The sequence below is a fragment of the Candoia aspera genome, chromosome 1 (assembly GCF_035149785.1).
Source record: "Candoia aspera isolate rCanAsp1 chromosome 1, rCanAsp1.hap2, whole genome shotgun sequence".
NCBI classification, from domain to species: domain Eukaryota; kingdom Metazoa; phylum Chordata; class Lepidosauria; order Squamata; family Boidae; genus Candoia; species Candoia aspera.
Genome location: NC_086153.1, coordinates 294,921,601 through 295,065,779, shown reverse-complemented (window position 1 = coordinate 295,065,779; position 144,179 = coordinate 294,921,601). Strand labels below are relative to the sequence as shown.

Genomic DNA, 144,179 nt, shown 5'->3' with positions numbered 1-144,179 from the left:
TTTTCTGTTCTTTCTTCTTTCTTACTTTTCCTTTCTTTGCACTTTTTACTCTCTCTTTTTTACTTTCCATTCTCTGAATTTAGTTTGTATTAGTTTTTATTACTGTAATTAAAATCTTTAATAAAAATTACATAAAGTACTATTTATAATTGAGTAATTTCTTATAGACTGGCCACTTGTATTTGTATCTGCCCAAAGATATGTATGCAACCCTTCTGGAAATCCTGCTACTTCAATACAGCTTACCCAGCAATATGGCAATTTATTTAAATCAATATGCTGCCTGATTCCCAATGACTCTGTAATCCTGGCTTTTTAATATAATTTAAGATTTGGTAAACTGAGTCCTCCTCATTCTTTCACAACTTGCAAAATCCTTAATTTAATCCTCAGTCTTTTATTCAAATAAAGCTAGTAATTTATCTTTGCCATTCATTCAATATCTTTTCTTCAATTCTTATTGGAATCATTTGCTATAGAAAGTAAATCCCTGATAGAACGTTCATTTTTCCTGTTAATATTCTTCCTAACCAGGACAAGTTGTTGTTATTAGTAATAATAATTCATATAGACTATAGGATTTAATCTTTAATCAAACAAGGAACTCCTCAGAATGGTCAGAAATGCCTCCCAAGTTACAGTATGTTCAAATAAATAGTAAAGTTGAAAAGAAACTACAGAAACAAGGTAGAACATCCAGAGACTGGACTAAATTTGAAAAGCTTATAAGATTCAGACTTCAGCAAAGGATCGTTACCTTGTCGTGGTGCTGGAGCTTGAGCACCTCAGTGATGCCATGAGCTAAACCGTGAAGGGCCACCCAAGACGGGAAGGTCATGACAGAGAGGTCAGACTAAACGCGATCCCTGGGGAAGGTAATGGCAACCCACCCCGGTATTCTTGCCGTGAAAACTCAATGGATCAGTACAACCAGAGATATGTCGGTATACCATCGGAAGATGAGACCCCCAGGTCGGAAGATGGTCAAAATGCTACTGGGGAGGAACAGAGGATGAGTTCCACTAGCCCCAGACGTGATGACGCAGCTAGCTCAAAGCCGAAAGGATGGCTAGCGGCCGACGGTGCTGGTGGTGAACAGCGAATCCGATGTTCTAAGGATCAACACACCATTGGAATCTGGAATGTAAGTTCTATGAGCCAGGGCAAATTGGATGTGGTTATTGGTGAGATGTCAAGATTAAAGCTTGACATGTTGGGCGTCAGTGAACTGAAATGGACTGGGCCACTTCACATCAAATGACCACCAGATCTACTACTGTGGACAAGAGGACCACAGAAGAAATGGAGTAGCCTTCATAATTAATCGTAAAGTGGCTAAAGCAGTGCTTGGATACAATCCAAAAAAACGATAGAATGATCTCAATTCAAATTCAGGGCAAGCCATCTAACATCACAGTGATCCAAATATACACCCCAACCACAGATGCTGAAGAAGCTGAAGTAGAGCACTTCTGTGAGGATCTGCAGCACCTACTGGACGACACGCCTAAAAGAGATGTTATTTTCATCACGGGAGACTGGAATGCTAAGGTGGGCAGTCAAATGACACCTGGAATTACAGGTAAGCATGGCCTGGGAGAACAAAACAAAGCAGGACACAGGCTGATAGAATTTTGCCAAGACAACTCACTCTGCATAACAAACACTCTCTTCCAACAACCTAAGAGACGGCTTTATACATGGACTTCACCAGATGGACAACACCAAAATCAGATTGACTACATCGTTTGCAGCCAAAGGTGGCAGACATCTATACAGTCGGTAAAAACAAGACCGGGAGCTGACTGTAGTTCCGATCACGAACTTCTTCTTGCACAATTTAGGATCAGACTAAAGTGATTAGGGAAGACCTGCAGATCAGCTAGATATGAGCTCACTAATATTCCTAAGGAATATGCAGTGGAGGTGAAGAATCGATTTAAGGGACTGGAGTTAGTAGATAGGGTCCCGGAAGAACTATGGACAGAAGTTCACAACGTTGTTCAGGAGGCGTCAACAAAATACATCCCAAAGAAAGAGAAAACCAAGAAGGCAAAATGGCTGTCTGCTGAGACACTAGAAGTAGCCCAAGAAAGAAGGAAAGCAAAAGGCAACAGCGATAGGGGGAGATATGCCCAATTAAATGCAAAATTCCAGAGGTTAGCCAGAAGAGATAAGGAATTATTTTTAAACAAGCAATGCGCAGAAGTGGAAGAAGACCATAGAATAGGAAGGACAAGAGACCTCTTCCAGAAAATTAGAAACATCGGAGGTAAATTCCAGGCCAAAATGGGTATGATCAAAAAGAAAGATGGCAAGGACCTGACAGAAGAAGAAAAGATCAAGAAAAGGTGGCAAAATATACAGAAGACCTGTATAGGAAGGATAATAATATCGGGGATAGCTTTGACGGTGTGGTCAGTGAGCTAGAGCCAGACATCCTGAAGCGTGAGGTTGAATGGGCCTTAAGAAGCATTGCTAATAACAAGGCAGCAGGAGACGATGGCATCCCAGCTGAACTGTTCAAAATCTTGCAAGATGATGCTGTCAAGGTAATGCATGCTATATGCCAGCAAATTTGGAAAACACAAGAATGGCCATCGGACTGGAAAAAATCAACTTATATCCCCTTACCAAAAAAGGGAAACGCTAAAGAATGTTCAAACTATCGAACAGTGGCACTCATTTCACATGCCAGTAAGGTAATGCTCAAGATCCTGCAAGGTAGACTTCAGCCAATCATGGAGTGAGAATTGCCAGATGTACAAGCTGGGTTTAGAAAAGGCAGAGGAACTAGGGACCAAATTGCCAATATCCGCTGGATAATGGAAAAAGCCAGGGAGTTTCAGAAAAACATCTATTTCCGTTTTATTGACTATTCTAAAGCCTTTGACTGTGTGGACCATAACAAATTGTGGCAAGTTCTTAGTGGTATGGGGATACCAAGTCATCTTGTCTGCCTCCTGAAGAATCTGTATAATGACCAAGTAGCAACAGTAAGAACAGACCACGGAACAACGGACTGGTTTAAGATTGGGAAAGGAGTACGGCAGGGCTGTATACTCTCACCCTACCTATTCAACTTGTACTCAGAACACATCATGCAACATGCTGGGCTTGAGGAATCTAAGGCTGGTGTCCTAACAGTGAGAATCACACTGAGACGAGGAGTAGTTCTCTAGTGTTTATTACTGCTACATAACAGAGTCCTAACAAACTGAATAAGCGTGGGAAAAACCCAGACATATAAACCCCAAAAGCTAAGGCGGGCCTGATCTGTGTCTCTTTGAATGGCTGCTTAATTCCTCAGTACTATGCATGCATTTTCCACCCTGGATGGGAGCCCCTTCCTGCTCACCATCATTACTCATGACAGCTGGAGTTAAAATCACTGGAAGAAACATTAACAATCTCAGATATGCAGATGATATCACTTGGATGGCTGAAAGCAAAGAGGAACTGAGGAGCCTTATGATGAAGGTGAAAGAAGAAAGTGCAAAAGCTGGCTTGCAGCTAAACCTCAAAAAAACCAAGATTATGGCAACCAGCTTGATTGATAACTGGCAAATAGAGGGAGAAAATGTAGAAGCAGTGAAAGACTTTGTATTTCTAGGTGCGAAGATTACTGCAGATGCTGACTGCAGTCAGGAAATCAGAAGACGCTTAATCCTTGGGAGAAGAGCAATGACAAATCTCGATAAAATAGTTAAGAGCAGAGACATCACACTGACAACAAAGGTCCACATAGTTAAAGCAATGGTGTTCCCCGTAGTAACATATGGCTGCAAGAGCTGGATCATAAGGAAGGCTGAGAGAAAGAAGATAGATGCTTTGGAACTGTGGTGTTGGAGGAAACTTCTGAGAGTGCCTTGGACTGCAAGAAGATCCAACCAGTCCATCCTCCAGGAAATAAAGCCAGACTGCTCACTTGAGGGAATGATATTAAAGGCAAAACTGAAATACTTTGGCCACATCATGAGAAGACAGGACACCCTGGAGAAGATGCTGATGCTAGGGAGAGTGGAAGGCAAAAGGAAGAGGGGCTGACCAAGGGCAAGATGGATGGATGATATTCTAGAGGTGACGGACTCATCCCTGGGGGAGCTGGGGCTGTTGACGACCGACAGGAAGTTCTGGTGTGGGCTGGTCCATGAAGTCACGAAGAGTCGGAAGTGACTAAATGAATAAACAACAACAATAAGATTCAGAACATCTGTTGGGACGTATTTATAAGTTATTACTGAAGTATGATTCAGAAACTGAACAAGTCAAAGACTGAATGATTAAATGGATACAGAATCTAAGCAGGACAACTGATACAACAATGGGTATACCAATGGAAGATTAGTATTAAATTTACCACAAATATTGCACTCAGAGAAAATAAGTACATGGTCCTTTTTTCCCTGATGTACTACACCAGTATTCATTGCAAAAACTAGATAATTCACATTAAAAATCTGCAAGAAATACAATAATCAGGATGGATCATTTTTTTCATATTTGGTAACATTTGTGATAAAACTTAACACTCCTGGATGATGATTCATTTTAGAATGAACTTCATCTTGCTGTTTTTTGCCTATTGTTCCAACTTGTCAGGATCCTCCTGAGTCTTGATCCTCCTATATTCTTTAAGGTATTTGTTATATCCTGTACCTTTGTATCATCTACTGCAGCCTTTCTCAACCTATTGACCCTGGAGGAACCCTTGAAGTATTTTTCAGGCCTCTGGGAACCCCTGCACATTCAGGCTCAAATATAGGCCGGAAGTTACAAAATTATTATATCCGTTTCATGTGTAGGCCTGTATATATGCATTAACAATTTTCTTAAACTGAAAATAAAGAATGAAACTTCTTTAATGTGAAGTTGCCCTCATTTGAAATAATTTTTTAAATAAATCATGATCTCCCAGGGAACCCCTAGTGACCTCTCACAGAACCTAGGGTTCCACAGAACGCTGGCTGAGAAACCCTGTCCTACACAGTTGATCATCACATTTTCTAGCCCCTTATCCAAGATATTTGGCATTGGGCCTAAAGCAGAATGTTGTGGTAGCCATTTGTCATTTCTGTCCCGACTGGAGCAGAGCCACTGATGTACACCCATTGGATAAGGTTGTTCAACCACCTTTTTACCCATCTACTAGTAACATAGTCCACCTACATTTTGTCATCCTCTCCACCCAAATTTCATGGGCGACTGTCAAATGCTTTGCAGAAGTCAAAGTACATTATAACCTCCACATTCCCATGATCAACTAAGCTTGTTACTTTATCAAAAAGGAAATCAGGTTGGTATAAGTTATTTTTATAAACTAGTGCTGGTCTCTGCCAAGCATTCTTTTTTTTTTTAAAATGCTCACAAATATATGTTGAATTACAACTATTATTCCCAGACAGCATAGTCATAGTTCATTTTGGTAGGACATGAAGTGAGTTGTAATCCCACACAGCTGTAGGGTACTAGTTTGGTAAAAGTTGATCTACAGTGAATGATAAGGTTGCCTACAAATTTCCAAAAATGTGTTGTTTTCTGCGTTCATATTTTATAGCATCATCAGCAAGTTCTCCAAGTGACCTAGTTTTATAATTTCAACTTGCACTCTAAATGACAGCTTTTAAGCACAAATAATGCTTCCTTCCTGAGATGGAACATGAAGATAGAATTTCTTTTAACTATATAGGTTTGTTTTATACCCTGCTGCCCATTACAATGCTGTGAAAACAGAAAGTTATCAAACTGAAATGCGTAGGTTGACTGACACAGATCTGATACAGGGATTCAGCTGAACCAAGGCTGACGGCTTAGGCTTCTGCTCTCTTTCCTTCCTGTTATTATTCCCTTGGCATTTGTCCCAGATGACTTCATAAGACTCTACCCTCAAATCCCAGATTTCATACAAACCAAGGCACTAGTGCCTGCTGTGTGGATCATTTCTGGACTAAAGAACATTGCTTTGAGGCAGCAGAAAGCCAGATGGTCACTGAAATGTGGTTCATGGCAGAACACTGCCCAGTCTTCCTCACTGAACTATTATGAATCCAACTCAGGAATCCAATTCCTCTCTTTTCAAAATAGGACATGGATTGTGCCAATGAGTTTTCTGTATTCTGCATGTTTGTAAATAGGCCAGAAGAGAGAAAAGTAAATTATCCAATTCTGACATATCTCTGATTCTAAATTTTTTATGCATCTCTTTCCCTCTTACTGCCCTTGAGTTGTTTATATTTTTAGGTTTCCCAGCTATCTCACAGTTATCATATACTTGTTTTTCTAGGACATGTCCTCGTTTTCATTCCTGAAATTTCCAGCTGACTGGATTTAATGCCTGGAATTCTATTATTCCTTAAATCAAATCATTTACATTTACATACATTCCTATAGAGATGGGGGGGGGGTTGCTTTGCATTTACAAAGGTCTTCAGTGTGAATATCACACACTGTCCTGTAGAAAACCACCACTGTGCCTTTTTGCTTCCACTCCTGTCCTAATGTATGCACATGCCCATATACTCTTTCTAGCAGCTTTAGGTGGAATCTGTCTTCTATTACCACTTCTCTTCTGTTACTCACATTTGCTCCTGTTTTGTTTTTCCCTCTGCGAGAAAAGCTTTCCCCAACCTTCATGGTTCTTTCCTTTTTGCAAGGAAAGTAAGGCTTCAGAACAGGAAATAACATGCATCCTTGCTCTTTATCCAATGGACAGTGATTAGCTAAAAGTAAAGAGGAAGCCATGGTTGTTTCTACAGCTGCAGAAGCCTCCAATACACACCTATAAACCTCTGTACCTCATCTCTCTTCCCTGCATTGCCATCAGACCTGCAGCACGTTAAACTTTCAGTCTGTCTGGCAAAGCTCCAACTCATCATAAATGGGCAAGTCTCAATACTGGCTGTGCTTGGAGTAAGTATAAAGAATTGTGTGGCATCTTTTCCTCCTCTTCCTCTTCCACCTTCTTCTGCAACAGAAACTAGCTGCTTGCTTATTATAGTCACCTACTGCTTGTTACATTTTTAGCCAGATGTGAGCACCTCTGTACTTTTGGTATTTGTGTGTGTGTGTGCACCTTCAAGTCAGTGTTGACTCCTGGTGACTGCTTGGACTACTCCCTGCAGTTTGCTTGGCAAGGTTTTTCAGAAGTGGTTTGCTATTGCCTCCTTCCTAGGGCTGAGAGAAAGTGACTGGCCCAAGGTTCCCCAGCGGGCTTTGTACCTAAAGTGGGATTAGAACTCATGGTCTCCTAGTTTCTAGCCTGATGCCTTAACCACTACACTAGACTGGCTCTCTGGTTTAAGTATTACTCTCAATAATAGCAAAACACATGATCCACCACAAGATACATATGTGAAGTCACTAAATCTGAAATTGGGGGACCTCTTGGTGTCTCCCTTGTCATGGTCAGATCACACCCTGATTACCATGGGATTCTCTAGCACCACTATCCACTGCAGGGAGGCTGGACCTATTAGACTGGTTTGTCCCCAGTGACTGATGGACCCAGATGGGCTTCAGAGGGAGCTGGGGGTTGTTCCTGCTGGTCTGCTGCACGGTCCATCCAAAGACTTGGTCACCGCTTGGAATAAAGGGGCATCTGAGCCGTTGGATCAGATTGTGCCCATGTGACCTCTCCCCTCTCAGGGATCCTGTCACTTCCCGTGGTTAACAGAGGAGTTGAGGGAGATGAAACACAAGAAGAGACATCTAGAGTGTCACTGGCACTCAGCAAGGATGAACTTGACCAAACATGGGTTAGAGCCACTGTTAAGGCATATCTTGTGGCAGTAAGGGTGGCTTTCGATACCATTGACCATGGCATCCTTCTAGATTGGCTCAGAGGATTGGGGGTGGATGGCATGATGTGCTGGTTTGCCTCCTTTCTCTGGGGTCAATTCCAGTCGGTGGTGATTGGGGAGGAGAGGTCCCACCCTCAGCCCCTACTGTGTGAGTGCCACAGGGGTCAATGCTCTCTCTGCTCCTATTCAACATCTACATGAGGCCACTGGGTGAGCTCTTCCATCGCCATGGGGTGAGGTATCATCAGATACTCAATTATATATATCTGCCCCTGGCGAATTAAGCGATGCTGTAGACATCAGAGGGACAGAGGGATGAGCAGTAGAAATCAAATAAATAAATAAATCTTATCCTAGTGCCTGGAGGCTGTGAGGATCTGGATGGGGAACAAGAGGCTTCAGCTGAACCCTGGCAAGACTGAGTGGCTCTGGGTTTGGGGGCCCTCTGGTTCTAGAACTATGCCATCTCTGTTGCTGGATGGGGTTGCACTGGCCCAGGCAGACCTGGTGTGTAATCTGGAGCTCCTCCTGGACTCACAACTCTTGCTTGAAAAGCAGGTGGCAGCCATGGCTAGGAGTGCCTTTGCACAATCTTGTGCAAAGGTTGTGTGCCAGTTGCGCCTGTTCCTAGATCAGGGGGCTCTGCTTACAGTCACTCATGCCCTAATCACCTCCTGATTGGACTACTGTAATGTGCTGTGCATGGGGCTGCCCTTGAAGAGTATCTGGAAGCTTCAATTGGTGCAGAATGCAGCAGCACAGGCAGTTATGTGTGCTTTCAGAACAGCACATGTTATATCTCTGCTCCACAGCTGCATTGGTTGCCAGTTTGCTTCCAGGTCCAATTCAAGGCACTGGTTTAAACCTTTAAAGCCCTTCATGTCATGGGACCAGGTTATCTGAGGGTCCGCCTCTCCCCGATTATATCTGCCCATCCGATCAGATCTGGCAGAGAAGGCATGCTGTGGGTCCCATCTGTTAGGGATCTACTCTTGGCAGGTCCCAGGAGGCAGGCCTTCTCTGCCATGGCACCTGCCTTATAGAACATTCTTCCCCTCAAAGTGAGGTTAGCTCCATCCCTGTTAATGTTCAGGAAATTCCTCAAGTCCTGTCTATGTCATCAGGCCTGGGAGTCCCAGGAGACCAATGAAATTTTAAGATGGCTCTATTACTGTGGCTGACATTCATTCTCTCCTGTGCCATGTGGTTTTTATATTTTAATAATGATTGTCTTATACAGTAGACTCTCAGTTAACCGGCACCCACGGGGACTGGTAGATGTTGGATAAATGTAGTTTCTGGTTGCTTGAGAGTTACTATTAAAAATAGGCCTAATTAATACTATACTCCATGGGTGTCCAACCTTTGGCGTCCCTGGGCCACACTGAGTGAAGAGAAATTGTCTTCGGCCACACATAAAATATGTTGTTGTTTATTCATTTAGTCGCTTCTGACTCTTCGTGACTTCATGGACCAGCCCACGCCAGAGCTTCCTGTCGGTCGTCAACACCCCCAGCTCCCCCAGGGACAGGTCCGTCACCTCTAGAATATCATCCATCCACCTTGCCCTTGGTCGGCCCCTCTTCCTTTTGCCCTCCACTCTCCCTAGCATCAGCATCTCCTCCAGGGTGTCCTGTCTTCTCATTATGTGGCCAAAGTATTTCAGTTTTGCCTTTAATATCATTCCCTCAAGTGAGCAGTCTGGCTTTATTTCCTGGAGGATGGACTGGTTGGATCTTCTTGCAGTCCAAGGCACTCTCAGAGGTTTCCTCCAACACCACAGTTCCAAAAGCATCTATCTTCCTTCTCTCAGCCTTCCTTATGGTCCAGCTCTCGCAGCCATATGTTACTACGGGGAACACCATTGCTTTAACTATGTGGACCTTTGTTGTCAGTGTGATGTCTCTGCTCTTAACTATTTTATCGAGATTGGTCATTGCTCTTCTCCCAAGGATTAAGCGTCTTCTGATTTCCTGACTGCAGTCAGCATCTGCAGTAATCTTCACACCTAGAAATACAAAGTCTTTCACTGCTTCTACATTTTCTCCCTCTATTTGCCAGTTATCAAACAAGCTGGTTGCCATAATCTTGGTTTTTTTGAGGTTTAGCTGCAAGCCAGCTTTTGCACTTTCTTCTTTCACCTTCATCATAAGGCTCCTCAGTTCCTCTTTGCTTTCAGCCATCCAAGTGGTATCATCTGCATATCTGAGATTGTTAATGTTTTTTCCAGCAATTTTAACTCCAGCCTTGGATTCCTCAAGCCCAGCATGTCGCATGATGTGTTCTGCGTACAAGTTGAATAGGTAGGGTGAGAGTATACAGCCCTGCCGTACCCCTTTCCCAATCTTAAACCAGTCTGTTGTTCCGTGGTCTGTTCTTACTGTTGCTACTTGGTCGTTATACAGATTCTTCAGGAGGCATAAAAGATGACTTGGTATCCCCATACCACTAAGAACTTGCCACAATTTGTTATGGTCCACACAGTCAAAGGCTTTAGAATAGTCAATAAAACGGAAATAGATGTTTTTCTGAAACTCCCTGGCTTTTTCCATTATCCAGCGGATATTGGCAATTTGGTCCCTAGTTCCTCTGCCTTTTCTAAACCCAGCTTGTACATCTGGCAATTCTCGCTCCATGATTGGCTGAAGTCTACCTTGCAGGATCTTGAGCATTACCTTACTGGCATGTGAAATGAGTGCCACTGTTCAATAGTTTGAACATTCTTTAGTGTTTCCCTTTTTTGGTATGGGGATATAAGTTGATTTTTCCAATCTGATGGCCATTCTTGTGTTTTCCAAATTTGCTGGCATATAGCATGCATTAGGGACGCGGTGGCGCTGCGGGTTAAACCGCTGAGCTGCCGATCGGAAGGTCGGCGGTTCGAAACCGCGCGGCGGGGTGAGCTCCCGTTGTTAATCCCAGCTCCTGCTCACCAAGCAGTTCGAAAACATGCAAATGTGAGTAGATGAATTGGTACCGCTTCGGCGGGAAGGTAACGGCGTTCCGAGTCGTCATGCTGGCCACATGACCCGGAAGTGTCTATGACAACGCCGGCTCCAAGGCTTTGAAACGGAGATGAGCACCGCCCCCTAGAGTCGGATTCGACTGGACTTTACGTCAAGGGAAACCTTTACCTTTACCTAGCATGCATTACCTTGACAACATCATCTTGCAAGATTTTGAACAGTTCAGCTGGGATGCTGTCGTCTCCTGCTGCCTTGTTATTAGCAATGCTTCTTAAGGCCCATTCAACCTCATTCTTCAGGATGTCTGGCTCTAGCTCACTGACCACACCGTCAAAACTATCCCCGATATTGTTATCCTTCCTATACAGGTCTTCCGTATATTCTTGCCACCTTTTCTTGATCTCTTCTTCTTCTGTTAGGTCCTTGCCATCTTTGTTTTTGATCATACCCATTTTGGCCTGGAATTTACCTCCGATGTTTCTAATTTTCTGGAAGAGGTCTCTTGTCCTTCCTATTCTATGGTCTTCTTCCACGTCCACGCATTGCTTGTTTAAAAATAATTCCTTATCTCTTCTGGCTAACCTCTGGAATTTTGCATTTAATTGGGCATATCTCCCCCTATCACTGTTGCCTTTTGCTTTCCTTCTTTCTTGGCGTACTTCTAGTGTCTCAGCAGACAGCCATTTTGCCTTCTTGGTTTTCTCTTTCTTTGGGATGTATTTTGTTGCCGCCTCCTGAACAACGTTGTGAACTTCTGTCCATAGTTCTTCCGGGACCCTATCTACTAAGTCCAGTCCCTTAAATCTGTTCTTCACCTCCACTGCATATTCCTTAGGAATATTAGTGAGCTCATATCTAGCTGATCTGCGGGTCTTCCCTACTTTCTTTAGTCTGATCCTAAATTGTGCAAGAAGTAGTTCATGATCGGAACTACAGTCAGCTCCAGGTCTTGTTTTTACCGACTGTATAGATGTCCGCCACCTTTGGCTGCAAAGGATGTAGTCAATCTGGTTTCGGTGTTGTCCATCTGGGGAAGTCCATGTATAAAGCCGTCTCTTAGGTTGCTGGAAGAGAGTGTTTGTTATGCAGAGTGTGTTGTCTTGGCAAAATTCTATCAGCCTATGTCCTGCTTTGTTTTGTTCACCCAGGCCATGCTTACCTGTAATTCCAGGTGTCATTTGACTGCCCACATAAAATATAGGTGGGATAAAAAATAAATAAAAAAAAAGCCAGGACCATGCCTTTTAATCCACCCCCAGACCCCCCGCCTTCTCCTGACCCCCTCCCCAGCCAAACTCAGCAGCATCCTCAAAAAACACTTGAGCCCCTGCCTCCCGATGCACGGGACTACAGCTCCCACTGTCCAGATGCAGCCCCCCGCGCGCCCCGAAAGCCAAGCAGTGGGCAAAGGCCACTTCTGAGGATGGGTACACGGGGCGCGGCAGGCGCAGGCTTGAAGGGCCATTGCCGCAGCCACACATGCTCCCTCCCTCCCTCCCAGCAGCCAGGGAGGGAAGGAGGGAGGGCATGCACTCCACCTGCCCCATGCCCAGGCCAGCCCCCTGCCTGCCTCTTCCCTCCTCTGCTCACTCGGTGGTGTCTTGTGTGCACAGGAGGAGGAGCAGCAGCAGCAGAAGCTCCCTGCCGGGGGAGGAGGCTCAGCTCCCCACTCTTCTTTCCCTCCCCTGCTCCCCCCAGGAAGTGGCTTGATCTGCACTCTGTTCTGCCTCCTGTTTTAGCTTTCTGACCCTTTTTCCTTCCCTCTTTCTCCCCCTTTTCTTTTTTTCTCCCACTTTTGAGCCACAATTGGCTCTCACTCCCAGGCAGTGGTGGCAGGAGCAGCAATTCCAACAATAGGCACCGGTGGTTTGAAAAAAATGCTGTTCTTGGCCGCATGCGGCCCGCGGGCTGCAGATTGGACATGCCTGATATAGAATATTATTTCAATTTTTCTACTGGTTGCTTGAGAGTGCCGGTTGCTTGAGTTCCAGTTAACTGAGATTCTACTGCATTTTTAATAATGACTGTTTTTATATATTTATTGTTTTAATTAATTGTTGTATGCCACCCAGAGTCACTTTTTGTGAGATGGGCAGGCATATAAGTTTGATAGATAAATAAATAAATTTAAAGAGTGTGTCTTTCTATTCTACTATAAGTGTAGGGTGACAACTATGCCTTTTCCTTTGACTATGTACTGACTGACTATGGATGCATATAATGACATCATCTATATACTACTAAAACTCTCATTATGTTTATCTGTTTGTACCCTCCAGTTAACCCAAACAGTGCATTATACCACAAATTTTTTGAATCAAGGTACCTAAAATCCACTAACATAAAGAATGCATAAAAAATCTGGGACACATTACTCCTGTGGAATTGAAATTTCCATAACATGCAGACCAGTTTTATTTGCAAAGTTGTGGCTGTTGCAGTGTCCCCACAGTCACGTGATCGTGATTTCCAATGTTCCCTGACAGCTTCCCACAAGCAAAGTCAATGGGGAAGCTGGCAGGAAGTCAGAAGTCACTCCTGCTCCCACTGCTTTTTTGCCCACCCATGGTCATTCTCTTTATCTGTTTAGGTAAGTAAATACTAATTTATTATTGAAGCTCTTTTGCCACTACAATTATTCTTCTTCTTATGATATACACTCTTCTTAGATGATCACAGGACCATCCAGCATTGGGGTAAAAAAATATGGTCAGCCTAAAATTACATGTTCATGCTGGTCACAACAGACTGCACTACCTTTCTCTCAGGGAATGATCCAGCGGGTCACAGGGTTGTCTAGGGTGCTTTATTTTTCTTTGTTCTATATGCGCATTCTGTATTAATGCATATACATTCTGTCTATATAACATATTAATATATGAGTTGGTAGATACTGATATGGGTATATTTCTCTCTCCGCAGTTTCTTCTTTCTGGAAAGAGGTAATATGGTGACTCTAGTTTATCGGGTCTAGTGGCAGTTATATCCCACAGTGATTCAAATAGCTCTGTTCTTATTATTCAGATAATTATCTTCCATTTCCTCATGCTGTTCCTAATCTTGATGCATACAATTTTAAACAAATATATATTTTAATAAAGGATTGCTCAATATTCAAATGCTGTGATATGTGTATACTTAACAAAGATTAGAACTGTGCAGAAAATGGTTTTCCCTGTGACACTCTATGCATGCAAAAGTTGGATTTTGAAAAAGCAGTAGAGAAAGAGTATTGATATTTTTAAACTCTAGTGTTGGAAAAGACTCTTGAGAATACCATGGAGAGCCAGGAAAATGAATGGATGATAGAAGAAATCAGTACACAGTATTCACTCAAGGCACAAATGACCAGACTCAAATTATCATATTTTGAACCCAATATGCAAAGATCCAGTTCCCTTGAGAAGACCGTAATCCCAGGAAAAATGGAAAGAAAGAGAAGAAGATGGCTAGCAGAAAGATGGTCTTGATTTCAAAAGCAATGAATGCATTATTAAGGACAAATCATCCTGGAAAAAAGTCTGTGTGGTAGCCAAGAGTCAACACTAACTTGATGGCACATAATCAAATAATAGTTCAAATTAATTTGGCATTTTAAGTTAAGCATTCAAAATTTTCGCTCCCTGACCTCCACTTCATCCCAATCAGTTGTCCTAGTAGATGTCCAAACTGACTAGTATCTTTCATCTCACTGGAACTGCGGTTTACATAATTCCTAATCAACATGGCTTGCTATATGGAGATTTTAGAAAGTGCAGTGTTGCCACATTTGGAGGACGGTGAGCTGGAGAAAGATGTTCTAGACTTTACATTAACTAGAGGAATTAGCATCTTCCCAGCAAACTTCCCATAGCTGTCTTGATTGTTTTACAGAATGTACCAAACGGCCATTATAAACTGAATTTCTGATAAGGTTCAAACATCACTCCAGACTTCTTTGGGTTTCACTTTGTGTGAACTCAACTCATTTTTGTAAACTCAAACATATCTTCACATTATGTGCAAATCAAAATGTTATGTGAACTTTCCACAATTTGTAGAAGACCTGCTTTACAATGTATGTAGCAAATGCAGCCTCATGAGGTATTGAGGCTCAGGAGACATTGTGAAAGAGTCCGTGGCTTAATTTATGTCAATACATCTAAACAATCTAACCAAAGCTAGTATGTCAGATCAACCTAAGATTTATCCCTTAAAGTGAAGGTGGAGGCTACTGATTTTGCATAGAAAGATAAACCTTTTACTCTCAGCAGTGTGTTGGAAGTCCTGGCAAATCCAGCATGCCTCACTAGCATGTAAATTGAGTTTGTCCCAGGACGCAATTGTCCCATGATGCAACTCTCCATGCTTGTTAGAGGAAGCTGTTTGTTGGCGCTCCCACTTCCTCTCTCTCTCTTCCTCCTTCTTCCACCAACTGAACAGGCAGCATGGATGGCAGGGCCACATGCTTGGGCCTTGATGAAGAATTCTGCCCCTATTCTATACACAGCTCTTAGCAGCTGTAGGGCTGAGAGATCACCAAGTTTAGGTAAAGAACAGAAGAAACAAGGAACTTCTTTTTCCACCAAAGATTAATGTAACCAGAACCAAGAATAAAAGTCAGTAAGACTCCTTTTACTTTATTTTTAAACCTATTATGCCTAAGTGTGTAATTCTTTATGCTTGGGAGGACTGAGTGTGTAAGATCAATAACCTGTGTTTCTCTGACATGCTCACTTAAGCTATTTAAGATATTCTTTTCCGTGCACAGCTTCCTCTGCTGTGTTAAATTCTGCTCCATTATGTGGTCCTAGCTGGCCACTAATTGGCTTCATAGTGATTATCATCTCCTCTTTTATTCTCCTTTAAAATTTCTTCTTAATAATTTTGCACCCTTTTTATAAACATGTGAGTATAAATCTTTCACAGTTGATTTAAAGCTGAATATACTACCTATAAGACATGGTCATATGCATTATCTGGGAAAGGATTATTATTGTACCGGTACCCAGATGTTGCTAACAATAATTATAATGCATAAATATGTTTTTTACCTGAAAAAATGTTCAGTGCAAACATACAAAGAAAAGATAATAAAAGAGAAAATGCCAAAATCACATCCATTACTTAGACTGACAGACCGAAAAATATTAATAGTTAAGAACTGGTTCTTGACCTTTCTAGCATATGCCCTTGATTCAGTCTGTCTGGGAGTATTTTGGAGTTCTGATGTACATAAACAGTGCTATCCAATTAAGCAGTTCTTCTGCTAACATAGCTACATCCATCAGTGAAATGGAGCTGAGTGATTCCCATCCCTCCTTGCATCCTCAACATCTGTTCTAGAGATTTAGGGGATACTTTGGACATTGTGTGAGAGTGTTGAGAGCAGCATAGAGAAGAAAAGGAAAATAATGTCCTGTAATAGATTTTTGTTGGTGTGACTGGAATTTCATCCATTCAGAGCATGAGAATACAAACAGTTCTGGCAATTGGAGCTTTATTCTAATCAGCAGTACAGTATCGTCCTTAATATTATCTAATCATGCTGAACTGTTAAAGAATAGAAGAGAATATATGTAGCTCAGGCCAAGGACATATATTCAGAGAATATATGTAGCTCAGGCCAAGGACTCCACTATTAAAGAATACTTTCAGCATACTGCAATTAGTAATTATAATTTGATTTGCAGCACTTTCTAGACAGTGTGTAAGAATACATCTACCAATTTAGTTAAATCTCATACATTTCCACATGGTCTATTGCATGATCAGTCTGAGAATAATTGATTTCTTAACTGAAATTGTGTGGTGAAATATTCTTGACTTACAAGGTTATCTTCATTCCATTAATGAAAGAATTTGGCCTGCAGCATGCATGGGGGAAAAAAGCCCCAATCAGTATATTGCTTTTATTGTCTTTTATATCCAAATACCAGTTTGCATTTTTAAATAGGTATGGATATGGGAAACTGAAAAATAAAAACTAATAAAAGTTTCTGAGCCTCTGAGCACTTTGGCAATGTCAGCGCTCCTGAAGGGAAAGAAACCTTGTCTCAGCAACAGCTCTGAGAATGGAACTTTATGCCTCTTACTCTGTCTGTTCTGTCAAAGTGTAATGGAGTTTGGACAACATTATGCTGTTTGATTCCTTGTTTCAAAACAGTAGGAACAACATTCAATCTTAATTTCAGAACTTGCATGGAAAAACAAAAAATACAGAGAGAAAAGTATCCCCTGGCTACATAATCAATATTTTACTTTCAGAGACATCCAGAGTAGAAATGTCTCATTATCATAAGATGAATTTTCTATAGTTGCAGAACAACAGAGTCTTTCAAAAAATACAATTACCTGCCTTCCATTCCACCCTGCCCCCACTTTCTTCTCCAGCTCAGCTTGCAACCAGGAGGAGAGACTCAGCCTGTGGCACCACCATGTCTCTAGAGACTGAAGGTAGAGGATTTATACACAGAGAAGCCAATTACAGCCATCATTCAAGTCTCAGCTGCTAGAAAACCACGAGAATTGTAATCACCCCTTTCCCAAAGGATTCAGTCAGGATCTTTCTGTATAAAGACTTCTAATAGCAACACACAAATCAACCACTGGCACTGGGCAAACTGACTGAAACTCTGCCATCTACCATTTACATGGGGCTCCAAATGGGGATCCCACTGACCTAAACATCTCTGTTGTTGTTTTTAAAGGGTCTGGTGTTTTAGCCCTGACAGTTACAACAGACAGAGAGAGAACACTGAATGTCTTTATTTATTTACTGTTGTGACACAAAAGGAACACAGTATAGTAGAATCAACCACAGATACCTCCTACCTAGGTCTAATATTTGCAGTATTTGCTCCAAAGCAAAACTAAACAGAGAATCCTAGCTAAACACTATACATTTTGAAAACACCATCAAGTGGTTGGAGTTTTGTTGTTGTTTTTGTTGTTGTTTTAATAGAGAGGGGAAATGGAATACAGTTTGTGGTTCTTATACAATTAGACACTTTTTTTTTCATGAAGAGCATGTTACCCTATCTGGGATGCAAAAATCTGGAAAACCACTAAATAGAGGCAAAGAGATACAGAAAATCTTTGTTCCCAAATAATGGCCAACTGGGTTTTGGCAGGGCAGTATGACAGACCTAATGGAAGGGACTGCATCAATTATGAGTGGACATCCATGGGGGGGGGGGCAGTGTAAAAAAAATTCAAGATGGTGGCCATGATCACAGAATCAAAGCCCTGCCCTTTTTACATGCGCTGTACACGGAGCTGCCATTGAAGACTACTCAGAAGCTACCTTTGATCCAAATTCAGCAGCGTGGGTGGTGATGGGCATGTCAGGGTATGTGTACATGTCCCTGCTGCTTTGCAAGCTGCACTGGTTGCCAGTTGGCTTCTGGGTGGAATCCAAGGCACTTGTTATCACCTCTAAAGCCCTTCACGACACAGAGCCTGCTACTTGAGGAACAGTCTGTCTCTATATGTTTCTGCCTGTCCAATGAGGTCAGCTAGAGTGGGCACCCTCTGGGTCCTGTCGATTAAGCAGTGTCACTTTGCAGGACCTAGGAAGCCTCTTTTTTCTGCTACAGAGAAAAGTCATGTAGCCAGGCTAAAAGGACTGTCTAAGAGAGAGAATGCTAAATCAGCTCTGGCATAAATTGCTTCTGACTCCTTTTGATCCTGGTTTTCCTTGGCTAGTAGTAGCTGTTTCTGCTTATATGCTTGGCTTCAGAGTGGCTGAAGGTAAGGAAACTGCTCTGTCTGCTTCCACCATGGATCTCTGTGCAGAGTTGTTTTTGCATTGTTCCTGCCCTACTTTGCAGTGACTTTGTTGCCATGCTGTAATTGGCAGGTAGCAGAGTATCTTGGTAATACATTTACAATGCTTCCACTGTGTCTTTTTCAGTTGTGTCAGGTCATGTTATGAAAGTGCTGCTAATGTGCTGTAAGAGATTGAGAAGTAGCTACATGTATTATGAAATTGAGTTACCACAGTTTGTGGTACAAATGTTTAACGCAGGAATGGTACACTTTGAGTATTCTCTGCTGCAATTACTTATATATATGCAGGTTGTTTTTAAAAATGACATTGGTATAAAGTACCAGGAGTACACAGTACCCTATGGAACTATTTAAATCAACAGTTAGTCTCAGGGTGTTTCAGAATCTTAAAAATATTCTGATTTCTGTCTCTACGTTGAAAAAAAGAAAAGTCCCCTGTGAAAGCACCAAGTCATGTCTGGCCCTTTGGGGGGAGGCTGCTTTCGCGACGTTTTCTTGGCAGACTATAGAGCAGGGTGGTTTGCCATTGCCTTCCCCAGTTGTCACCTTCCCTAGCAAGCTGGGCACTCATTTTACTGACCTCAGAAGGATGGAAGGCTGAGTCGACCTGAGCCGGCTACCCGAGAATCCAGCTTCCGCTGGGATCGGACTCGGGTCGCGGGGAGAGTTTCGGTTGCAATACTGCCGCATACCCCTCTGCGCCACACGAGGCTCTACGTTACCCTATAATAAACAAATTGAAGAGGTAATATGCCATGATGGAATGCTATGGAAATACAGAAAACAATAATCTTTATCCAAAACTGTGACAGGAAATATTCATTCCCAAATCATGTAAAACCTACACAGCCAAAACAAAAAAGCACATTGTACTAAGAAATCTATATCAAAAGCATATCATATTCTGTTCAGAGAACTTGGGTTTCATGTTCAGATTCTTCTGAAAGGTCTTAGCTTGCTATTACAGATTAGCTTGATCTCATACACCAGATTCAACTGTATAAACTTCCTGACTATCCTGTAATAGGTTCATTACTGTCTGAGAGAGGGGCTCTCTAGAAGCTAATAAGCAAAGATGTCTCATGCTTACTTCATCTGTTCTCAAAGCCTGGGTCAAAAGGTGAAATGCTAGATAGCAAAGATAAGGAATTAATAGTAATTGCTGTCACTTTTTTTGCAAGTTCCCCACAAGTCAGTTCATTGAACAAATAGATTGGATCCACTGGGGCACCAGAGGTCTTAAAGAAAAGACAGATAAATGGAGTTGCTGTTTATTTTTTATATATGTAATGCATACAGGATAGATCCTTACAGTGAAGCACCACACAGCGTTTGTATGTTACATAGGGACTGAAAGAAGGGACAGAAGAAGGTAAGTCCTAAAAAAGTTCTAGGAAAAGGAAACTGAACCTTTGTAGAGAAAGGGACAAAGTGATGACTGGCTTGAATCTAGGATTTGGAATTAACTTTGGGGCCAGTTCAAATGTTATTCCTTTCATATGAGGTAGTAATACTCCACACAGCAAGACGTAATACTTTTCACGGGAATCAGCTCAACCCTGGTATTCCAGTATACTTACACACATGATGCAAGATTAAAATGCCCAGTTATTTTTTTGCAACTTTCATGTAGAAGAAACGACTGTATAACATAAGTGAAATTCTTTTAAAAGTAATTTATTTCCTGGGGAGGACAGGAAACGGTTTGGTAAGGAGCTATTGCTTAGAGTTGTTTCATATAGAGGGTTTCTAATGTTAGTAATTGAAAAGCAATTATAGCTATTCCATATTTCCCTCCTTAATGGATTTTCTGTGATAAGAAAAATTGTAGAAGCAGCAGTAACTCAAGAATAAGCATCATAAAATCCAAAGAATGAGCAAAGCATCAAAAATGCTCTTTCCAAAACATTCTAAATGGTTTATCTTCTGGATTAAATCTGTAAGACTTTGTGTGCGTTGTGTGTATGTAAATGTCATACTGCTCAAAGCAGATTGCATCAATGATCTTGGCTGATCTCAGAAAATGTTAAGGGGTTACTACTTGGATGGAAGATAATCAGATAGTCCCAGGGCTACAGGTTAGAGTGGGAAGTCCCCAAAAGCATCCCAGAAGAAAAAATGATAATGTATTTCCATATTACTGCCAAGAAAACTACAAAAATATTTCAGTATAATCCTCAGAAGCTCAACTCAAGGGAGTCTTTGCATTAAATGTCATATTAATTATGCAGTTTGAGTCTAAGCATTCGGGCCAAGAAACAGGTTCTACTAATAATATGATTTATCCCTTGGCCCAAATGAATGGAGCTGTAGCTATTTTATGAATGTGTTTGAAATCCAGCAAAAGAAAAGTATTTATTAGATTTATATTTCACCTTTCCTTATGGCAGCTACACAGAAATTTCTCTTCATTTGTCCCAACAATAATTCTGTGGATGAGACTGGACTGAGATAAAAGCTGGCCCAAAATTGCCCATGGGTTTCTAAGGCTGAGTTTGAACTTGAACCTGAATCTTTCCACCACAGTTATTTAGTACAGAGCTTAGTGGATGTGGCAGATAATCAGGCGCATGCATTATCCAGATCTGCATTGCAACATTATCATTTATCACCCTCCTATGATTCAGTTCAACTTTATATGAAATAGGTTCATGCAGCAAACACCAACGGCATGCATCATATTCTCATGCTGATGGGTCGGTTTGAATTTATTTGTAAAATCTTCTGTTATCTTCAAGCCAAATCTACTTTCTAATTTTTTTCCTGCATGCAGAATCTCAGTTCCCATCTCACTGTGCTATAAGCAGCTTTGGTGAGTTATTAGGACTCAGGCTCCAGATAGATTTTAACTATCTAAGGTCTAAACTACCTATATCTATTCTTTATTGTCTTGTCTTGTAAAAACTGACCACTTCCAATATTCTCTCTCTTGATTTCTTCGTAAACTAGAAATTGGAGTTGATTTAGTTCTTTTTCCTAATTGAAAGATTAGTATTGCCCACGTGCTAGCCTGCTTTGCATACACACTAAAGCCATCTTCATGGAAATCAAAAGAAGTATTGAATGCAGAGCCTCCCATGAGTAGTGTTGCAGAGAAAACTCTTATATGGAGAACCTAATTATGTAGGGTGTGGCCAGGCTTTCTTGGTGATGAACCCCAGCCTATGGAACACCTAGAAGTACAAGTGGCACCAACTTGCCTTGCTTTTCAGAAGCAAGGTAAAGCTGTATTATTCCAGCAGACTGACTTTTGAGCCTTATTGGGTTTGGGTGGCCACTGATTGTTTGTGGGTCATCAAGTCAGTGTTGACTCTTAGTGACCATATGGATAGATTTTCCCCAGGAGTAGCTGCCCCCAACCTTTTCCTTCAGGTCTTCCAATGGTGCACCCATTGCTGCTGTAATTAAGTCCATCCACCTTGCTCCTGGTTGTCCTCTTCTCTTTGTGGATTGGGGAAACCTATAAATGTTTTTAAATAAACAAACAAACAAACATAGGGAGTATGGCAGCCTGTTCTTTCTTACACGATATAAGGTTTGTTACAGATTTGTGAATGGAGGTATATAATTGTGTTTTAGTTTCATATAAACATGCACAGAATTAAAACATACGACTTTGGCTTAATTATCAGTAACTACTTTTAAAATCTAAATCTTTTGAATAATTGTAGCTAAGAAAAGCCTGGTTATTCCTACCCCATTGTTTTCTATGGTACCTCCCCACAATTTTCTTGCCGCATTACATCACTCTTACTAACTCGAATCTCTAGGATTTGCATGAGTTGAATACTGAAATAAACAAGTGTTAAACCAATTGAACTTTTTTTTTAATTGACAGATCTTTCTATAATGGAAGTAGAATAAGAAATAAGAAATCATTGGGATCACTTTCATCAATACATTCTGTGTATATATGGAATGAAATCAAGATTGTGGCAGTTATTCATGTTTATACTTTCAGAAACTCACCTAACCTGACAAAAAGGCATCTGAGAAAATGGTTGCAAAAATATATTCAACTCAATCTGTCTATGTCTTTCCCCTGGTCTTCCTGCCAAGTCCTAGGCTAAGGATAAGAAAAACAGAGTGAGGTCTAAACTCTAATCCAAGATGGTATCTGTCACACACTATGCACTCTAATGAAGGATCACAGTGAAACGCTTCTTCCATGAGATTTTCCTGCCAAAAGCAAGCAAGCAAGCAAGAAAATATCAGAAGCAAAACTGTTTTTTGTTTGTTGCACCCTAAATGAAAGGAGGGAAAACAGCTGAGGAGAAACAAAAAAATTGTGGTGCAAAATCCTAAGAAGAGCAGCTTCTGTAATAACCCAGTGACTTTCTCATTGTATTTGTCTCTCCATTATTTATTTAATTTATTTATCGTATTTTTATCACCACCCATCTCCCCCCACAAGGAGGGACTCTGGGTGGTTTACAACAAAACAAAATTTAAAATTCAATGTCCATATAAATACAATGAATATAAATATATAAATATAAATAGACAACAAAATATAATATGTAATAAAATCCCGATGGCTAAGGTTGTATCTCAGTCCGTGAATGTAAAAGGCCCTTCTAGGGCACTAGTCATCCCCACGAATGACTGCTCCCCTTCCCACTCCATGCATGATGACAAAACCAGGTTTTTAGTTCCTTACGAAAGTCCAGGAGCGAGGGGGCTTATCTCATCTTTGGGGGAAGGATGTTCCAAAGGGCAGGAGCTGCTGCAGAGGAGGCTCACTTCCGAGACCCCGCCAGATGGAACTCTTTTACAGACAGGGTCTGTAACATGCCCGCTCTGCATGACCGGGTGGGACAGGCCAATGTGATGGGGATGAGACGGTCCCTCAGGTAACCTGGCCCCATGCCATGTAGGGCTTTAAAGGTAATAACCAACACCTTGAACTGGACCCGGAAGCAAACTGGGAGCCAGTGCAGCTCATGCAGCAAAGATTTTACATGTGCCGACCTTGGGGCACCCAAAATTGCCTGCGCAGCTGCATTCTGGACCAGCTGTAGCTTCCAGATATTCTTCAAGGGTAGCCCCATGTAGAGCGCATTACAGTAGTCTATATGGGAGATTACCAGGGCATGAGTGACTGTTCGAAGGGCCTCTCGATGTCATGAGCACTGATGGTGAGCAGGAGGGGGCCCCTATCCAGGGGGGAAAATGCATGTGTAGTTTAGAGGCTTTGAACTGTGCTTCAAAGAAACTCAGAGCAGACCCGCCTTGAGTTTTGGGATTATCTGTGTGGGTTTCCCACACTCTTTCAGTTTGGCAAGATTTTTACTTTCTGAGCCTTCAATAAACACTAGAGACCTACTCATTGTCTCAGCGTGGTACTTCGCTCTAAGTTAGGACAGCCACTCCATCTTACCAGAGTTCAGCTGAAGCCTGTTGTTCCCATCCAGGCCCCCACAGCTCCCAGGCACCTGGAGGGGGTGGTCACGGATGACAACCTCCACCCCTCCTCCTCTGCCCTGGTGTTGCGGCTGATGCCACACCTGAAACCCGGCCGGGCACATTTCCGAAAGGGCTACCCCCGCTTCTGGGCCCAGCCAAGTCTCGTGAGACACGCCAGGTCTGCCCCCTCCTCTGTGATCAAATCACATATGAGGGGGGCCTTGTTGTTAACTGACCTGGCATTAAGAAGCAGCAGCCGAAGACCAGGGCCCTCAAGGATCTGCTGTCCAGGGCCTGGGTCTGAGCATGGAGGGCTGGAACACGCCACTGGTAATAAACACTGGGGGCGCCTTCCCTGAAGATGGCCCACCCTCCGGTTCCCATCATAACATCCCCAGCCTCTCACAACCTCAATGACCTGCCCACCCTACAACTCCCAGAGTTTCCGAGTCCAATTGCCCCTGGTCCTGGACCCCTGAAATCCCTGGTTAGAAGTGGGGGTGGGGATCCCTCCATTCATTCACACTAGCATGCACACAATCAAACAACCACAAGGCGGTGGAAGGCTCCCACAACACACCAGCTTCCGCTCTCGGTGCTGACAGAGCCCAACCACCACCCATACACTCACTGTGCCCCCCACCTCACTCAATGAGCCACAGGAGGGGCACTCCATCCACTACTTCTCACCCCCTGCCTCTCACTCAGAAGGTGAGTGTTCTCACTTATACCACCCAAACCCATTCTCCCCCCCACGTCTCTCACACCTGGGACGGAGTACTCCATTCACCTTGGAGGGACCCTAATAACCCCCTCCGCATCCAAGCAGGTTAGGGAGCGATGGCTGGACCTTAATTCCGGCTCTACGGCACCTGCAGTCCAGCTGATCCAGGGCCCCCAGAGATCCCAGAGCATAAGGCCAACCCCCCAGGGGGATCCCCCCATGCCGCCACCGGCACCAGGCCCAGGAGGCCCCAAAGTCCCCAGGAGCCACCGAGCAGCTAGGGGGCCTGAGAAAGACCAGGGCCTGCTGCTCCCCACCACTGAGGCCTCCTCACACCGAGGCCTGCTGCACCACCAGAGTTCATAACAGAGTTTGTAACAGCACCACACAGTCTGTCATCCCAAGGCTTACCACGCCCCCGGCCTCCCAGGCCACCAAGGCCACGAAGACCAGTCTACTGTACTGGTCCACCGTGCTGCCCAGGTCTGCACTGGGGCCCCCTGCCAGGCCTGCATTGCCACCAGGATTCTCTGCGCCGAGCTGGTCCAAGCCGAACCGGTTCAATCTGCCGCACTGAAACTTGGCATGCCACCCAGGCCCACCGCGTCACCAAGGTTGGTCCACCACGTTGAGGCTCACTGCCCCGCTGAAAGTCCGTCATTAGCTTTCTAAGCCACCTGAAGCCTTTACCTTTCCTCTATAAACAACAAAACTCTGGTGTAAAATCCTAATGGGAAAAGGCTGATTATATAGGTGACATTTTCAGATTTACTTCAGGAATTCTCAAAAAAATATTCCCCACCTCAGATCAGCAGTAAGCCAGCTTCTTTGTGTCCATCTGACTTTCTACTTTGATCTGACAAGAGACCTCCCCAAATGATGCAACTTTTTGCTCCATTTTTTAAGATGTGATCTTTAAACAAATCAAAATGCATATAAGATTGCAGAATGAGTCTCAAGTGGCACAAGGCACACTTCACACATAATAGTGATATAATCCCTCAAGTGTAATCGGGCTTTAATTTATTTAAGTAGATATCCTGCCTTTCCTTCAGAAGCTCCAGTCAGCATGTGGAGTGCTTCCTCCTCACATTTTCCCCACAACAATCCTGTGACATAGGTTGGGCTGAAAGAGGATGACTGACCCAAACTTATCCAATGGACTTCTGTGTCCAAGGGTGAACTTAAACCTGGGTCTTTCTGACTCTAGTCCAACAACTTCATCACCACATTGCGTTAGCTGTCATGTCACCTCCATACTGGTTCTTTTAATATGAAGTACTGTTCAAGTATTTCTTTCAGTTGAATGAACACTTGTAAAATGAGCTCTGTTTTAACAAAACTGGAGAACATATTGGCATCTTTTAGTTTCTTTAAATCTGTTTAAATTCCTTGTGTTTCTGCCTGCCTCTGCAGGCAGTAGCACCCAGCCTTCTCTGAGTTGGGAAGGTTAGCAGGTACGGGTTGATTACTACTTGGATGGGAGACCTCCAGGAAATAGTAGACTGTAAACTAGGCCAGGAAGTTGAAGAAGGCAATAGCAGAGCACCAAGAATAATAAAATCTTTGTGGAAGTCACACTTAACCTGAGGACATTATTATCTTTCATTTGTATAGTAGCCCAATACAATGGTACATGACAAGACTATTTAGGTACCCTGTCAATTCTTCTATATATTCTAAAGATCAAAGGCCTAACTCATTTACTCATGTAGTTTCTAGAGCTTGTATACAATTAATGGCAATATGTCTTGTTTTCCTGGAATTTCAGCATCTCCACTTGATATCTTTTCCCATCTATGCACAAAAATGCAAGCAGAACAGTTCTTGAGAGATTGTGGTAGATAATGATTGTGGTAGATAATGAGGCCTCTTTGTGTCTTGATTTGACATCCACATAGGTGGGGTCAGACATCCCATTAATGTGGTTTCTTTGGTTTTGGTTTAACATGTTGAATAAATAGATCATTACTGTTTGAAAATCACTGTTTATGGCTTGGAACATAATATGAACCTAGCCAACTACAGTTTATTCAACCATTGTTAAACAAACCATAGTTTAGCACAATATGTGAAATTCTCCATTCTCTCACTTTTAGTAGTCCTTCTAAATAGATGTACATGACATTATTGTAAATACATTTCTGATAAGTAGTAATAGTGATTTGTAGAAGACTGTTCAGTGGAAACATAAGTGACCAATTTTCTACAGTTTTCTGTAATTGCCTTTAACTTAATGCACTGACATTTGCAAATGATAATGTTTACTTTAAAGGCACTGGGGGGGCAGGCAGGTTGGGCAAATGTTTCCTGGACATTTGGCAATCTTTCCTGTACCCACTGAATATCTTAATTACGTTTTCTGCTTTTCTACCCCAATCTACCCCAATAGACAAATGCTTTTTCTCTTGGTATATTGACTCATTGAATCAAGATCTGGCTATAAATCAGAATATGTCAGCATAAAGGAAAATATTTCATGCTATGGGATTTGTTTGCATGCCTTTGTTTGGAGAAAAGTCACTATGGTTTCTTTATTGTTGAACTAAACAAAAAGTTCTTGCTCTTCCAGAAATAGATGTGGTGTAGACTAGAGGCAGATTTCTTCAACTTGGTTTTTTCCAGAGAAGCAGAGTTCCACCTTCCTGGAAAACATCAGGTGGGAGAAGGTTACTGAAGCATGCCTAAGACTGAATTGCTTTATCTCTAATTACCACTGTTTGTCTGAGTTCATCCAATCTTCCCCTGAAAAAGTCAGTTTGGGCACACACATCTGTCCCACATTCTCAGTAGTGAAGAATTTGTTCAGTTTCTTTGCTATTTCCCTATCTTCCTTTAGTTCTTAATACATTCAGTGACCTCCTAGTTGGTTAGGAAAAAAATTATTTGACTTAATGTTCTTTGTTCAAAATCTTTTTTTCCCCATATTGTATTGACTATTGCCAGAGTATTTGCCAGAGTTTATATTCATTTTTGTTCTCATTTGGCCAAGACTTCCATTATTTTATATACACCTTCTTGCTTTTAATACCATCTCTGACCTTTTACCACTCTGGTACCACCTCTCAGATCTTTTGATACCCTTTCCAACAGGAGTTACTGTAGATATTCTAGCTGAGATTCTATTATTGTACCTTTGAATAATTTCCAAGAAATTTGGAGAAAACTGAATGTCTTGACTCTCCCTTTCAGCTTTATTTTCATCAGTGTCCTCATTTTGGAGAAGTTTGTTCTTCTGAAGTCAAGCATAATAGTGCTGGACTTCTTTTGGCAAGCATCCACTTACATGCACATTGAAGATTGTGTAAGGTTATAGCATTACAATCCTTGTTCACAAAGAGTTCAATAACTTTTAGACATGGGCATTTAGATAAGGAATAACATTACTGGATAGTGTTATGTTACATGCATGTATCTCAACTTCAGGTCTCAACCACTGATTCAGTACCCTCAGGTGCCAGAATCATGAGGTGGTAGAATCATGCAGGTAGAAACATATTTTTAATGCTTCCTCCCATTAAAAAATACTCTTTTGCAAATATTAAAACAATTAAAACTTTAGATTAAAAAGGTCCAAGCTTACCTGTTCCCTGTTACTCTAGTTTCCTGTTTGCAATATATATATATATACAGTGTGTGTGTATATAAATAAATAAATAATGTAGGGACACTTCCATGAATGTGATCCCAGGAACTGCAGTTGGAAGTATACAAATCATTTAATCACTGTCTCCTCCTCATCTTATTACTATCTTCATGGACCATGCCACAAAGAATCAGGATGCCCCTAATTTGTCTACAAAAGCTCTAAGAGCATCAGAGGACCTGCTAGATAAACCAAAAGCCTCTCTAGTCCACAATCTCCCACTTCCCATACTGACTAGATTTCTTAAATCTAAGCAGGACATGAGAGCAATTCTGTGCCACTGAATTTGGAAACTGAGTTTAGTTGTTCTGGCTAAATGCATAGACAATGTACTCTCTAGTACTGTCTTTCTCATGCTGCACTGTATTTCCCACTATTGTCAACTGGGAGTCACCAGATTAGGAAATGTCTGCTTTTTTGATGCATTCAATCCAATTCTCTTTTTGTATTTCTGTTCTATCCCAACTTTCATTTTGGAAGGATCTCTAGAGGTGTTAGATACAGAAAATTATGTTATGATTCCATCTATGCCCTCAAACAGGTGCACTGGCTTAATGTTTATGCAACTGTGGATGACTCTAAATAGGGTTGAGTATTTTGTGGTTCAGCCTGTTGTGGGAACTCAGCCATTGTCTTATTCTGTTGTATGATCCAAGCCATCATATTAAGATATCCTGTGGGTCAGCAGAGCATGTTTTGTGAATACAACTATTGTGGCTTTTTTTCCAGGTTTAGGGGTCAGCACTTTGTATGAGCTTAGCCAGGTCTCACTAGAGGCGATGACATCTTCCAGATCATTGACTTGAATTATGATGAGAGAGGTCAGGGATTATAAAATTTACAGTTTTACTAAATCACTCAAGTTCTTCCCCAGTCCACCCCATAACACCATACCCTCTAACAGTAGTTTGGAGGAATCAGGCTTCTTCTGCCTCTCCTCTAATTCAAGCACCCACCACCAAAATCCCTAGTCTCATTAGGTTACATATCTATTCTCATCCTAGTGCACCACCTAAGTGCTGGCAGCAGGCTCCTCAGCTAGCTTCCTACAATTTATATCCTTTCCCTGAAGGCCGCAAGTCTTTCCACCACCCCAAAGCATGTTCACAGGCATTACCTGAATGAAGCTCCTGAGTAACAGCAGTTGGATGCTTTGGCCTCCCACTTATATTTCTTAAGCTTTTCCCTCACAGAATGGCTAGTCTTAAATATTCAAGGGCACAGAGATCTACAATTTCCGAGGAGGAATAATGCATTACGTCTGCCCCGAATTTAATGCTGATTTATTTCACAGGATAGTTCTAGATTCTAGTGCCAAAAGGGGGAACACAATTCTGTTGACACACTTTCATTCTCTCATGTACCACAGCTGGACCAAAATACTTTGCCTAAAAGTTTTAACAACAAATTAAGTAATCTGATCTGAGCTTCTGTGACGTATTTGCTTCTGCTTAAACTTAGGTATTCTCCAACTTTTGGCCAGTAGACCTTGGAATACTGAGACTACGTTGTGGGCACTCTTACAAAAGACAAACTAGTGTGATTGCTCCCCACCTCCCCCTCTAGTCCCCCAAGATGCCATCTATTGCCTTAGCTTATTTTTTTTCCAGAGATGGTGAGCACAATTCCAATTTTCATTTTCCAAAAATTAAGGGGGGGGGGGTGTTGTGAAGATGGGTGAGCTTGCAGAAATGGCTAAATTGACTTGTTTGATTAAGGAGAGAGCAATTACTTTTATAAAATACTGGAAACCCTTTATAGACTTTTTGCCGAAAATGGATAAAAGGGAATTGGTGATTTCAGGGTTTGTTGATTAAAAAGCTTTGTTTATGGGAAGAAGGGAGCCACGATATGTAATTTGGGATGGTGGAGATAGTAATTACTGTGTTTGTAACTGCTGCAAAGAAGATCAGAAGTCACTTTAGATTTTTTTTTCTCTTTTTCTCTTTTGTTATCTTTCATTTTTTCTTTTATTCTTTTATATTTCCTTTTTTCTATCTTTCTTTTATGTTTCTGTAGTTTTTTTAATCTTATGTAAAATCTTAATCAAAAGTATACATTAAAAAAGGGTGAATACTTTGCTTTGTAAAATGCTAGCTTCCAATTGTTTTTAATTTTTTAAAATAATTTAAAAGTCAGTGTCCTGACTAAGCAAGAACCACACCGAGACGAGAAAGAAGTCTCTAGTGCTTTATTATTGCTATAGTTGACAAAAAATCCTACCAAACGGAAGAAGTGTGGGAAAACCCAGACAGATAAACCCCCAAAAGTCAAGGCGGGTCTGTTCTGTGTCTCTTTGAATGACAGCTCAAATTCTCTAAACTACGCATGCGTTTTTGCCCCTGGATAGTGGCCCCATCCTGCTCACCATCAGTACTCATGACAGTCAGGATATGCAGTCTGGCAGACAGCAAGAGAGGTGCTGGCAACTTGGTACCTACCGGCGCATGTTTGGATCCAAGGCATAACTTAAAAATCAAAAGCCCTGTCAGAGGTGCAGACTTTTAGAAGTTTCACAAAGGAATATAGAAATCAAAGTTCCTATATTTTATTGACCAGAAAAATTCCATTTACAACTCATTTCTACAGACTGTAATTGCGAGTCAATGGATTATTTCTTCATATTATGAGGCAAGGCAAAGCTACGGACTGAATTCCAAGGCACTTACCAATCTCTCACCCACCAAGACTGGCTGTTTTTAAGGAGCATGGCTAATGTGGTGCAGGTAAATAAGGGAGAAGCAGCTGTTCCTGGAGTCAGACAGGCTACAGGTTTTGTGGCTTTTTTTTATCTCCATCCCTTCATTCTCCCCATTTCCCGTCAACTTCGGCATTTAATTTCTCTTTACTGTTTTCATTTCCACCATTGCTGGAGTTTGTGCTTTTAAGGACTACCCTGTCTGAGATGTCATAGGTGGCACTTGAACTAAATCTTATTCCATACATAAAAAAGGAAAGATTTATTGAGCCAAATTTGACAGCAATGCAAGGAGCAGCTGGAACCGTTTGAAATTCATCTCTTTCTCATCAGCTCAGAGTTCAGTGTGATGGGGATGAATTGTATGTTATGTTCCCCCACCCCCAACCCAATTAGGCTCTACTCAGCTACAAACTACCTCAATAAATAAAAAATGGCCACAAGTATACATCAGCACCAAAAAAGCAAGTCTTCCCATATCCCCTTGGACAGGCTGAGCAATAAAATACTGCCTTGTTACAGTGAAACAGAGAGGTTGACAAATTGTGGCTAAGACAAGGTAGGGAAGTTTGTTAGGTCAAATCCAGATGACAACTTTAAGGGATCAGATATGACATTGGCACATTCAAACCATATAAGGTGCTTTAACCTATGCTCATCTACAGATGATTCATATGGACACTCAGCACTAACAAGTCAGTGGCTGGTGTCCACCTTCCCTTATGGGCATGATTTACATGTTTATTCCAGATCCCTGTTTAAACACGTAGGTTGTGGCAATGAGGGAAAGTAGACATCAGCCAATGACTTATTAGTGCTAGATATCCATGTGAACCATCTATATCCACAATACTATTCAAAATACTATCCACTTTAACCATAGTGGATTCCTACAAGAAATCATGGGAATTACAGCTGTAGAATGGATGTAGGAATATATAGGATTGAACTCCACTGAAAAGTGGTGTGTTAGAGACAGCTCCATCATTCTGTAGTATTGTTTGATATGGAATGCCTTATTTTTCTGTTTGACCCATTTAATGTTGGAACAACAAAAATCTGATCAATATGCTTTAGAATTATTCCTAAAATAACCAATTCCATCATAAAATTATACCAGTGAAATAAATTTCATTCTGGTTTAATTAGGCAACATAGATGCATTTCTGTTGTCAAACAGCATTATTTAGGGGGAAAATGCCAGGAAGTTTGAGGAAATACCCAGAACAGTTCTGAGAGTGAGAAAAGATGCTGTCTAAGAAGACATAAGTTGTCAGCAGAGCCCAGTCATGGGGTGAACAGAAAATATTTTATTAAGACTTGAGGGCAGGGATGATAGGATATTAGTCCATTACACTGAAAGGAAAACAACAGTTAAATTATAGATGTTTGAGATGGTTTCATTATTTCCAAATTGGTGATTATAGGTATTGTAATCTAATACATCTGGAAAGTAAAGAGAAGCCTGATGGGGTGATGTTAGCAAAGCAGTTGAATCTGAAAGACTCCCAAGAATTAAAATAACATCTGTTGATAATAGTAATATCCATTATTCAAGCAATCGATTGAATGTTTATTATTCAAATAATTACTAGTAATATTAAGCAATCCAACTACTGTAGTTTCCAACTCTTGTAGTTGGAGTAAAAAATTAGAATAGAGCACAACTTAGACAATCTGATGTCCTCCAAATGCTTTGGAATGAAATACAACCAGCCCAGTTTCTTGACATTGGCCATGCTGGAGCTGATAGGAGTTGAAGTCTAAAGATATCTGTAGGTGTTCTGAAAAAGCTATAAAGGCCATCTTGTAGGTCAGAGGTGGAAAAGATACTCTGTAGTACTTGTACAGCCAATAGGATAGGGGGGACCTTCTACATGGAACTGTTTCTTTTTTTTAATTCCTCCAAAGCATTCTGAAGCCAGGCACTGTCTTTCCTCTAAATCTTGGAATGCTGGAAACAGACAAGAAACATTGTTAGCCAAGCAATGCTCCTTCCAGCCAGCCAATAAAGAATGTCATTCAGTCAGAGCCCATCTATCTAAGGTACAGTCGTTCCTGTAACTTATACTTAACAAATACCCCTTCATCTGCAACCTCACCCATGATCCTGTGTATGTTTCCAGTCCATGCTGGGTGTGTTTGTCTAGCCATTTTTCAAAAACACAAAAACAAAGCAACCCTGAGGTGTTGGCATAAAGTGACATTCTTCTGGCACATAAATTTATATTAAAGGCTATGATGATGGCCATGACACTTAATTTTGCAGCTAAGAGCTATCCGCAGTTGTGGCAACTATGGTTATAGGCTGCAATGTAGAGTTTTTATGTGTAGGAAAAAAAGGAAGAAAAAAGGTAATAGCTTACTTGAACTCAGAAGCTGGGAGTCAGAATGATTTACTGCAGGCTATTTATATAAGGAGGTAAAATTAAGTTTGTTGTGAAACTGCCTAAAAAGCTTAAATCCTGTTTGCTAATAAGGTTGTTTGTGGAGTCTCCTAGGGACAGGTAGCAGGGAGTAGGATGAGACAATAGTTCCTGCAAAAAGGAAGCTGACCCATTCTCCAGGTCCCCCAAAACTTCAATTCTATGCTGCAGCAATGCCAAATAAAAATTGACTCAGTTGCTCAAGGATAACGAAACTGTGGGAAATAGCAGCATGATGCTAATAAATGCCTATAAATGTCATGTGTGATGGGTCTAGGAGAGAGAAGTATGCTTCAAATACATGATTTCCCAGTTCTTAAACTTCCTTAAATCTTGCTGGTATTCTCTATGCATAGGCAACATCTGGCAGAAGAATAGAAGCGACTCAGTAACAACTATGGTCATTGAAATATTTAGGCAAGCAATTGACAGTACACAGTAAATTCCATAGGCAAAGAATGGTACCTAGCGGGTGTTAGAAACTCCTGTTTGCTATATGAATATATCCATGTTGTTTTCTTGACAACAATATAGAAGTCTTTCTCATTGCCCTTTTCTGATAGTTTCTCCTATAGCCTTGGGATTTCCTTATGGTTTTCATCCTAGTATTAGCCTGATTCAACCCCTTTTTCCCCAGAACAACCAAGGCCAACCACTTGCTGTCAGCACTTACATTAAAAATATTAGTATGTCTACCCAGGACAGTGTACTCATTGAGGTGCTGGATTGGGATCAGGAAATCCAGGTTCAAGTCCACCCTCAGTCATGGAAGCTCATCGGATGAGCTTTGGTTAATCACTATTTTGATAAAATCTGATTGGAATTACCTAAATTTGATGCAATTTTTGAATGAATGAATATGAATATGAATATGAATATATATATATATATATATATATATATATATAGTATTTTAATTTGTACTGTATTTCTTGTAACACATTATTATGGAACACAGCCTCCTAATAACTTGTTTATGAGCTATTGAATTCACTGCACTCACATAAGCCAGCAAGCAGGGGACCAAGATACTGTATGAAATTACACAAGTACAGCATATTTGACAACTTTGTAAGAATGTAAGAAGCATAAACAACATCTGAGAGAGCAAGGCAAGAGGCAATGCCGTGAGCCAACCAGAATGATGGGCTCTGACTGCACCCAAGACTTCCACCAACCAGTGTCACAAGGAAGACTGGTTACACAACTTGCTTGGTCAATATTGTTATGAAGGAATCAACCAGCTACAGATGAGCACCAATTGGAAGTCCTGATTCCAGAGTTGTAGACCAACAGCTTGGATCCTAAAAGAATATAAAAAGATTGGATTGGGGGGCAACAACCAGAGGATCTCAAGCATTCACAGCATTGCCAACATGAGTCCGTTCTTCTCGTAGTTTCTTGCTTCCATATCTACTCTTCTCACTAAGGATTGAACTGCATTTAAACTAAGTGTTATCTTTGCCATAAGGGGGCACTTAGGGCAGGGAGTTTCCCAAATCTTGAATATTATTGTGAGAGAATTAAAAGAGCATGCATGGAACTGATATCAGTTCTATGATAACTTAACTATAAACCTTAACAATATATCTACAGTTAACTAAACCCTGATAAGGCTCTTTGTCCAATGCACTAAGTCTAAGAATGTCATGTGTTTTATAATATTTAGTACTTTGCCACAGATGCTTTAACTATGTAGTGAGGATGGCCATGTTGTCTATAATTTATAAGCTAGGATAGATGCAGACCAAAAACTCAGTGTCTTTGAGAAAGGATGAATGTTGACCACAAAATGGCTATGCTGGCTTGGCTATACATGCTTGTGCAATCATCATTTTCTTTATGGGCCGTTGGTTTGCTGAGTTGTCTATCATGACAAAATATATCATAGGTATACCACAATGAATAAACCCATGGGTTTATTAGGCTTTGAACACAGGAGACTGCTTGAATGAATGATAGGCCTTTGGAAATAACCCCTGGACTTAACAATTTCCCAGCCCAACTTACTTCAGAAAATTATTATTGTTGGGGGAAGGCGGGAATTGGGAGCAAGGAGTGCTACACATTACATCCTGCAGCAGGGGTGCATAACTGTGACATGTTAATGCCCCAATTCCTTAAGGCCTCGAAAGTATGTGGGTCTGTGCCACATCTGAGGAGAGAATTTCAGCAGTCTTTAGGGTAAAATAGGTACCTTAAGGATCTACAAAGCTTAAGGCACTCATTTTGCATCTTAAAGCCCCCTAGATCTCAAATGTTTGCCTTCCATGAAGCCATAAAAGGATAGGCTGCATGTGCCCCCCACACTGCACTTTTTCCATCTCTGTACTATAGGAACTATTCAATATAATAATATAAACACAAATCAATATTCCAGAAACTCAGCTAAGGTAAACAAATCCTCCAGTTTTACTGAATAAGCATACTGAGATAGAAAATCAGAACTGAGAGGTATGTTCAGAGAAATGATGGTTGGGTACTGGTCATCAGCAGAATTAAAAAAAATCTGCTTTTGATTACATTGCTTAATAGGGCCAGGAAGATAACATATAAACTATCCACTGAATGATATAACAAAGGATAATAATGCACTGCTCTGACTGATTATAAAATGGAGATCTATAGTCTTGCGCTGGTAATGACAGCTAGGTAAAAGGCAGGGGAGGGGATTTTGTTATTTCAGCATATTATGAGAGGATCTCAAATCCTAACAGATGGAACAGGACCACCATAGAAGAAACAATATGAATTAAAAAGAGAAATATGCTTAACTGGAGCCCTCAAGCAACCCATAGGCACCTGTCTGTCCTAGATCAAATTATTACCCAGTCAGTGCCCAAACTTGGCAACAGTCTTGTTCCTGTCTAAAGTCATTGTGCAATATAACCGTAACTATGGAGCCAGTTTTCTGCATAAATAGATATTTACTATCCAAATGGCAAAATATTTGGTGGGAACCAGGCATTAAATTTCAATCACACATGAGAAACAGGTATCTTTTTAAGGCAATTATATTTTCCACTCTGACAAATTAGATATCCTTAGGAGTCTTAATTTTCACATTGTTTGGATACAAAATGTAAAAGGTATAGGTAGAAGATACAACTATTTAAATCTAGATAGGCTGTTTTATACATCTTGATATCATACAACATTTGAACTTCCATTCTGAACCAGTTATCCAATGAAATATAATCAATACATTTATACTTTAAAGAAAACAAACAGTGAAAGGACATCACTTTCATTTATGCCAATTTCTCCTCTGGCCCAATAGAGTTTTTTGGCAATGATTGATTAAACAGCTATGTTGTCACGGACAGATTGAACAGCTGGAGAAGGAAAGTTTCAGACAGTGAGACCAAACTGGTTGTTGCTGAAATACAGACCAGGCAAATATTCAAAGACTCTGAATAAAGGCTTAATACATTTTCTGTATAAAAAAAGTTTAGTAAATGGGCCTTAAGGAAAAATGAACACAGGAAGCTGCAGAACATGAAAAGAGGAGAAGAAGATCTAAGACTAGACTATCTAAGAGTGGAAGTAGAAGATAAAGAGGGGTGGATGTGAAAGCAGCCAATTAAAGCCAACTGCAATTATGGTTTGTGGTCAAAAGTTAAAACTGTCCAGTGGGCTGTTAAATATACTACCACCACAATGTTTTTTGCTTTGCTACTTGCTTTAGAAGTCTAATAAATCTGTCAAATTTAGAGTTTTGCTCCTCTAAATGAACAAATACCTTGCTAAACATGAAATAAGTAGAGATAGGTCAAGCATTTCAGCATTTCTTTCATACCAATTTCTAAATACATTAAATATTTTACAATTAAGGGTTATTCAGACCAACAGTTGCCATGTTTCATTTCCTTTTTAGCCCTCACTGCTCCAGAACAGAACCTGTAGACATATTTTCCCTCCAGTTTAATGGAATAAAGAAAGTGAGAGGAATCGTAAGACTGCATTGTTGCTGAATTCTAGTCATAAAACAGTGTTTAGAGCCTTGTTTTCTTAACAGAATACAGTAACATCAAGAAATCTCAATGGACAAATACATATTCACTGCTGAAAATAAACGAAGAAAGAAAATCTCCAGCAAGAATGGCCAGAGTTTCATCCAGACTAATCACCCAGATGCTTGGCTAGTCAGTCCAAATATGTCTCTAATTGCATAAAATAGTATCCCTACCGTTTGGGATCTTGGTGGCAGCTGAGTCCTGGAATAATATGCAAATTTAGCTGTAGCCCTGTCTATAAACCTTATCTTGCTTATGCTACTGATTGAACTTTGTTCTGCAGTAAATTACCTGACACTTCCCCTAACCCAAATAAAAGATTAACGGAGTGCCCATAAGACTTCATTACTAAAGGGGCATCAGAAGACTCTCCTCAGTTCAAACATATCTTCTGTTTGAAAGGTCAACAGATCATATTTAAGATCTAGTTATTATAGTGAGAAATATTGTATTTCTATTTTTATTATAGTAGTTATGGACTCGTTCCTGGGGGAGCTGGGGGTGTTGACGACCGACAGGAAGCTCTGGCGTGGGCTGGTCCATGAAGTCACAAAGAGTCGGAAGCGACTAAACGAATAAACAAGAAGTTATTTTTACAGATGCATTTGGACACATAAATAGCCTTGGTTAAAGACCCTAGCACTACAAGTGTTACCCTTTTTTTGTTGAAATATGTAACCAGTCTCCTTAAAGAATGGGCTAGGGTAAATAAATTATATCAGTCCTAATAAGTGGTAGAACAGAGTGCATCTTGTAGCTAGCCTATGATTACCAAACTCATCCAAAGGAACAACTGATTTTGTTCAGCTCAGTGTAGAAGACGCCTTAGAATCAAAACAAGTGAAAGCCTTTATGGATTAGCTTACTCTAAATCACTTCTCCTTCTATGTTAGAAGCAATCTAGGATAAGTATGAAAGAGAAGGAACAAAAGAACAGATAAATCTAGGCCTAATTCAAGTTCCAATCTAGCCACAGTTTTACAGCACAGCCCTAGGTCTCCACTAGACTTGGAGAGCTGTTGTAAACCATAAAAAGGGGAAGGGGAACAGTGACTAGAAAATGTTAAAACATATCAGTTGTAAATTATGTAACAAATTCAGAACAGACATAAAATTTCTTTGAGATAAAAGTATAAAGCAGACTGCAGAATTACCTGTGGAGTAAGACCTATTTAACTCACTGGTGCTTACTTCTGAGTAGAGAAGTGAAAATCATTACAGCACAGGAAAACATTTTTGTACTGAGCCAATGAAACTAAACAGGTCAGGATGTGGTCAGTGACTAAATGAGAAACCTACATAATACAAAACATTAAACCATGATGGAAGAAAGACAGAATATACCAGTGAAATAAATAATCCTAAGCAATGAGAAAAGCATTGGCAGGAGCTATAAGTAATTCTACGGGCATGCATGAGAGAATATACAATAAATCTTTTGATGTTTGGCCATTCTACGCACACACATACACATACACTGCTTTCAACCAAGGTATTCTGTAATTATCCCTCATGGGGTTTCTTGTAACATTCTCTGAATATCAGGCCACAGAGAGGGAGACTACGTGGCAAACATACTGTTATGTTTTCATATTTCCAGTTTGCACTTGAAAAATAGTTAAGCCCAATAAGACTCTAAGGATTTACACAATCCTTATGCTATGCCTAGGTTACAATACCTCAGCTTTCATAAAAGATGGCATATTATGTGATAGTTATTTTACCGAGTACAGTATAGAACATAATATTTATGTATTGAGTTTTGCTCCTCTTCCCTATCATTCAAGCCTTAGATCCAACAAAAAAATACTAACTTCATTAATTCATAAATCCAAATCAAACATACATCAGGTAATGAGTGAGAGCTACCTGTAGGACTCGCTGGCTTGATTCACACAGGATTATTTAGCTAAATCATAAATCCAGGTTAGCAGAACAATTGCCTGCTCATATTATGTTATGCCCAAACAATCACCCAGCATGCTAAACTAATTTTCCTCTAGCAATTTATAGCATCTTCTAAAGTTGCCCAACTAGTAATAAGGACATGCTTCATGTTGCTTCAGTGATGGCTGGATGATGCTATGAAAATAACATAAGCCACTAATAGGGAAATGGCATGAGACAATGGTTGGGTTCTCATAACATGCTGAAACAATAATGACCTGACCCCAGTTGAATCCTCAAGAGTGTTGTACAAGTTAGCCTTCAAATTTTAAAGATTTGGCATTCAGGGAATTGTTTTCTGCACCAGATCTGACTGGAATTTAAGAGCCATCCTTACAAAATTCACACCTGCTTTTTCCATTTCAGCATCATTATTAATTGTAATAAGAGGAAATATCTGTGCTGCTTTTGTTAAATAACTGGAAATCAATTGTAAATTACTTGAAAATCTACCAATAGATTAAGATTAGCTTTCTGGACACAAGAAGATCTCTACTGGATCAGGCCAAAAGTCTATCTAGTCCTCTGTTGTTTCTAGCTATGACCAACTATATGTGAGCAAAAAACTCATGTACCCCTATAATATATATGCTTTCCTGGCTTTTACTAGAGTATATTACAGAGAATGAAGCAAGAAAAAATTCAGCCATTACAAAAACTCTCTTAGAAAGGTAATTTGAAGAAGGCCAGAAGAAAGAATGTGATGTTTAATTATCTACATAAAGTGGTATCACCTATTTTGTTTCTTGAATAGTCAGGGGAATGAGATTTTTGTACCTGAGAATTTCTGTGTACACAGTTGGCACTAATGCTACTTTTTTCTCAACAGATTTCTTCATCATTCATGCTTCTCACACCCAAATTTCTCCATACCATCTTTGCAACTTGATGGCAGTACATGGATTTTCTTGACTTCAAGGGTAGACAAGACCCCAAAATATTTACCACCTTTACAAAGCTGTATCTCTGCAGCTGCCATCCTGGAGGAAGGGGAAAAGTTGTTTACTTGGGCCAAGCTACTCTAATGGAGAAGAAGGTCAACCCCATTAAATATGCAGCTGTTCTTCCTTTTTTGTTTGTTTCCACTGAAGGACTTTCAGTGTCCTGTCAGTAGGGATCCTTTCACCTCTGACCTTCCCCAATCTGGGTGCCCTACATCCCCATTTCCCTTTCAGAAGCTCACATGTATACCATCTCTTGATCCATTCAGCAGCCCCTCCTCTGAATGCCCTGAATAGTATTCACAGCATGATAACAGTGACGATGGGAAAGCCAACCTAGGCAGATACTGCAAGACTTTGGAGGTGAAATCCAATGACAAAACTCCAGCAGTTGCACTCAGGCTCATGTGGCTTGTAGCAGAAGATGCAGGGGGTGCAACCCACAATCCAGCAGAAGAACCAAGAAGCACAAGTGCAGCCAGTTTGTGTCAATGGCTCCAGAAGTTCTAATGCTATTGAGTCAGCAGCAGTAATTGGATCCTCTACATTCCCGGAGCATAGCAGAATCCCCAACTTTACTGTCAGAAACTTGGACAGATGGCATTTTCAACATCTATAAAGCGGATGTATCTGCAAAAAGATGGATGAATGGTAACCCTAGCTATACCAGTATATGACTTCCTGCATGACAATACAATGACAAAGAGAGAGAAGTGCTTCACCATGTTCTTTTCACTCACAACACATTAAAAAGGGAGTGGGGAGGTCAAGTGTTTGTCCAGGCAGTTACCAAGAGTTGAGCTTGACTCAGTGACACTTAATTAACTAACTGTATAAATATATCGTGAGCTGCAAGCTCCAGCCAATTGAAATGACCAAAGTACTCCATGGAGAGCTGCCTCTCTCATAGCTTCATCATCTGTATCGTCCTGCAATGCGGCAAGAAGAATTTTAATACTCTTTAGGTGTAGATGCAGCCACTCCCTGAACACACAATGAAGCTATCTGATGACTATTTTAGCATAAATGTGGCTCCATACTTTCTGGCAAATACTATCAGAGATATAACAATGGTATATCCTCACAGAACATAGCTAAAGTTAATATAATAGACAAGTGGCTTTAAGCAGATCAGGTCATAAATCCCTAACGTGCAGAATTATTTTGATGGCGCTCATCCGATAGTTGAACTATATCGAGCTACTGCAGGAAAGAGTACTGTGACCTTAGCAAACACAATTCTCATATAAATTACAGAGCCACCTAAATGCGTCTGTACCAAGAGTTAACACTGAAAGGCACAAATACTGCTTGTAATACATCTGCTTTCTGGGGAAGATAAAGAATTCTGGAAGCCAGCCCAGCAAAGGCATTTTCCCAGGGAAACATGACTCATGTCTTATCCTTTCAACCTTATATCTGCATATACCTAAAGTCTGTGAAAAGTAACTTGTGAATGACTCAAAAAAGCAAGGTTTGAGGCTGATATAGAGGCAATTGGTAGAAAAAGTTCAGGTTGCTCAACCTCTCTCATTTCTTACTTCTATGAAGAAAAAAGGCAGCAAGGGAGAGTTCCCTAGGGAATCCAGATGTCAAGTTTATAGCAGCTGTTCTGCTGTTACAGCAAGCAGATGAACTTTAAAAGCCTCAGGCACAGAGTTCACAGACATGGATAATCATTCTAGAGTAATTACCAGGTTGCTCCGTCAGAGATTCCACCTGTGAGAAATCACTGGGAGTTAATTACTCCAATTACTCCCTTGATACCTGCTGCCAGCAGAGACAACAAGCAAGCAGCAGGGCTTGGTAAGAGCTGAAGTCAATGTGCCTCCCAGAACCATCATGCAACATCCCCCCTTGCATTTTTTTACACAGACTTTCCAGCTCACCTGCATTTCACCATCTCTGGCACTTACATTGCCATGGAACCACCCCTACCGGAAGTTTTGCCTTCTGCTCTTTTCTTTTCCCCAAGAATTATGAAAACAAGCTCAGCTTCAGCCGGTTAAGTAAATGAAGTTGAAGAACAACGTATCTGGAGAAGCAATAAACCTTGTAGCAAACATGGTGTTGCTGAAGGGAGGGAAGGGGCACAGTTGTCTGTGCCAGAATAGTAGGGGAAAATGTAGGAAAAGTAAAAGTAGTGAAACAGGTATAGCACAGATATGAAAAGTAACTGTATGTCCCCCATTTTCATAAGGAGCTCTTTGTTACTCTGAAGTTCTGCCAAAAGCAATATCCATTCCAACAAACTATCTAAATCTATTCAAGAGTATTGCTATGACTTGACAGGGGGCACCACAAATCCTTTCTTAAATGCATACTCTGACAAATTAAAACGTTAAAGATTTTTAGTCCTCATGATAACAGGTATCTTAAGAACAAGAAAAGTATTTAAGTCTTGATCCTAAAAAGATTCATTTTTAATTTTGGAATGAGCATTTCTACAGTTTACCACAGAATCCTATATAGGTCTTAGAAATATGTCCTTTTGCCTTCATCAGAGTTTACATCTTAAGAGATGTATTTAGAATGGCAGGTTTAGTCACTGTCTAACCTGCTGGGCTTAATGCTCCACTATGTCTTGGTAGTCTTGCAAGATACCCTTAACATATGCCAATGAACTATCATATACTTCATACCTGTTACAACTTTCCAGTAGGGTAGAATATTCAAGACACAGGCAATCACAGATCTGATATTTTTCAACCATAAAATATAATGAGGAGAACTCTCTGGAATACAACTACTTTTGTGGAAAAAAAGGCTTCAAAGGCTTTTGAACCTAGACTACACAAACCAGCTCATCAGCAAGGAGACAGCTAGCACTATGACTACTAAAAATCAAGACCTGTTAAGAAAGAAAAGAAGAACTGTTCAATAAACGTCCCCTTTTACCTGCTGCCAAATTTCATGCAAGTAGAACTCAGACCTCAAGAGCTGTTGCAGCTTGGGAATATAAGTAATTGAGCTGCTATCAAGAATCTGCCCTTATCCTAGAAATCATGTTTTTAAAGTTGTATGTATTTCATATCTGTATGAAAAAAGACTGGCACCAAAACAAATCCAGCCTCCTGAGAAACTCAGTTTTGTTCAAACTAGCAAATCATACAATATGATGGCCTCAAACTGAGCTAGGAACTAAAGAAAAAATTGTCTAGCAAAATCTTGTAACCCCAGAGAGATATGCCAGATTTACACTGATCAAAGGAGGAGCCCAAAGTGGTTTTTCTCTTTTCTCTTTTTTTGTGGTTAGTAGAAACAGGACAAGACATATATTTATTTATTATTAACATTTCTATGCCCCTTGATTCCAACTGGTTCAGAGCACAATCAAAAACATTAACATTCCTTTAAAATTTCAGCACATCTGGGAGGTTACAGAATTAAGCTGAATCTTAGGCACACTTCCTGCATGATTAGATTAGATTAGATTGACCCCAACCCTGCCGGCCTTCCATGCGGCCTTAAAGACTTGGCTGTGTCACCAAGCTTGGAGATCTGGATGTGTGTCAGAGCCCATGCTATGGCTGTGTGGATTTGTTGTTGGTTGTTTTATTTTGTTTTTTTTACCTTGGCTGCCAATTATGTTTGCCTTGCTCCTATTGTTATATGTCTTATGGTGTTTTTAACTGTTGTTAGCTGCCCAGAGTAATGAATTTGAGATGAGCAGCCATATAAATTGAATTAATTAAATTTCCCTTGATGTAACACTTGGGCAAAGAAAACACAACAAAAAGGCATAGGCTGCATCCACAAAGCCCCATATTCTCCTCTCTTAAATCAAAAGTAATGTCATAGACCTAATCATATGTCTTACAAGATTCTTTCTTTGTCCTACAGAGCTTCTGTTCTATTTGATTTCTCTTGCAGATGCAAGTTTTAGTGGACTGACTGTAACATGAGAGACACACCATAATCTGGATCCTGAAGGATTTGGGTCATTTTTTTAGGGAATGCAGGAAAGCAGCAGTTTCTCACAATCTGGCTATGAACTTGAGCTTAAAACTATAAGCATGAAGAATATCCTGGAAAGACAAATAGGTGGTCCTTTCCAGAAGGAAGATACCCCAGGTTACTATGGGAAGCTAGCTATGTGGATTGCATTGCACAACAAGGCTTATGCAGCACAGTTACCTGTCCATTACGGGAAAGTAGTGGAGACCACTGCTGATATGGAAAGCAGGTGTGAAGAATGCTATACCCAGGGTTGACAGCTGAGCTAGGAAAAGGCACAGTTTTTGTGCACCTTAACTCCACTGCCAGCCTGCCGCTTTGACAATGATGATGATATATTAAATTTATATGCTACCTGACTTCCAGCTACTCTGAGTGGTTTACAAATTTAAAAAAAACATTTAAAAGCAAGGAACAACACAAAAACAACACAAAACGAACAGAGATGGCAAAGAGAACAAACCTGGATGGGAACAAGGAAAAGGAAAAAAAGGGCTGTCCATTGTCCTCCCCCAAAGCCTAGGCAAAGAGCCACATCTTCAGGGTCCTTTGAAATACCAGTGGGTGGGGGCCATTTGAATTCCAGAGGGTAGGAGCTGCTACAGAGAAGGCATGCTTCCAAGATCCCTATAGGTGGCATTGTTTAAGCGACGGAACCCGGAGCACACCAAACCTTCCAGATCGAACCAGCCAAGCAGATACTATGGGTGACAGGCAGTCCCTCAAGTAATCAGGCCCTATGCCATATAGGGCTTTATAGGTAGCGACCAACACCTTGAATTGCACCCAGAAGCAAACTGACAACCAGTACAGCTCTCAAAGCAGAGGTGTTATATGGGCATACCCCGGTGCCCATCACTGCCTGTGCCACTACATTCTGGACTAGCTGAAGCTTCTGGATGGTCTTCAAGGGCAGCCCCACATAGAGCGCATTGCAGTAATCAAGCTGTGAGGTGACCAGGGCATGAGTGAGTGTCTGAAGTGCCCACCAATCTAGGAAAGGGCACAACTGGTGCACCAACTGTTTCACACACAAGGGGTTCCCTGAGACCTGAAAATTATTTCAAGGGTTCCTTCAGGGTAAAAAAGTCAAGAAAAGCTGCTCTAGCATGTCACTACACTACATATACCTCCTTGTTGATGGGATGTGGCCAACGGTATGTTGAATTATAAGGTAGTCTCTAGATCAGAAAGCCTGGCACATGCAAAACTGGCCAGAATTGTCTTTAACATTGGCAGGTAATGCTACATGAGACATTGGTGCAACTAAGCCTGGTAACCTAGTCTACATGTTAACTTCTTAATAAACCCATTGTGTGAAAGCCTCAGTTGATCAAACCCATAATGGCTGGAGGAAATGAATATCTGTAGGGCTATCTGGGATGCCCATAGCATATGGAAGATTGCAAATTGGAATATAAATGTAATAAATCATGAGTTAATGAATAAAATGGGGGAAAGTGTCTGTGAATGTAAGAAGAAGAATGTAATAGATCTGAATGAATTGTATGATCTTGTGGAGTGAAACTAATGAATACGTGCATGGAAATTAAGTGTAGGTTTAATTATGAATGAGAGCTAAGTGTAAACAAAAATACTGAACTGACATGATGGGTGTTGTGGGTGCATATGAAGGTAGGAATACACAGGCTGGTGATACTTGCACGTTATGCTCCATTGATGGTAATAATAGGAAAAATTGTGCTACATTCTGAATGAATGAGATCCTGAACAAATATTCAGTTACAAGAGATGAATATATGAGATGGGGGAATGAAATGAAAGTGCCTGGGCCATTTGCATAGCCCAAAATGAATGAGGATAATGATTATTTACTGAACAATTGCTTGGAAAAGGTTCTGCTGAATGCAGAAACACCTGCAGCAAGAGAAAGTATGAATCATATATGACAAAGCATTGGAAGGAAACTACTCTCCCTACAGAATGAATGGGAAAAGGACATAAGGAAAGAGGATATGGAAACTGCTTGGAACAAAATAAAGACAATTATGTTACAAAGTGCCTCTAAGTTACGCTAATGTGAAGTATGAAAAGTACATTTAATTAAATTATGAAAGAGGCTGTGGATGAGGAAAAAGTGTATGTAAGACAATGAAAATGCAAAGAATGTAGACAAAGAGAACAAGGAATAGTGATGATTAAAAGAGAAAAAGAAAAAGCAATTTTGCTGGAAATAAAAAAAATTGTTCTGTAAGTGGGCAAAGAGGACTAACTAAGAAACCTCTGGTAGAGTAGATGAAATTAAAAATAAAAGTGATCAAATAATTCTGGGTGAAACTGAAGTGAGGAACTTGTGGCAAGATCCTTTTAGAGGTTTATATGGAAATGTACATTAAGAGCACAACTGAAATAATACAATAAATGTTCGTGTCCAAGAAAAAAATGATGAAAAGGAAGTTATAAAGGTTATAAGAATGTTGAAAAACAGGTTGCATGTGTAGACGTGGTAAGTGGAGAAATATTAAAAAATGGAGTGGCTTCATGACTTGTTTAACACGTGTGAAGACTGTCTATATTCCTAATTATTGAAATAATGCTGCTATTGTTCCCCTATACTAATGGAAAGAAAGCAGGTGTGAATGCAAAAACTATAGACGGGATTGTTTAAGTGTGTCTGAGAAAATGTTTGGTAGAATTGTGATTTAAAGAATACAAGAAAAGTCAATGAACAATTGAGAAGTTTGGTTCAGCTATAGACTGGGAAGGGAGTACATAGACTATCTTTGCTCTTTAGGAGGTTATTGAGAAATACAGTATATGTGAGCAATAAATTGAGAACATGTATGCTTGTTAATTGAAAGAAAGTGTATGATAAAATGTTTAGGCTTGAATTGTAGAATTATAGGTTTTCACAAAGCATGCAGAACTCAACTACTAAATATGTATAGCAAACCTGGACTATATTCCAAGAAATCCATAATGGAATGTTTTACATGAATATGGATTTGAAGGTTGGTTGCTGAATACAAAAAGAGCTGCATATGATGGAAGTACAGCATGTTTGGAAATAGGCAGAATACTTAGCGAATGGTTCAACACTGAGCAGGCACTAAGACAAGGATGTGTGATATCCACTTGATTGATTAATATATTTATGGATTAATATATAAGGAAGACTTATGATGATGTGTATTGGGGATGTGAATATACACAGACTTTTGTATCAGAGGATGCCATGTTGGTGGCTGAGAACCCAAATTATTTGCAAGCTAGATTGTACAATGCAATGTAAGAGTATGAATCTGAAAATCTAGGTATCGAACCCCAGTGATTGGTCTGAACAACCAGAAATGGTGAAAAACTAGAGCAAGTAAATGAATGTATGTTCCTTGACATGTTTATTAAACATAGGAAACTGGAGAAATTTTAAAACATGCAAATAAAGCTGAATGCAGTAAGAATGAGATATTTAAGAAGTTGTTTGGTAAACAATGGTAGTTAAGAATGAATGGGTGCTGAGGAATATAGTGTCAATATAAGAATGAGTGTCTGTATAGAGAAGTATGGAGTTGGCCTTGAAGAAGGTTTTCAACCACCATTCGTTAAACACCAGCTTAGCCCTGAAAGGAGGTGGGAGTGAGAAAGAAACTTAAGACTGCCCTGCTTTCTTTTAGTAAGAGGAGGGAGAATCTTTGTCAGACTTTCAAAGGTCTGTCATTATACCCTGCAACAATAGAGGTACAATAGTCCTTGTGGAGTCTGTTTCCTGACCTGGCCTACCTCAAGGGCTGACAGTGTAGTACAGAAGAAATATGTTGAGGTGGTTTTTAAAGAATGTATGAGAAGTGAATTGCAAAACATACAAGTAAACAAAATATGATTAAGTCAAGAGGAAGACTAAGAAAATCAAGGGTGGATGATGAAATCCTCAGAAAGAGATAAGAAAAAGATAGCGTATGTCTTTTGAAGAAGCAAGAATGGTGTGAAAGGACTGAAAGTTACAGAGAGGTGTAGTGAATGGTGGTGATGTAAACCAGGAATATACAGTACTTCAGATCCAAAGTTTCTTCATCAGAGCAGCCCCTCTTTAAAGAAGCTGCAACTTTTCTCGGGCGCACACAATAGACATGCAATCCTAGGAAAATGTATGTTTCAGTCAGGAGGTGCCAACAGCATGCACACACCAGTTCCAAAACACCTTTTTGGCTTTGGACCAGAAACACAGTACAACCTTAGTGTAAATAGATCAGCTGTATATCCTCTTCTACCCCTTATTTTTATAAAGTTATTTGGCTTACTATTTCTTATCCTTTTCTGTGCATTGTATAACATTGCTTACCTAGAATGGAAATAGCATAATGGGTGGATTTGTATATATATGCTACCATTTCTCAATTTCACAATACAAGATTGCCACCTGCTGAGTCTGTCAGTTTGCAAAATCATGCTTTTAGTCTTACGATGAAAAGTACTCCCACAGCATAGGAACTTATTATTGAAGGAAACTTAAGCTATCCCTCCCTGTTGCAAAAAAGTAGTTATCAAATATAATTGCCACATGGAAACTACGTTATCTCAAGAATATCTAAATGATCTATAGGCTTATCAGTTAATTAGCTGTTCAAGCATTCTTAGTGTTTGAGCAGTGTACAAAGCAAGCAGAAACATACAACATACATTCTATTTTGAGCAAAGCATCTCCATCAGTCTTCCCTAATCTTGTATCTTACTGATGTGTCTGGAAGCTGCAGTCTTCAGACATCAGGGGGTGCAATGTTGGGGAAAAAAGATCTTCAGGAGGCTTCACAAACCTGGGAACTCCAAATGTATTGAGAGTACAACACTCAATTCCCAGCCAACACAGCCTCTGGGACCTACAGTCTTAACACCTAAATGTGCCAGTTCGGGGGGAAATGATTTCTGTATTGCCAGTGTTCAAGAATTCCACACAGAGATGGCTCAGGATTCCACAGATAATTTTGGAGTAGAATAGGGGAAGAACTGGCTGAGGGAGATATTTGTGTACCTCTCTTCCCAAGTTGAGCTGGGCTGGACTACCCTTTCCTCCATTATTTTAACGAAGCTCAAAAAGTAGGCCAAGAGGAAAATGCTTATTTTGAGTTTGGTGTCCACTGAATAGCACTCCCCTATAACATACTAGGTTGTCTCACAGAAAGGTTTCTCAGGTATCTTCTGAAAAGGATAGTAAAGTTTTCTCTCTCTTCTGTATCAGCAATCTCTCTACCCTCCATCAAAAAGAAATTATAATCTGCCCTTCCAAGCTGAATTCTTGGACATATAACCTCCACTTTTTTCCAAAAACACTAGGGCAACTTGATTTTCATTTGTTTAGTTTTTTAATGAATCTCTCTTGTTTACAACATGCATTTACACAGAGCAGAATATATCCTGGAAGAAGCCATAACATGCATTATACTCATCAGTTGAGTCAGTAAAGCTAATAATTTGTCTTGTGAAAAGGGTACATATCCAAACCTAAAGACTGTGGGTCAGAATTACCTATTAAAAAATGAAACATAGGTCAAACTCAGTGAAAAGTAGAGCAGCAGGACACAAACTTATGAATAGACTCAAGAACCCTTCACATATAGCTTGCCAGTACATTCAGATTTAAAAAATAATAATAAACAAAAAGCTTGATTTCATTTTAACACAAAAAGAATATCTCATCCCCAATATTCTTTCTTCCTTTCCCCAAGCTTAGGACTCTGCAGCAGAGATGATGTAAAGATCTGGAAACCAAGGTAACAAATCCACAAACAAAGACAAAAATAGCTGCTTGTAGAATGTTTCATTGATGAGACAGCTTATCTTAACTAGCCTAAGCATCCACTAGAGTTAGCCCATCATGAAGGGCACGTTTCCACATGTAGTAAGTGGAGCGTGCCGTTAGGGGAAAGTGGGCTCTGAACTCCTTGTATGTTGGAAAGGTCTTTGATTCAAAACGCTGCTGGAGAAACAGCTTGGCCTGGGCTTTGAACTGAGCTGTGGCAATCACATCCATTACAAACATGCTGCTATTGACTTTTTCAGATGTTGGATAACCTGGAATTGTATTGCTGTAGGATTTAGGCATCTGCTTATCCACAGACACTGGAGCAAACTCTTTTGGCTGTGTGGAAAGGAATTTAAGCTCTGCCTTTCCACTAATCTCAGAAGAAGTAGGAGTCTGTTGCAAATTTTGGGAAACTGTTCTTGAGGAAAGGCAATGTTTTTTGGTCTCCCTGACACTTTTTTTTCTCCAAAACCAATAGGCTGTAGAAGAAACACTAGGATAACGCAGGCGAAACTTACAGAAAGGCATTTTCCACTGGCAAACACGCTTCCTGGCCAACTCACGAAGTTGCTTTGGCCAACTGTATAGAGATGGCTTAATACCCATGAGAATTTGGGGCTCTGGACGTTGTCCACTGACCATCTTCATATTAGGCAGCTTTCCTGGCTTTAGTGACAGATACGGATTCCTGGTCCTAAGAGATTTCTGGGTTACAGAAAGAGGTTGGGAAGGCTTGAAATTTGGGTTCCCTTTGATGGCTTTTCTCCTCCAGTTATAATATGTTGATCTGGAGATGCCAGGAAAGCTATGCTTAAAGTTTCTGTATGGCACAAGACTATTCATGGAAATGCATTTTTCCAGATAAGACTTGGCTCCTTGCATGGAGGTCCCATTTTTGGTATGATTCAGGAGACTTTTTGAGCTCTGGCCTCCTTCAGATTTTGCTGCACCATCTGGACTAGCCTGAAGCTTGTACATATGAGGATCCTTGGACAAGACAACATCAGAAGAGGAAGAGACCTCACGACTGATGACACTTTGCATCTCATGCTTCCAGGCATAGTAAGTGGAGCGAGAGATTTCTGGGAACAACTGTCGGAAGTGTTGAAGAGGAACAGTGGTGCCCTCCTGAAAGCAGGATTGCAAGAAGTGTTTGGCTGCAAATCTGGCAGCTGCTTTCTGTCTATGTTCTTGTGACTGGCGTTTCCATCGATAGAAGGTGCTTTTGGTAATGCTATATCTTTCACGTAGGTTAGAGTAAGTCACCTGAGGATCCTTGTTCAGCAACTCCAGCGTCTTCACAGGCTGAACCTGAGGTTCTGGAAGGGATGTTGTGGGTTCCAGCTCTTCCAGACCAATGACAGGTACAAAGTATTGAGCTTTGAAAACCTGAGAAGAAAGCTGCTGCCCTGACCACATGATGTGAAGTGTAGAGATTTGCAAGCTACACTTTCTAGGTCGGATGAGTCGGTTGAAGTATGGCCGTATCTTAAGGTTACTCATTGGGTAGATGGAATAAATGTTGCACTGCAATACAGATGCCAGAGCATACACATGCCACATGTTGGCATAGGTGCCAGGGAAGCAAGTGGCTTTAATGTCAGCATCAAAGATAGCCTCTAGGATGGCCAGAGGTAAGTTAGTCATCTCAGGAGATTCCTCTGTGCAAAGAGAGTAGCGAGCAGCTTGCAGCATCACTTTGGAATCAATCATGCCATTGAAATAGTACTGCTTGTGAAGCAACATTTCCACAGCTGTGCGGACCTGTAACTCCAGACTTAAGCTAGTGTTACCCCACAACAGCACACTTGCTGCCTCAAACAAGTGGTTCCCATCACCTTTGCAAACTAAAGGCAACATATTGTGAGGAGCATCTTCTGGGTAGAGACTTTTAGCTACGCGGTCAACTTCCAGCTCTTCCTGGAACTGCCTCCCACAATAGCTGGGTAATGAAAAAGAGGACAACGTCCTCTCAGATTCCAAGGCTGCGCTAGTTAATCCCTCTAGCCCAAAGCATTCAGTCGCCTCCTGCAGCTCCTGGAGCACAGACTGTACTAGTTGGTGTCGCTGGATCATTCTGAAATACAGAAAAGTTTGAAGAATTAAAATGTCATGTTTTGCACAGATTTTGCCTACATGGCTCAGCAAACTACTTAGAGAGATGCAGTTATGCTGCTCTGTCTTGGCAAATATCTGCATTTCTAAAGCATTTCAAAAACAAGGATCTATATATAATTAATGGGCAAAGTCCAAACTAAGAGATGTTTTTATGGAAGCTGGTGCAAAATCCTATGGATTAGAATACTGAATTAAACAGAGTTTACTCCCAAGAAAACATTCATAAGATTGCACCATGGTTAATTTTACACTGGACTGCAGATTTAAGACTATTTCATATTTTATAAAATTAAATTTAATCAAGTATATACATTATCCCACTCCTCATTACCTTACCCATTGTCAGCATATACTAAATTAGGACACAGTACTATCTAACTCAGGCTTTCTCAACCAGGGTTCCATTTTTTATTTAAAATTTATTTAAAAAATATTTCAAATTCAGGCAACTTCACATTAAAGAGCCAAGTTTCATTCTTTATTTTTAGTTTAAGGACAGTGTTAATGCATATATGCAGGCCTACCCATGAAACAAATATCGTAATTTTGTAACTTCTGACCTATATTTGAGCCTGAATGTGCAGGAGTTCCCTGAGGCCTGAAAAATATTGCAAGGGTTCCTTCAGGGCAAAAGGTTGAGAATGGCTAGTCTAACTGAACCTGTTTAGTTGACTTTTGCTATTAAACAGAAGGGTTAACACTTGAAAATATGATCAGTGTAACCTGCTAAAATACACTGGCATGCACAGCAACGCTAAAAGATAAATATACGGCTTCTAAATGAGGAAATACTCATTCTGAAGTTCACTTTTCATCATTTTTAATGCTGCTCTTCAGTAACTTTTTCTCTTTAAAGGACAGATATTTCCAGGCAGTTTGTTCACACACTGTACTCTACCCAACAAAAACCCTCATCCTCTGTGTGCATATTTTTTCATCTGTCAAATATTTGCTTATATACTTTAAAGGAAGAATCAGTTCTTTTTAGATCTCTGTTGTACCCCTGTGGTTTTTGTTCTTTACAGCCACCCACATGCACAGCAAGCTCTGCAACTGCTGAGTTCAAGTGCCCATATCTAGTAGGCTGAGGAAGGCTGGGTTAATGCAGTAACAAGCTGTTTTGCTTTAATTTGTCATAAATAATTCAGCACAATCGTTCATTTGTGTTTACATTTTACAGATTTTTTTTCTAAATGTAATAGTACCTGGACTGTGAGGGCTAGTTACTGTACAATTTGGTTGGCTCTGCTGAGTCAAAAAAGCCAATATAATGCAAGACTTAAGAGACCTCTTCTGGTGCTTGGGCAACATTGCATTATTATATTGGCATTCAGAGTTTCGATAACTGACAAAGTAGTTTATAAAGTAAAAAATAAATACAAAGAAACACAGCAAGATGACAACATTGTGGACATCACAAACACCTTGCACAATTAGGAGATAACTACTCCCTTTCACCAGAGAGCAGGCTTTAATTGAAAGCTCAGCAAGCTCAAGGCAGGAAAATGAAGTAAAGTTGTGCTGAGATAGGATTAAAAGAAATAAATCCACATAAGAAACTAACAGTATTTTGCAATAATCTGAGAAGGTAACAAAGCAGTTTCTTTCAAAGCCACCACAGTGTCATATAACATTGCTTGCATAATAAAGCACCTATGGGAAATTAGTTCAGAAAGTAAGACTGAAATACCATTCTTCCTAAACACTGCAAATTATAAGGCCTTTCTCATAAACACTACAGAATGTAACACTGAGGCCATATGGTAAAACTATAGTATGCCTCACTTAATTTGAACACTTTAACTAACAATGGGCAATACGCAATGTAATTCTTGCAACAGGACTTACTTCTGCAACCTTCTATTCACATCCCTCTAAGTGGGCAGACAGGAATAGCTTAATGCAGGGATGGAGAACAGATACATGTTCTCTCCCTTATATATCAATTTTAGAAAAAGCACAAATAGTTGCAAATCTATTATGGAAGCTCTTATGAGTGAAAAAATACATATTGTAAAAATACCTTATTCAGTTCTGCCTCCTTTCTCATTTATGAAATTCTGCTTTCCAAATCTAGTCTCCAAAACTTCTGCCATCCTAATTCTATTTATCCAAAAATACTTTTCTGCAAATTGTTTTTCTTTAAACCTGAATTTTGCTGTTCATCATCTTCAGTAATTCTTTCAATGGTTTTCCCCTCACATGGTAGATTTTATTACTGTACGCTTTGCACATTGTACAGGCCTTTTGTGAAGTAGTAGTATTTAGCTGAGCTTCACCATTCATTTTCTAATAACTTAATCCTCCAGTAGGCCTTAAAAATTGCTGATCTTAAAAACTGCTGATCTATTTAGAAAAGTGAGAAAAGGAGATCTTGGTATTGACATATATTTTCCTCACTTTTCACAAAATGTGCAAGTCTTAATTAGCTATATTTTGCAATTCCAATCATCTCTGTGAAAATATATTTTTAGGCCTTACCCCAAACATAAAAAATAAAGAAGAAGAAGAAGAAGATTTCATAGCTTCTGTTTTCTTCTTCAGGAAAACTTTATATCTTCCTTTTTGATGTTTTGAGTATTCTTCTTTTAGGGTGTCTAAAAGGCCGGCACTAACACAGTGACAGAACCATTCTCAAAAATGTTAGCATAGGTTTAGCTCAAAGGAAAAAAAATCTTGTGAAAACAAACTGTGGGATAAAGTAGACAATATTTTAGTGTTCTCTCTTCAGATTTTTTTTGGACTACAGCTCACACAATCCATTGTGTGAGTTCATAATGGAAGAATACTTTTGGCCTCAGTATAAACCAGTATTTCTCAACCTTGGGGACTTGTGGACCACAACTCCCAGCATTCCCCAGCCAGCATTGGCCTAAACAATATAGGCTTTACAGGTTGATACCAATACTAGTGTTTGCTACAGCTAATGGGAGCTGAAGTTGGCTCCAGAAGTTAGAACAAAAGGCACAGTGAAACCTAACACCATTCATAACTTCACCATGCAGTACTGAACAACAGGGCACTGCAAAACATTAAAAAAAGATGCTTCACAAAGCATATAAGTGTAAATGAAACATCCTGCCATGAAGCAACAATATAGCCATGTCCTTTGCAAAGCTTACAAGGCTGCTTTAAAAGCTGTTCCCAACAGCATCCACATGGATGTGCATCCACAGCTGCTTTGCAGTCTCAGCCAAAGTGTTCTCTCTGCAGGACACAAAGACAACTTGAGATGATTTAGGTTTACAAGTTTATATATACCAATCAATCCCTCAAATTTTCCATCACCGAAAAGAACAGGTTTCTTGTTCAAGGCCCAGTTTACAAGTCAGTATCCCAGAGACTATATTCACACTTTGCATGGAACCATAATGCAGTTTGTTTTGATTTGATGCAATGTGTGAAACCTGCCAGTTGTGGAATATTCAATAACCCATATTACACAAACCACAGCTTAGTGTAATGTATGAAGCCATTCTTTTTCCATGCAGTCAAAACTTCCAAGTCTATTTACAGTTTCTTTATCTTTCTCAGCCATGTTAAATATTATTCCCATTGTAGAATTTAAAACTGTATTTCATTTATCAGGTCTTTTCTATGAGTGCCATTTTAATTTGTATAGTAGTAGAATAAAAAAAAATAGTTCTCTTGCAGAGAAAAATACTACATTATGAAAGTTTCATCTTTGGGCACTTAGGCAGGGGCACCATTTAGGGAAGGCAGAAACTTTCTCCAAACTATCCTTCTGTAATTCAAAGTATTACCTTGCTTGCTTCAGTTCCATATACTAAGGCTACTGCAAACCATTTAAAAGGATCCACATAGCTTGACTGCACATTAAAGGAAACCCCTTTCCTTAAAAAATAAGGAGGATATTATTTAAATTGTGTTAACATTATTGTAGCTATTCTGAGATTGGACTGGAATTGTGATCAGTTGACCAGACATAGACTATCAGTTGATCACCTATAGTATAATGCCACTGTATTGCAACACTAGTCAAGTATGCAATGAAGTCACAATCACCTCAATTTATTTTATTTTATTTTTTAAACAACTTCTGGTGTGGCAGCAGTATCACTTGTTGTAAAGAAACAAACCATCTGGAGGCATGTGAAAGATTGTGGTATCATAACAACTTTATTAGTCTTATAGTTGCAAGTACACTCTTCATTATATTTGAGTAGCTTTTGTTACTCAGTTTGAATAAAAAATTAACAGCAGGCTGATAGAGGTATCATACAATAAAAGCCAAGGAGAATTGTTTGTTGAATAAAGTACATCTTAACTTGTAATAATTACTAGATTATCTGTCTAAATGTAAACCTTTTAAGAGAGAACTAAGTGACAGTGCCACAAATAAATTATTTTTTTGTTGTTTTAGAATACCTGAACAAAATTTATATACACTGAACACTCTATACAGGTTACTTTTTGCAGGCTAATCATACACACACACACATATATATATATCTCAAACATTCACTGTGCTTATGCTACTACTGCTAAATGGGCATCCAGTAGCAGCCAGTACTGAATTATGGAATAAGGCAACTTTTTATTTATATTATCTAATCTTTCAAGATCCCCTATTTCTTATTTCTAAGAAATTCTGCATTATGCTGAAAAAGGTTCTTGATCAAGTCACAATATACTCCAGAATAGCTCTTTGATGCAGCAGAGACAATGACACTATGAAGATTGGATTTTTGTTAGTACATGCTGTTTTATTTATTTATTCATTCACTTGTTCTATTTATATGCTCACCCACTCACCAGACAACTCTTAATAAGCTTATTTTATACTTTACTTCAGCCAACTGGTTATGGAAACTTCATTTTTTTCAATACAGTTTACACAAATTATAAAAGGGTTTGTGCCATGGAGGTAACACTTCATAGGATATGGGCGTGGATATATAGCTTTCCCAAAAGAATATTCATGTCCTGTATTTCAATCCTATACTCAGCAGTCTCATTTAATGTTTGGTATACAAAGGACTACTGTACAGCACTGATTTTTTAAAAATGTATAGCTACTCATAGTTTCCGCAAACTTTGAAACCACTGTATCAAACTTGCTGCTGGCTTGAAAAGGGTCACAAAAATTATTATGCATTAAATCGAGTGCAGGAAATAAAAATTGGAAACAAGTTATCCCTGGAGTCAGCAGAATTGTAAGATTTTTCTCATGTTTCCGTGAGGCCAGGTGAGCATTTCGGTTTGGGATTCGAAGGCAAATCATTTCGCCAACACCACAAAAACCAAAACCCAGCCAAGGCCTTGGAAATGGCACTTTCCACGTCCTCCTCCCATTCCAATGGCAACGCTTAAATAGGGTCACGAACGACGGCCCAGGTATGAAACAAAGCTGTGTTCCCTCTGCCGGCAACGCTCCCCCGTTCCGACATAGAGCAAGGCGGGGAACCCTGAAGCGGGATCTTTTAAAAAGATGGAGGGGGAGCAATAGAAACTAACCTGGGAATGAATTTGATGAGCTCCTGAACCCGACCTAAATCAGAGATAGAGGGAAACGGGCGGGAAGCAAAGAGATTCACCGCCCTCGAAAACCAGCGCATTTTCCAAAATTGGAAAATGTCCATGTAGATGAATTGCTCAGAGGTAATACGAAAAGCGGTCTTGTTCCAGAGGTAGCGAAGCAGGCAGGCTCCATCCCACAAGAGGGCAGCCAGAAGCCCCATGAAATTGCTTTAAGACATTCTCTTGAAACAAAGACTGCTGCACATGGAGGGAGAACTTAAAAAGGAAATAAATGAGTGCTTGGACTAGGAAGCCAACCCCATGGAGCAGGGAGAAGAGGCCGCTCTGAAGCAAGGCTTCAGTAGAACGGCTTTCCTTTCAACGGCAGCAGAACTAACACAGTAATACACAACCTTTTTACTCAACCGTAAATCCCAATGAGTTCAATGGTCCTTCTGCCTTATTAGCGAGGGTAGGGTTGCAAACTGAAACCCATAATCCCCATTCCTTTCAGTTTTCCTTGGCTGTGGCTTGAGTTTGTATTGGGCTGGTTGTAGGGTCCCTAGAGCTCAGCTCAGTCTCGTGGGGTTTTAATCCTCATTCCCTCCAGAAACCGGTTTGTAAACTTCGGAAGTTTCTTCCAACTCACCTTTATTTTTTGGCAAGCCAACCAGTTCTAAGCTGCTCCTTCCTTGCCTTGGTCTCACTGTAAGGCTGTTTCCTGGACATTTAAATTCTGAATCAGGAAGCGCAGCGATCTCCACTTTCCCAGCTGTGTCCCACATCCAGACTGGAACTGGTTTCAGATCTGGAGTGAACCAATTGGAGTGGCTGCCTTGCGTGTGTGAAAAAGTCTCGGCTCCACCCCCTCCCCCAAGGAAATAGTTCATTCCCAAGTACTCCTGCATCCAACATGAAAGGAGCGAGGGCAAATTCTGGGGTCACTTCCAAAGCTAAAGTGATCATTGCCCTTGTCTAAGACTCTCTTCTTAAAGGGACAAGCGTCTTTAATGTAAATGAATTATCATATTTTCCGAAACTTGATTACAAAAACAGTAAGGCTAGGAGAAGAAAGCTAAAATATAAAGTGGAGAAAGAACTTTGAAAAAAATTAATTATGTCAGTTGGGGGAAATCATTTAGAGGCAAATTAATGTGGACCCAATGTTGTTTCTACAATCGCCTAGGAAAGGGGAAAACAAATGACCAGAACCCTTTTGTGTAAATTTTAGTTTGGCATACACAGGTACTAAGGCATATTAATATATGCCTCTTGGGAATGCTGAAACTTTATTTTGGAATACATAATGAAAAATTAGTGGCATTTTATTTCCTTACTCAAATTATGTCCCCTCCCCCTTCAGTTAACCAAAAATTAAAATCAGTTAGCAAAAGAAGTGTATGTTTACAGATTTTTTAAATACAAAGAAAATGGGGAGCAAACATAACTTGAGGAAATGCATTCCATAGTTTTGGGAGCATTGCAGGAGATGATCTTCTACCTTGTGCTGAATAGGTGGCCTGATTCATAGTGGGAAGGAGGTCACTTTTAGCCCCTAAATGCTTTACCCTTTAAAGATCAGTATCAGTACTTTAAATTATGCCTGATAAGCAGTTGGTAACTAGGGTATGTCTTTCAGTACAGATACAGAATCCCTGTTCCTTGTGCCAATTAGCAGCACTTTTTGTGCTGATTGCAATTTCTGGACAGTTTTCAGTGGTAGCCTAACTGTAATTATCAAAACAGGATGTAACCAGAGTCTGGGTCACTGCTGCCAAATCTAACTGGCTCAGAAGGGTTGCAGCTGGCACACTAGCTTTAACTGTGCAAAAGGCACTCTGTTCCACTGCACCCACTGTGAATCCAGTGAAAGCTGAGGATCAAGGAGCACTCCCAGACTGCAGAGTGGTCTTTCAGGGGAATGCGTCCCCATTCCAACCTCAGCCCCTGAGCCCTGTTTCCTGATTACTTCCATCTTGTCTGGATTTAATTTCAGTTTGTTCTCCATAATCAAGATGATTGTTGAACTTAGACAACATTCAAGAATATGATTGCTTCCTTGGGATTAGATGGTAAGGGACAGTAGGATTGAGTACCATCAATATTTTGATGGCAACCAACTCCAAAATTCTGGATGAGGTTTGACATAGATGCTGAATAGGACCAAGACAACTCTTGGGAGCACCATAAGTGAAAGAACTAGGTGTCCAACAGTAGATCCCCAATATTATCTTCTGGGCATGGCCTGACAGTTGCCAAAACCATTGGCAAAATAGTGCCCTCAAGGCCCAGTTCCATCAGATTGTCCAGAAAGATACATGAATGGTGTAAAATGAAACCCACCAGGAATTCTAGAACCATCAGCCACCCTGTCCATCGAGGTAATCAAAGCTATCTCAGTGCTATATCCTGACCAAAAGCCTGACTGAAATTTGTTCAAATAATTCATATCATCCAGCTGTGTCTGCTAATCTGGGAAAGGTAAGAAGCTAGGCATGACACTGAAGCCCTGTTCCTTCGGATCACAGGAAATCCTACTAGTGAGACCTGCTGTGGCATCAAGGATTTCATCAAATACTTGTCTACCTTCAAACTTATCTTTCCAGTTGTAAGGGCTAGAATCTTGCATTGCAAGAGTTTGTAATTTTTGAGTCCTTCCCAGTAAGACATCTTCCATTTGTTCTACAGTTGTGTGAAATGACATTAAGCATTACACCCAATAGACATAAGAGCAGGGGCAGGAGAAAACAACTGAGCGACACTAGTATTGATGCCCAGACTCAATTCTGACTTTGGAAATGAGACTTAGGCTTCTGACAGGGCACTGGTTAAAGAGGTATCAACTCAATTTGCAATTACAATAAAAAGCAGCAAAGAAAGGCTTGGGAAAATAAGAAAAAAAATCATATAATACCTTTCCTTTCCTCTGTTGGACACTTGCTTTTATGTCCCTTTTTTCAGATCATTATCCTAGAGCACCAAGAAATTCATCTTTGTCATAGAAAATATTTGAATTCACAAATTTAAATGCAAGCAATAAAAATTATATTATTCCCAGAGAATGCAGATGTACTTGGCTGGCAACAATAATAACTTGTATAATTTTGGCATGCATACTTCCTGGTACAGCAGCTGGGAAGTTCCAACAATACATGATAGAAACATCCACAGATGAAAGGTATTGCTGACCTAATCTCTTCTGTATAGCCATGGAGACCAGGCCAATCTACTTCTACTTAGTCTGACTGCAGTCTCTGATCATAGCACTTTGGTAACAGGAGGACCTTTTTGATTTTCCTGCACTGTTGCCAGTGTATCTGGCTCTTGACATGGTGAGATCAAGTATGCAAATGGAACAATTGCTAGAATGCAAGTTCTGACCAACAGAATCCCTGAAATCCCTGAGACAGATGGACCTTTTCTAATCAGACTTCATATATTTAATATAAACTTAGAATAAAAAATTCATTGCAATAGTACCAATAATAGTTTGAGAAATCAAAGTGTTCTTTAATAAACTTTTGCTTATTGAATAGATGGCACTTCCTAGGTGAACTTGGCTGATTCTGAAAACTAAGCAGGTCAAATCTAAGAGCCCCTGGATGGAAATCCACCAAGTAATTCTAGGGCTGTAGATGTACTGGATTTTTTTAAAAAAAAAATTGGAAAAGGCAACAGCAAGCCACTTTGTATTCTTGCCAAGAAGGATGTGATCATCAAGAGTCAAGCTTGGCTTAGGAGGCAGCTTACCTTTGTAATAAATATATTACAACTGAAATGAGTGCAGAAAAATACTCAAACTCAGCACTAGTGGACTTTTCAAAGTAAGATCACTTGACAACTATTTTTGTATGAGATGCTAAGTTGTAAAGTTCAGTTAATGAATGTTAATACATCATAGTGCTGCTCCAAGTCTCACCCAGCTGCATGCGGCTCTTTAACCAAGGATTATATCTTGAATGTCTAGATACTGGCTTTTGTATTCAAGATCTGTCATAATTGCAAAGTCCAGTTTCCAGTCATCCAAAATGATGTCTGTTTCAGGTCCATATAACATAGTAAACTATAAACATGGGTGGTAGGCGAGTAACATAGCAATGTCTACAGATCAGTTTTTAATTTTTACAGCTTCAGATGCCATGAAAACACCACCATTCTCATATATGTTTCTTAGTAGTAAGTCTCATGGTACTCAAGTAAACTCACTCCCAGATCAATTAGTATAAGAAGACCTCCTGACACTATTTCTATATATGTTTACATGGAATGTTGTTTATTCGTTTAGTCGCTTCCGACTCTTCGTGACTTCATGGACCAGCCCACGCCAGAGCTTCCTGTCGGTCGTCAACACCCCCAGCTCCCCCAGGGACAAGTCCGTCACCTCTAGAATATCATCCATCCACCTTGCCCTTGGTCGGCCCCTCTTCCTTTTGCCCTCCACTCTCCCTAGCATCAGCATCTTCTCCAGGGTGTCCTGTCTTCTCATAAGGTGGCCAAAGTATTTCAGTTTTGCCTTTAATATCATTCCCTCAAGTGAGCAGTCTGGCTTTATTTCCTGGAGGATGGACTGGTTGGATCTTCTTGCAGTCCAAGGCACTCTCAGAAGTTTCCTCCAACACCACAGTTCCAAAGCATCTATCTTCCTTCACTCAGCCTTCCTTATGGTCCAGCTCTCGCAGCCATATGTTACTACAGGGAACACCATTGCTTTAACTATGCGGACCTTTGTTGTCAGTGTGAGGTCTCTGCTCTTAACTATTTTATCGAGATTGGTCATTGCTCTTCTCCCAAGGATTAAGCGTCTTCTGATTTCCTGACTGCAGTCAGCATCTGCAGTAACCTTCGCACCTAGAAATACAAAGTCTTTCACTGCTTCTACATTTTCTCCCTCTATTTGCCAGTTATCAATCAAGCTGGTTGCCATAATCTTGGTTTTTTTGAGGTTTAGCTGCAAGCCAGCTTTTGCACTTTCTTCTTTCACCTTCATCATAAGGCTCCTCAGTTCCTCTTTGCTTTCAGCCATCAAAGTGGTATCATCTGCGTATCTGAGATTGTTAATATTTCTTCCAGCGATTTTAACTCCAGCCTTGGATTCCTCAAGCCCAGCATGTCGCATGATGTGTTCTGCGTACAAGTTGAATAGGTAGGGTGAGAGGATACAGCCCTGCCGTACTCCTTTCCCAATCTTAAACCGGTCCGTTGTTCTGTGGTCTGTTCTTACTGTTGCTACTTGGTCATTATACAGATTCTTCAGGAGGCATACAAGATGACTTGGTATCCCCATACCACTAAGAACTTGCCACAATTTGTTATGGTCCACACAGTCAAAGGCTTTAGAATAGTCAATAAAACAGAAATAGATGTTTTTCTGAAACTCCCTGGCTTTTTCCATTATCCATTGGATATTGGCAATTTGGTCCCTAGTTCCTCTGCCTAGTTCCTCTGCCTGTTATGTCCTTGCCATCTTTGTTTTTGATCATACCCATTTTTGCCTGGAATTTACCTCCGATGTTTCTAATTTTCTGGAAGAGGTCTCTTGTCCTTCCTATTCTATTGTCTTCTTCCACTTCCACACATTGCTTGTTTAAAAATAATTCCTTATCTCTTCTGGCTAACCTCTGGAATTTTGCATTTAATTGGGCATATCTCCCCCTATCGCTGTTGCCTTTTGCTTTCCTTCTTTCTTGGCGTACTTCTAGTGTCTCAGCAGACAGCCATTTTGCCTTCTTGGTTTTCTCTTTCTTTGGGATGTATTTTGTTGCCGCCTCCTGAACAATGCTGCGAACTTCTGTCCATAGTTCTTCCGGGACCCTATCTACTAAGTCCAGTCCCTTAAATCTATTCTTCACCTCCACTGCATATTCCTTAGGAATATTAGTGAGCTCATATCTAGCTGATCTGTGGGTCTTCCCTAATCTCTTTAGTCTGATCCTAAATTGTGCAAGAAGAAGTTCGTGATCAGAACTACAGTCAGCTCCAGGTCTTGTTTTTACTGACTGTATAGATGTCCGCCACCTTTGGCTGCAAAGGATGTAGCCAATCCGATTTCGGTGTTGTCCATCTGGGGAAGTCCATGTATAAAGCCATCTCTTAGGTTGTTGGAAGAGAGTGTTTGTTATGCAGAGTGAGTTGTCTTGGCAAAATTCTATCAGCCTATGTCCTGCTTCATTTTGTTCTCCCAGGCCATGCTTACCTGTAATTCCAGGTGTCATTTGACTGCCCACCTTAGCATTCCAGTCTCCCGTGATGAAAATAACATCTCTTTTAGGCGTGTTGTCCAGTAGGTGCTGCAGATCCTCATAGAACTGCTCTACTTCAGCTTCTTCAGCATCTGTGTTTGGGGCGTATATTTGGATCCCTGTGATATTAGATGGCTTGCCCTGAATTTGAATTGAAATCATTCTATCGTTTTTTGGATTGTATCCAAGCACTGCTTTAGCCACTTTACGATTAATTATGAAGGCTACTCCATTTCTTCTGTGGTCCTCTTGTCCGCAGTAGTAGATCTGGTGGTCATTTGATGTGAAGTGGCCCATTCCAGTCCATTTCAGTTCACTGACGCCCAACATGTCAAGCTTTAATCTTGACATCTCACCAATAACCACATCCAATTTGCCCTGGCTCATAGATCTTACATTCCAGGTTCCAATGGTGTGTTGATCCTTAGAACATCGGATTCGCCGTTCACCACCAACACCATCGGCCGCTAGCTGTCGGCTTTGAGCTAGCTGCGTCATCACGTCTGGGGCTAGGTGAACTCATCCTCTGTTCCTCCCCAGTAGCATTTTGGCCATCTTCCGACCTGGGGGTCTCATCTTCCGATGGTATACCGACATATCTCTGGTTGTACTGATCCATTTAGTTTTCACGGCAAGAATACTGGGGTGGGTTGCCATTACCTTCCCCAGGGATCGCAGTTAGTCTGACCTCTCTGTCATGACCTTCCCGTCTTGGGTGGCCCTTCACGGTTTAGCTCATGGCATCATTGAGGTGCTCAAGCTCCAGCACCACGACAAGGTAACAATCCTTTGCTGAAGTTACATGGAATAATCCCCAATAAATTAATATAATAAATTTTTTTTCCAGCACAGTAACTGGAGAATGAACTCTCTTTATCTCAATGAAACTATAATTCTCCTTCAGTGTCTGACAGATTATGGCTGAGTCAATATCCATACAGTGGATCAGGCTTTAAACTGAATTAAAGCCTCCAGTTTAAGCAACATAGTTTTCCTGTGTCTGGACAATTAAATCAGTCAATTATTTACTTTGATATGACAGAAACAAGTAGATTACCAGGCGAGTCAGTTTTTCATTTTACGAAGCAGAAGGTTGCTGCTAGATAAACTATAAATTGCTAAATTCTATTCTTAGCAGATCACTGATGAACATCTGCTGAGAGCGTCTTCAGAAGTGTTAGGCTTTTGCAATTGAAAATAATATTCAACCTATGAGCAGACTACCAGCATCCTGTCTGAAAACATGCAGGCTCTTCAGAAGGGTGCAGTTTAATTTCATTGTCCTTCAGCTATTCTTAGCAGAAGCAGTAGAACTGTGTCTAATGAACCGAATATTAGCAATCTCCTGGACAGTGATGAATCTACATTTCATAAATATTTGTAGTTTAGGATGTTTTTCTGAACTTATGGTGCCTTTTGATCCCCACCCCTCTTTTGATCCCCAACCCATAATGGGAAGAGCCCTGGAAGTACAGAATATGGGAATAAAGAGTTACTAGATTGTGGAGAAGAAAATGATTGAGAAATGGGGTAAAAATATATTGCTTAGTGGCATTTTGTATCATATGAATTTGCAGACTGTCATGATATGGACCTAAACATGTGGCACTGCAGTGGCACTGGATTCAAGAAAAACAAAGCAGCCTCTCTAAAAGCAGGGAAGTGTTATTTATTCCGACCCATTGTTACCGAAGGAGATATGGACAAGTTGGAGAGGTCAAAGTCTGGACTAAACTGCTCCAAGTGCTCCAGTTATTTATGGCTAAAGATTAAATTAGTTTATCTAGCTTATCTATGCTTAAATGATGACTAAAAGAGAAGAATAAACTGATTTCTGAAAGGTGTAAATCTTGAAAAGGATGAGAGCAATGTATATCTTTTGAAATATAATAAAGAAGTAAAAATGCTAACTGAATTTCATTAAACCTTTTCTGACAGCAAAGATAACCTGAGTTTTGGAAAGATTGATTATCCCAAGGGAAGCGATGAGTTAGCAGCAGAAATTCCACTGCATTTATAGTTAGAGTGAAACGATACATTTGCAGCCCCCCAAGATTACTTCTGAATTGCTAGTGGACTCAAATGGGAATCCAGGGAATAATAGTAAATTTTTAGTTCTCATATGACAGAGAACCATTTGAAAATGGAATGATGAAAACTGTGGAGACATGAATACTGGGAGCCAAAGGTAATGATTAGCCTAATCTATAAAATCAATATTTTCCTAGGAGTTAAATTTGCAATGAAAGCTGGGGGGAGAAAATATGTGAATGAAAATGTACAGAATTACAATTGAATATTTAAATAAAATGATTGCAGATTCAGTCACCAAGTTCACATAAATTTAATTCAGCTCTTATAAATGAAAATGAGGTACAAATGATGTTACATACTAGCATCCTAAATATTGATAAAAAAATGAAAAATGAGGTACAAATGATGTTACATACTAGCATCCTGCCCTCTGATAAAAAAAAATGCTTCTGCATTTCAGCCATCTCCATTAGTGATGTCCATCTTGTGTTTCTTAGGAATATAAATATTTGATGTAGAACACAGAGCTGCTGGCTTAAGCTGAAAACCTGTGATAACTTCACATACTGCACTAAGCTGTGGCTTCCTCTAATATGGTTGGTTGAATAAGCCCTAATTGGGTCAGTTCATATAATATGTTAAATGCCATAGCTTATAAATCACTGTGGTTGGATCTGCATGAACAATAATCCAACATCAAAGGACTCACAATGTAGTTAGTGCTACATATGAACTCACCATGCATTACATCTGTTCTCCATTTCCATGACATAAAAGCATGTCACTGCATGTGTGACTCAGTTTCTACATGCTGTCAGTCCGTGACTGATTATGGTATGACACATTGTCTAAATTAACAAATCATGACTAAGCAGATTCAGAATCTCATAAATGACAAACCATAGTTCTGGCTCTTGCCCTGCCTCCAGAATGCTGAACATGATTAAGGATTGAAGGAGATAATCAACTTTAAACCACAGTTTGCCTCCACATTTGGGTTTTAAACTATGGTTAGCTATTTTCTGATTAATACATCTATATTTTGAAGAACTTAATTGATGGCATTTAAAGTATCATAATAAATAAATATATACATCACATCATAATGTGATGTTTCTACCTCAATGTCTTTTATGAACACAGTGGCAAACCATAGTTTATTGTTTATACAATGTGCTAACCTGTTCAATTAAGATTTATTAAACCAATAATGATTGAACAAACTATGGGTAATAAGTAGTGGTTCCTATAAATCCAACTCCTATGGTAAATATTTCCCTACTGTTCAGAGAGGCTTTCAGTGCCATGCTATGAATTTTGCTCTCTATCATGACATTTTGCAAGATAATATGCTACAAAATGTCCCCATAAAATAAATTCCCCCCACCTCATACCCCAGTTTCTTCCTCCATATCTTTTATACACAAAAAACTGGTAAATATTTCCTTCCAGAAAGTTAAATATTTAAATATTAAAACAATCATTGTTATAATTAGTTTGGTCCCATCTTCTGCAGATACCAATGCAGCCCAAGCTATTACAGAGTAATTAATCTACAATGCTAAAAATGGATTTGCATATTTTTACTTTAAACAATAATGTGGTTAGTTTGACTTTGGCTTATTGCAATATATGAACCCTCACCAATTTGTGAGGACAACCACAAGGTATATTCATATGACACACTGAAGTACAAACCAACCAACCTATTTTACCCTAGTATACCATGTGAATTCAACCTTGGTTAATTTGTTGTTCAGTGACTCCAGAAAATAATTTGGCAAACCAATATTAAGTTAACCATGGGCAAGTAGGCTATTTAAAAACATAATTAAAATACAACCTGGCATAGTAAGAGAGTTGCAAAGCCAGATACAGAAGGTAGAGGTGAAGCAATGCATGTTGATATGAGAATATCTACATAAAGTTGTTGGGTCAGGAACCTCAGACTGAAGTTAAACTTTGCAGAACAAAAGCTTATGCAACCTCCCCACTCCCAAGTATAGAAGAATGTGTTTTCCAAAGATAACTGTTAGAGGATTGCATGCTAATGCATAAGAATGTACATGATTATAATATGTAACTTGCTTTGAGCTTAGCAGCAACAGCAAAATGGTAGGACCAGTTTTGCCTTTGCCCACATAAAATCTTACCTAGCAATTTTTCTTTGACTGCAGGCAAAGTCTTAGGGACATGTGGGAAGCACAAGCAATTGCTGGGTTCAAAGTCAAGATCAAAGTACTTCCCTTCTGAATTCTCCTGCTGTTTTGCCCTCCCACTTGCCTATGAAAGTTGACAGTGCTCAGCAGGTTCCTAGCTCTGGAAGAATCTGGATACTCATTTTCCTCCTTTGCCTTTCCTGTGTTATCAGCAACTCTATTCAAAGGTGCTCCAGAAGCCTGGGAACATTCACAGCTCCCACTTGAGAAAACATGAATTTATCAGATAGGTACCAAAATGATAGAGAAGATTCTCTTTACTGGACCCGGGGTATCATCAAAACATCTGTGGAATATAAAGTTTCTCTAGTAAATCTTATCATCATAAAGTAACTATATATTTTTATTTCTTTTTTTATAACATTTGTATCCTGCCTTCTCTCTAGAGAAGGGTAGATAACCTGTAGCACTCTATGTGTTACTAAACTACAACTACCCATCATCTGTATAAAGTACAGCCAGTGAGGGAGTTGCAGTTCATCAACCGTTGCCCAAGTAGAGATTCAAGGTAACATATATGTGGAAATTTGTCCTCATTTACTGTCACATAAAATAATCTTGTGAGATAGGCTGGGCTGACAAATAGTTTCTGGCCCAAAGTTATGCAGAGAGCTATGTGGTTAAATAGTGTTTGGAGCCTGGGTCTTCCTGGTCTCAGACAACAGTACTTCAATGACAGGGAGACCTTAGGTACCATACTTGCAAGTCTCCAGTCTTGATTAGTTTATTCGTTCAGTCGCTTCCGACTCTTTGTGACCTCATGGACCAACCCACGCCAGAGCTTCCTGTCGGTCGTCAACACCCCCAGCTCCCCCAGGGATGAGTCCGTCACCTCTAGAATATCATCCATCCACCTTGCCCTTGGTCGGCCCCTCTTCCTTTTGCCCTCCACTCTCCCTAGCATCAGCATCTTCTCCAGGGTGTCCTGTCTTCTCATTAGGTGGCCAAAGTACTTTCAAAGTACTTCAGTACTTTGTATATGTATATGTACTTTGTACATATTCCCAAACTGAGAAACGAAAGCACAATGCTTCTATCTCAGACCCTATCTTATTCATTTATTCTTAACATTTTCCATCTTTAGAATTTAAGCAGAAAAAACTTTCAAGATAGTTGTATGTTCTTTCCTAATGTCATCTAGCATTGTCTAGCAGGAGTGGGCAAAAGATAAACCAAAGTCTTCTAACAAATGTCTGGTTACTTGCAGTGAATCAATACAAATCCCTCATAATTACATAACAATACCAATAATAAATCTTTCTCCCCGTAATTATGTTGCTGAAATAAAAGTAGTTTGGGGTAAACATATGTAGCTTTTTATGTAGAAGGCCTGTGAATTCAGATCAGTTTTGGAAATCAAAGCAAATTCCTGGGTGGTAAATCTACATATCTGTCCTTTGCATCTGAAACCAGGTACAAATGTCGACCAACTTCCATTGATGGAACTTAAACCCCTAATAAAAAGAGATGTGTGTGTGTGCGCGCGCACACACACACACACACACACATCTGAAGTCTCCCCATCCTGGTGATATAATGATAAGAGGAAAGTATCTTAGAATAGGACTAGTTACTATCAAGTCTGTCTATAGCATTGTTGTGAGGATAAAATGAGGGGATCCATGTGTACTGCTGGGAGTGGGGGGAGATAAGTTAAAGCAACAAATAAATACACTGCAGTATTTGAAAAGAAAGAACAATGAATAGCTGAAAAGAAGTGCGGTTCCAAATAATTATACTTAGCACAAAAACAATCAGGTTTTTGTCCACTGGTAAGCAGTTAAAATGGCTTCTTTGCAGGTGTGAAAAAAATAGCTTTTCACCATATATAATGTAACAGTTGGAGACAGCAGTGTTATTCTACCCATTTCTTCATGTTGTTTTAGCCCTTTGAAAAGCATTACTGATGCTTTGGTTGGTTATGAGCTTCCTCAGAGTGCTAGTATATGTTCCTCTTTTCCGAAATGTGAGAGCTTCAGATTATTTTCAGCAGACAAAAGATTTGTACGTGCTTTCATCTTCAGCAGGAATGTATCTGGCATATAGTTGTGTATAAACTTTTTTTTTTTAATTTTTCCAGTGTGATATGGAAGATCTTTTTCCTCACAATATGGCAAATCACAATCTAGTATTTATAAAACAAAACTGATATATCAAAGCCAACAACAGACTAAGCTGTTACATGAAGAAATTATTGCACAGGAATAACTGAGAAGCATTAGGATGGCAGAGTCTGAAGGAGAAAAAAATTAATGTTTAGGTCATGGTAGGAAAGCCAGATGTGGTGTGCTATGATGAAGTCTCTGATAGTTGTAAATTATGGGAGATTATGTCCTACCATCTGTAGCGTATAACATGGCACTGTGCTGTGAGGTTGAATTGATGGTGATTCAATAAACAGATTTATTTGTGATCAGTGCAAAAGCTCTCAGGTTGCATCAATACATTCTGGGTCAAAAAAATACAATGGTAATTTCTATTTGAAAATAAAATGCCATACATTTATTTGTACTGTTATTTTTAAGCTACTTTTGCAAAATGATTAAGATTTAAACATGCTGTTATATAATTATCTGAATCCCTCTCTAGTAACTCATGGATAAAAATGCATTTAAGATAATATGCTTATACAATGAGGCTGTTACATGATTGTAATATATAGCAATGCATATATTAATATGAATGACTGGTCTCATATGGAACCAAAGCAACAGATCTAAAGTTGTCAGAGATGGAAAGAGTTCTTTGCATTACTTCCTCTATGGCATCGGTCCTGCAAAGGGCAGTCTCTTTACTGATAGTGAAGTGTGAGATGAGAGGGAATACATTTCTGTTGTAAAATATGTAAATGTTTTGGTAATGTGCTTGGCTCCAAAGGACTAGGACACCAACTCTTGGGGGAGGGGAATAGCTGGTTGAGAGGCCCAGAAAATGCTCTCTTCCTTTGTTCTTGGATTTGGATGTGTCAGGAGGGGCCATGGAAATTTTTTGGAACTTATACACTAAATGGAGCTCACAGCAGGTGCTTTATCTGGCACCAAAAAGACAAAAAGGCCGGTGGGGAAGTGTTTGGAATGGACAATTGTAGCTCAGCATGTACTGTGTGTGACAAATCCCTCCGTTCCAAGGAGCTGATGCCTCATCCAAGTGGTCCAGTTTTTTCACATCTTGGTCATGCATATCAAAGGCCCTGGTCTCCTAAAGAAATGAAGAACACAAAAGAGTTGGAGTAGATTTAGAAGCTTAAGTGGGAGTCAGTGCAATTGAGGGAATTTAATGGCCAAGAAATAACAGAAATTTGCCACCAGGTAAAGAGCCAGAGCCATCATCAGAATGCAACTCATGGAATTGCCTCAACATTGTTATTGTACAATGTGCATTCATAATATACACTACCTTCAGCAATGAGTCAAGAAGTTAGCTGGATTGTGTATACCATAGGAAATCTTACAGGCTATCTTCCCTGACTCCAGACTGCCACTTTAACACAAATATGCAATGTGGTTACTGAATACAAATCATGTGATTGTTTTGATGTGGACGCATGGCTGAAAACAATGAATTTACTCTAGTAATTATGTTTCATATAAAAGCAATACCTTTGTAGGAGTAAGTACTTCCTTTTTCTATTCTAGCTCTTTTTTTTCCTTTTACTCAGTGTCTTCCAAATTATACGTCTGTTTCTCTAATTTTGTAAACCTTTCTTCAGCTGATAAGCAGGGCAAAACTTGTTTAAGTAACTAAATAAATATTTAAAGTATATGTAGCACTAATGAATGTTGGGAAGTGAGTTAATATTATTAACCCATATTGGATATTCAAGCTGAGCAGGTGAATTATCTAAGGGTGTTTCCCCATTACTGAGTGCGCTATCCCCCCATTCTTCAGCTGACAGAAAATTATACTAGCCTAAAATTAGATGCTTACATTGCTGATCCCTATCTTGCCTCTATGGCCTTTATTCTGACTCACTGCTGAATGATCCTGTCCTGATAATGCATGTGCAGTGCATGATAGGCAAAGCTATTAGCTGAGTCTTCCAACTTTGTTGCCATCTCTCTTCAGTAGGTCACCAGCCAGTGGGAAGAAGATGTGCTAATCACAGCAGCCCAACCAGAACAGTGGAGGTCTGACTGAAGGATTTGGCCCCTCATCTCTCAGCTCTTTCCTGTGTGCTTTTTCCTACATTCCATTCTGTCATAAATCCAGACTGAACGAAGCTAAACACACATACACACACAGAAAAAGAGAGAGAGAGATTAGAATCACAAAGGAAGCTGAGTCACAAAGCAGCACATTTATTTGGATTTATCTTTCCTTTCATTACATAGGCAACAAATGCTAACTTCCCAATTCCTCTGTGCTCTCTTCAAGAGGGAGTGGGGGCTGTTGGTCCCATAATCCCACTGTTACACAATTGTATGTTTCTGCTCTGCCATTAAATTAAAGTGCTTACAGTATGCCAGCTGAGCAGTCTAGCACTATTCTTCAATATTGATAGACCACCATTTAAATTTATTGGCCGATTATTCTCCACTATCCATCAGCAGAGGGATGTAAAATGGTTTCCATCCTTCTGTCATACTATGCTATACGGGTAGACATGTCCTTGTAGCAGGGAACCATTTCTAATCAGCTGAAGGGGAGATACAATACAAGAGGAATGCAAAGGGAACCCATGCATTAGACAACACAGAAATGCAAGAGACCACCAGCACCATGTAATTGTGTCCAGTTCTTTAGGAAGATAACAATAGAGTGGTGGCAAACAAGGCCACCCAAGGCCAAGAAGAGAGGAGGCATATTCCCATCAGCCTGAAAAGGCCCATAATTGCTCTTTGATTTTACCTTCTACGGGTCACCTGGCTTTATCACCAGCATAATGGGCAGCAAAAGATAATAGCTGTCTTTGGATGCTCTCCCAAATTATTACATCAATATTTCTTGCCTCAGTACTTACCTAATTAAAAGTCATACTGCTGGAAATAGTCCAAAGCCAAAGTGGGTGTTCATTCATTTGTTTCTTAAATGATGACATATAGAGCAACAGCATATGGAAGGAGCAAGGTCAGAAGAGAGATTTGATGGAATGAAATGGTTTTTTATGTGAGAAAAGAACATTTACTGCTTGCACAGATGAATAGCAGAAGAAGCAACGGAGATGTTATATATGTGAAAAGACAAGTCTAATGTCCATTGCATGTGATCTCTATAAATTCTTGCTTTCTATTATCCACAAGGAGAGGATTTCATATCGTATTTTGTTAGTCTGGAATTTTCTTGAGATTCCTATGAATTTCAGAACAGAAATTAAGCCCAGCCTTTCATAGCCAATGCTCTCCAGAGTTTTGGACTTCTTGTACAGCTTCCAAAATTCCAGCCAGCTAGCTAAGCTGGGAGTTGCAGAAGACTGGTCAAGTAGCTGGCCTAGGAAAATTAGTTACTGTATGAAAGACAATCTTTTTTAATCCATTCAATTATATTCAATTCTCGGAGACTGCCTGGACAAGTCCCTGCAGTTTGGTGCTACTGTGAAAGACAGGGGAGAGTTTGATAGTGAAGCATGGCAGTCCCCTGCTAAGTGGCAGGAAGGAGAATTCCTAGGATCTGGGAGGAGGCAGGTGTTCTCAAGAACAGGAGACATCCTGCCTGTTGCTCAGAAGAGACACAGCAAAGCTGAATGTGGCATTTCCTCTGGGGCAAGAAGAGAAGCCAAGCTCAGCTTCCCAAGACTCACAATGTCATGGGGACTTAAGGGCCCATGCCAGTGTAGGAAGGGCCATACCCTGCCCTGAGTTTTTTCACTTAATACATGAGTGAAAAAACAAACTATTTTGAATTATTTTGTGGGAAGCAAGAAATATTATAAATAAATAAATAAGTTAATTATATGAATCATTTTAGGAAAATTATTGAAGAATAATAAATTGATAAACATGGATCCTTGTCTTTACTGGTTATTTTCTATCAACCAAGTTGTTGTCAACTCATAGCAACCACTTAAAAACAGATTTTCTTCAGTACAATCTGTCCCTAACCTGATCTTTCTGGTCTTCTAACAGTGCACTCATCTCTCACTACTTAAAATAGGGATCAACAGCTGAAAAACACAAGCAGATTGCCAGCTTTGAGATAAAATTCACCGACAGTAATACTAGGGGTACTTTGAGGGGCTGTAATGGTTAGGTTTTTGGTCTACCATCACTTTTTCAGAACCATCTGCAGATCAGATCAAGACACAAAAGTTTAGTTTTTAAAAGTGGGTTAGGCTTTATTTATAGGCATGAGCAACATCCATTTGTTTGGGGGTGCTGAAGGCTTTTCATTTTATGTTGGGAATCACACTTTAAAGTGTCTGAAGCAGAACCCAGTTTTAGAGAGTTTCAGGAATTTTAAGAAGCTTTATTCCCTCCAGAACTCAAAACAAAATTTAAAACAAGCCAAAAAATATATTCCACCCTGGAGAATATGGAAAAGGTGCAAGTAGGCTGCACTTTCTGCAGCTCTGAACTACAACCTTTCACACCTCTTGTTCCAGATGTACTGACATATCTTTAGAGTCTAAAAGGATGGACAGTATTTATCAATCCTATTCCTCAACTGTTTGCTGGAATAAATAAAAATATGTTGGTTCCCTCCCAGCAGGGAAAGTCCTTCATTGTTTGTGTGATCCAGCACTGCATGTGGCCCTTGGGTCCAAACAGAATATGCAGCCCTGCATTAGGAAACATTAGAAGCGTTCATTGGCATAGCTGTGTCAAAAGAAGTGGGGGGAGGGTAGGAGCCGCAGGGCCTCAGGGAGGAAAACTGCCCAGAGGCGTGGAAGTCACTCACTCCAGCATATTGCTGGGAATTTATTTTCAGTTGAGCACTCTCACTAGGTGTTTGTCAGTGTGCCCTGGGCTCACAATGTGTCAGAACCTGTAAATAGAAAGCACAGTTCTCAGAAAATGTGGGAGACCAAAAATGTGGGGTGTTTTTTTTTCAGAATCGATATGCATATGACAACATTTGACAAAACACTAGTGATGTTACATTGGATAATTTATTTCTAAACACTAGAAGAGGTAATGGGGCAGGGAAGGCTGGAGGATTAAACACTAAAGTAAAAATGATATGTGAATGATGGTTTGTTATACAGTCTTTTTCTCTCTCAAGTGCTCCACATGCATACAGAAAGAATAAAGCAGACACCAACTATGGACATTTTTCTTCAGTGGTACCATTCTTCTCCTTGTGAAATGATCCTTATTTAATAGGATCAAGTGTAAAGTACTTCAGGCTGTGTTATCAAATGTGAATCTCACTCCTTAGGAATGGCAGGAACAAAATAGAATTTGTGCAGCATGTAAAATTTACCCTTAGAATCTGATGCTACAAGAAGAAGATAATTGCATTCATTCATTCATTCATTCATTCATTCATTCATTCATTCATAACTCACATTTCTGAGGCAGCTCCTTGATTGTGTGTACAGAATTTAAAAAATATATAAAACATCAAATAGGACAGAAAAGGAGGATGGTCATCCCGTTGGAACAATCATCCATTAAAAAACTGTAAAACCACTCACTGAGGGAGCTCACATGTCATTCTAGCTCAAAGCCTAGAGAAAAAGCCAGTCTTCAAGGCATGTTTAAAAGAAAGGAGGGTTATGGCCATTCAAGTTTTCTGGGGGGAGACCATTCCAGGAGGCAGGCGCCACGACAAAGAAGGCACACCTCTTAGGTTCCATCAGATGACATAGCTTAATGCTGATTCCGTCTGATCTTACAGGATGGGCAAAAACCATGGGAGACAGATAGTCCCTCAAATAATTAAACCCTATGTAGGTGACAACCAGCTCCTTGAATGACACCTGGAAGCCTAGTAGGAGCCAGTGTAACTCATGAAGTGCGCTGTTACATGGGTGTACATTGGCATGTTGATAATTGCTCATGTGCTGCATTCTGGACCAACTAAATCTTCCAAGTAGTTTTCAGGGCAGCCCCATGTAAGTACATTGCAGTATCCCACAGAGAAAATGACCAAGGCATGAGTAACCAAAAGAAGGGCTCCTGGCCAGGAACAGGCACAATTGGCTCACAAGAGGAATCAGTGCAAAGGCCTTTCTGAATACAGCTGCCACCTGCTCTTTGAACAGGAGTTGAAAGTCTAGAAAGACCCCCAAATTGCATACCATTCTATTCAGGGAAGTGCCACCCTATTCAGAATGAAAGATGGAGAGTCCCTGGATTCAAATGGTCCATGAATCAATCTCTATCTATCTATCTATCTATCTATCTATCTATCTATCTATCATTATATTCCACCCAAACTTGGCACCAAACTTCAGTAAGGAAAAAAAACCAGTAGCTGCACATTAGCAATAATTGTAGTAACGAAGATTGTTAAAACCAGAATAACAAAACATCAAACATAACTGTAGGAGGCTGTGAATTTTAGTCCTGTCTTAGCCACAAACCAGTTGGGAGATTTTGGACTGGTCACTCGTAACCCTAGGGAGATGGCAATGGCAAACCACTTCCAAAAAATTTTGCCAAGAAAACTTCATGGACTTGTCTGTATAGGTACCAGGAGTCAAGACTGACTCAAAGGTACCAAACAAATACCTTCCACTAGCTTCTGAGGCTGAGACTTTCCCCAAATTACAGAGAAAAACCAACATCTGCAAAATCTTGAATGCTGCATGCACTTCCAAACTATTTTCTGGAATGTGTATTTTTATAGAGAAATCAGAAAATGGTTCTGATGGAGGATGTGGCTCTTAAAGCTCTCCAGTACTCTTCTTATGTGTGATTGACGAAGTTGGTTTGTTTGGGTGACTGATAAGTGGGCATTTCAGGCCCATTTCTGAAATACAGATTTTTGCCTGAAGCAGATAAGGGAACAGAATTTCCATGAAAGTTTTGAATCTTGTGGCACCTTCAGTTCTACATGACTCATGAATAATTTGATTTGGCTGGCTGGCTGGCTGGCTGGCTGAAAAGCTGATGTGACTTGTTCCACCTATTTTTAGCTGTTAAGAGATTATTAAAGGTACAATACTCGAAGAGTTTGTACATGATCATACTGATTTCTGGCATATTGTGCCTCTTCTAATATGAAATACTGAAGTGTAATTCCAGTCCATTTTATTTCAGAGTGGTTTTTACACCACTGAACTGGTCTTGATGGCTGCTTACTGCCTCCAGAGCCACTGGCATAAATAGCTTAAACAGCATCTGATATCATGTTATTATATATGTGGAAGAGAGTATTGCCCTCCTGTATGGATGGCCACTAAGGGGCAAAGAATGGGGCTTTAGGCTTATCCAACAGTGTTTTTATGTTCTTATGGAAAGAAAACGTGCGGCTGTTAAATGTCTGCACAATAAATGGCAAGATCCGGGTCTTTGATTTTACACTGTCCGTACACAATCAGCCCGGTAGAAGGAGCTCTACCTTTCTTCCCTCTCAAAGCAGCCCTATGTAAGACTTGCAGGAGCCTCATTTCCGGTTCGCTTTAGAATGGGAAACATCTTCCATATGAGGGGCAAGAGAGGCAGAAATTGTTCTTAGTGAAAGAACAAATAAAACTTTGCTTTTTGTATCTTTTCTAACTTACGTAAAAAAATTCAGGTCTCCAACTCTTCTTCAGTAGTTTGGTCTGTATCCAAAAAAGGACGCTGCTGGAGAAATGAGCTCCTTCATTGACTTCGGTTAGTGGAGGGAAGAATATTTGGGAACGTTTTGCTGTAATCTGTTCGTGCGGAAAAGGAGAAGAAAATCACACAAGTTAAAAACAAGAACCGAGGTTTGTTTATTAATATTTATTTTGGAAACTCGGTCCTAGTTTTTCCTAATGCAAATTTCCAAAGGATGTAACTGTGCTGGTCTGTTGCAGCAAAGAAAAAAAAGGCTAAAACATTTGTGTTCACATAAGCTTTTGTGGACTTCACTTCAGGACTTGCATTTCTTCATTCAAGGAATGAAGCATTTCCGCCACTCTTTTACCTCCTGGAGGACTTTATGGACTGCAAGCCGGGACCGGAAGTATACTTTAAATCCGTGAAGACTGTCGTAGCTGAAAACTCTTAGCGATACAAATAGAAAATGAGAGTTGCATCTGTGGAATAGTCTTCTGGTTATTCCCACTAGAAGGACTCGGTTATGAATATTTAGCCATCTTTTTTCTGGAGCTTCTATAGCCGCGTGCTCACAACTCGTTCTCTCAGCTCTATAGACTCTGTTTCTAACTAGCTGGTGGTCGTGAATAATCAAGAGCGATAATGAATATTCATCAAAATCCCTGGCTGGGGCCGGGCTAGAATCGGAACCTTGAACGGGCGGGGGACTTACGAGTCCTGTCCTGGCGAGATCCGGGCTGGACTCTGAGAGGCTCTGTTTTCCTTTTGGCAGGCGCAGTTCATTCATGGCCCCCGGGAAAACAACTCGGGAAACTGTCTGGTGAGTGCTTTGAATGGTCCGCAACCGAGTACGGAAAAGGGAGCCAGTGCGTTGGAGCCCCTTATGAAGGGAGAAGGCGGGCAAAGACCCAACGAGCTGCAGTCGCCTCCTCGCAGGGTTCCGAGGCCGGGGTGGGTGGGTGGCTGGGAGCGGTGGTGGATTTCAATAGCAGGCACTACAGTTCAGAAAAAGCGGAGAAACATACTATAGTAGGTTTAAGGTTGGTCTTAAGAAAGACTTCGTACTCTTTTTCTGAGTTTCATATAACGCTGCTTGCTTCAAAAGGGAATGTCGTGATGGGTGTGTCTACCTTGTTATATGCAGCCTATTCATATAGGTCAGTGTTTTTCAAACTTGGCCACTTTAAGACCTGTGGACTTCAACTCCCAGAATTCTTAAATCTTAAAAGTGGCCAAGTTTGAAAAACATTGATATAGTGATTTATAATCAACAGAGTAAAATACAAATTAAAAGCATCATCTCAGCCCTAGACAACCAGCTCTCACTCAGCAGCCACTGTTCCAGAGTGATTGCAGGAAAGGCGCCAACCTGACCTGCAGAGAGGCAGGCTATTTCAGAGGAGGGGAGCGATGACTGAGAATGCCTGTTTCCAGGTTCCACTTCCTTCACATCCCAAAGTTGGGCGGGGGAGAGATCCACAGAATGCCCTTCTGACCGGAATGAATTGCAAGGGGAGATTCTACCTGGAGCAGAAGGTCCCAAAGACAACAAGGACCCAAGCCATTTCAGGCCTTGATAAGAAATAACCAGCACCTGGAACTGGATTTGGAAGTCTACTGGCAGCCAGTACAGTCCCAGAAAATTGGTGTTACTCTACTACAGGTGGCTGGTTTTGGTTTTGGTTTTACTTTTTCAGACTGCACAATCTGTTAGGGAAAAAATCACCAAACCTTTAATCAAGAGGCAAAGCTGTTGTGATAGAAAACTGTCATGTTTGAGTGGACCTTTCCCCTCCTTTGTTTCTCACTGAACCTCATCAAATTGTCGTGGTTTCAAAAACCCTGCTCTACTAAACTGAGCATTCTGGGTCAACATGCAGGCTGTTGCATTTTTGCCAGCTGCAGCTTGCAAATCTCCTTCAAGGGCAGCCTCATGTAGAGCAAACTGCAGCAAGCTAAGCAACGAATGAGGAAGGCCTGAGTTCCCATAGCCAATATGTATCCCTTTACTGTTTCCCTCACAGTCTCTAAAGTGGATGAAAAACCATCCTTCCCAGTCTGTTGTTCTCCAGGTGTGCTTGATTAAGGTGTAGTAGAAGAACAGCCTTTCTGGGCCTCGGTTTGGCTGACCTGGGAGGGAAGTCTTCATGCACGCACCAATGTACATGTGTAGCTCTCCTCTTCCATATAAAGTATTGGTGGGGGGACTAATTGCTAACAGTCTACCCTGTATGATACAGTTCTGCATTTATATATGATCTGAGCATTTGGAGCCCTGCTCCGTGCTGGCCAGTTGTTCTGATTTTGTGGAAGCTGTTTGGTTGTAGGCAGTGTTGTATGTAACACATCTGAAACAAGACTGTAGCTATTCTACATATTCTATCCTCAGTGTTGAAGGACTAGTATCTAAATCTTGAAGATTTAGATACTAGTTCTATCAGCCTCATGCTTCCCCAAATATCTGGGGCAGCTCTGGCAAGCTCAAAATGAAGCCCCTTCTATTCCTGTTCTAGTGAGACTTTTTCCAAAATTCAGCCAGCTGAAGTGCGAACTGAGTGGAATGGAGTGTTTGTGTGGCAGTGATATTTCCTTGCTAGCAGTTCGGCTTCATAGCTTTTCTTGTCTTTTATTTTTCTCCCAGGCCCCGGCTGGATCGTCAGTTCCTCCACCGATTCCTAAAGATCCAAACAGTTTTATTTCCTACCTTCACCTCCAAGAATGTGCTGATGTTTCTAACCTTGCTTGTGGTTGCTTTGTTGGGTAAGTGAATAGACAGCTAAGACAAATCATTTTATATGTTTCTTTTTTGCCATAAGAATCCAGGGTTATTCTCTCTTTTTACTAGTATAGCTTTGGAGCTTATGCTTTTAAAAATGTTTCTCTTACCTCTCCTAGAGCAACTGGTCATTTACCAGGTGGGACTGATTCCCAGTCAGTATTTCTCAGTTCTGGGAAACAAAGACCTTTATGAATTCCGTAAGGTGACAGCAGTTGCTCTGATTCTCATTGTACTCAACTCTGTGGTAAGAGATTTTTTTTTTTCTTATAATGGGAGGAAAAGGTTGGGAAGACAACTAGGGTACACATATAAAGTCTTACTTTAGATGTTAAAGAATGGTTTCAAGAGATGTGTTCTCTGTCAATCTTTGAAATGTCCATTTATTGCAGGAATGAGAAAATGGAGCATTATGCTTTTAAACGGTCTAGATTCAATGACATGTTAAAAGGTTGAGCTTGCTGTGTATTAATAATCTTCATTGGGACATTATATGGATCTTTTTTCTTTCTTTGACACTTTATTACTTTTTTATTATTATCATTGCTATTTGGGGGGGAGGGTCTGTTAATTTCACTTTTAAAATAATAGAATTTAGAAAACAAAACAACTAGAACACACATAAGGCTGCAGAAATCCAGATGACCACTAGATGGCTACAAAGAAATAGAGGCTCCATGTATCCTTCTATCCAGATTTTTGCAGCCCAAGTAGGGTGGTCATCCTACAAGGCAACATCCCTCTCATAAAAACTTACTCTCCAAACACTACAAGCGTTCAAGTTCGAACGGCACAGTGCAATACTGTAGTCATGTTTTGAAGAAGTTTGTATCATGCTCCTACTTTTATTATGGAGAAAAACTAGCAAAACCCCAGTCAGACCCTCCACTCACAGTTTAACTCAGGATTCTACATTTGCAACAAAGGCTCACTTCTTCCCCGAAAACTATTTTTACTTTTAAAATCACTTTTAGACTACCTTCCAAAAAATCAACTATTACAGGTATATCACCATTATAAAGTCTCCCTTGAGGCAAGCTCAATTTCTCATGACTTCTGCAGACACATCCATACAGTTTTCTTGACGTAACAAATAAGGGCCTTACTATTAGCTACTTTTGGATTTTTTTTCAACTTTCCAGCCTAACCTACAGTCCTGGTATTTTTTGGTGGTCTCTCACCCAAATACTGACTCCACTTAGCTTTCAATCAAAGAGAATATTTTTAAGCTCAGGGATGAACTGTGGAGTCCTTGGTGCTCTCTGAGTCTTGTTGTTTTCTTGCAGATGTTTTATTTAATTATTTATTCGATTTCTATAGCCACCCATCTCAGTAAATGAGTGGCTTACAACAATAAAAACTATAAAACAGTTAAAACAATTTCAATTCAAAGAATTAAAATACAAAATAAATATACATGGCCACCAAGTAAGCAATGCATGGATGTTAATATACCCAAGAAGTGGGACCATTCACACACTCGGGGCCTCAGACCCAGGCACATAACCAGGTCTTTACAGCCTTACAAAAGGCCAACAGGGTCAGGAACATCCTAATCTCTGTAGGGAGAATATTCCAGAGGGCAGGCACTATGACTGAGAAGGCACGCCTTCTAGTCCCCACCAACCAACATTCCTTGGCTGATGGGACCCACAGCACACCCAGCCTACTAGATCGAATTGGACGGACAGAAACAACTGGGAGAAGATGATCCAATAGGTAACCCCGTCCCAAGCCAGACTAGGCAACATCTTCAGTGCGAAAGGGGAGTGGGGTTTGCTCTCTGTTAATATACAGTGGCTTGCCCTGCTTGTGTTGGTGGGGGTGTTGTTCTCTCCTTGCTAGTTAGTTGTTTCCGAGATGTTTCTGATGTAGGGCAGTGTTATCCTTTTCATAGTTTCCATTGGTTGTGCTGTAGTGGGTTGAGTGGTCAGGCACTTTTTGATAAAGTTGAGAGGGTATCCATTTTGTTGGAAGGTGTTGTATAGGCGGCCTGTTTCCTTTTTCTGGTGTTCTGGATTGCTGCAGTGCATTGTGCTCATCTGAATAATGTTCTTACACAGCTCCTCTTTTGTCAGCCATCAACAGGCCCATAGAGGTAAACAACATTTATATACTATTCAACACTTTTTAAAGAAAGGATGCATGCATTGATTGTTTTAATATGTTGATAGATGAAAGGTCACTACAAAATAAATCATTTCTGAGTAAATATCTTCCATGTTAATATCTACTTAACCTAGACCACAAACTATAATGAAAATTAGCCTGCTGTATGAGCAAGGTACATATTGCAAATCAGCTGTCTTGAGCATCACTCAGAACTCCTCCCATGGCAAGTCAGTCTCCAATATTATGATCCGTCATATATTTCATATTTTATACTGTTTCATTGCTTGAGTGAAGGGCTAAAGGTACGTATTTATGGTCAAAGGTAACATTAATTGCTAGTACAGAGTCCAGTAAGTAGGTGGCATGCAAACTGGTATAATTTTTTTTAAAAAATCACAGCCCTGCACTCTAATATGTTACACTGCAGTGGCCAGTCTACCACAAAGGGAAGAGAATGAGAGTAGTGTGCCTGAACAGGAGCAGGCAGAGATATGTCCAGACCCAAACTGCTGTCAGCTTCTCCTGGGTTGTGTTCTTTACATCTTTACATAACTCACTAGACTGAAAGTGAGACTATATGAAAGAGTTCCTTGGCTGCATTTGTCCTGTGGTAAGCATCATATCGACTCGGACATGTTGCGGGTTGACCAAAAGAACCAGTTACCTGTGCATTAAGGGATTAAAAAATATTCCTTATGCTACTAGTTCTTTGTCCAGAAAAAAACAACAAAGAAAGATGTATCAGCTACAAGAATGTTCAAATCCATTTTACACTAACTTGAATATCAGAGAAGCTTCGCGCAACTTTTGAAAATAACTGCAGGGCCCCAAAGTGTACATTTGTATTCTGTTTATAAATTACTCAGAAAAATCACTAAGGTTGGAGTTGAGTAAGTTGTAATTTGCTTCCAAACAAGGGAAGTTAACCACACATAGCATGGCTTCTAATATTCTACACCTTTACTAGCCATGCCCTTCCATATGTGTGTGTGCATGTACCAGGAACCATGATATAGGCTGTATATACTCTGCTGTCTGTCATGTGATTGGGGTTGCTTAGTTTGAACTGTTTAATTCTGAGCTGGTGTCTATCTTTCTCTCCCCATAGGTATCCACTGGGAGGATTTTTCTGGATATTTTTTCTCCACAGCCCTGGCTTTATATGGACAGTTTTTAAAACTTGATTTTTCTTTTACTGGTTTCTCCCTCTACCCCAAATTTGGTCCTGTCTATTCAGTTTTTGGAGTGTGCTAATGAACAGACAGACTAAGTCCCAACTACTTGAAATAATTTCTTTCCAATAGTCCAGTGGATTGGAAATAATAAAAATAATCTTTACAGTCTGCTTCAAAAAATGTGGCTGTTTGCTCACAGAACATCCAAGAAGATGTTCCCTTTGAATGTTGTATCTCCCCATATTTGATTTTCAGTTCTCTCCTTCTCCCTCAGCTGAAGAGTTTAGACCAATTTATCTGCAATCTGATGTATGTCAGCTGGAGGAAGACTCTCACTGAATACCTCCATGGCTACTACTTTCAGGGCCAGAAGTATTATACTCTGAATATTCTGCATGAGGAAATTGATAATCCGTAAGTGGCTGGTCATTTTCAGTGCTGTTCTGGCTATTGTTCTAGCATATTCATACATAGCTAGGCTTTGATCCAGAGCTGACTTATGTGTGCATATTTATTTTTTCATCTCAGCATCCATGCTCACTTATTCATAGTCACAGGATGTTCATTTAATTTTAATTCTGTCACCCGCTAGGAGTTGCTGTGTATCAATACTACAGTATATTTCAATCTAAAATACACCAGTCAAATTGCTGTTTTGCTCAAATGGAAATTTTGTTAATGGGAAACACATTATTAAGAGGAGTAAGATAATTATATTACCAAAGGATTACATATTTTGGAAGTTTTGGCTTCAGACGGTAATTTCTACATGCTTCCTTGATAAAATGTTTGGACTACTATATTAATACTGAGGCGGTAGTATTCAGAACTCTATGTTAAACTAAATTTCTAATTTTAAAAATATATGACATTAAATACAACAAAAAGTCTTGTGGCACCTTAAATATTAACACAGACTAGTATATGTATTATCTATTAAGATTTTGTGGACTACAGTCCAGTTTACCAGCTAAAGGGAGTATAGCCTTGAGAGAGAGATTGTGTGTGTACAGTCCCCAACTTGGTGCCCAGAAGTCCCGGTGTACCCATTACCACCTGGCTCTCTGTCTCTCTTACTTTTCCATTTTTAAATTTTCTTTTAATTTAAAACAATGGGAAGCTGGGATACTGTAAAGCACCAGTTTCCAGCATAATCTTTTATTTCCAAGACTGCCTCTCCAAGTAGGTCTCTCACACTCCTCGATAAATATGCAGAAGAGCGGTGTGTTGTGCCTGGCTATCAGGAAAAAGATAAGTAGTGTTAATACAGTGCATCTTGCAGAGTGGGAATAGAGAGGACAGCAGGCAGCATTCTGATCAGTTGGCACTCAGAGCCACCCCACTTCGCAGCCATTTTGCAAGAACGTACACAGCATGTTCTCAAAATATCTGCATCCAGCAGATCAAACACTTTGGGCCACTTAGTATTTACTTATACAGCTGCTGTGGGAAGGGGAGAAGAAAGGTGGAAAGAAAAGTAAGAGATAGACCTAGCTCGGACTGTGGCCCTAAACAAAACATTTGGGCATAGCGCAGCTATTGGTGCATCAAATAGCTGGTCAGTACATACTGTGTTATAAAACATTTGCACTCTGTTTAATCGATAAGAAATTATGTTAAATCATCTGAAGAATTGTAGCTCAGATGCTTTATAGTGAAATCCGTCTTTGTGTTTTCTTTTCTGAAGATTAGCCATTGATGTCAAGTGACATAATGTTTCAGGGAATCACAATATTTCATTGGTGACAGTTAATGCTGTCTCTGATACCAGACTGGTGTCCAAGTCCTTTGCATAATATTGTCCAGTTTATCCAATGTAGAGTACAGTGGGGCATTGCTGACAGAAGGCAATCAAGTATTTGTTTCTCTGACTAGCTGTGATGTTATGCTGCAAGAGTAGTCATGGGAATAGAGGTGGCATCTGAGTCAACTGCAGGATGGTTTTGGTTTCTGGCATTTATTTACCTTTCTTATTAACTGTCCCCATCACTTTGCTCTGGGTCGTGTACAACAAAGAAAAACCTGGGGAAAATGATGTAACAGAAAAACAGTATGACATGTCACAGAATATAAAGACAAATATATAGGTAGACTCCCATAACCATTCAACTAGAGCTGAAAGCCTATGGAATAGGAAGTTCTTAATGATCTTCTAGAATAGAAGAAGGGAAGGAACTGCTTGAACCTCCAGGGAAGCATGTCCCACAGTACATCCAGGTCCCACGAGCCCCACAGGGGAGAGGGGCTTTCAGCAGGCCCCCTTGGGAGGAACAGACCAGCCAGGTGGAATCAGTTTGGGAAAGCAGTGCCACATGGAATCTGGTGTGGCACTGTAAAAGACATAAGTAATCATTAGCACTTCGAACTGGACCCAGAAATTAAGAGGATTAACAATAATATTGATATATAACTTGAAACAGTCAGTTTCATTGTATATTACTGTTTTAATTTAATGCATGTCTACTCAGAAGTATGTTTCATCACAGGTAAGTGGGCACAAAACACATATTTTGTGAATAAGATTTTGTCCATAATATTGGAATAGGATAGCAAAGAACAACTAAACATGCATCTATGTAATTTTGTGGATGGCTATTAAGATATCAATAATGATAGGACTGCAAAGAGGACACTACAACTATACCAGGGCTTTATTTGAGATGGCTAAATCAGTTTTATCAAATAAATCAAATTTCTCTTAGTAAAGGGAATATTGGTTTTTCAGTAGAAGAGAATATCTGTAGCTCAGGGCTGAACAAAAAACACATTGCTTTTTGTTATAAAATAAGAATCATAAATAGTTTGTAATAGAAAAAATGGGAGGCTGTGGAAAAGTCTTTGAAGAATAACGTGAGGTAATCTTTTTTAATTATACTTGTCTATCATTCATATCAATGTTCCTTTTGTTAATTACAAAATTAACATCAGCATTTGATAATGTTAACAAATTAACATTTGTTAATTACAAAATTATCCTTTTGTTAATTTCGTTAATTTGTTTTTTAAAAAACTATGATCTTTATAACTGTAACTGTGTCAGAACAGTTTGCTGTGAAAATGCATTATCAGTTTATCAGGCCAGATCTAATTTTACTGTGGATGCATTTCTAAAACAGTGCAAATGAAATTGTGAAAACCCAGGCTTTTGTTTCACTTCCTAAAAATAATGCTTATTGCAATAAACTGGTTAGAATAGCCTTTCTCAACTTTTTGACCCGGAGGAACCCTTGAAATACTTTTCCGGCCCTGGGGAACCCCCTGCACATTCAGGCTCAAATATAGGCCAGAAGTTAGAAAATTATATTTGTTTCATGTATAGACCTGCATATATGCATTAACAATGTTCTTAAACTAAACATAAAGAATGAAACTTGCCTCTTTAATGTGAAGTTGCGTGAAGTTGAAATAATTTTTTAAATAAGTTGTGATCTCCCAGGTAACCCCCAGTAACCTCTTGTGGAACCCTAGGGTTCCATGGAACCCTGGTTGAGAAACCCTGGGTAAGAATTTAGGACACATTTTTACTATCTTCTTAAAAGTTTTCAGCATGCTACAATCTCTTTTGTGTATTCAGAACCCTTCCCATTAGAATTAGAGCTTAATCAGTTCCTTTTTTATTTATGTTATCTGAGCAGCTGATGAGAAGTTTAAAGTATAAATACTAAAACAATAGAAAGCAGGATATAGTTTCTTTACAACTGGCTTCCTTGTATTGTGCCAAGGAAGAGGTGCTTTCTGCCCCTATCCCTGGCCATGAAGCTATGAAGATAGTTTTATTGGAAGACTGCAATATCTGAGGAAAAAGAGAAGAGAATTTCCTAAGAGCTATCAGTTGCTGAACTGGTACTCTTGCCATGTGACAGTTATGATCCAAGTCACTGTTTCCAGCCATCCTGAGCCATGGTTTGTAGAATAAGCTTTAGTGGCTGGGTTCTCACAACGTAATAAGCCATAAACCAAAGACTGCAAACTATGATGGCTTAAGTCAGATAGCAAACCAAAACAGAAAAAAAAGGTTTTGTGCAATGGTTGAACCTACCACATAGGCATCTGAGAGGGGGCAGATGTTGTCATTCCAGCTTTTAACAGACACCTAGCATGGTCTTACTCAGTAGTGGTTTGCCTGGCACAAATATTTCTAGCACCTGGTATAGTGAATGAACCATTTTGTTCCTAACATATTAACTTTTCTCCTTGTTGTTCAGGTCGCAGTGGTACATGTCAGGGTAACATCTCTCTTTATTGCACAATTGTTTAGAGACCAGAGAATCAGTCAAGATGTGGAGAGATTCTGCAAACAGCTGAGCTCTATGGCCAGTAGGCTGATCATCGCACCCTTCACCCTTGCTTATTACACCTATCAGTGTTTTTACAGGTAGGAAAGTGATTCCTGTAACGAGAAGCCTGCTTGCAGTGAGTCCTGTCACACAAGGATTTTCCCCTGCACTAGCTACTGGACCACCCCGATAGTTGCATGATACTAACAGCAGTCCAGGATTGGCTCATTGCAAGCAGCAGCAGCAAAAAAAAAAAAAAAACCCTCACCCACAACTTTCTGGCTGCCCTGCAACCTCAGAAAACCACCTTTTCTCGCCTTTTCCTATGTCTCTCTTTGAGTGGATCATGTTGCATTATAGTGCGTTTCTCCTCTGGTTCATTACAGATACTGGCTGCCCAACATGGGCCTTGCACACCAGCTCTCTCTTCACACTCATTCAACAGTGATAGATCGCATCTGAAAGCCAATGCAATCTTAATTTGGTTAGGACAAAGCAGAGAAAAGCGAGAATAGGGTTACAGAGTGTTGGGAATGGCTTGCAAATCAAATTGGTCATGATCAAATAGGTTATAATATTGTCCACTGACCTACTGATATTAGATGGAGAGGATGATATGGTCTGAGACTAGGTAATCCCTCCCCAGCTTGCATGTCATTGAGATGAGGGGATTTAAACTCTGGCAAAGTGATTGTGCTGATTGGGGAATTCTTGGTTCACACATCTGGAGAGTGCCAAGACTGGGGTCTCAGGAAAAATCAGGGAAGATGGCTAAAAGATAGACTTGGAGACTATTAAAACTACTCGAAAAAGTTGGTCTGGTAAATAAGGAATTCAAGGTACAAGTACAAATTATGTGAGAAGGATAGATTTAAGGACGATGTAAACAATTTGGCCTTTAAACGTGGGAAACAAAGATTGTGTGGGAGGAAGGACTGGAAAGAGCAATGACTGTATGATTCTTGTCATTTTAAAAGACTCTTGTGGTTTCCAAGACTGATGTGTTTATGGTATGCTGCCTGGTTCCATATGCTTATTTCCAACAACTTTTCAAAATGCTATTTTTGCTTATAGCATGTCTTCAGATAGGATATGTTTACATCTCTATAAATAACAAATGACAGGATTAGAAGGGAATGAGAAAGAGTGGAATGGAAGCTGTCACTTGGGCTTCTAGCTTGGGGACAAAATGAGCATCTAGAAACGATTGGCAAATACACAAATGCCTTGCAAAGAGCATTTGTTGGCTTCAGCTGATCCCAAATAGCCACCCATGTTGGATAGCTGAGACCGCCTTGCAGCAGCGTTCAAGGATTGCAGTGCTTCTGAATACAGCTGAAAGGGCTGAATTTGTATAAGCTGCTCATAGGATCAGGTGACATTAGAGCTGCTTCACCCAGTAGATTTGTGATGCTATGAAAAGTCAGCAAAATGCTATTTTATTTAATATTATTGTATTTTTAATGCCATGGAGGGAAATGACAGCTTCCTCAGGTAGCAAAATAACCTGACCACAATTTGCTTCTCGATGTGGCCGAATGGTGTGAGAAAAGAATAGAAAGTTTTCAAAATAACACAATTGTATATTTGGAGAGTCTCAGTTTAGAACTCTGTGCAGTAACATTTCAACTTTGCTTAATGGCATCTAGTCTATTCAATATTGCCAGCTCAAGGTCAATCTTCTACTACTTTTGAAAGGAGCATTACCACTAGCAAATCTCAAGTCATAAGGCAAGATTGGAAAGATGGATATAACTATCTTTCAGTATAGCCAGTTTAGCAGGTAATTAGCTATGCTTCAAATTGTTTGGCCACAGATTTCATGTCATAATATACTGAATTCATGAGGAATTCTCCCAGTTTAAATGGGGTGGGGGCAGCATTTGCTATGCCATATATTGATGTTAGGGAGTCTGCTGTTGCTGAACTCCCAGAGATTCTCATCAGCAGCCATGTTCTTTGTGAGTTGTAGTTCATTTTAAGAGCCACTACTATTCCACCCTACCATAGAGTATTAGTAAATGTTCTATGACTACAGGTAGTCCTTGCTTAATTACAGTAATTGGGACCAGAATTTCCATGGCTAAGTGATGCAGTCATAAAGTGAGATGTCACGTTACCACACTGCTTAGCAATGGCAGTTCCAGCAGTCCCATTTATCATCATTAAGCAAATCACCGCAGGTTTTAAGCGAGGACCTCATGTGACCACAACTTCCAACTTCCTGCCGGCTTCCCCATGGACTTTGCTTGTGTGGAAAACTGGCAGGGAACATCGCAAATTGCAATTACATGACCATGGGATGCTGCGATGGTTGGAAGTCTGGGCCAGTTGGTGAGCGCCAGGATCTCAATCACGTGACCATGGGGATGCTGTGATGGCCAGAACTTCAAGGACTGGTCGTAAGTACCACTTATTCAGCACTGTGATAAGTTTGAACAATCACTGAACGAGTAGTCATTAACCGAGGACCACCTGTATATGATTAGGGTAGCAACTGCTATGCTAATAACTGCTGCCCATTTACATTGTTGTAAGAATGACCTTCCTACTGATAGGTTTGCTAACCTCTCTCCATTTCTCTCTTTTAGCACTGGTTGGATGGGTCCTCTAAGCATCTTTGGCTATTTTATCATTGGGACAATTGTTAACAAGTTCCTAATGAGTCCCATTGTTTCAAAACTGGTGCACCAGGAAAAGCTTGAAGGTGATTTCAGGTGAATGTATTCAGCAGATCTTATTAATTGGTTCACATGTAGAAAGAATTAGTCCAAAAAAGACTGGTGGTGTCCTTTGCACATATATTAATACTCTAGTTTAGTTGTGACATGTTGAGAAAATCCTTGGAATAAGACTATCTGGAGTTGAGCTACCAGTTCATGTGGCTAAGAGAAGAGACAGGTCACTTTTATTAATCTTTTGATGTCTCTTGCTGCACAATGCTTGCACCTATTCCTGTACTTCTGACTGGATCTGTAACATTATGCTATGGAATAATTATGAAGGAACTTTTCTGAAATTCTGATTATTTCCTCTAAGAAATTGTCACACATTGAAGAAAATATTTTCCTTCTTTTCAACAGGTTTAAGCACATGCAGCTGCGGGTGAATGCTGAATCTGTTGCTTTCTACAGGTAAGATCTCTTTCCCTTTTTTTTAGTATCTCGGTCTTCAAAAGCAAAAAAAATGTGTATTCTATTTACTTGTCATTTTTCTCAGAATAGTTTTCTTTGTGCTGTTGAATCTGTTTATAGACATACGCTATATAATGGGAAATGCTTTTCTCCCCATTTTTAAATTTAAGCCCACTTCTTAAAGTCATGCATATATACATAGATAACCATCACTGTATTCTCTTTTAGGGTGACAGTGTTGTACAAAATGTAGGATGGGAATAAAAAATAGTAAGCCAAGGAAATTAAAGTCATGTGATAAGAAAAGGAAAAATACTACTAAAATTAGTTTATACCAACTCCATATCTCTCACAAGAGTGTAGTGATTAAGGCATCAGGCTAGGAACTGGGAGACTGTGAGTTCTAGTCCTGCCTTAGGCACAAAGCCAGCTGGGTGATCTTGGGCCGGTCACTCACTCTCAGCCCTAGGAAGGGGGCAATGGCAAACCACTTCTAAAAAAACTGCCAAGAAAACTGCAGGGACTTGTCCAGGCAGTCTCCAAGAATTGGACACAATTGAATGGATAAAAAAAAAATCTCTCGTACCTTTTTGTTGTTGCAAACTATCCTTGCTTCCGCCATATGTGAATTCATATATTACTTTTTCTTCTTTAAACTTGTCATCACTTTCTTTTTGAGGATCATATCAACTCTGTCCAACTATGACTGACCAGGTCCTGTCCTTCCTCTCAACCCATTCACCCTTCTTTCATGTATTATTTTGCAATTCAGACCTCACTCAGTTTGGTCTAGTGGTTATGGCACCAGGCTAGAAACCAGGAGACCGTGAGTTCTAGTCCCGCCTTAGGCACGAAAGCCAGCTGGGTAACCTTGGGCCAGTCGCCCTCTCTTAGCCCAACTCACCTCACAGGGGTGGTGTTGTGGGGAAAATAGGAGGAGGAAGGAGTATTAGGTATGTTCGCTGCCTTGAGTTATTTATAAAAGTAATAAAGGTGGGATAGAAAATAAAATAAATAAATAAACCATCTCAACATCTTTCATATTGTTCAATCAATCAAATCAATAAATTTTAGTCATTGATAAGTGATTTATACAAATTAGTAACAGAAATTGTAAAATACAAGAAAAATTAAGAACCAAGAAAAGAAGATTAAGAGTTAGGATTAGGGTTAGGGTTAATATTAATAGTAATTCATTTGGGTTCCCATCCAGCAGCCCAGCATAGTCTGGATACAGAAGTATACATACGTTCATGGCCTAACAAATACACCTCCATTGTCATCACAGGTATTCCTCCATAAATAAATTTAACCAATAAGAGCTCATCAGCTCTTTTCTTTCTGCCTGCTCAAAATTGAACTGTTTGTTAAGCATTCCATTTATCTTCATGCATGCTATATTTCCATCATATACAGCTCTCATCACATTCAGTGACCAATCTTTACCTCCTTGTGCAAAGCATTCCATAGTGCAAGCCTTTTCACTTTTCACTCATACACTTTGTTAAATCAGCAACCATATAAACTTTCTTTCTCACAATCATAAATTTCTCAATGACCTGCTGAAGAACAAAAATCCAGCCTCTGTACTCTCCACCTAGCAAAAACCTGTTCTGCATTTCCCTGGTTTTGCTCATCGTTACTCCTTGTACCATTTCGATCAGAATCCAAGCCAAAAGACTTCAAGAATGTTTTCTTGGGACTTTCCCGTTCCAGCGTTGTTCTGAAAACCTCTCATTCTCCTACTAATATATCAGGTAAACCTCCAAGAGTCACTGGATTGCAACAGGATATAAATGAAATAAATAAATTACCTTGCTACATTTCCAGTCTGAGCTACTCAAGACAATGCATTTTATCTTTCTTTGGCCTTAGCCATAATTTGTGGAGGCTTGATCCCACCAGCTCAGGAAAGAGGGGTAGGAGACATCTGATATTACACCAAGGGTGGGGCCATCAGCTCCTCTGAGGTCTGGAATGATCTTTCTCAGTCCTGAGCTCCTTCTCTTACTGCCCATGGTATCTTTTCTTCCTCCCATCATTGGTAATCAGCAGCTCCCTGCCTTGCCTTGTTAGGGTTTCTAATCATGGTCAAGTCTGTAAATATATTCAGCCAAACTATTATCCCTTCAAAAATCATCAGTGCCAAAAGATCTGCAGTTAGTTAGTCATGCTGAGACTTTGTGGATGAGGCTCACTTATGTGCTCTTTGTAGCATGTGCATAGAGGCTGAAAATGTGCAGTGCTTTCTGTCATTTATTTTGATTTTTTTTCCTCAAAGCGCAGAAATAAATTTTCTGTGCCTCTTCTTGCATCACAGCAGATTAAATCAGAAGGAGGGGAGGTCAGGGCACAACTGAGAATCACAGTTGTTTTTCCGTATGCAACACTGTTACTTTCAGTTACTCAACTGAAATTTTGAAAGCAAAAAGTGCTCCTTCACAGAAGGTATATTTAAATTACACTGGAGGGACATTTTAGTGAAAAGCCAAGGAAAAGGACAGCAGATCAAAATAGGAGGAACAGACTGGGCCCACCTGGCCTTCTGCTTTTTGCCACATGAGGTCACTAGTGGCAGTGTTTCAATGTGGTTTGGGTATAAATGCTCCCTGGGGGTGGTGGAAGCTGAAACTGAGATAGTTTAGTGATGCCCTGAATTAAAGCAGCAACTGGAGCTCCTTTTTCCCTTTTTTTTTTTTTTGGAGAAGATAATGGACAAACTATGGTGTTGACTGTTGGCTCTGTGCCTACCAACTTTAATGGTCAAAAAGCACACACACCCCAATTAAGTCTCCTTCCTTCCTTTCCATCCTTTTTGGGTCCACAGTTTTCCTTCCATGTGCAGAAGACACTGTTTTGTCCCAGCTCTCTCTTTTCTTCCAGGCGTGATTCAGACTGTTGTGACCTAAAGCAGTTGTGACTTAATGCTGGCTGGGGAATTCTGAGAGTTGAAGTCCACATATCTTAAAGTTGCTGAGATTGAGAAACACTGACCTAAACCACCATTAACAGCTTTTGTGGACTCACCTCATGAAAAGATGTGGAGGATTGACCTATGTTCCTTCATCTTCTAATGCTGAATTTGGTTTCCTGGCCCACAGCTTTGGAACTGAGTCTGCAGAAAGGGCCACTCTGTATAGTGACCATGTCCTTTTGTTGTGTTGTTTTGCAGAGCTGGGGAAGTTGAACACATGCGGACCAACTACAAGCTTCAAAATCTTTTGAAGACACAGAGGGAACTGATGGTGAAGGAACTATGGCTGTACAGTAAGGAGAAGTATTTTATCCTCTTAACTTGTACATTGACTAAAGTTGCTTTAGGGTAAAGGTTTCCCTTGACATTAAGTCCAGTCGTGTCCGACTCTAGGGGGCGGTGCTCATCTCCGTTTCAAAGCCGAAGAGCTGGCGTTTGTCCGTAAACACTTCCGTGGTCATGTGACCGGCATGACTGAACGGAACGCCGTTACCTGCCTGCCGAAGCGGTACCTATTAATCTACTCACATTTGCATGTTTTCGAACTGCTAGGTTGGCAGGAGCTGGGACTAGCAATGGGAGCTCACCCCGTCACGCGGATTCGAACCACCGACCTTCTGATCAGCAAGCTCAGCAGCTCAGCGGTTTAACCCGCAGTGCCACCGCGTCCCAAAGTTGCTTTACTAGGGAGAAAATTTTGGATTTAAATCTTGCACGTGGGAAGGATTTTGAGAATAAAGAATAGGGGAAGAACCAGTGAAGTAGTCAAGCATCAGCCAACTCCAAATTGAAGATGAATTCCATGGCCATCCAGATGCAAATGGAAATATTTGGGTTCTGTACTTGCTTTCCTGAAAGGTGATAGTAAGACAGCCTTTAGGGTGAGTGTTAAAGCAGGATATAGCTAGATTTTGGAGAAAGTAATCAAGCAGCATTTGGATCTTACAGGATTTGCTGGCTCTGCCAAAAACATGTTCTCAGTGTTTTGCTATTTGGAATAATGGATAGATGTATCTGCATTGTTGACGTTTATTTTCCTGAATATCAGAACTTGAGTTTGGATCAATAATATTTCTTCCAAGCTAAAATAAGCACAATACCAAATATATATGTAATGAGTAGCTGATCTATGATCATGGCTACAGGTGAGTCAAACTGATCTGTGTTCATAGGCTGCCTTATCAAAGTCTAATTAGCCTTTGGCTAGTATATCCCCCCAAGAGACAGACCTTAGTCATTCTGTTTCTTGAATAACTTCAAATCAGCTGCATGATTTGTGCAACACACAACTCCATGAGATTTTAAAAAGCAAGATAAGGACTGGAGAAAGACACTCTAAGAATGACATTGAACCAAAAAGATTTGCTTTGGCCTACCCTGCTAAAGCAATCTTGTTGATATGGAATAATTCACCACTGTGCTTATATAAAAATCATTTTCAGTCTAGTTTCATCTGAAGTGGTAGGTGACCAGATAACTGAATGTAGTGCTCTACAATAAACTTTGCATCCATGTGAAGAAAGTTCCTGTCTTTCTGCACTTGGGCCCAATAATGTACTCTTGGCAAGATCTGGATCCTATTACCTGTTCAGAACCTCCCTTTTACTCACTATCTCATGCTGATGTGTTTTTGTTCAGTTGGGGTCAACACTTTCGACTATTTGGGTAGCATCCTGAGCTACGTGGTGATTGCCATTCCCATATTTAGTGGAGTATATGATGATCTGAATCCCACAGAACTGAGCTCCTTAGTTAGCAAGGTGAGTTTTTGCAGTTTTTCTGGGGTGAAAGATTATGCTTTTGTGTTAACTAGAACAATAGATCCTAACTTATGCAGGGGCTAATAGTCTGTAAGGGTTCTGCAAGCACAGGGAGTAAGGAAGATGATCTTGATGGAGATATGCAGGCTCAGTTGCCTAAACAAAAGGGGCTGAAGCATTCTTAAATACAGAACAAGATAACAGTAGGAAGCTGCTCAGGCAATGGCCTCCCTAATTCACTGAACTATAAAAAGGAGGAGAAGGTAGAGCACAATCAGACGTGCAAGATTATTTATAACCAATCTCAATAAAAGTAGTTTTAACCTTCCTATGGAGTTGATTCCCTGGTCTGATCTACCTAGTGGGGTTGACATCAGGTGACCTCAGTGAAAAAATATGTATTTTTAAAGTGGCTAAAACCATGCAAGCTAGTAAAAGTGATTTCTTGCACATTGAACTGTCATGAACTTGGTAATTTCATGAGACTTCAGCTATTAATTTTTAAAAAATCTTTTTAACATAGTTTGGGGTCCTATGGAAGTCACTTTGGTGGGCTAATATTTACTATGTTGCCCACAGGTGCTATATTGGTGATCTTTGGCATATGTGATGCCAAAACCTTGCCTTGACAATGTCATGATATTTTCTAGCTATCTAAGACTCTTCTAATATCATCTGGCTGCTATTTCTTAGATTGCGATCATTCTTGGAGAAATTTGAAAGTTGAGATGTACTTGATAGGGAGTAAAATCACATCTGTGGAATGGAAGAAAAGGATATTTAGTATATATTTTTTTTCTTCCCCCCACCCCCAAAGTCCGGCTCTGCTGTCTCATTGTGGTGAATGGGGGCATGTTACTGAGAGCAATGAGCAAAGAACACAGGGAGTATATAATCACAGTGAAATAACCCAAGGAATGAAGATCATCCCAGCCACCCAGCTAAATCAAGCAGGCATCTATATTGGGCAACATCTACAGGAAGATGGGGATGGATGATCACTTTAATGACAGTGACAAAGGCATCATTTCATACTGCATGGGAGGAGGCAATGGTAAATCACACCTGTATTTTACTAAGAAGACCAAAGGGATTGACTGGATGAAAAGTAATTGACAGTATGGTGCTGGATGATGTGCCCCTTGGGCGAGATGGCATTCAGTATGCTACTAATGAAACACTGAGGATCTTTCAGAGTACTAATGGTTTTAATGATGCAGCTAGATTAAAGCCTGTGGGACATCTCATTGCTGATGTTGTGTGCGGTTTTTATTTTAAGGCCTAATTTCAGAAACTCACAGCACAAGCCACGATGGATATGTGAAGTTCTTTATTAGGTCTTTACCTCAGACTGTCAAAGCCACAACTGGCTCTACTTCCTCCCGACTCCCTCCTTTGTCTTCCCGCCTTTTCTTTGTCCCACCCCTTCCTCTGCGTTGACAGCTTGCGTGATGGTGGCCTCAGTCTCTCAGTTGTGAATGGGGCTGCTGCCATCTGCTCTCTTCTTATCCCTTGCCCCTTCACTGCTTGTAGTCTCTCCTCTGTCCTTCGTTCCCTTTGATGTGTAAGGTTAGAGCACCCAGGTGGAATTAACCATTGTCCCTGGGTTCTCCATGCTTACATGTTGCCATGCAGGAAAAAAAAATCTGAAGCTGCAAAGACAATATTACAATGGGAACATGGAACATAAGAAGGATAAACATGGGAAAGCTCAACACAGTGAAAGATGAAATGAATTGACCACACATTGAAATCTCAGGCATCAGCAAATTGAAATGGACTGGTATTAGAAAAATTAATGTCAGAAAAAGATCATGCTGATTACTTTGGGACACAAGACAAAGAATGACGTTGTTTTCATAGTCAGGAAGGATATAACAAAGACAGTACTCGGGTAAAATGCAGGCAGTGACCAAATAATATCATGGACATCCTTTTAATATGATGATTATCCAAATGTATGGTCCAACTACTGATGCAGAAAAAGAGAAGGTTGGCAAGTTTTACTGTCAAGTTCAATCTGAAATTGACAGAATATGCAAGCAAGATGTGCTGGTTCCAGTTGGAAACTGGAATGCCAAAGTTGGAAACAGGAGGAAAATGTAGTTGGACTGTATGGCTTAGGAAACAAAAATGAAGCAGGAGAGTAACTCTATCAGTTTCTGCCAATCCACTGGTTTCTTCATTGCTAACACACTCTTCAGTCAGCCCTGCCTGTCTATATACGGACACCAGATGAAGTACACAGAAATCAAATTGACGATATTATTGGTACAAGCTGGTTGAAGAACTCAGTTGTAATAGCAAGGATGTGCCCAGAGGCTGACTTGTCAAAGACCAAGAAATAGAAGAAAACAACTGGATTTCAGAACAGATGGCCAAGAAGTGAAGAGAATTTAAAGCCAAGAAAAACAAAAGATCTTAGGAAGGAACTTAACAAAGAATTTCAGAGAGCTATTAAGTAGAGACAAGTAGCAGTATTGTGACTTTTCTAAAGATACCAAAAATTAAAACTGACATGGAAAAATAAACGTTTTCTAAAAGAGCACTGAACTCAGAAGGAAGTTCCAATTTCAAAGTGGTATGATAAAGGATATTAATGGACAGATTTTAGGTGATTCAAACAAAATAAATATGGAAGGAGTACGGTATATTGAAATTCTGTACAATAGGGACGTCAACATCCAAGATTCCTTAGAAAATATTCCCTACTTCGAGTAACCTCTAGTACTAGAAGTTGCAGAAGATCAGCCCTCTGGTCATTACCAAGTCAGAAGGGTACAGGAATTGATGGAATATCTACAAAAATATGGCAAGAAGAAGAATCAGTAAAGCGTCTTACCAAGCTATGCCAGCAAATCTGGAGAATGACACTGTGACCAACAGATTGGAAGAGGTCAATCTACATTCCAGTCCCCAAAAAAGACTTCAGAATGTGCAAACTGTCATATAGTATCCTTAATTTCACATGCTAACAAAATAATGCTTAGGTTCATCCATTACAGATTAGAGCCCTGCATGGAAAAAGGGGTGCTAGACATTCAATCTCAAAAAGCTGAGAAACAAGAAACATTGTTGCTGATGCATACAGGATTACTGAGAAAGCCAAAGAATACTGAAAATACGTCAATATGTTCTTCATTGACAACAGAAAGGCCTTTGATTGTTAGTGCATGTGGAGCATGTGCAGAGTGCTGGAAAGCGTTTGGCACGAGAGATCAGAAAAAAGACACCAGGCATTTCAGCGAAAAAGTTGTATTCAAACAAAACAGAGAACATGAAGCAGTTTGTCATCCAGATCCCTGAATGGGTCAAAAACTTCCAAATACAAAAAGCATATTTACAGTCTCTTTGCACATGCGCACATGCGCCTGCATGGAGCAAAAAGCTGCTGCTGAGCTGGGCTGAACAGAAACAGAAACTGAAAACACTGGCAGCAAGTCCAGGCAAGTTCCCCAAGCATGCAGGCAGCTTTTCCTTATTTGGTCATCCAACACTTAACCTCTTCCACACCCCAACCTAAGAAGAATTGTGCCTGGCCTTTTCACTATGCCGACACTTAAGAAATAATTAGTTACCATGGTACCCTGGTGTCTCTGTGGCTTATTCCTAGCAGAATAACACATACCAGCATTGATTGCATTGACCATGTCAAACTGTGAAATGTCCTTAGACATTTCCCATTGTTCTCCTGCAAAACCTCCACTGAACAGGAAGCCATAGTCTTGATAGAACATGTCGAAACAAACTGGCTCCAGATTGGTAAAGGAGTGAGACAAGTTTGTATACTCTCTATTTATTCAACCTATATGCTGAAGATGAGGGTGGTTTTAAAATTGGAGGAAGAAACATCAATAACCTATGCTATGATGCTACTCTAATAACTGAAAACATAAATCTCTGTAAGCTCTAGTAATGAAAGTCAAGGAACACAATGGAAAAAGGACTAAAATTAAATATAAGGAAAACCAAATTAATGACAACAGGTACAGCAACCAGCCTTAGAATGAACAATGAAGATACTGAAGTGGTGGTTAGTTTCTGCTTTTTAGGGTTGATTATCAAGGAACCAGCAATCAAGAAAAGTGCTGTAGGGTAGCAACGAATGGGAAAGATAATTAGACGTGGTGATATGTCTATCCATACAAATATCAGAATTATGCAGGCAATAGTTTTCCCTGTGACATTCTATGGAAGCAAACGTTGGACTTTGACGAAACAGGGTAGAAAGAGCATTAATGCTTTTGGACCCTGTGTTAGAGAAGACTCTTGAGAATACTATGGATAGTCAAGAAAATAAACAAATGGATTATAGAACAGATCAAGCGAGAATTTTCATTCAAGTCACAAATGACCAGGCTCAAATTATCATATTTTGGACCTTATGCAAGGACCCAGTTCCCTTGAGAAGTCCATAATGCTGGGAAAGGTGGAAGGAAGAAAAGAAGAGGACAGCCGGCAGCAAGGAGGATGAATCTGATTGCAGCAGCAACAGGTACACCACTAGAAGACCTGAAGGGCCTGGCTGGGGACAGATCATCCTGAATAAAATGTGGTTGCTAAGAGCTGACATCAATTTGATGGCACATAATCAGTATATAAATATAAATCCTACAACTGAAATTGTTGATACTATTAATCTATCCACTATCTCCTCTGTGATTTCACTACCTTATGCTCATAGATTTCAAATGTCTCCTCCTGCATGAAGGCTAGGAGCTTTATTCATTCATTCATTCATTCATTCATTCATTCATTCATTCATTCACATTTCTATCACCGCCCATCTCCCCCTAAAAGGGGGAGTAAATAAACTTTTAAAAGGATGTGAAAAGCTGAGATTCCCAGGTTGCTGAACTTTGCATCTCATGTCAAGTTCTAGACTTCTACAGGAACATCCCAGAGCATTAATTTACAGTTATTTTTCCCATACTGCTGTTGTCATTCTGTTTTTCTGTCATTCACACATTATTTTCGGGCTTCTAGTGGGAATGGTGGACTGAACGGCTGTGCCTGCAGGTTAAGTGGGTAAAGCTGACAACACAGTAACTTTTTTCGAGCTCAGGAGAAATGAAAAGAACCTGGAATCTTTGAGGGGGCAGTTGGGCTGTTTGATTCTTTCAAGAGGAAAGCTCTGTGCACCTTGTGGGGATATGTAACTGCTCTGGTTTATTTTGAAGTGAGATAAAGGTTGAAAAATGTTTATCTGGTTTGCTTAAAGGATTTGAGTGATACTATTTGCTTTTAAAATTTTGGATTTATTGTTTTGATTTGTCTTTGTTTTTCAGGTTTATTAAGATTAAAATGATTAAAACTGTTGTATTAGAGTTAAAGAATGTTTATCTGGTTTGCTTTTAAGGATTTGATGTTATTCATTTTTAAAGATATGGAATTACTGTTTTGAATTGTCTTTGTTTTTTAGGTTTATTAAGACTGGGATTATTAAAATGGTTATATTAAGTATAATAGCAGACAACTTAAGTGCTTTTTAATTTGATTCTTAGTAGACAGAAATGTGTAGAAAAGTGATAGGGAATAATTAAATAGGTGTTATCTTTTGGAGGACAGAAAGGTGTTTAGGAGATTTATATGAATTTTTTTCTTTATTTTAATATAAGGGAGAGGAGTTACGGTACTTAGTGATTTTTTTATGTGTTAAAGTGGAATGACCTATAGAAATAATGTGGTGTTTTGGTTTAATATAGAGTAAGAGATTGTTTATGGAAATTTTGTATATCCTTGCTGTTAAAAGTCAGAAGCCACATCTTTTTGTAAATTTGAAATTTTTTTCTCTTGTGTTTCCGCACCTTTTTAGTTTCTTTTCTTTCTTCGTAGTTTTTTAAAAGTTTTTCTGTAGTTTTTATTCTTCTCTTGAAACTTAATACAATTTACTATTTTAAAAAAGTCACATTATTTTCAAAGTAAACGGTTTCCAACTTCATAGAAAGAAATTAGAAATGCTCATCAAGTTCTAGCTTCTCTGAGGCTATCCTATATAATTCAGTCCACAGTGTACCACAAATTAAAAGTGTTTTACGGAAATGAATATAATATATAGGTATTACATGGAAGAATCCAGTACTCCTGTGTTAGGGTTGGTATTGCTTACCAATCAGGGAGAAGCCTAGAATGTAGTCAAAGCGCCTAGTCTTTCCTGCCATAGGATACATGTTGGTTCTATATACTGCTGACTGTTAGGACCTAACTGGCTTGTCATACAGCATTCAAGTAGGCATATTTATTGCTTCACCTGTCATGGGATGAGTGCCCCCATTCTGAAAAGGAGGGATAACTGAAGGCACTCTTCCAAGGGCAGTTGCCAGAACTAAATCCCTGTTTGACACAAATCACATAGATCTAAAAATAGTTGGGCCTGTATTCCTTACTATGTAACAAGACATTTTTTTGGAAGAGGAAGGAGTAGCCTCCTAAAGAGAGGAAAGGCTTGTTAATCTGACCTGATCAATAGGGGGTGGGGGGTGGTACGGATTCCAGCACTTGGCAGGTTGTGCTCAGCTCTTCTTTGCCAACCTTAATTTTGTTTTCATGTTATCCCTAATTGCCCTTAACTATTTCTACTCTTCAGAATCAGATTGGTGCAGGGCTGAGTATTTTAAGGGACAGAAGCCAGGAAACATCATGTTTCAGAGTAACTTTGCACCTGGCAGAGATTCCTAGGTAATTGGAGTCCCAGTGTTGCATTTTTAATGTCCTAGCAAGTATTGCTCTACCTTAAGTATGTTAGTCTAAGGGAGTTCCAAAAAGTAATTTTCCCAATTATCAGAGAATTAGAGGTCATCATAAGAGAGTTGATAAATGTTCACTGTACCATGGAAGACTTGGGAGGCTGTCTTGGATTGCTCTCTGGGGCTTTGGGTACCAAAACTTTAGAAGCAATGGGAGGTTTTTCATAGGTGATCTGAGGAGCTTTTAGGCAGGTTTCATTACCAGTTTGGTTCTTGACAAGATTTTCAAGGCAACCCAGATATGGCAAAATGTTCTTCTAATTTTCTCTGTGAGATAGAGGATGAATTCTGGGAGCGGCAGAAGAGTCAGAAATTATCAAGGGACAATTTCTTAGCATCAGGGTAATGTAATTATAGATGCCTTTCTCCTATGGAGTGTTTCCCCATCTTTGCCTAACTCTGTTTTCATGTGATTTTGCCTTGCAGAATGCCTTTGTCTCTATTTACTTGATTCATTGTTTCAGCCTCCTAATTGACCTTTCCACCACAGTGTCTGATGTAGCTGGCTACACACACAGGTATGTTGTCTTCTCTGGGTTGTTTGGGAGGCATGCTAATAACATGGAAGCTTCTGGGTCTCTCTGGAGCTCCTAAAGGCAAAGGAATCCACCACTATTTATACCAGAAATGTATGACTTCCGTCAGTTGAAGGACTACACCAGGGTTTGAGGACCTCTTTCCAAAGATGGTCAGGGCCAGATCTCCTTTTGGAATGAGAGTTCGAGTTTTAAGGGCTGAAATGGGTGTCTTAAACATCTGCAAGGCTCATTTGGACACATAAGCTCCCCTAGAAGAAAATGGGGGAGCAGAGTTTTTACTCGCCTCACTTTGAGGCCACAAAAGCGGGTCTGTCATGGAGTCTCTTCAAAGATGCCTTTTAAAGGGGGAAAAAAATATACAAGGTAGCCTCTTTCTCTCCTCTTCAGGCATAAGATGCTGAACATGTGTAATTAGAAGTGCTAGAGATACAACAGGGGAAGGGATCTTACTTACTTCTTCTAAAGTAGTTAGTTTCAGTTGGCACCTGTCTTAGGCTATAGGGCATTCATATTTGGACAACATTTCAGGAGGACCCTGGAATCTTACAAATATTAGCAAATACAATATATCAAAGCATATTGACAACCTGCTCTTCTCAGCAAATCTTTTCTTACCCTTTGGGAAAGAAGTATAATTTAAGCATTTTTTTCATCTCCCTCCCTAATCACTGATTTTTGTAGAATTGGGGAGTTGCAAGAAGTATTGCTGAACCTTTCCAAGAAACAAAGTGATAGTGAATCACAAGACAAATGGGACTTCAGCAGGTAAGTAGCAATAGGATGTGGGATGGCAGCTTTGTGTTTACGCCATGGTGCTCCTTGGTTATTTGGAGAAAAAGTATACAAATTATAGCTAAATATCATGGCCATATACTGGAATAATACTCCACTTTAAGTATTCTTCTGTGAATATTTGCCAGGGAAATAATCTCATTGAGCATTTGAAACAAATCCTAGAAAATTCCAAGGATAATATAGGAAGTCAGGGACATAAGAAGCAGCCATATACCAGGTCAGACTGTAAGAACCTAGTATTAGGTTCTTAGGCTGAGGCCTTCCTTCACCTGCTATATGATTCTTTGAGATGCCAGACATACCTGCTGCATGTCAGGTGCCTAAAAATGCCAGGTGGCTCCCAATAATGTTCCTGGGTCAAGAATAAACCTGGGGAATGGATAATTAGTGAACGGGGGGAGTCCATTATCCCTCCCCCTGTCTTGTACCTGTAAGAATGCTTGTAAGAATAGAAAGAGGGAATATGGCACCCCATTTATGGAATTCCTCCCCAGAGAGACTCGACTGGCATCCACACTAGCATCATTTCAGCACCAGATGAAGACCATTCTATTTTTCCAGACTTTTAAACTGGCAATTAATTGTATTTTGATTCATATTGTTTTAGATTTTGAATGACCACCTTGCAACTGCCTAATTTATATGGTGTTTCTTGTTTGGCCCTTTATTGTACAATATCTGCTTTTATTCAAATTGTAATTTTTTTAATGTTTTATTGTAAACCACCCAAAGAACTTCAACTATTGGGCAGTTTAAAATTTTTAAATAATGAATAAATAAATCAGGGCACACACTCCAATGCCAAGTGGAACCTGAGAGCTGTAGCAGTTGGTGCTGACTAGGATTTGGACAAGAAGCAGAGGGGCTAGAAAGGAGATGGGATAGCATACTTTGACCTTTATAAAGAGGCTGCCAGGTCCTAATGGTGACATCTTCTAAATTCCCAAAGGTTGCTCAGGCCTCTCGGTGGGTTGGGAGAACATATGGGTACCTGAGGAATTTTATGGATTCCTACGCCAAGAAGTATTAAAAGCTCTGCACATTTTAGCAGCAGCAGCAGAGGCCCAGAATGGCCGACTGTCGAGAAGTGTTTCTATAACAAAATATTTGGAGGGGGGAGCTGTCCTTGTTTCTTTTGGGCTACACGAGATTTTAAAGTGCTAAATGATACATAGATTATACCCTCTTTCTATGAACCATGCTCATACTACCTGTTCTTAACTTACCTTTCCTCTCTTTATGGGGGATTGATGTCTTCAGAATTTCTAAAGAGCAGAAGATCTCAAGCAACACTGCTTTCGTTCTGGAGCAAGTTTCTCTTGCTGCTCCTTCCAAGAAGCTGCTTATCAAGGACCTAAACCTGAGAATCATACAAGGGAACAATCTCTTGATTACTGGGAATACAGGCACAGGGAAGACATCTTTGTTGCGTGTTCTTGGGGGCCTGTGGGAGTGCAAGCAGGGTGAGTGGCTCAGCTTCCCAGGAATGTTGCTTTGGTGAATTGGTACATTGAGGCCTTTCAGCAGGCTGGTCCTTCATAGCCTGGCTAATGGAGCAAAAGTTGGGTTTGGCTTACTCAGAAATGTGAATGTACATTTGATGCCCTCTAGAGATGTTGGGCTACAAGAGTTCACAGCATGGCCATTGATAGGAGTTGTAGTCCCAACTTAAATAACAGGTGCCAAGTTAGGGAAGGCTGTTATACTGTATATAGGAAGACCTTTCAGATCTTGCCCAGGTCATGAATTCAGCAGATAGACAAACCATTGCTCCTCAGCATTGTTCTAGTTCTTTCTTCCTCCATGACTTGCAATACAGAAACTGACTGAGGCTTCCTTAGCAAGTTGTAAGAATTGTTGATGTTGTTGTTTTGTGTTGAAGGAGTGTTTTGATTTATTTCATTTATAAAATTTGTTGCTTACTTTTCACTAGGAATGCAATAATCTCAAAGGGGGGGAACAAAACAGGCTTGAAGGCATAGCATTCCCACATCTTAAAACCAAAAAAAGAACAGAGCAATGAAAAACACAATAGTATAGATTCTGTTAAAATCCTGAGTGAACCAATATGTTTTCAGTTGACATCGAAAGCTTACAACGCTTTGTGCCAGCTGAAGTGGAAAGACTATACATCTAGAGGTCCTGTATCAAAAATTCCCTCTCTTAAATTGCCACATTATGAACCCCTGGCAAATGTGGCAAAATAAAGATCCATTTCCTGCAGCTCTTAAAAAACCAGGCAAATACATAAGATGATCCCTCACATATCCAGATCGTAAATGGAGTAGGTCTTTCTATTAATTGATTTTGATTATTGACAATTGAAAGTATTGGCTCATAGCTTTGCTTTTTTTTTACTTTTTCTGCTGGATTCATGCAGGGGAAGTCCACATGGTGACTTTCTTTGGCCCCCGTGGCGTGGTGATTATGCCTCAGCGGCCTTTCTTCACAGATGGAACGTTGCGGGAACAGGTGAGTCGTGTTAGAATCAGGCTGTCAGGGTGGATAGATTTCCTGCACGCTCCAGCATTACTTTATGCTCCAGTATGTAGTTCTAGGAGCCCTGCTTGGTTTATTTAGTAAAGGTCCGTTAAGGGAGGGGAATTGCTGATTATCGCTGGCTCCTTTATGCTTGTGAGGTTTCTCATTTGGAATTTGTGTCTGCTTTATTTGATTTAGATTATATACCCTCTAAAGGAAATCTATCCAGATTCTGGTGAGTGGGAATTGCGCTGGAGACTACCATGCTGCATGCCTTTTCTCAACTATGTATGCCTTCATTGCATGAACTAGCAGTACATTTAACTAGACTAACTCTTTGTAGCTTTACTACTTCTTACGCAAAACTTAATTGGCCAGGATGTTCATTGAAAGGTGTTTAATATGTTTAGGGCTATGAGATGCCCATCCAAGTGCATCTTTGGCCTTGGGTTGTGTAGCCAAAGGAAACTTTCAATGGATTATATGTGAATTGTGGTCAGATCTTGATCAAAACAAATCAGCATAAATTTATACCAAGGATATGCCCTCCAGATGTTCTGAATGATGATGTATTGAAAGCCCTCCTTGCTGACTACACTGGTTGGAGCTGATGGAGGTCACATTCCAAATCATCTGCAGGTCTGCTATTTATTATGCATGCAGGTCTCCATCATAGATATTCTGAACATACCATTTAACTTAATTTTTTTAATTTAATATTTTTTTAAATGTATAGAATTCTCCTTCCAGTGAAAGTGGCTGAAACTACCCGCTCCTTTTACAAGCGCAGAATAGATTCATGAAAGTATGATGGGAATAGCCATATTCATTCTTTACAGTCTAAAATAAACTATAGAGAAAACAACTGAGTTTGGGCAAAAAGAGCAAAGTTGATAAAGGTACATATAAACTTCTAAACTGAGCTGCAGTTGGGAAGAAAGATTGAGAGGTAAAATCAAAGGCCTTCTTAAGAGGTATAAATTCAATTTGTATGTGTGTGTGCATAAATTCAGGAACAGAGTTTTGTATATTTTGGACAGAAAGAAAGAACAGTAATGATAGGGCCCTTCTATCAATATATTGTTAGTCTTTATTAGTGACCTCCAAGGCAATTCATTCACCATAAGTCATTCCTTCTTTCCCCCATTTTGTTGGGTATCTCTAGTGTGCTTCTGGTAACACGTGCGTGTAACAGCATGGCTTTTTGGCAACTAAATGTGGGAAGTGACCCCAGTGAAAACCCTTCCACCCTGAGGTAATATGAGGTGATGTGAAAATTCTGGTGGCCAACCATCTGTCATAGCTCACTGTTGTATGCAGGACATCATTGCCTGTTGTAAATCCAAAGGGTGAACTAGCATGTTTATAAAAGCCCTGAGAACAATCAAACAGTTCTGGTTTTGTGATGAAGGATAACATCTTCTAGATTCTCACCAAATTAAGTGGGATTTATCAGTGAAATGGATATTTAAAATCAATCTCAAAAGACCTTTGTGAAAGATCATCTAAATAAATAGGATGCTTGATTACTAAACAGCTGTCCTCTACTTTCAGATAGTTTGGAAAGTCATCTTAATGTAAATGTAATAAAAGCTGGACATTATTTCATGGGATGTGAGGTCTTCTGCTTGGCTTCTGTCTCAGCAACGTCTAGCTCTCATGTCTGTTTTGAGCTGTTCCTTAAATACCGGCATCTCTCTGATTCAGGAAGTGCAGTTTTTGTCTGGGCTGGCACCAGGCATAGGATGTCAGGGCCTACATTTTAAAAAGTAATAGCTGGAGCCAGGACAAAAAATAAATTTCATTTCATTTACATTTACATTTACATTTACATTTACATTTACATTTGATTAAAATTAAATATAGCAAATTTGATTATTTTTCTGTTGTGTATTTATTAATAACTTTTGGGAGCTCTCTGGAGGCTGCTCCCAAAGATTTGATGGCTTCAGACTTATACACCTTGGCTTTAATTCATAATGAAGTAATCAGCTTTGCTCAATCTTGTATTCACCAGATGTATTGGGGTTGCAAATTCTACAATTCCCAGCATGTATGACCTTAGTTAATTACAGGAAAGCAAGTGCTGGAAACTGACATGCCAGAAGGGAAGGGAAATAAAAAGGAAATTTGTGATCCAATACCATGATGCCAGTTTTTAGTATCATATCTGCATGAGCCCCAGCTATAGAGACTTTTGGGTTCTCAAAATTGATCAAACAATACTTATTTTGTCTGAGACATCATGATATCACTCCCCTTTTCCTAAGCAACATTATTGTGAATAAAAGAGCCGGTCCATTCAATTCTGAACAGCATTTCTAAACTTCAAATTCTTCCCAAATGGAGTTGGCTTCTAGAGTTGGTTCAGAAGGTAACTATGGGAAATTAAAATCCACTTGCAGCACATAATAATTAACAGATTGTAGAATCATTCTGTTGTCACCAGTAAGAACAGACATCCACATAATGCACTTTGATTTGTCTTATTAGTTTTTCAGATCTAAAAATAAACTTGACCCAATTTCTCATACTATGGGTCATGATCCCCAGGGCATCATGAACCAATTTAAGGGGAGTTGCACATTTTTTAGGCTTGTGCATGCAGGCACTTTTCCAAGCAGAGTAGGAGTGCACTCTGATAGGGCTCCAGCTGCACCTGATCCACCTGCTATGCTCAATCTGCTCAGTCTACCCCACATCTGACAGCCACTTCATGTTTATCCAATCCCAGGTAAGCACGTGAGATCCCCAGGGCCATGTTTGCAACCTTTCCCTCCAAGAAAGTTTTTGGGATTTCTGTGAAAAGGGTATTAGGTTGGCAGGGATCATCAGCACAAAGTCAGGCAGGTGCCCCCATCCCAGATGGTAGTGGTGCATTCTCACACATGGTAGATACGAGTCTTATGGGGATCCTTCTCCGTGCTGAAGGAGAGCTGAGAGGAGTTAAAAAAGGACAGCAGTCTTTGGTTCCTGTCTTCACATGAGACTTTAGGGGGGGCATGAATAGGAGGCAGAAGGACTGAGCTGCAACAACCCAGAATTGTTCACATCAGAGGATTGGTGGTGGAGGAATACTGTGCTCATTCCACTTTTGCTTCCAGTTGCAAAAGGCTTGGAGGTGTGGCCAGAGGCAGTGGAGGCAGAGTCAAGAATAAATGTGTCTTTCTTGGAAACAGAACTTTCCTGTTGAAAGATGCCTGTCTACTTAGCTTCAGACAGATTGGGATTCCTGGGTGTTGCAGTTCAGCCACATTTGGAGGATCACAAATTATAGATTAAATGTTAATTATTAAAAAGAAGGGTGTATTTTTTCTTGCATACCCTAACATCAATAAAATCATTAGCTTTATTCATGGAGGGAATGTCACACAAACTCATGTATTTGGGGGGGGGGGGGTCACAGCTCTGCAAAGTTTGCAAATTTCTGATCTAAACAGACAAAGCGGCTCTAAAGTGCTTTCCTAGGTAGTACAGCCACCACTGTGCTTTTGCCATGAATGTAATTTCTTTCACCACAGGGTCTATAGACGATGACAGGATACTCAGGTTCCTGGAGCTGGCTGGACTGGTGAGTTAACTAGGAAATAAAATTCCCAGTTTTGGGAAGACAATAGCTGAAATGGTTCACCAAGATGTATAGTTTAAGCCAATGATTAACCCTTTTTTTCAATAATTTTATTAAGAATTATATTAAACAGATAAAACTAATGCAAGAACCTAATACAAAAGTACATTGAAAAAAGAAAAGAAGAAAATATTAAACAATTGTAGAAACCACCCCCCAAAAAAGAGAAAAAAGAAAGGAGGAGGCTTCCCTCTTCATCCCCTGCAAGTGTATTCAACATTAACAACATCACTGTCTCTTAAAATACAACCAAATATATCTTCATTCCATACCTCACCCCCATTTTCTATAAACTCATCTCTAAATTTTCAACTTTCCTTATTAATCAGTAAAGGTCCAGTAAAAGTTAACAGAAATACCTAACAACATAAGTATATAGTCCCCCTTTCCATTTAATCAAAATCCCCCTAATAATTTTCCATTTAATCAAAATCCCCCTCTCTTGAATAATCAAAATCTAATCCCAATTAACAATTAAACTTTACAAAAAATTAAAGACTCTTAAACATTACCAGAAATAGTAAAAAAAAAAAACCCTTTTTTAAAATTTATCTGTTCAATTGTATCCGATTCTCGGAGACTGCCTGGACAAATCCCTGCAGTTTTCTTGGCAAGATTTTCAGAAGTGGTTTGCCATTGCCTTCTTCCTAGGGCTGAGAGAAAGTGATTGGCCCAAGGTCACCCAGCTGGCTTTGTGCCTAAGATGGGACTAGAACTCACGGTGTCCCAGTTTCTAGCCTGATGCCTTAACCACTACACCAGACTGGCTTTCCAGTAGCCCTTATTTACATGTAAAAAACAATAAAGTAGATAGTGCAAACTAATCCATTACACCCAGTTGAACATTTCCAAAAAAACCCTATCCAGTCAAAATAACCATTAAGCATCACTAGAGATAGCAACTCATTATTTAACCATAATCAGATAAATCAACTTTGTATTTTTTTCCTTCTTCCAACTATCCTTAAGTCCCGTAAATAAAGTTCTGCTTTCTTCTACTATCCTTGTCTCTTCTCTTGGAATTCTTGTCATCCTTATCCAAGTCTATTTGTAATTTCCATGTAGTAACTCCAGTAGATCCCTTATATCCAATTTAAAAGGGTAATCCACATCGTTCTTTTGATATATTATTTGTATGTCTTTTTTAATTTTTAAATGATCATCCACTTCCATTTGTAAATCCAATATTTCCATCTCTTTTTTATGTGTTATAATTTTTAAGTCCACCTTAGAGTTCATTTTGGTTATCTTCAAAGGGACTTGTTCTCTTCAGTAACAACTTTTGGTTCCAGTATAGGGTTTAATAACTCAAGGAGTTCTTGACCCTACATAACAAATGTTTCCTTTAAAGTAGCCATCTGCTTCCCTTTACTGATCAACCTTCAAAGTCGTGTTATCAGCTTGGAATGTAAGCAACATTAATTTTCCCACGTGAGACGATCTTTGTAATTAACTTCGAAGTCTTTCTTTAAATCAATTTCATCCAAGCCCTTAACATTTAAAAACTTTCCAAAAACAACACCATAATCAACCTTTTTCTGTATATTGCAAAAAGTAAAGATCATACAAAGCTGGAAACATGTAAAAAATTTTTCATTTTAAATGGATTGAGAGAGACTAACCCAGCGAATGCTAAACTTGCAGTTCTGAAGGTTTTTCAATCTTAAAGGAACAATTAAAAAAATAAAACTCCAAAGTGATTAAAAAGATGAGGTTTGGCCAAAACTTGAGTCCATGAAAGGCTGCATTAATGGCTGAGAGCATGATGGAACCTGCGACTCCCAGCTTGATCGCATGGTTTCTGCTGTCTACTCACAAAAACCAGCTGTCTGGAGTACATATGGGTAATCTCAAGATCTCTCTTTGATCCAGAGAGAATTTCGGCAGTCCAGATCCCGCACCCAGCTGCCTTTTCGGCTGTAATGTTCCCGTGATCCACAGAGCAGAAAAAATGCGGGGTGCTAGTTCTCCATTCTTCACCAGAAGTGCCCCAATGATTAACCCTTAAAGAGAGGAACTATGAATTTTAGTATGTTGGGTGAGTTAACACTGAGCATCAGCTGTTAAATTTATGACTGGTATCAAAGCTGAGCCCTGCCTCACAATAATGTACTGAATCATATATAACCACCCAGAGTCCCCCGATGGGAGGAGATGGGCGGGGACAAATTGGATGGATGGATGGATAAAAACAATACCAGCATAATCAATTCTAGCAGCAACTTTCATGACTTACAGTGAAGATACGATGCCAGAGAGCAGATGGGAGTTGGCCTATACCAACAAACCAAGGTGATTCTGTGACAATAGGCCTGAGAAGGCTATTGGATATTAAGTGTGGACTAAGTTCTGGTTTTTACCTGTTGTTGTTTTCTATGCCTGATGCAGTCGGACTTGTTAGTGAGAACAGGAGGTTTGGACCAGCCTGTGGACTGGAACTGGTAAGGCTGCTTTTTGTTTACAGTGACATAGTGTGGGCAGATCCAGAGCTGCAGAGGGCCAGAGTAATGGTTCTTCACGTGGATTGTTCTGCTTCTTATCTTTGATGCAGGTATGATATTCTTTCACCAGGTGAGATGCAGAGGTTGTCATTTGCCCGCCTCTTCTACTTACAGCCCCAGTATGCAGGTAAGAAAAGGAATGCAGGGTGGGGGATAATAGGGTTAAAGCTCTTATTTAAGGATATGGGAAGGTATTTGGAGAAAGTGGTTTGTGGCTCCTTAAAAACTAAAGAAATTACGATTGCATGAGTTTTTGTGGATCACAATCCACTGTGTAGTCCTTCTCCCTGTAACAGCAGTATATCATGCTTTTATCACAGGACCATGTGTCTGGTAAAGTGGTCTGTGATCACAAAAGCTTATGCAACAATAAATACGTTAGTCTTTTAAGATTTCACAAGGCTCTTCGTTGTTTTTACTGCAAAAAGCTAATATGACCAGCTGCTGGAAAGCTGGATGGTTACTCTCCTTAAAATGTCCTATAAAGCTTTTGGTTTCAGTGTCTTCAGAAAGGCAGAGCTGGGGAAACAGGACCTTGATAAAAAGGAACAGAAACAAGAGGATGCAATCAGCCAAGGAATAGTGGATGCTTGAAGAGATCTAGGAAAGGAGGATTGGAACAGGGGTCACTCTAGCACATTGAAGAGCAGAGCATGAGGTGGAAAGTAGATTAAAAGACAAAAATGGACAGAGAACAAAGTTGCCCCATGACCAAAACTACAGCAGTAAAGGCATTTGAAATAATTATTTCAGGCTTAGCAAGTGACATGGTTGACTGTGATTGTGAGAGCTTTATCCCAACATGATTGAAGGATACCAGGTTGGGAAAGGCTGAAAAAATTAGACGTTGCAAAAATCCAAAATGGCCACAGATGGCAGCAAAGTTCATACTGCTGTCTAATGGGCATTGTGGATTTTTGCAACCCAGTTCTGGTAGCACTAAACTAGCTACACTGTTGGATGCAAGCCTAGACATTCTATTTTGGCTGAGGTATGCTTCACTATGCATTATCTTTAATCTGGAATGCTGCACCATTGATAGAAAAGCACTTGGAGATCTTTCAACATTATCCTGCGATGACAACTGTGTAGTTTAAAACGCCACTTCATTATTGTTGATGGTTATAGAACAGGGTGGGCATCATGTGCCTCTCCCAATGTTGTACTTCAAATAGCATCAACTCTAATTATAAGCCATGCTGTCTAGGATAGATGAGAATTGGAGTTGAATGTTGTTTCCTTATGTACTTATTTATTTACCCAATTTCAAGGCCACCCGACTACGTGACAACACAAGGCAGATAAAAAGAAAAACAAAACATACAAAAAAAGTTCATGGCCGACTAGAACAAAACAGTCATCTATAAACCAAATGTAACTAAAGTGGGCTTCACAGCCACCCTGTTCTGAGAATAACTTGGTTTTTAGTAGTTTCCTGAACATCATAAGGATGGGAGCTGCATGAGTGTCTCGGAGATCATCCCACAGGGCAGCACTGCAGCAGAGTAGGCGTGCTTCCTAGGTCCTATAAGATGACACTGTTTAATCAATGGGACCTGGAGCACACCCACCCTGCTGGATTGTACTGGACAGGCAGAAACAATTTTGAGAAGCAAGTGCCCTGCTTTAAAAGTTTAATTATTGTTGAGCTTCCTGATTTTATTTTCCTTTTAACAATGAGTCAGCCCCTGAAAAATCTGTTATGTATTGGAAATGGCTGTAAAGAAAATGGCTGCATAGGATACTTATTGACCAGTGCCTGTCATCTACTTACCTCAAGATGTCTTTTTATGAATCTTCCTTCCACTCACCATTCAGTATATGAAAGTTTAGGGTGGATGTTTTAAATTAAATTGTATGTATGTACTTTAGTGTATTTATAGGCCACCCCAATCATATAGGACTTTGTGCAATGCACAACCCAATTGGTATATACAGTTAAAACACTAATAGAAAGTCCAAACAACTAAAACTTAAATATTTAAGAGGCATTAGAACAAACTAGGGGCTGAATGCTGACTGGAATGACAAGTTTTAACTTGCTTCTTAAATACGGGGGGGGGGGGGCATTATCACTTCCAGAGACAAGGCATTCCAAAGATAGGGGCCAGCACTATTATCTGGCCCATGCCTCATGGTCCTCACAGAGTGAGGGGACCCTAAACATGCCCTCTTTAGGTGTTTGTACCAGCCAGCAAATTCTATCTTGGCTGGGCATTGCCTGATGTAACCCAGCACTGGGTGGGCTTTAAAAGGGATGACTAAACTCTGTTGAGTCCAAAAGCCAACCAACTGGCCATGCAGTGATTCAGGATAGGTTGTATGATTCTGTTCTGGTGGGGTTGTCCCATCAGCAGCTTTGCTCCCATATTTTGAACCAGCTGTAGCTCCCTAGTTGTCTCCAAAGACAGCCCCACATAAAGCACATTACAATTACCTGTGTGGTGATCAGGGCATGAGTCATTGTCACAGGGCATGCTGAAATTAAATCGAGAAACAGCTGGGTAACATTTGCTATGTTTTACTCAGCAATAGAAGGAAATGAGGAGATTGGAAATTGTGGGTTGCTTTGAGTAGTGCCATGTTGAAGGGCTCCTGTTTGAACTTGCAGTGCTAGATGAAGCTACGAGTGCATTGACAGAAGATGTAGAGAATGAGATGTATAGAATCTGCACCCAACTGGGGATGACCCTTGTCAGTGTGGGACATCACAAAAGTCTGGAAAAGGTAAGGGGTATGAGGACAGGGAGACATGGGGAAGTTATTTTTTAAAGTCATCGTTCTCAGATTGTATTTACTATTTAATTTCAGTTCCATAGTTGGATTTTGAAACTGTATGGAGAAGGAAAATGGGAGCTAACAAGAACTGAGAAACCCTGAACTATTTCCAAACTGATCACAGAGAACGTTGGAGTTAAAGTCTCAAGTCAAAGTGCCTTGGAATCAGCATGCTTTAATGGAGAAAGTATGATCTGAAATTTCAAAATTACAAGTGCCAAGACTTCCAATTAAAAAAAAACATGGGGAGGAGAGTTTTTAACCACTTCCTTTATTTTAATCTGTTCAATTGTGTCCAATTCTCTGAGGCTGCCTGGACAAGTCTTGCAGTTTTCTTGGCAAGGTTTTTCAGAAGCGGTTTGCCCTTGCCTCCTTCCTAGGGCTGAAAGTGATTGGCCCAAGGTCACCAGCTGGCTTTGTGCCTAAGATGGGACTAGAACTCAGTCTCCCGGTTTCTAGCCTGGTGCCTTAACCACTTCACCAAGCTGGCTCTAACCTTATCTATTATATAAATTGCTTCCAATCCATTGTTTGACTGCTGTATCCCTTGTACAACATTTCATCTGGAAGGGAAAGAATAATCTTGTTTTATCTATGCAACTCATTTTTAAGTGTGACTGGTATTAAAGTTCTGCTTAACTGGAGTTATGCTGACCTGTCTCCACAAGGGCAGTGAACGCGGCACAGCCTCCATGACCATGACCTTATTTCAAGATGAATACTACAGCCTCCTTGCCTGAGTAGGAGGAAGAAAGGGGCTGTGTGATCTCTATGCTCTACCCTAAGCCCTCTATTGTTTGAGTTGCCAACAAATGGGCCAATTATCTTGTTTGTAAAGCTGTTCAGTCAGACTCTTTAAAGATTTCACTTGATGCAAAACAATGAGTTTTGTAAAGATGTCAGTGCCACTTTACACTTTACAAGTGCAAGATAGAGTGCTGTCTCAGTTATCCTTTGCCACTTGATGTTTGGACTATTTGGTTGGAGTGGTGACCACTTGGATCTGGGAAATTGTCAATATCTCATTAGAGGAGGGGAAAGCTCCAGATGGCCTTGAAAGGGGCTGTGAACTTCTCCCTCCTGAAAGGCCATTCTTTGATCCAGTGGTGCTGGAAAACTGTCAACAAGTCTCCAACCTTCCCTTTGTTGGGGAAGTTTTTGATCTGGAGGTGGTTGGATAGATCAACTTCACAGCATCCTAAAGGAAACAGACTGGACCCTTTTCAGTTAGGGTTCAGCCCCAGATTTAGGATGGAGATAGCATTGATTGCTGTCCTGAATGATCTTTGTTGAGACCTGGATGGAGATAGCACACCCACTGCGTCGTCTTGGACCTTCCAGCAGCTTTTGATACCATTGGTCATGGTATCTTATTGGACTGTCTGTAGAGGGTAGGGATGGAAGGGATTTTTTTCAGTGGTTCTGCTCCTTCCTCAGTGGGTGATTCCAATCTGTGATGGTAGAGAGGTCAGTTCGGTGGCCTCTGATGTGTGGGGTGCCACAGGGGTGACACCTCTCTTTCCTGCTGTTTAATATCTATATGAAACAACTACAAAAAGTCATCTGACATTTTACGGTGCAGTATCATCAGTATGATGGTAGTCAATTGTATCTCACTACTACCCTGGCTGTGAGACGGTGCTGTCAATGTCCTTTCCCAGGACCTGGATGGCAGAGAAGTTGAACCTTAGTAAGTTGGAATTGTGAATATTCAGAGTTCTCTTGCCACTAGAGTTGTTCCCTGATGAGCAAGCACCCAGATATCCGCAGGTCTGCGTACTCCAACCAGTACTGGCCTGAGCAAACAGAGAAAAACTATTACTCATCCTACATTTTCAAGAGTTTCGGGGGGCTGAAGCAAGACAATGCTGCTTTTCAATGGCAACACCAATGCTGTGGAACAGCCTGCTGGTAGAGATCAGGCTAGCCCCTTCCTTGTTGATGTTTCAGAAGCTACTAAAGATGAAATAGTTTTGGAGAGGCTTCCTCTGATTTTACCATGCCATCCTTAGCTTCTGTTTTTATTGCTTGCATTATGTTTGGTGGGTGGCTTTTTTTATTGTTTTTATGGAAGTTTGTACTGTAGATGTTTTACTTGGTTTTTATAGTCTGTGTAAGCTGCCAAGCATCTTTGGCTTGCAGCAGGATAGAAATGTGAAAAATACATAATCTGTATCCACCCATCAAATTGTTGCAGTGTTTTTCCACTTTGTTGTTGTTTATTCATTCAGTCGCTTCCGACTCTTCGTGACTTCATGGACCAGCCCACGCCAGAGCTTCCTGCCGGTCATCAACAACCCCAGCTCCCCCAGGGACGAGTCCGTTACCTCTAGAATATCATCCATCCATCTTGCCCTTGGTTGGCCCCTCTTCCTTTTGTCTTCCACTTTCCCTAGCATCAGCATCTTCTCCAGGGTGTCCTGTCATTATGTGGCCAAAGTATTTCAGTTTTGCCTTTAATATCATTCCCTCAAGTGAGCAGTCTGGCTTTATTTCCTGGAGTATGGACTGGTTGGATCTTCTTGCAGTCCAAGGCACTCTCAGAATTTTCCTCCCAACACCACAGTTCAAAAGCATCTATCTTCCTTCTCTCAGCCTTCCTTATGGTCCAACTCTCGCAGCCATATGTTACTACGGGGAACACCGTTGCTTTAACTATGCGGACCTTTGTTGTCAGTGTGATGTCTCTGCTCTTGACTATTTTATCGAGATTTGTCATTGCTCTTCTCCCAAGGATTAAGCGTCTTCTGATTTCCTGACTGCAGTCAGCATCTGCAGTAATCTGCACCTAGAAATACAAAGTCTAACACTGCCTCTATGTTTTCTCCCTCTATTTGCCAGTTATCAATCAAGCTGGTTGCCATAATCTTGGTTTTTTTGAGGTTTAGCTGCAAGCCAGCTTTTGCACTTTCTTCTTTCACCTTGATCATAAGGCTCCTCAGTTCTTCACTTTCAGCCATCAAAGTGGTATCATCTGCATGTTTTTCCAGTACATGTTTAGTTTACAGGAAGAGCAGAATTGCAACTTGCAGAGCTGTTAAAAGATGCAAAATAATCAAGGTTGCTGTATGTATGGAAAGCATGCTTCCATACGTACAGCCAGCTCTTACCAAAATTACCAGAGGCCACCTTTCAAGACAGATGAGAATATGCATTCTTGCCAGGGGGTAGCAGAGAATGTGTGGGGTTATTTATATTCTTGTTAGCTTTTCGGCCATTTTTTTAAAATATGCTCCATTTGTTTTTATCAGAATTTAAAAGCAATAGCAATTTGAGAAACAAGAATTGAAAATTTTTATCATTTACTATATTATTTTAAAATCCCATATGAAGCTATTATAAGACTTCTGATGGTCAGCAGGAAGATATGTGCACATTATCCTTTACATATTTTGTCTTACTTCCTTTAAATTATATGTCCTCCTTTGACAAGCTCCCCAAAATCTTCACGTGAAACCTGAAACATTCTTTTCTTCCCCAAATATGGCATAATATAAAGAACCTATATAAATCTATTTAAATATGGCAATTTTTTCTTAAAGTTTGAACTCTTCCTTACAACAGACTTTAGCTGCTCAGTGGTAGTCTTAACTTTCTAATATATGTGCCTTGGAGTAAATGGTAAATCATCTAGGAGTGGTTTGGACAATAAAGAATGTGATGTAGAATATTAAGCAGAATATTCTTTAGCTGTTATTTTCAGTGAATGGAGAGAACATAAATAAGTTTTTGTCAATGGTGAATAAACTCCCCTTTTGATTCTTAAAGGGATTATAGGAGTAGAAAGACTGCTGTTGGCAAAGTACTTTTCTTGTTGCTTCTTGAAACCCAAGATATTTGGGCTACTGGCTCTGGTCTTCCTGCAGAAGTTTTTTGTGTCCTTCAATTATCTCTTTCACTGTGTCATGATCATCCAGGGTTGTCAGATCTCCAAGTTCATCTGCTTTGTTTTCTACAATCTTCTTCAGAACCCTCCGCATAATTTTTCCTGAACGGGTCTTAGGCAGGTGTCGAGCTACCTAAGCCAGAAAAATGAAAGGAAAGATTAGAGCACAACCAGTAAATTCACCCTGTAAATATTAATTTGAGAAGAGATGTACTAGAAATCTTACGAACTCTCATTTCTATACCTTTCTTTCCCATGCACATGCAAAACACAGTCAAGCATGTCTTCTTCACTGCATGTGCAAATGTAGGAGGCTTTGCTCAGTTCTATTTCTTACCAAATTACCAGCGTACAATGGTAACAGAGAAAAAGCTGTTTGTTACACAACTGAGGCTATGATACTCTTTCTTTGGGGCATCTTAGCACTTCAGAACTAGCTGCCAAAGAAAGTAAACTCAGTATCTCAATTAAATTAAATTAGTTACTTGCTCAGAAGCTTTCCAATTCAATCTTATAAATGAAGAGCAAAGGTGGGTTTGTGGCTTTAGTATAAGGGCCTACTCTGAAATAGTAAATCTTCAGTGGGAATGTTTATGGAAAGAATGAACTAAGCACCCACAAGAAGCTGGGAAAAGTCAGGGGACTGAGATGAAATAAACATTAAGGTCTGGAGAAAAATTTAGTTAGAGGCTGTAATATTAGGGAAGTTCTACAGACTGATAAAAAGATTTATTCCCACAATAAAGGGGTTTTATTGTGATTCTGGTTGGATTCACACATCATTCTAAAGCATAGTTTGCCTACTCCTAGATTGTTGAATAAGTCATAATTGGCTGAATCTGCACAATATAAAGCCATAAACAGAGCCATAAACTCTGGTTTTCAAAGCAGATGGCTAGGTTCACACACTACACTAAACCAGAACCAAAGCAACCAAAGAATGGGTCAGCATGTTTGAACCTGGTAATAACTGTTGCAAGCTAAGTAATGCCAAAAAAAGTAGAGAAGTTGTTTTTGTTTAAATAAATTTGTTGAAAGATTACTTGATTCCTCTTGCAATAGCATTTATGTGTTTGTAATATATCTTTAGCAATGTAATCATTTTATAGCCAATTAGTCCATTTAACCCCTAGAAACTGGGCTAGGTTAGGCAGGGCACTACAGGATTTCTATCCCTGGTCTAATGCTTTTGAAGTGCTTAAGATACTTTTTGCGTTAATTGCAGCTTTCTTTAAAAAGAACTTTATATTCTTAGGCTTGATACTTCAGGTAAGTTTCATACTTAATTTGTTTAGTTTTAACAGTGAAACCATTGTGGTTTGTTTTGTTTGGCTAATCGATGGAATGCAAATCATATAAATAAACAAATCTACAAACGTATTCTGAGCAAATGATCAGTGACAGCAGCAGAATTAGACTATGCTGGACCTTTTTTCAATTATTAAAATTGTCTTTGTAAAAAAAATTGCCTTGGTTATCTGACTGCTTTGAATTTTCTTGCTTTTATGTTCTGCTTTCAGTCAGACTACAAATATTGTCAGGCAGAATGAAGATGTGCATTAGAAACAAAAAAGTTTCCCTGTTGTTACCTGAACATGGTCTGGAGCTGCATATTTTGCTATCTCTTTTGAAACAAGGCTCTGAAGTTCAGAGCCCAGGTTCTCTTGGGAGAGTTTAGAGCCTTTTCTCAGCACAATGAATGCATAGGCACCTGTTGGAAAAAGGGAAGAACAAAATAAGCCATCAACAAAACTAGACTTTCACACTGAAATAGTCTCTCCAGCTTGCTAGAAGCTGAATCCCTCTATCTATTGGCTTCTCTTGAGTGGGAAGTAAGAGTCCTTTCTAATTTTACTTTTGAGTTGCTAGGTCACTCTTGAAACATCATCATAGGCATAGATCACATGGAAATAGCTAAGGGGGTTGCCACCACTCTCTCAAATTCTAGAATAAATCCATTGGGAGTGAGGGAAAGATACTGTAACTGGGATCCTCCTTAAGGTGCCTGGGGCTTCTGAGGTTTCCTTTATGCTGTAGGAAGGAGGCATCACACTGCAATCCTATGCACACTTGGGAGTAAGTCTTAAGTTAGCAAAAACGATACCAAATCCATTTGCCCTCTCATGCATTCATTGTTATTGGCCCGTGAGGTAAAAATCAAGGCATTCAACCTCATACTTTAGCATTCTTCTTCCCACTCTTACTACAAATTTTACTGCAATTGAATTCTGTATCTCCTCTCAGCCAAGACTTGAGAACTTGACCTTCACTTCAGTCGGCATTAAGTTACCACGTGAAGGCCCCCAAGCGTGCAATAAGTGTGCATCATGCAAACGAAAATTCTGTGGGAGATTCATTCTGTATGCTAGTGAAGGCAGAGCATATTAGAGGAGTAGCTGTTATTAGCCAAACTGACTCACCCACCTTCGCCTTTGATCTTATGAGGATATCCAATCACAGCTGACTCTGCCACTGCCTCATGTTTATTCTGGAACATAAACAGGTCTGTAATTTACTGCAAGGATCCTGACAGGCTGGCAGAAACATGTGGTTCACTAAGCCTAGTGTGGTTGAAACAAAAGGAATAGAATAGCAAGGCACGGCTCTGAGGTACCAGCCCTTCCTTCCGGTGCAGAATAGATGATAACGTGATAGAACACCTCCCTTGCACGATGAAGTACCTCCAAGGAGACTTTGAGCTGTAGGACAAATGGGGCAGGCTTCCACTTTAATGGCAATATGAGTCAGACTATTTCACAGAAGATTCTTTAAAGCAGTAAATATTTCCAGTGAACAACGTACCACACAATGTAACGGTATTGGCAAATTGTGATGTAGATGGGAGAAAGCATAGATGTGTATTATTTGGCTAACTGTTGTGGTGGCTTTTTTGAATAAGCGATTCAGGAACTTTATGTATGTGTATAGGTATGCACACCTCTACTTTCATTGCAGTAGACTACTGAAGAGTCACTGAGAAAATTTCACTACATTTTAAAATTCTGGTATCCCGTAAATACATTATTTTCTGTATAATTCATTATTATCATTTTTAGGGCCCCGCATATTCTGGATAAAATTATTATACATTATGAAAATTAGAATACTGTGAGTAGAAACCACATACTCTGCAGTCATGATCCACAATTTAGTTTCCAAAAAGAAAATGAGGCAGACATCTGTTTATATCTTTCTGGCAATCAAATTTGTTTTTCATGTTCTATTGTTTCCCACCAATCTCAGGTCAGTGTGGAAGGAGCAGTGAAGCATGCAAAGGACTGGAAAGCCATAAGCAGTTCAGCTACAGGGCCAGCTCAAATAGCAGCAGCTGCCCAGACTATTTCATCTGCCTATGTTCTTAGGCTACTACGAAGATTTTGTTGTAATAACTGGTTTCCCCATGCCTCTTACCACAACATCTTCTATCTCAGCAGTGCCTAACCTATGCCCACTGATATTGATGACATCATCCAGGCGGCCTGTCAACTGATAATATCCTTGACTTGTCCGGTAGGCCCCATCCCCAGTAAAGAAATATCCTAGGATGAAAAGCAAGGCAAAAATAATATAAGGCAGTGATTTTCTTTTAAAGAGACCAAAGGAGATGAACTTCTGAAAAGATCATCTTCATAACAGATCTTTTATAATGAGCAAAACAGATGAATGCAGTTTAGGGACTCTTGGTCAAATTGTACGCTGGTTCCCCTGTTTCAATGAATCCCTAAGTGAACAGAAGCTGACACAACCTCTGCATTCACTGAAACATACAATCCGACCAGGATGCCTAAACGTTTGCACAGAACTGTATCTGTTGGATGTGTTCCGTGGAAAGCCTGGGACTGCTCCCAGCTATTTTTCACAAACAGCTAAGCTGGTAAACCTGGGCCTCTACTATACCATTTCAAGGTACACAACTCAGTATTTCTCGCCAATTTTTAAAAGATACAAATCAAAAGTTAAACTTGAATTCATCTCCCTAACATCTAGTCCTCTGTGTACGATTTTTACATGAGCAACTGTGATAAAATTGTATACCAGGGTTTATCTCCTTTTCTGCTGCTTGAGAGCCCTAAAGAACCTGAGTCCTTCGAGGTTTTTTTTTTAACAAATGACCTTTTCTTACCCTTGTAAATCTAACTAAATAAAACTTGTTTTTTTCCTTATCCCTTCTTAGTACAAGATATTTGTTCATGTATTTGCATATTCCGGAAGTTCAGCTCTTCTCAACTTGTGCAAATATGAAAGCACAGTGTAAAGCCAATAATTATATCAAGTATCTCAGGGTTTATTCAGTGATTCAGAGAAACCATCACAACCATAGCACATGAGAAATCATGCTCTGCCTCCTATGATCTTCCTAATCATTTTGACACACACACCCCTTCCTGAATGGCTGCCATTTACATTTTTGCATATGAAATGATAAGCATTAGGCTTTACCCTATATAAATTAATGAAAATAAAGTGTTTAGAAGGCCTTGTGCTATCCATGGGAATCACAGAGATGTATCAGTAAAGGTTGAAATTCAGTCAAAAACTGAGGCCAAAAAGATGCAACAGTAGTCACGTGATCCGCAATTATGTGTTTATGTGTAAATAATAAGTGTGAGATTCCCAATTCAGACTGGGACTTTGGGGCATGAAATTTTTGCTTTTTGCCCCACCTCTCCCTTGGTGTCCCAGCATAAATCCCTTCCTCTTCTCCCATGGAGAGTAAGGAAGACGACCTTCATGGACATAGGCAGGAACCATTACCTAGGCGGTAATATTCAGAAGCAGCTCAGGCAAACAGCTCCCTAATTTGCTGGACTATAAGGAAGAAGAGATACAGCACAATTGAGATTCTGTTGTTATAGCCAATCTCAATAAAAGTAATTTTAGCCTTCCTGTGGATTTGATTTCCTGGTCTGGTTTACTTAGGAGGGCTGACAACCATCTTGTTATCTCCCTGTTCTGGGCTTCAAAAAATGCTTCAGCCCTTTTTGCCTAGGTAACAGTTCCTGCATATCTCCATCAAGGTCATCTTCCTTACTCTATATATCTCCAGGCTATTTGAGTTAGAAGGAAAGCATCCATGTTTACAATGCAAATAATAAGTGCAGAGGCCCAGTCTGCATTTGTTAAAGCCCTTCTGGCCCTCTAGGATCTGTATCCAAATCATACTCCTTGCTCCTACTATTTACTTTTCTAGGAAATATGCATATAATTGTCACAGCTGGGAAATATATGAATGTGTAGTCCTTGGTGCTTTCTGGGCTTGGTTGCTTGCTTGCAGACATTTCATTACCCAACTAGGTAACATCATCAGTGCACATAATGAAACGTAATGAAACGTCTGCAAGCAAACAACCAAGCTCAGAGAGCACCAAGGACTCCATGGTTCAACTCTGAGTCACATATATTCTCTTCTGTTGAAATATGAGTGGCATTGTGTAGTTTTGCTCTGACAATAATAAAAATTCTCCTCCTTTTGTTGGTTCTACATGCCATTGTATACAAGGCATCTAAACCATGTTGAGAACTACAGTATATATTACTCCTATTTTACCTTTCCATCTCCACTAATCTATACCTGGATATGGCATTAGGTATGTCTCCAGAAAACGCTTGTGATCATTGTAAATAGATCTTGCCATGCCTGGCCAGGCCTGAGAAATACAGAGGGCTCCAGAGACATCATTCTGTGTTAAGACATTTCCCTGGAGAGAGAGAAAAATAGTATAAAATTAACTTTGGAAGTGGCCTTCATATTTATTCAGATTATTAGTGAGGCTTATATCAAAAAGAATGCAGCTGAATGCACATACATCATTTTCAGTTAACTCATTTTACAAAATCATGCAGTTCCTATCTTTGTTTAAAACTCCTTATGCTAGATGTTCTGTCTAAACTAGCAGTAAAAGTCCTTTACAGTCTTCATTTTCCATTGCAATTGTGCTATTGTTCAGAACTCTTATCTGAATGCTGAAAAGCCTGGCTTTTCTTTATAAAATATCTAACCCCCATAATGTTAGTTAATACTGTAATCTTCATCTTTATATTTGTGCCTCTTATTCAATATTCTATAGAAAGACATTTGATTTATGTAGCCTATATGTTTACCCAGTTCGGTTTCCCTACTATTTTTTACACTGGTGGTGTTTTTCATTGTATACATTGGTTTAATGATAATATGCAATAGTAAATAAGAGACATAAGCCAAACACTTTTATTAAACAAGACTTCTGGAAGGAGATTTAAAGGAAATAAGGGAGATGGTCATGTCATTCCAAGAAGCATTTCCAGAAAGAACCAATCTAGGAAAGTAAAGGGAAAATGGATAGTATAAAATTGTTGCTTTTATACTGATCTCTCTCTTAAGAACTCACGTGAGTTGAAAAGTGGATTATATTAATATATATTATAAATTAAAAATGTACCTTATCATCTAGAAGAGAAGGTCTGATGCCAAAGAATGCCCTCATGGCCATAGCTGGAACAATCTCATCTTCAGGATTTGAAGGTCGAGGAGCAATACAGATGCCTCCTGTTTCTGAAATGAAGGAAAAACAAGGGAATGTGAATAAGAAAATCTTTCTCTTCTTTACAATCACCACTTAATAAATGAAAATTTCTTGTATTTGTTCATGATACGCTTCTGATCTCATAGTTAGAAGATTCCTGGTTGTGTCATTAGAACATTTTTGCAAATATCCCTATGTATAGGAGCTCTATTCCCATACATAGAAATATTAATGAATGTAGCCCAGCTGTTACCATCATGTGTCTTTAATTTTTGTAATGAGATTTTGGGACAGGGTATTTAAATCCATCATCTCTCTCTTGGCACTTAAGGCCCCATGCACGCTAATCTTTGCAAATAAATACTATGCCTAAGGATGCTCAAGTGATGATTACTTCTCCAAAAACAGCGAAATTACATTCTTCCTACCAGTTTGCCACCATGTATCAACTATAGGACACTGTCTATCTCCAACCACATTGAAGTACCACTCCCAGGCTTCTGAATTGATAGGTTCTCCCACTGCAAGAAGAGAGGAAAAATGAAGTAACTTGTAAGGCAAAATAATAACATACATACATTTTGTTAAGCCATAACATGTTTTGGTTTTACCTTAGCATAATGTATGAATCCATCCATTATAGCTTAGTGTTATGTCCATACCGCTCTCAATAACATTTTAACAAACTATGGTTTAAAAAACACCAGCTTAGCAAAGTATGTGAACCAGGCCAATATGATGAATTTAACACTTCACCCTGCTCACCGAGATATATGCATATTCTTTGCCAAGATGAAGATGTTGTTGACTGGCTTAAAACTTACCTGATCCAAGAATTTTGAGAGAAGACCTATCATATTTCTTTACCCAGTGATCTCCATATTTAAGAAGAAGGCGAATTGCTGTTGGGGCTCCATAAAACTGATTTATCTTTAACCTCTCCACAGTTTCCCAATAACGCCCTGAAATGACAAACAACTCCCTTTACCTGGTTCATATTTACAACGTGTTGAATTTTTCAGATATATAAAGCCAAAATGTAAAGCTGGAGTACAGTAGGCCAAGTTTGCAAAGTACAAGTTTCATACAAAATAGATGAAAATCTATATTATATAAACTTGTAGAGAAAATGCATATAAAAACATCTCAACTTTGCACAGATTTTTTAAAAATCAAATTGATTATTTTATTTATTTATTTATTTGTGTATCTAATTTATCCCCGCCCATCTCCTCCCGTCGGAGGCCTCTGGGCGGTTTACAACAAGTGATTAAAACCATCAGAATAATACAAAAAATAAAATACAGTAAAAATACTATAAAGAAAAATAAAGAAAAAATCCAAGCGATGAAACATCTAAAACAGTCCAAGCATGGGAGGAGTGGTCTATAACAACCATCCCCATGTAACTCTATTCCCCTCTCCACCCCAAGCGAGGCAGCAGAACCAGGTCTTCAGACTCCGCCGAAAGGCCAGGAATGATGAGGCCAATCTCACCTCCGGGGGCAGCATGTTCCACAGGGCGGGAGCTACTGCTGCGCGAGCTGCATTGGGTACCAGTTTGCTTCCGGGTCCAATTCAAGGTGTTGGTTATCCACTTCCTGGACCCCACCAGATGAAATTCTTTTACAGACGGGGTCCATAGCATGACCTCTCCACACGATCGCGTGGGACGGGTTGATGTAATGGGGAAGAGGCGGTCCCTCAGGTAACCTGGTCCCATGCCATGTAGGGCTTTAAAGGTGATAACCAACACCTTGAATTGGACCCGGAAGCAAACTGGTACCCAATGCAGCTCGCGCAGCAGTGGTGTTACATGTGCCCTTCTGGGGGTACCAAAAACAGCTCACGCAGCTGCATTCTGGACCAGCTGAAGCTTCCGGATACTTTTCAAGGGTAGTCCCATGTAGAGCGCATTGCAATAGTCTATCTGAGAGATAACAAGGGCATGAGTGACTGTTCGAAGGGTCTCCTGGTCCAGGAAGGGGCGTAACTGGTGCACAGCACGTAGCTGCACAAAGGCTCTCCTGGCCACGGCTGCCACCTGCTCTTTGAGCAGGAGCCGTGAGTCCAGGAGGACCCCCAAGTTACACACTGGGTCTGTCTGGGGCAGTGCAACCCCATCCAGAACCAGAGATGTTAATGTCCCGGATACAGAAGAACCATGAACCCACAGCCACTCGGTCTTACCAGGGTTCAGTTGAAGCCTGTTGTTCCCCATCCAGGCCCCCACAGCCCCCAGACACTCGGAGAGGGTGGTCATGGCGTCACTTACTTCATCCGGGATGGAGATATACAATTGAGTATCATCAGCATACTGATGATACCTCATCCCATGGTGACGGATGATCTCACCCAGTGGTTTCATGTAGATTTTAAAAAGGAGAGGGGAGAGTACTGATCCCTGTGGCACCCCACAAAGAAGGGGCCGCGGGGCCAATCTCTCCTCCCCTATCAACACCGACTGGGATCGGCCCTGGAGGAAGGAGGTGAACCAGCGTAAGACTACGCTGCCCACCCCCAACTCCCTCAGCCGCCCCAAAAGGATACCATGGTCGATGGTATCAAAAGCCGCTGAGAGATCAAGGAGAGCAAGGATGGATGCACTGCCTCCATCCCGCTCCTGCCAGAGATCATAAGTGCGACCAATGCCGTTTCCATCCCATAACCAGGCCTGAAACCTGACTGAAAGGGGTCTAGATAATCCGTTTCCTCCAGGACATTATGAAATGTGATGGAATTCATTTTACTTGGGAAAAATAGGAAACTAAAACTGACAGATTCATCAATTCCATCTCTTGACATGCCCTCCATTATTTCCAATGGGTTTCTCCCACTCACAAAAGACAACGCATTTCCAAGTCTTTAAAGAATGAATATCCTTTTAATTGCCAATACAGAGTTAATGCTATTGCAGTGTTAATGAAGCTAAACCCATGCCTATTGCAATGAGTGAATCCACCAATAATTTCTGGACATTATCAATTTAGAAAGCATAGAAATTATGCATTTAGCTGCAGGCACTTCCACAGCAACATTGCTGTGTAAAAAGCTATTATTTGAAGTGGTTCTGTCCATAAAACAGAATTTCTGCTATGTTCCCACTTGAGATGGACTACAGCATCCATCACACATAACCTGCATGCACTTGTAATCTAACAGGTATGAGAAGGCAAGGGAAAAGCAAGGGAAAAACAGTTTTATCTTCTATTAATCCTAACTAATTAGTATAGTACCTCCAGGGAACATAGTATTTTGAAGAATAACTTTAACGTATGTATATAGAGAGTAAAGGAAGTCAATTGATGGAAGAAAGACAGGAAAGGCAGTGATAATGTGGTCAAGAGAAGCAAGAATTGTATGTAATGCGGTAACAAATTCAATTATTCAGGATATTATCTTGAAGCCTTTGAAAATGGGCTGCATACATATAAAGTAAAATAAACAAAATAAAAGGTATCCGAGCCATGAATTAGTTTACCAATGTCATGATCGCCGTTGCAATGTTTGCGACATCGCAACGGCTCGCATGACAATACAGGGATATGGGTCCTGAGCTGATAAGGCAAGGGCAATAGAAAAACACAAAAAGAAGTAAGGGGTTTAAGGAAACTATGTAACGACCGAGTCCGGCAGCCCAGGAAACAACAATAAAAGGAAACTGACATGAAATTGAATAACAACCGAACAGGCGAGGTTCGGAAGGGCACGCCCGGGCTTTCGAGGAATTAGAAGCCTGATCGCCCGGCAATGGATCATCACCGCACAGGAAGGCGATCGAGGCGATGCCCGGGGCGCAGGGGGCTGGACGACCTCTCACCTGGCAAGGACGAACTGTTGAGACTCGTGGGGCGCACCTGGGGTAAGGTGGGGTGGAGTGCTGACCGGCGCGGGCTATTTAAATCCCGTTCCGGCGCACTCCCCTCACTCTCAGCTTTCTAAGGGCATGCATTCCCCAAATAAAACCAGAACCTAAGTCTACTCTAGCGTCTGTGCTTTTATTGGGTCTCAGGCAGAGCCTGACAACCAATTAGATCTAAACCATATGACACTGCAGCTATTTCTGTCTTGTACCAATGCCCCATTGCCTAATCTTTTTTAAAAAAATTATTTTTTACCTGGATTAGGATACACCGGAGTACTCTCAAAAAGAACTGTAGTTCCTCCATTGCACAAAGGTCCATATACCACATAACTGTGTCCTGTGATCCAACCAATATCTGCCACGCAGCCAAAAATATCTCCATCGTGGTAGTCAAACACATACTACAGAAAAATGGGCAATATGAGACAGAAGCAGCTTTCTCCTTTCCCAATGTGCTGATGTAATTTACTCATACTCCAAGTATTATCATGCTTCAGTTACTTGAAAACCGGCAAACTTATTAACTTTCCCAATCAGGTATCCTCCATATGTACTGTATTAATGTATAACTCCCACTTCCCCCAATCATCATGCTACTATCTATGGTTGGATACATATTGGGAAAAAACAGCAAGGAAGAAACTATCACTGTGCTTGAGGATTAATGTGAGATTCCCTTATCAGCGTTATTTTCAAGATGTAGCCACCACATCTATTTAAGAAAGGAAAACAGGCATCCCTTCCTTTGCTATTTCCATCAAAAATGATACCATGAATACTAGCTTCCATCATACCATTTTCAGACTTCACCTGAACAAGGTGGGAGAGGACTTTTCCTAACCTTTGGTAACTTGACTTAATATGACAGTATTTACAAAGTTTCATGAAAAATTAAATGTACAGATATAAGCTCGATAGAATATCCTCAAATACTGTATTATACTCTAGTATGATGTAAAATGATAGAAAAAATAAAGTGCGAACAAGCCTTACAATGAATGAAAGAAGTAGCAATTTAAAAAATGTGAAGGAGAAGGGCATATATAATCTTTGGAGTCACAGCCTGTTTTCAAAGCAATTTTTAATCTCAGTGGTAATAAAAGTGACATGGCCATCTGGTCATGCATATTTCTCCTGCTGCTTTAAGAGAGTTAAACTCTTCCATTCCATGCATTGCCTCTAACTACAATTAACCATTCCACAGATGTTCTTTGTGCCAGAAGGAGACATCACGTTTCTTCTGCTGAACTGGTGTGGTCCTAGGCTCTTCTTTACGGTCCTCTGAAACTTTCCAATCCAAGTTTGCTTTAAAGATTAAGAAATCACTAGAAGTGACAGGAGGGAACTTGAAGTTGTCCATCAACAGTTAGCAGCACCTAGACAGCAAATGAAGCAAGCTCACCATAGTCTGCTCACCATGTCACAGACTTCCCACTATGATGCAACACATATCATTTCTAGATTTGTATCTCAATATATAAGTTAGCATTTGCAAATTGCAATCCTCTTCTGTCTTCTTCTTGGTATCAGCATGTGACTCTCCTTTAATGAACAATTACAGGCTCTGTTAGTCCTGCTGTAGCATCTGTTAAGCATCTAGTTCAGACTCCTGAGCACAAAAAATAATGACAGCATTTCCCAAGACTGTTTCCAGAATGTAGTTGCTGGAATTTTAATACAGCTTTGGAACAAAGTTAGTTTAAGTATCTTTGGCCACAACCACCTTGCAAAACTGATCCAGGAACTAATCCAGAAACTGTTTTTCTGTGGCCTGACACTTCCTGACTTCTTGCACAGCAGAACATTCTCTAATGCACTATCTTTAGTTTCTTGGCTGTTGCTACAGCAGCTGTTATTGGAAACAATGCTGTTCCAAGCCCTCCCTTCAGTCCCCTTTCCAAATCCATTGTAACAAACGAGGATTCCAGAGAAGGACTGTGGGCGAAAGATCACTCCAGTCGCAGTGGAAACTTGACATTCTCTGGGTTGGTTTGGTTTGGGTTTTTTTTTTCCAGTAGGAAGGCGCCACTGTGAGTGCAGTTTCTAGCTGGGAGACAAGAGGCAGAATTCATTTCAGAGTTCTCTTGTGGTTCCTGATGGCTCTTGGAGCTAAGGGCTGAACCAAACAGTTACAGTACTGTGACCAATATCCCAGTCTTTTTTTCTTTGCTTTTATACAAATACAAGTTTGGGACTGCAGACATTATTTGCAGCAACAGAATTAACTGTTTTTATAATTAAATGATCATATATCATTGCAGCTGCTTTTTTTTTCTTGCAAAGTCAACGTATGAACCCTTACAGGCTGGAAGGGTGAAGATGTCAAACTGTGACGAAAGCATCTGTAAATTTGTCTGATGCCAATGTATCTACTCAAAAGTAAATCCTACAATGGCGCTACATTCCATATTAATATAAGATCAGTCTGCCAAAGACTACTAACTACAAAGGCTATCAATTCCCATTTATTTTAGAAATAAGCCCCACAGAGCACTGTAGAGCTTGATTTGCATATTCATGCCTAGAATATAGATATTTCATTGTAATTTTGTACATACTTACTTGGAAATAAATTCTGCTGAATATAATGGAGCTTCTGAGTAAACAGGCCAAGTATGAGAACAGTAACCTTCTAACATTCGTAAGGAATATTTTTTCTAATAAATTACATGGAGAATAAAAATATTTTACAGTAAGTGCACATGTGAAAAATCACTTTTTAATAGCCTGCTGGCTACTGCCTGATTTGCTATCTGCTCAGACCTTGATTACTCTCAATACTGTGTGACCCCCAATCTACCCCCATGAAGAATCACAGTGGACAGGGTAGCTAATGAATAAAAGAAAATGCCACCGAATGTAATTGTCCTTGTGGAATTCCAAGATACCTCCATGATGTACCTTTCTACATATCTACCTTATGTGTGAGGGCAGCATACAGCAAATAGCCTGCCTGGGAGTGGACCAGGCCTTTGGGTTTTCCAGTACTTCCTGAAGTGTAAAGGAGGAACAGTAAATCTTCACTCTCCAAGGCAGCAGGTTGACAGGTTACATCCTCTTTCATCATCTCCTGTCATAGGAAGCAGATAATCTTTCTCAGTAGGCTATCCTCAAAGCCTCTGGGATCTTCTCTAGTTTTCTCTGTACCAATGGCCAAACTAATAATGAAACTTAGCATGGAACACAGCCTCCACATGCTCATTTTTACAAAGCAAACTTCTAGCTCTCAAGGCTGAGCAAAGAATCCTTACCCCTTATGGGCTATGCCTGACATACCCTTAAAAGGTCGCTTTCCATAGCTAGCATTGCTTATACAAGCCCTTGTCCTTCTTTCCTTCTGTCTCTAATGAAAGCTGTTTCCTTTCATCGCAATTAATAACAGGCATCTAGGTCCTGGGACAATACAATAACCGGTCTTTCACATGGAATCTTTCATTTCATTTTATGTTAATTGACATGGCTGCAAGTGACATGTTTATTATCCCCTTTACCTTGTCTCTAATATGTACTTTCCAAGTTATTTTTTTACTCTTCTACATTTTTGAAACCTGAGTGTTTTGCCCCATGGGGCAAATGTTAGCTTTGGGAGTGATTTTAATTAGACAGCTACTGTAAAAAATATGGGTTAGATCTCCTTTCCCCAGTAATGAGATCCCAATCAATACTGAGAGGACAAAACTGCTATTTAAAACAACTACAGTACCAGAATTCTTAACAAATGGTCTTCATGGCTAAGAAGAGGCTTGAAGAGATTTGGCTGTACCTTAGGAATTTTAGAAGATATGATCTGAAGCCGTGGATAAGCGCTGTAACAACACTTTTCACACCCTTTCATGCACTTACTTGTAAATTCCTAACTGTGAAAAAACCCAGTTACCTTATATAGTAAAATCCAGAAACCCTGGCTTCCTATCAATAAAACACAACAGTATCCCTGGATCAGATGAGGGTCTCAAATCTTGGAGGGAAATCAAATTCAGACCTATTCTGCCTTCCTTTTTCCTGTGTGGGAGATCCCTTAGAGAAATGAAGATGCTGGGCATTTGCTCCAAAAGCACCCAAACTTTTTTATAAGATTAAGAGGCAGAAAAAGGGTGCCTGAATTGCTGCCTAGTGCAGAGGGAATGGGGAGAGAGAGAGAAAATTCATGGAGGAGAAGAGGAAAGGGAAAAGAAGGGATAAGAAAGGGGAAGGGAACAAGTCTTGGAGGCATCTTACTTAGTGCCCTCTCAGTCCTGGCATATCATTGCAAGCTTGTTTGTTAACTGATATTACAATATTAAAGCACAGTTCTCAAGTTCAGATATAAAAGGAAAATCTGGGTTAATGAAAGCTAGGATCTTAAGGCCAAATGTGGCCTGGAGAAAGAAAAGGAAAGAGAAACGAAAAGGTAGAAATGAGTGTATGACTATAACACTCATCTCCCTGAGTTCATGGAAACTGGGGAAACCCAACCTATAAGTGGAGTATTGGATCAGTCAATGTAAGGACATATTACTCACCTCCTCCAGCGGTATATCTAAATCAGACATGAGAACCTTTTCATCTGTCCTTTTTGAAACAAAAACTCGCTTCACTGTTGGACACAATTTCACGGCCTGGTCTACTATCTGCTTCAGTTCAACAACCTTGCCTCCTCTCAAACCTTGGTTGACTGTGATTACTGTTTCAGACTGAGCTGAAATAGGCAATCCCCCCGCCCCCAGAAAAAAAATTAGTATGAAAAATGTATGCTTTTCCTTTTATCACAGCTACCCTCTCCTGCTGTGTATTCTAAGGGAGAATTCTTCTAGTAAATTATTCCCCTGTATGGGTAGAGTGTATTTTCACAAGTGTATTTTTTGTTACAGATTAAAAGTGGGCTCAGGATTATTTGGAAATTTCTTCTAGCTTGTCTACTTAAGGGTTATTTCCAAAACAAATAATAGCAGTATGCATTGGAGGGGGGAGTAATCTGAATTCTCCTCTTTCCATTTTTGGTCCCAATCGAGGCCTTCACCCAGACCCAATTATTGCTACTTACTGCCCCCCTCCACACACACACAACTGCTATTACATTAATGTCATTGTGAGTTTCTCCTTAATTTATGTTGTAGCCATGGCCACATTTAAAAGCATATATGGAGAGAAAAATAGTAGTCTGTAGTCTGAGAATTTGAGAGCAAGAGATGGAGAAAGAATGAGCATCAAAAGACTATCTTCCTTTTTTTAGTCAAATTACAAAATACGCACTCTTAGGTCTTCAATTTTTACTGCTTTACCAAGGGCAGAAATCTTTTTAAGCTAAGATATATGCTTTTCTTTCTGACAGCACTGGAGGAATGAGGACCTGAGTATGTTAAGAATATTGCTTGTGGTTAAAAACAACTCATGCATAATCATACGTTTGGACACTATTACTGGTCACTGAGCCTGAAAAGAAAACTAAAAGAAAACAGAGGAAGAAATAACATGCATGTCGTTCTTACCATCTTGGATCCTGTCAGCTAATGCAACAGAACTGAATCCAGCAAATACTACTGTGTGTATTGCTCCAATCCTGGCACAGGCCAACATGCTCACCACAGCCATTGGACAGGAAGGCATGTAGATAGTTACTCTGTCACCTTTCTTCACTCCCTGCCGCTTTAAGGAGTTCCCCAGTCGACATGTCAACTCTAGCAATTCTCTGCCCAAAGAAAACATGTAGTAGTTTTGGTAAACCCTGTTTTATTATTCCACAAGACATCTCTGAATCAAGGTAACTGAGAGCAGTAACAATGGAGAACAGCTTTTATGAACTTTGGTCTTCATTACAGTATTATATAGCTCCTATTCAAATTAGGAGGAATAGAAAGGACCTCTCTTTCTGAAACTCAGAAAGAAGCATAATCAATTCTAGTACTGGGCTCTATGAATCAATGATCTGACTTTTAATAAAGTAATATTGACATTTCAATTCAAGTCTTTTTCCTTCTCTAGAAGCCTTGGACTTGGCTGAGACCAAAAAAGCAGTGTTAACCATTAAGAAGATTCACACCTCTTAGAAGACTGAAATAGATGGATAATGGTAAGTAATGGAAAATGATAAGTAATGACCTGTATGTGATTTGGTCTTCTTGCCCAGGCTCATCTTTCTCCCAGATCAAGGCTACTTTATTTGGATTTTTGTGGACATGTCGATCCAGACAGTTAACTGAAAGAAAATACAACTCTCATTATTACAAACTCAGCCATCTGCAGCAGCTGTTACTATGACCATCATAAAATTAATGCTGATGGCTAAGCCAGGTTTCTCCAATCAAATGTTCTATACTAAGAATCCAACACTAGCAATATGTATGTGTGTGTGTCAGGTGAAAAATTAACAATTGATAAATGAATTGTACAACCTAATATCAAATTGTGAAAGTTGCCCTGTCCAAGGTCATCTATGTAGCTCATGCCAATTATAAAACCTACTATTGATTTTCACAACTCAAGAGTCCTAGAATCTAAAGTTAATCATTTGCACAGCCTAAACAAATCTTAGTAGATTAACTGCATAGCCCATAAATACATTTTGGAATTTAAACCATAGATTTTACCTTTGTCTTGAAATAACTAACCACATTCTTTCAATTTTACTGTGTTTTTATCTTGTTTATGTAACCTACTCAGAGCACACGTTATTGGTAGGACTAAGAAACATAATAAATAAATAAATTACATTACAAAGATGGATTCTACTTCTAAGCAGTGAATATTTTCAGGGCTTCTAATGTTCAAGTAGGACTCATTACAGAAAATGTACAATGTTCGTGTAACACACATTTTGGAAAGTACCGCTGTAAATCTACGTTTTACATACAAAGGGCCATGTGAGTGAAGGACACCAAACTCTCCACCAAGTTTACTTGGATTTTCCTTTCCAATGCTTCAGACAGGTTTTGTTTTTTTTCCTCCCAGGATGATTCATTTCTGCTACTGGAGCTGGACTAAGAGAAGAAAGCCAGCTCAATTCTGTTAATTCACACCGTATCCTATCTCACTTCCTTCTGGCTAAATGAGACAACTCAACATGGTCACCTCCATCAAGTTTATATTGACCCTTACAATAACAGTAAATATTTTTATTGCAGTGTTTATTTTTTTCTCCATTAATTACACCATCATTTCTCCATTCATTGCATCACTGCCGCAACTACAAGCCAACTGAACAGTCTTTCCCATCATCTGGGGGCTCCTGATTTGTGGCTTGTCAATCACATGTTACATTTAGCGTGTTTATTCAGTAGACTATAGTTAAGTAAACCACAGTTTACTACAGTGTGTAAAGTCAGTCATTGACCCAAAGCTAAATCAAATTGTGATTTAGCATGCTGCATGAACCCAGCCATTAGGTAGACAAAATATGCACATAGTTTCTAAAAATTATAGACCTAGAAGGAATGGTAGAATCATAGCTGAATGCATCTGATATAGAAAATCCACTGCTACTGCCTCACTGCTGGCAGGTGGATGCTGAAACTCCTGGAGAACAAGTACCTGACAGCTGGAGGACAGCAGCAAATGTTGTTCCTAATCTTCAGAAAGGAGGGAAAAGAGGATCCAAACAGGTAAGTCTCATATTGATACAGCTATCTCTTGTCGATGTTTTAATTTGGATCCCTGCAGGGAGAAGAGGGGTTGCTAAACAGCCCCTTCCACTCTATAATTCTAAGAAAACGACTGTAGTTTAGAATACTTTATATATAAGAGTTATATTTAGGACAGGTTTGTGTTCTGGTTTGTTCTGTAGTGTTAGGATTATGTCATATATATAGGTGTCTATAGAAATCAAATAAATTATATTAAGATGATAAATTTTAAGAATATCTGCAGGGACCCTGATTACTATGGTTGATAGGAGGAAGAACTTAGTGGTTTATGTAAGCATCACCATGTTTTGTCCAAGAAATTTAAATTTAAATTTAGTTCAGTTTAAATGTGGCTTATTATTACACAATTTTTACTTATTTACTAATATTTCTATGCCATTCCATTTCTGCAGATTCTGAGCAGGGTACAACCATCAGTAAAGAGATTAAAACTGCCAAAAACCTACCCCATAGGCTAGATGAAAAACGCATACAGTATATACGACAGATGAGTGAAAAGACCTGAGCTATTTCAGCAATTTAAGCATGCTGAAACCTAAGCAACCATACTTTTCCACACATTTTGTATTCTGTGATCTGCACTTTTTTGCATTGTATTGCGATCAACTATTTGATTATATTACAGATCTTTTATTTTAAACCTGCCCAAAACATAAACTACATTTTAAAAAGTATAAAAGCTTTAGCTGATTTTTTTTAAAACCAGTAAAATGCAAAAATAGGTAAATGCTTCTAAAAGACATTTTGCAGAGAACACTCATCCCGAGGTCAGCTAGATCAATGTTTTCCTGAATCCAGTGTAAGAATAAATGACATCTTACGGCTTATTCTGCTTTTCTGTATTTCGTGCTCCTTTTTGTCTGACCTTTTTCCAAAGGTAGGAAAACAGGGATAGTTCACATCTTTTTAATCCTTCCAGTAAGTAGGCTACAGTAGTCTGAAAAACAGAGCTTCGTAGGTAGGAAGAGTTTTAAGATCCACACCGCACTACGCCAGCCGTGCAAAACTCACTCCTCTCCCATCCCTTCCAATATTTTGCTACTTCCTTAAAACCACATTCCGAGCACAGTAATTCTCATGGTATTCAAAAACGGGGAAATGAGTGGAATGTTGACTGGTAAAATTTTAAACAAGATTTTAAAAGACCCAGTAACGAAATGTCCTGGGCTGCAATGCTTTTTTCCCTTCACAAGCAGAGAAAGACACAGAGCGGTCGAATTCCTACCCACCTGCTACGTTGAGCTGCCCTCCGAGGAACCAGGACACGTGGCCCTGCTGAAAGTCACAGTCACTAACCGAATGAAAAGGAGCGCTCCACAAGAGCCGGTTTCTCGCTAGCGCTCCCCAGAAAACGTCGGCTTGCTCCACTGACAGCTGGTACAGATCTTGGTGATTCCTCGGTCCGGGAAAAGCTGTGGCTTCTGGCATGTACGCAGTCAAGGGACTCCTGCTCCAGGCTCTTCTCTGATAAGAAAATTTATTTCCAAAGGCAATTTTGGGGAAGGAAGTTCTAACCAGCAGCCAAGCCATGATTCTAAGGTATGCGAGTGTCCTTTACTTTTACCCAGAGAAAAGCTTTGCATAAGTTCTTACCGGCAAAAGTGAAAAATAAAACTATTGCTAAGTTCTTACCGGCAAAAGTGAAAAATAAAACTATTGCTAAGTTCTTACCGGCAAAAGTGAAAAATAAAACTATTGCTAAGTTCTTACCGGCAAAAGTGAAAAATAAAACTATTGCTAAGTTCTTACCGGCAAAAGTGAAACGTAAAACTATTTGTCCCTGGCAGTAGGAGATGTGGTCCCATTAGGTTTCCCAGAACCAGATGGTAAATCCACATTTAAACCGAGAATTCAGGAATGTCATCCCCCTTTCCTGGAACATACACATATACTACTCCTCTTCTAGAGAAACATAAGCAAAGGAAATCCAATCCCTTTTAAGGGAGGAGCAGGGGGTGGGATTTAGTACTGCCTAACTAGAATAACCTTCAGGCTGATCTGAATATGCTCCTGTATTGAATCCAGTTTGGGCTGGTATGCACACGCACCCTTTGTTCAAACTGGACCATGCTGGCTCAGACTCTTTCTGTACATACTTGTCTATATAGAGACTCAGTACTTACTTCTGCCATCTGCAAGCAACTGAGGCTCCCAGGCATGTGAAAAAAAACATCTATTCATAAAGGATGATAGTTCATGGGATGTGTAGATTGCAATAGGCCAATTTATGATAAAGAGGCAACTGTTTTCAGTACCTTCATTACGTTCAAGCATGTCCCTTTCCACAACAATTGACTCAGTTATTATACACAAAATTGCCAGGAGTCATAGCTCCTTGTTTCAAAGTGTTTCACACTGGGAAATTCTGGGGTTACTTAGAAGGAAAGGCATTTTTAAAATTTTGCGATCAGTGAAAGCAGCCAGGTTTCCCTGAAAGATAATTGCCTTTTATCACTAAAAATGCTCTGCCAGTGTCAGGTGTTCTTTTTGAGATACATAATATCTGGAGTAAGTGGTGTAAGAATGACACTCAGTAGGTCTTACTGGTAGCCCACGTTGATGTAGGTCAGTGTTCCTCAACCTTAGCAACTTTAAGATGTCTGGACTTCAACTCCCAGAAGTTGGCTGGCTGGGGAATTCTGGGAGTTGAAGTCCAGACATCTTAAGGTTGCTAAGGTTGAACAACACTGATGTAGGTTATGTCTCAGAATCACTTGATGGAGAAACTCATGGGGAAGAGTTCTCTGCTATAACTGTAAAACTGGTGAACATTTTTGCAACAAGTCTCTCCCTTTCCTCCAGCATACTTCTACTTCCCTCTGCTTTCTCTGTGTCATAAGTTGAACCTTTTATGTTGTTCCGTAGGAGCACACAATCAGATCCACATCTGCATGATTCTGAGTGGCAGTCTTAATAAATGGACAGATTGTGAAAGAAGGAGGAAATAAGTCTCTTCAAAAAGCGTCACAGTCTCCTAAGACTTCTTTACAGGTGTCACTTCTCGGATTGGCTCTGTGCCTCTGCAATCCCATGTTATAGGCTCTGAGCCCATTTATTTGCACTTCAGGTGCAGCTCAATAAGAAACAAAGTCTGCATTTAGAGTTCAAATGGTGGATTTTTGTGAAGTTTAGGGATGGGCTGAAATCAATCACCCTCTTGGTAAGATACCAAGACACTGAATGCTAGGCTAACATAGCTGATTTTAATTGATCAAGAAGAGACCTGTTGGTTCAGCAACCCTCTTTCATTGTATGTATGAATGCTACATACACACACAAGTTTTTGTTTTTCAGAATAAGTAACATGATGCACAGTGCAGAAAAGGAATATGAAATAGTAAGCAAAAGAATAAAAAAAGATAAAACATAATTAAAATTAGTTTGCACCAGCACCATTTATTATACCTATGCATACCTTTCTTTTCATGTAAACCATCCTTACTTCCCAATGTCCATACAACAATTCATGCATTGCCATTTGTTCTTTAAATTTCTCATCTTTTTAGGATCTCACCAGCTCCATCCAACCATCAATTTCTCATCTTCCATTTTCTCTTGACTAGTTCACTCTTCATTCACATCTTATTTTGCAGTTCGGTCCTCATAGATTCTTTTGATTCTTTTTATATGACTAAACTATCTTAATGTATTTTTTCATACACTCACTTGTATATTCAATGCATTGAATATGCACTGCACACTCTTTTACATAACCATTTTTGCTTCTTTCAAAGACATTCATTCTTCAGAAGAGGGCAAAGCTGTGCATTATCTTTCTAACAGCATTTTCACATCTTTGAATTTTTCCATCCATTTTCCTATCTTCAGTAAATACACTACCAAGATGCACAAATTCATCTACTTGCTTTAGTTTCTTACCATTTGCAATCATTCACTCCATTTCCAACTACCTTGATCTTTGATACATACATTTTCAGATCAATACTCCTCGTTGTACCACTATAATTGATTGTTTCTCAGCCAACATGGCATCATCATATACATGCACATCCCCAGTCAGTAGATCCATACCACAAGCATTCCTTATGCATTTATCCATAAATACATTTCCTTATGCGTTTATTCATAAATACATTAAACAACCAAGGGACCTTCACACTTCTTGTTTTACTCCATGCTTAATGTTGAACCATTTGCTAAGCACTCTATTTTCACACATACTTCACCTCTTTTACTGTATTCAGCAACCAACCTTCAATTCCATATTTGTTCAGTAAAGTTTCTTTTTCACATTCATACATGTCCCAATCATTTGCTGAATAGCAAACATCTGCTAAATATAGCCCCTGCCCACCATAAAGTCAACATTTTCCCAAGTACACTTAACAGATTAATTCCTGTGTAGTTTTTGTGTTAACTCTTGCTACCTTTCCCTTTGTATAGGGGAACAATAATAGCATTTTACCAACTGTCAGCCACAGATGTAGTCTTCACACACGCATTAAACAAGTCACACAGCTACTCCATTAAATAAACACACTCATAGTTTAATTTTCTCTATTTACACTATCTACACCTGTAGCCCTACCATTTATCAACATTCTCACAACATTCCTGACTTCCTTTTCAATTTTTATTGGACATTAACATTTATAACATTCATTTTAATTGCACTCTTTAACATATCACTGTAATTTCCATACACATATTGAAAATATGCCTTCTGACATTTCCTCAGTTCAATTTCATTCCAAATCATTTCATCACATTTATTTTTAATTCTATTCACTCTGCTGGAGATTCCTTGTTTAGCCCTCTTTGCCTATTTCCAAAGCAATTTTTATTTCCATCAAAATCACTCTGCATTTTATCTACCTCTTTCAGTATTAACTATTCCTTGCTCTCTTTGACTACATTCTTTCCAACTATCTTTTTCTCTCATAATACAACCATTTTTCAACCTCATTTTTTATAGCAATCATTCTTTTATAAGCATTTATTTTTCATCCACAGCCTCTTTCACTTCATCATTCCATCAACTCTCCTTTTTCTAGCTTCCTAATAGCATAAAAATACATACTTCTATGGCACTCTGCAATCTAATTATTTTCACTATGTTCCAAGCAGCTTCCACATACTGTTCTCTTAAGTCAATCTTCCATTCATTCTGTTGGGGGGGTTCTTATACTAATATTTTTTCATATAATATTTTTTTCTTTCTCTCCTTTATTTCCATGCCACTTTTCCTCCTTGACATTTCTAAAAAATTGTGTATCCCACATTCAGAATATCTCATTCTTTATTCTCTCAATCTTTCAGTGTAAACAATAAATTAATCATGCTTTAGATTTATATCCGTTCTTTCACTTTCTATATAAATTAATAGGCGTATTCTTAACATATTCAAAATAGAGTTTTGCTAAGTAGGTATTTAGCAAAGATTTACCATTCTCATTCATTTCTGGGTCTCCAAATGGTTCAATTACTTTTTCTGCACTCTCTCATCTATTCTCACCTATCCATTCATATCACCTAACTAAATAATTCTTCCCTGGTTCACATTCATTCAGAATGTTTCACAGTTTTTCCTAGAACCCTTCTCTGGTTGTTCAATTATCACCATTCCCTGGAGCATAATATGTAACAACTTTGGTTGTGCCTGTAGCATATACAGCATTCCCTGCTATCGTTAAGAATTTCTACCAGTCTGTTTTGGCACATTTTGACCAGTGTGCCAGAAGCCCAATTTTATCCCCAAAGGCTCACACTGTTCTACCCAAGCTAGGATCTATAACTATTGCTCATATCCAACAAAGTAGGACATATATGTCTAGACAGTATTCTGACACATACCCAGGATATTCCTACATCTGATATTGTTTCTCCATATAAGATTTATGCACCAAACTTTAGTCATGCACATTTCTTTATGTCAGGGTTATACATCCTGAGGCCTCCAGTACCCTGACAAGGCTTGCTCCTATGAAACTGAGATTTTGAAAATGACAGATTTTTAAAATGTATTATTGCAAACAATCATATTAAACTATTTTATTTAATATAATTATATCCAATTAAATGTTTGTCCTCACTGTACTGCTCCTTCATCCTGGCCCTGCACATTTTGGGGAGTCAGCCCTTAGCATGCCAAAGATAACAACAGCCAGTTCTCTAGCACCAGGAACACTGACCATCCTGTGCTAAGACCAGCCATCTTAACATGTATAGCCTGCAGAGAGGCAGTTGTGCCCTCTTTCTCAGACAGCTGGGGAAACGGGGTGGCTTCTTCAAGGCTGAGGGCAGGAGAAACCAACTTTTTGCAGCCATAGTTTGCACTTAGTTTTCAATGGGCTTTTTTTTTTGGTCCCTGGTAGTTACAGGAAGATGAGAGTTTAGTTGTTAGATTATTTTTAATGTAAAATAGTGCTAAGTCTGTTGGAGGTTTAACTTGTTGTTTAAGAGAAAAATTACACTGCTGCAATTTGGCCACCAATGTTCATCAGTGTGACTTGGGGATTTTCTACTGGGAGCCTAAAGCCTCTGGGCTGCTCATTCTGATTAAGGCCAAGGGAAAATCTGGACTGTAAACCTGCTGATCAGCTGATTGCCCTTACTATTTGGCTTGGGGAAAATGGGGCTCAAGGGGAGTTGTCCATTTTAGGGCCCAGCTTAGCTCATCCTGTAAGACAAAACATTTGTTCGCTCTGTAGAATAGCACCGTCTAAGATGGATTCATAACATTGTAAACTATGTTTTTTTTCCTCTGCCTTAAATGTATTAACAGGAACATAGAAGCTAGTGTGCTATTATTTGTGTTTATTTTCTTATACATCTTACTTTATAGTCTCATATTAAGATATTAAGAATGTTTGGTTGGGGAAATTTAATTCCTGAG

The 144,179-nt window shown here is 39.9% G+C and overlaps 4 protein-coding genes across 9 annotated transcripts; 1 reads left to right on the top strand and 3 right to left on the bottom strand.

Moving 5' to 3' along the window:
- Nucleotides 1–50,099: 50,099 nt before the first annotated feature.
- VRTN (vertebrae development associated) lies at nt 50,100–52,131 on the bottom strand. The gene has a single exon (XM_063293592.1). The coding sequence runs from the start codon at nt 52,128–52,130 to the stop codon at nt 50,100–50,102; it is 2,031 nt and encodes a 676-aa protein (XP_063149662.1). The 5' UTR covers nt 52,131.
- A 26,368-nt stretch (nt 52,132–78,499) lies between these two features.
- On the top strand, nt 78,500–125,886 carry ABCD4 (ATP binding cassette subfamily D member 4). Of its 6 annotated transcripts, none has more exons than XM_063290096.1 (19): nt 78,500–78,594; nt 80,416–80,534; nt 80,670–80,797; nt 84,112–84,251; nt 88,096–88,212; nt 90,706–90,831; nt 91,198–91,248; nt 94,421–94,515; nt 95,861–95,982; nt 103,155–103,246; nt 103,949–104,032; nt 105,323–105,525; nt 106,443–106,534; nt 106,742–106,778; nt 110,065–110,114; nt 112,560–112,612; nt 112,723–112,799; nt 115,284–115,399; nt 125,768–125,886. In XM_063290096.1, the coding sequence occupies exons 1-19, from the start codon at nt 78,560–78,562 to the stop codon at nt 125,834–125,836; spliced, it is 1,806 nt and encodes a 601-aa protein (XP_063146166.1). In that variant the 5' UTR covers nt 78,500–78,559; the 3' UTR covers nt 125,837–125,886. The 6 variants fall into 6 exon arrangements, 5 of the variants coding, with proteins under 5 accessions (XP_063146166.1, XP_063146165.1, XP_063146167.1 ...); XM_063290095.1 differs by lacking the exon at nt 125,768–125,886 and adding an exon at nt 115,484–115,911; XR_010066919.1 differs by lacking the exons at nt 112,560–112,612; nt 125,768–125,886 and having other exon boundaries at nt 115,284–115,356.
- LOC134487951 (acetyl-coenzyme A synthetase 2-like, mitochondrial) lies at nt 118,703–125,856 on the bottom strand. The gene is made up of 6 exons (XM_063290101.1): nt 125,756–125,856; nt 124,909–125,035; nt 122,748–122,875; nt 121,761–121,824; nt 120,926–121,047; nt 118,703–119,469 (listed from the first exon to the last, which is right to left on the bottom strand). Exons 1-6 carry the CDS (start codon nt 125,804–125,806, stop codon nt 119,293–119,295), a joined length of 669 nt encoding a protein of 222 aa, XP_063146171.1. The 5' UTR covers nt 125,807–125,856; the 3' UTR covers nt 118,703–119,292.
- A 762-nt stretch (nt 125,887–126,648) lies between the features above and the next one.
- LOC134487949 (acetyl-coenzyme A synthetase 2-like, mitochondrial) lies at nt 126,649–138,960 on the bottom strand. Its single transcript, XM_063290100.1, has 7 exons — nt 138,553–138,960; nt 135,783–135,879; nt 135,173–135,372; nt 134,207–134,382; nt 132,622–132,774; nt 129,958–130,105; nt 126,649–126,801 (listed from the first exon to the last, which is right to left on the bottom strand). Exons 1-7 carry the CDS (start codon nt 138,851–138,853, stop codon nt 126,653–126,655), a joined length of 1,224 nt encoding a protein of 407 aa, XP_063146170.1. The 5' UTR covers nt 138,854–138,960; the 3' UTR covers nt 126,649–126,652.
- Between the last annotated feature and the right edge of the window lie 5,219 nt (nt 138,961–144,179).

Bases quoted from the DNA above. Each gene is read 5' to 3' on its own strand.
- LOC134487949 (XM_063290100.1), bottom strand. From the start codon at position 138,853: ATGGCTTGGCTGCTGGTTAGAACTTCCTTCCCCAAAATTGCCTTTGGA. The intron at 135,880-138,552 runs GTGGGTAGGAAT...ATTTTCTTTCAG, and splicing joins AGGGCAGCTCAACGTAGCAG to TTAACTGTCTGGATCGACAT. The intron at 134,383-135,172 runs GTAAGAACGACA...TGCCTATTTCAG, and splicing joins AGCTGACAGGATCCAAGATG to CTCAGTCTGAAACAGTAATC.
- ABCD4 (XM_063290096.1), top strand. From the start codon at position 78,560: ATGGCCCCCGGGAAAACAACTCGGGAAACTGTCTG. The intron at 84,252-88,095 runs GTAAGTGGCTGG...ACAATTGTTTAG, and splicing joins CATGAGGAAATTGATAATCC to AGACCAGAGAATCAGTCAAG. The intron at 112,613-112,722 runs GTAAGGCTGCTT...TCTTTGATGCAG, and splicing joins CAGCCTGTGGACTGGAACTG to GTATGATATTCTTTCACCAG.
- LOC134487951 (XM_063290101.1), bottom strand. From the start codon at position 125,806: ATGGCCATGAGGGCATTCTTTGGCATCAGACCTTCTCTTCTAGATGAT. The intron at 122,876-124,908 runs GTATAGATTAGT...TTTTCATCCTAG, and splicing joins ATACCTAATGCCATATCCAG to GATATTTCTTTACTGGGGAT. The intron at 121,048-121,760 runs GTGGGTGAGTCA...TTTTTCCAACAG, and splicing joins TCATAAGATCAAAGGCGAAG to GTGCCTATGCATTCATTGTG.
- VRTN (XM_063293592.1), bottom strand. From the start codon at position 52,130: ATGATCCAGCGACACCAACTAGTACAGTCTGTGCTCCAGGAGCTGCAG.